This window comes from Aricia agestis, chromosome 4 (genome assembly GCF_905147365.1).
Source record: "Aricia agestis chromosome 4, ilAriAges1.1, whole genome shotgun sequence".
NCBI lineage: Eukaryota > Metazoa > Arthropoda > Insecta > Lepidoptera > Lycaenidae > Aricia > Aricia agestis.
Window position 1 is genome coordinate 16,414,730 of NC_056409.1, and position 139,289 is coordinate 16,554,018.

Below are 139,289 nucleotides of genomic sequence, written 5' to 3' on the forward strand. Positions count from 1 at the left end.
AAGATAATTAGCTACAAAAAATTATTACTTTTCTCATTGGTATCTAAAAAATACCTTTCTAATTTCCGTAATTACCTTTGTTTGATAATTTTTTTTATATAAAATGTGTGGACCGCGAAGGTCATTTCATGTCTTAAAACGGACCCCGAGCAAAACTAATTGGTGACCTCTGCTTATAGCCTATGATGCTACGAGCCGCTCTAATAAGACTTTTATGCCACATTTAAATTTTAATTCTTCTGACGCCAGCTGCTGCCGCTGCTGTGGTCAATAAAACAGTGACGCGTTAAACTCTCAGATGTCCTTTTAAAACATATTCTTACTTACTACACGTACCTATAGTTGCAGCTACATACAAAAATTTATTTTGCCCTTGAATTTAACCATCGATTTAGTTTGTTGCAGAAGCAGTTACCATAACAACTTTGGTTCTGTTTTCACCCTAATGCGACCAGCGACTCTAATCTCTACAGTAATGTATTGTTAAATAAAGGACAGACCAATGCATACAGTATTCTACCGAACATAAACAAGCGATGGCTAATTTAGAAAATAACGCCTGGGTTTTCGATTCTCTGGTCGGGTTTCTTCATGGTCCAGTTTGGAATGTACCATTACAAACATTTATCGAAGAAAAATCTTTGCGTAAGTGCCTCAAAACTTATAATTAATCCATCAAGCCCTATAAGCTCACCGGGCAGCGAGACACAATAGATTTCTTAAGAATCCACGATCGAAGAATTAGTATGAGGAACGTTCAGTTTTTAATAATTCTCATTATTATTGCAGCGTTTGAGCCAACTGAAGATGGGCAAGTGCCTGATAAACCCGAATACAAGAAGATTCATAATGAATATCGAAATCTGGTAAGTTTTCACAACCGACTTGTAACAGCTAATCCATGTGTAGTTTTCGTAAATTCATTTTTTAAGAAGTTCTTAAGTATTTTCTTAAGTTTAATTGTTTTTAAATACTAAACGGATATAATAATATAATATAAGGTATATGATGTTTTCGAATTTTAATTATTTCATAACGGTTTTTCTTTTTTTTCAGGTTGACGTAATGCTAGGATCGTTCATGGAGGACATCGGCATCACCGCGGACCAGTTCCAGGCAGCATGTCACCTCTCGGCGCACGATCTGGCCGGTCTACCCGCGTACTTCCACAAGCGCCTCTTCGAGCAGATCTGGGCGGCGAACGACTACGAGATGTTCGTCAAGATGATGACACACAAGAATGTGGAACTTCAGTTACAGGTTAGTTATTAACGTCAGTAGGCAATAAGTTATTAGGTAGTTCTATTCAGTTAATAAAGGCAACTATACTATGTAAGTATGTTCTGAGTGATTGACTATGGCAGCAACTTCCCCAATTCCAAAATCTGCTGGTTTAAGGTGCCGGTTGGCAGCGGGCGACATGAAGCAACCGCAGACAACGTGTCGCAGCGACACTACTGGTTTGTATGTATTTCTATAAAATACCCTCCGCAGCTAGCGACACTTATTCGTAGAAATACATAGAAGTTGAGTCGCGACGACACATCTTCTGCTGCCGCTTCATGTAGCCGGCTTCCAAGTTCGAACTGTACTCAAGCGCCTCAGCCCCCATGGCTCTTTAGCATTTTTGTATGAAAAAGCTGATTGAATTTTGAGTAAAAACTAAATGCTGCCATACATTAAATTATTATTACCTGCTGGTTCACCAGCATATTAAAAAAATACATTTTTAAAATGTTCCAGGCATTAGAATTAATTGAGAAGAGATATGGCGCGATGCCAAACTTGTACTCATCAGAAGCGGAGGAAACGAACGCGACGAAGAGCGATAGCGCAGATTGGCCTGATAATGATGATGTTATGAACGAGATTACCAAGTACGTTTTGCTATTAACCTAGATAATTAAAAATTTAAGCCTCATGGCCCAATGTAGAGAGATGTCTTATTGTCTATAAGTAAAAAGGAAAAGCCTCACTGCAAGATGCGACCAAGAACTTAATCTAGATTCTAGTTATATGACATAACCATTATGCCTTTTTTTGTGCTTCAGTTAGCTGAAGCACCCCTGGGGTATGCGGGACTCTTACCCACTAAAACCACCTGCGGTTTGCCTTCAGTCGTATATGGAGGGATGTCCTGGATCTGTCTAACACAGGACTCCCTCCACGACCGGCCGGTCTACCTCAAAAAGGGACCGGACTTCCTCCAAAATAAGGGAACGCTTAGGCAAACTGAAGCGTTCACCTCGACGTCGGGACTAGCTAAGCCGGGCAGGTTCCCATCATTGCCCGTAGCCCCGGATTAGACAGAAGTTTGGAGGTACGCGTAACGACGCCTCCGCACTCCCGTCCTACGCCGGCGGAGCGGAACGGAGTCATCCTCTTTGTTCCGCTCCGCGGCCTCTTTCTGCGAAAGGATGGTTTCGCAGAAAGAGACCGCCGCCTGCCAGGCCTCATCGCTCTTGAGCATGCAGCGAACCATGCTCGATCATTATGCCTACTTTAGAAGTTGAGATATCATTATAATATTATGACATAATATACTGGCTAGCTAAACTACCTTAAACCGAAGAGAGATCTATTAAAATTATTATTTCATTCACAGATTGCAACAACAAGAAAGCATTACAACAGAAAATTTTACAGAAGTCAAAGTTAGCCCAGACGAAGTGGTCGCTGAGAAACAGTCACTGATAACCAAATTACAGCATTTAGATAGCACCGATAGAGATAATGAGAAAAAAATCGAAAGTAACGAAGTACAATCATCGTCTGAATGGAAGAAACCACCTCCTAAAGTTGAGGCAAGTTTAAAATCATGAACATACCTACCTCACTTTGCATAAAATGCAATACGTAACAGTTAATTTACTACATATTTTTACTTTAGATAACCGAAGAAGAACTAAAAGAGCGTCAAGAATATTTGAAACAACAACGTGACAAATTGTTGGCGTTGAAAAAGCAAGTGCGGGAAAAGCAACTTGGCGCCGCAGCAAGCGACAACGTTGCATCTGCAGGTAACGTTTTCTACATAAAATACAAGCAGATTTACATTGAGTCAGTAACTGAAGTGTCAGTGCCTACCTGGCACTGCCATGGTGTAAAGGCAGATTTACATTGAGTCAGTGGCTGTCGTCAGTGTACTGTGCTGACTTGAAATCAATTTACACTATGGCAGTGCCAGATCAGCACTGACACGGCAGTGGACTAGACTCAATGTAAATCTGCCTTACACCTCTACCCCCTTACTAATAAACGTTGTATAAGCTTTGAATAGTTATGTTCCTAATAATACAGTGTTTTGTTCCTGTCACACAAGTGACAGACAGACAATTTTAAATTGGATTGAAGAAGACAAAACACTGTATAACTATTCAAAGCTTATACAGCGTTTATTAGTAAGGGGGCTAGTCTATTCAACTTTCTGAATATTTCAAGCAGACTACCTCAATATACAATTTCATCTGACTTATACCTCCAGAGGGCGCTTCGAGCTTTGTTCCCAGACCAAAGTCGTCGCACGCCGCGAGAGCTGTGTTGAAGGGCAACGCGCCCGCACCGCCGCCAGACGCCATGCAACTGCGAAGGGCTCTGGCTTCCAAACTAAAAGCTGAAGTAGTTGATAATATGAGTTAATTATTGCTCAGTTACTACCGTAACAAAGGGGCAGAAAAAAAAACAAAGATTTCGTATCGTATTTCCTTATATTTATATTGCTTACGTAACTAGTGACATCATTATAATAGCATTATAATAAGCTTATTTATTTTACACAACTTGCCAATAGGTAAATCTATTTAAATTTTATTTTGTGTATAAATTAGTTGATGGTCATCCACCTAGACAGATAAAAAATAGTCGTTACAGTCTACCTTCATCTATTATTCGTTACATGGGAAAGCTATTTCAAGGAATATAAGAATTGTATGACCTAATTGACAACTAAATTTACTCATATTATATACGTGGAAGTTGACAGATCGAATGAAGTATTACATAAAACATTACAATATATATTTACAATTACTGACACACCAATCCCACGTATGTAATACTCCTGCCTCGCAACACATTGTGACACAAAGAAGACACTGTTATATGCACAGGAATAAGAGACTGTTACATTTTATATAACGAAACCCTATTTATTTATATTAAAAATATATCACTCCGAAAATCACTATTTCTTTTTTAATTTTAGAATATCTGACGCACTCGTGTGTCGTATACTATCGTAGATTAGTTTGCGTAGTCATTCCTGTGCAAATACATCTCGGGCGCAGTTTGTTAATTATTAGAGATCAATCGGTGAGTTTAAAACGTTTAAAATTGATATGTATTATAGGCAGAAACATCGAGCAAATCGGCTAGACACTCGTTAGGTTACTGAGATGTTTACTGTCAATATTCGTTAATTACTCGCACAAATTATCACTTTTACAAAATCAATACTAAACAAACTAAATTCGAATTAAACACGGCATCATTTACATTTCTGTCCAAATGTAATGTAAAATTATAAAAGGTATAGTGACACAATACTAAAAGTGATTTTATGGATGATTTGTTTCGTTATTATTTTTCACATTTTGTAAGAATGCTCTGAATATTTTTTGTCACATTTTATCAGGCCTAATAATGACTTCAATTACATAATATTTTGTAATGAGCTTTGTGTACTATATGGAATGTCAGTACATATTTTCGATGTTTTAACACCGACACCAAGAAAGGCTAAAACGCGGCTGACACTTACGCCTCTAGTCCACCGACGCTGCGAATTTCGAAACAGCGGCGAACCGATTTACTGTCTCATCCGCCACACGACAATGCGTTATATTGCATCTCGCTCTATTCCTGTTTCGCATTGGTTTTGCAGATATTCCGCAACTCGCAGCGTCAGTGGACTAGAGGCGTTAGGGCCTAGACAAGCAGCAAGCGATTATCGTAAACGCCAACGCCACAAAATGTATGGGATTTTAGTATTCGCTAGCGAAGCGATGACTTATGTCAAATCGCATACATTTTGTTAGCGTTTACGATAATAATTGCTTGCCATTTGTCTACTAGGGAAGATCTTACACGTCAATCGACAATGCGTTACGTTATTCATCATTCTGCCGCTTTATCGCGTTTCACGGCGACAGTATGCTGACAGCATAATCACTAATGCTCTGTTTCTTATTCGAGCCACAGGCCAAGGTTTTAAGCATAGTAGATAGTAGATGTTCTGGTAAATAAATGTTATATACCTATGTAATAACAATTAATTAAGAAGATGTCAACTTTTACAAGAATCCTCTATATTATGTGAAGCAAAGAAACGTACTTAAAAAAAAACTTTTATGTAATGAATATATTTTAGAATATATTTTGTCGTGTTTGTAATCCTGTAAAAATTTCCATCTACAAGGTAGACAGAAATAACTCTGGTCTAGATTAAATATAAAGCAAACACCCCATTGCAGCTAAAATATATAATTATTGTGTACTTATTAATTGATTTGTTTTTACATGGTCATCAATGCTTTATTCAAGGTGTTTATAAACCTAGTCATTAAAAAAACTAGTCACTGGTATTAAGTATAAAGTATCGAATATTTTGCGATATTGCAATGACCTTAAAATAATTTGGGTTGAAAGGTGGACTTGTATGGTGTCGCTACGTTGGCAGACAGAAATCAATATAACCTTTGCCCTACTTATAAAGAAAATAAATATAATATACGATATAATATTAAAAGTACATAATATAAATACATCTACAAGATATTCATGTGATAATTATTTTAACACCCAACAAAACATGCAACTTTTAATATGTGTCGATGTTATAATATGTATGCTACAAGATCTTATATCTTTATGTACAAAAATAATAATTAAACTATGAAAATATAATATTAGTTGGTCTTATTCAAACAAATTATCACATATAGGAAATTCAGCAACTAATAATATAGAGTTAAGAAGCGAGAAAAGTATACAAAATATTTTATGGACCCTCAATGCGTCCATATTTATCACCTAATCTTGAAATTAAACCTATATTCTGTAGGAACAAAAACATATCATGTTTTATACGGATATTAATTTGTACAGAAACCATTGACGGATGCGATATAAAATATACTACTGCTACAACCATATCTATGTTTATCGGACTTTTTTAGCATTCAATTTACACAAGAAACTCTAAAAATGATAATGTATTTAAACTTTAAAATAGGAAGAAAAAGGTGGAAGACCAGTTAAATTGGTTTAAATCTCCATCGGCACCTACAAGCATGTAGCCATAACAAAGGTGTAATTCACCTTTTTTTATAGAAACGTTAGTTTATTTAAATAATAATATTATTATAAATCCCAAATAATGGAAAGCAATACTCCACCAATGGTAGCGCGGCCGCAGCAATATGCGCCAATCAATGCGCAGTCAGTGATGGAACATTTTAGTGAAATTTGTTTCATACAGAACACAACATTACTGCTCTCATATGTGTGCTCTAAAATGCTCGATGATCGGTACACATCTACAATTATTTCGCAATGTTTTAGATACAAATGAAGACATGGGTTGATGAAGCAGGTAAGTAACAACAAGAAAACTGTCTTTTTTCATAATCGTAGATTTTCATAGATTTAATTTAGGACCGGGGAATAATTTGAAATAAAAAAAATGTGGATTCAATGTATAACTAGATAATTATCTTAGCTATAATAATATGATGAACAAGGTAAATTACAGGGTTTGTTCAAATTATTAGGGAAAAGATGAGTAACTTCCCTTATGTTGTAAAATGTTAGTTACCCGGTTCATCCACTCATGTCTTCAAAATATATTTTTGATTTGAATAAAATAACGCAACGTCAAAGAATGATAAAAAAGTCCAACTGTAGTCGGGACATGGATGACAGAGAAATTTGGCCATTAACCTAGCATTACTTTTTTTTCACCCAAGCACAAACATAATAATATTATCTTTGTATCGTTTACAAAAGTAGCGTGGCCTCCAGCGCCAGAACTGACAAATTTATTATTTAATTCGAATTTATTTCAGAAACCGACGTGTTTGATACATCGTTAGTAAATAGTAATTAATAACTATCATATAAAAGCCCGATTGTAACATGCACGTAAAGTTTGTTCGATTATATTTAGCATTATTTTGAATAAATTAATAATTAACAATAAAATAATATTTTTGTTTGAAGTCATAAAAGGTTCGGAACCATTTATTATTTGAAAACGTCAATGGCCGAAATTTTCCGTAACCTACATCCATTATAATAGTAATCAAACTATAATAATATAGTTTGGGAATACTATTAATAATATTACTCGTAACAAGTGTAAAGCAATTCCACAGCAACTATACCGTAATGAACTATAAATTGTTGCAATTGACAAGGGCGCATAAACTTTACTCGCAGCAATTATACATGTGCGTCCAGCGTGCGTCGTGCACGCACTTTTACGTGCGCGTCCGCAAAATCACGTGTCGCTACTAATAAAGTTCAGGTGCCCTCATAAAATCATAAGAACTATGCTAAGCTACATTCTTTATAAATACGTATATTACACACCTAATAATGTCCTGTGGTGTTCTATTCCGTACCTTCCCCTTCCACCCAAATTGTTTGTACTTTTACTGTCAAAGAAGTAACCTAACCAATAAATTATTAGTATATTTTTGTTCTAAATGACGATAATATTCAAAATTAACCTGCCTTTTTTGGCAAGTGAAGCTATATTTACAGTGATTTTTCTTTTCATAAGAGAGCAGTGAGGGTTGAGATGTATATTGAAAAAAATATGTATTTTATAATAGGATAATAATTATTATGACTGATCTGCTAATTTTTGTTTGTCATTTCTACAATAAAAAACGTGTGAAATATTTTTGTTGTTTTCGCGTGTCGCCGAAGAACGACAAATAAGTCCGAACACTCTTCTATCTGAACCCTACTAAACAATTCAGATATCTGCAATCGAATCATTACCTTTTCTGGTCAGTACCAGCGATCTCATTTAAAAGTAAATCACAAGGTTTAATTTAACAAAAATTAACAACTAGTAGCTGAAATAATTTTTGAATACTGTTGTTTTCCTTACTGCACAATCTTCGCGAGACGTCTGTTCTTATATTCCTTGAAACGTTGAGGATGGAATGCACTACGCGAGGCGCGGTCGCTTCGCTTCGCGTTCCTCGGCCGTGCCCGCACTGGTGCTGCCCCCGCTCTCCTCCTCCTCGTCCGAGTCTCCGTCGTAATCCACGAGACCCTGTTACGATGTAAGCGATTATTCTATGATCCAACAAAGTGCGTTACTTCCACTTGACACTATCTAAACGACACCACCGGTGGTGTCATGTGGAATCTCTAGTCCATATGACTCCACCCTAATGATGTCAACATGACCATTTGAGTGACAGATAAATATAAACTTTATTGCTTGAACTTAATTGGAGTTTTCATATCAACAACTAAGCAACTATGTAACATCACTAAGTCTGTGGTGTCAATTCCATATGACTCCACCTTTGGTGTCATTTTAGTGGTGTCAAGTGGAATGATCGACAAAGTGCGTCACTACTCCGCCTGTTAGCTCTGAGGATTTGTCGTTGCGGATAGGTGTAGGAAATTTCTTTATAATCGATTACAGCCAATCGAATCCTCGGAGCTCTCGCTTGGAGTTGTAGTTATATGCAAGATTGCCACACAAAAAAAGTTCATATTTGTGAAACACTAGTCTTTAACAAAAGTCTATTGCGTTAAAAATGCAATGCAATCAACATGTTAAAACCTTAGTTCTCTATCGCAAAATATATAAAAAAAAGTATATTTAATTTAGACAATTTTATATAACCAGGTCTGAAATATATATAATGTTATTCACAATAATTGCGTGTAAAACTTACATACGACAGAAAGTCACATTCACAGAAACAAAGCATGAAATAATAATTATAGTAACATGTTTTTAAAGGTTTTTTTTCTTCAAGTTCTTGATGATGGAAATATAGGTACATATTATGTTATAATATGTCAATAAAGTCAACTCTAAGTAAAATATATTTAATACTATAAAGTATTATAAACTTTTTGCACATTCAGTTTAGTAATACTAGATATTTTAAGCCACATCTAAACATATTATGGGTTGAAAGAAAACAGCATATAATACACAAAAGCTTGAACCTTTTAAAAAGCACAAAATTAAAAACACTAAAACCAAACAGACTGGATGCAAAATAGAATAATATAAAAAAAACATGCACAATAAATATATAACATAGTATATATATCTGTACGTCCCAGTGAAGCGTATAGAAGAGGAGTGAGGGAACTAAATTTTACCTTATTGAGTAATGTGGGCGTGGATACCTGAACGTCGGTGTGCGTGGGTTTGCTCGCGGCCGTGGTGGTGAGCAATACTCTGCTCGGACCGTTCACACTCTCCGTACTCAAGCACACTTTCTTTTCAACGATTTTGCCTGGAACAGAATGTTGAAACTTATATTATAAATGCGAAAGTATCTCTGTCTGTCTGTCTGTCTCGCTTTCACGCCAAAACTACTGAACCGATTGTAATGAAATTTTGTACACAGATAGTCTAAAGCCTGAGAAAGGACATCTAAGGCAACTATTTAACTGGAAAAGAGTAAGGGGGTGAAAATGCGTAAATTTGGTCAAATTAAGTTAGTTCCAAAAACTCAAAATAGATGGCACCAAGAGTCCCCTAGATCGCGCTATTGTTTGCTCATGCGTATTTCTATAAGAGGTGGTACCAGTTAAGATAGGTTTTTCGATTCTTTCGATTGTTGTACACGTTATTAACTAAGAACTCACCTACCAACTTAGATTAGATATCAAATTCAAAAACAACAGCGCCAAAACTACTGAACCGATTGTAATGAAATTTTGTACACAGATAGTCTAAAGCCTGAGAAAGGACATAGGCTACTTCTTACTGGAAAAAGGGGTTGTAAGGGGGTGTTTATGCGTAAATTTGTTCAAATTAAGTTAGTTCCAAAAACTGGAACAGATGGCGCCAAGAGTCGCCTAGATCGCGCTATCGCTTGCTCATATGTATTTCTATAAGAGGTGGTACCATGTTGAGTTAATATTTCGATTCTTTCGATTGTTATACATGTTATTAAATAACTCACGTATCAACATAGAAATCAGAAACAACAGTCTACCAATAATAAATACTAAATAGTTTATGGCCTATGGGTATTGGCTATTGGGCAAAGCTAAAGTTGTGTAATGCATTATGCAGCTAAGTTGTGTACCGCTAAATAAGCTTTAAAAGGTAGAAAAAAGTTTAATTAAAAAAAATCATATTATGTGCACACTACACGGCTGTTTTGGGTATTTTGATTTAAGGGGTACCAGGGTTTTAAAAAGCTGTTGACACCAATTCTATTGACACCGCGCGCTATAAACTGAAGTCCACGCGGACGAAGTCGCGGGCAACAGCTAGTAAGTAATAACAGACAACAGAAATTGTAGTAAAATATTTCTACTACTGATGCCAGTAGAAATGGACATATCAGCGTGCTTTCATATATTCGTATTTGACAGCATGCAACTTTGGCCTTCAGATTTTTTTACATTTTTAAGCATATTACAAATTTTAACATACATATTAAGGAGTTGGCGGCGGCTGTTCAGCAGTCGGGCAGCAAAAGCTAAAAAAGTGATTAAATTCTCACCGATGGCGTCTAGCGCGTGATGCGCGTGGGGCTGCGGCGTGTCGAGCGGCGCGTCGTCGTCTAGCTCGTCGTCGTCGTTGAACCACATCTCCTCCTCGTCGTCGGGCTGACGAGCCTCGCGCCGGTACCGCGCCCGCAGCAGCGACGGTACGACAGCCTCCGCTACACCCACACTACCACTCACTGGAAATTAAATTTTATATCGTGATTCGTGAGTGGTTACGACTGATGGTGGGACAGTATAAGCTAATAATTAAAAATCGAGATTGAAATATTATCTATACTTTCTCATTACTAAGTTGCTATCACTAAAGTTTCTTTATAGAGGTCATTAAGGTTTTTTTCATTGTGCATAGATGCACACAATATCATGAACGGCAAAATGTCTTGTGACATTTTCTCCCAGCCAATTTTTGCTAAGTAATTATAATTATTTATAGCAATAATCTCACCTCTTTCTCTCTCTTTCAGTTTATCCTGATGCTGATCATACCTAGTTTTTAAAGCTTTAAACGTCTGCACATACTCTACATCTTCTAAAATCTTCCCATAGTTTTCCACAACATGGGAACATAGCGATTTAATATCCTCCAACTTGATGAATTCAAACAGCTCTAATATTGCAGAATCCAGCAAATTATACCTAAAAATACACATTGTTAGTATTATCCTAAATTATAATGTGGGTATAAACCTATGAATAATAAAAACTAAGGAAAAGTAACTCTGTTAAAAAAACATTTGCAATATTTAGGTGGCCTTGAGCGGTATCAGGCTGACATTACATGACAGTTCGAAAGGCACCAAAAAACGGCAATAGTATGCGAATAACGTTTCCTTTGTTTTTATTATTCGTAGGTATAAACCCACATTATAATTTAGGATAATAACAATTAATAAAGGACCACAGTTTACATTACACCCATTATGCATAAATGTGTACTCTTTAGTAGTCCATTACAAAGAAAGGGCATTTTATCGATTTTTGCATTTAGCAAATGGTTTATATACAAATAATTTAAAAAAAAAAATATATATATATATATATATATATATATATTTATATATATATATATATATATATATATATATATATATATATATATATATATATATATATATATATATATATAACCTCCTCGTTTTTTGGAAGTCGGTTAAAAAAGCCTGCTTACCTTCCATTGTTCCTGAGAAATGCGTCAATCACTGGCGCAAACAAATTCCCTTTGATTATATATCTGTTGTAGTACTCGTCTTTTAGTGCTATGATTTTCCTCATAAACCTGAGTGCGCCAAGCACTAAGAAAGTGTGTGTTGATCTCATTAATACGAGTATACGACGTAGCAGATCCTGGAAAGTGTGAAAGTATTAGGGTAAGAAACATGTTAACTGTTGTGGGTCCAAACATTCACTAATATTATAAATGGGAAAGTGTGTCTGTCTGTAACCTCTTCACGCCCAAACCATTGAACCAATTTTGCTGAAATTTGGTATAGAGATACTTTGAGTCTCTGGAAAGGATATTGGATACTTTTTATCCCGGAAATTTACGGACCCCGCGCTATAAACTAATTTTGACGCAACGAAATTTAGAGTTGCGGGCAATCTAATTGTTTATATTGTATCACTGTTGATTTTAAACCTTTGCTTAGATATTTACGTATTAAGAAAAATAAAGCCACGAGGTGTATTTATTTTACTATTTAGGGCAGCCAGTCACATGAGAACAATAGTTTCAATCCATCAATAATGAGTTACTACACTCAGGGTGCGTAATTATGATACTATTTTTTTTTTAAATTGCTCATATTTCAGAACACATACCTTATTTAATATACACGTCTTTATGTGGTATGTGTGATGTTCAACACAAAACGACAACAGCTCCAGTACAAGCCCTAGTAGTTGGACTGTGTGATAATCCTCTTTCACTGGTTTATCTCCTGTGGTATTTTCTAATAATGGTGCTGTAACAAGAAGTTTTTTTTTTAATATTTTATATTATATAGTGATTTCTTTCACCAAATTCTACTAACAAAAATCTAAATGTAGCAATCTTATTCTATCACGACTTTAAATTTTTAGCATTGAACAAAAAAAAAATAGGAGCTTACCCACCCAAAATCTCAAATTAGTATTTGTTAGAAACATACCTATTAAAGTTTGTATACTGTGTTTGTAGAAAAAGTTGAGAAAATCTGCCTTTTCACTTTTGTTCACCGAAGCTAACATGCTCTCTGGATCAAGTAGTATACGTAGGACACCCATAAGCTGCACAGCTCCCCCCAACTCAGGGTCTTGATCCCTGAGCATTTGTTCTATCACTATATTTAATAGCATCTGCTCCTAGAAATAGAAAAATTTTTAAGTATACACAGTAGCCATAGTGTTGAGTATTATTATCAAGACTTAGTATCAAATCTGTGGCTGAAGCTGCTTTCTTATATGAAGGGATACAACAAAATATATACAAGAATCTATTCATAAGCTGATTGATGTTGGTTAGTAGCGATTTTTGTCTATGTTTTACTTAAACTAACAAAATTAGGTAGAACCTCCATCAGCCTATGAATCATTCTCTCTAATACTGTTAACACTCACCTCTTCAGTACTATTTGCTTGCTGCAATGTATAGTCCCTCACAACCGACGGGGAAAACTCAACTATGTATGTGAGTATATCGATAGATGCAGTCTTGGTTTTCTGATCATCTATACTTAATGTAATTTCTAAAGCAGGCAGAACTCCCAATGAAACCAAAGTCTTATAAAATGCATCCTTGTCTTGTGGCTGTAGATTTTGTGAAAAATTACAAAACTCTTTCAAAAATAAAACCAGGTCTCGCCTCTTCAGATCGGGAGTTTTGTCATCCATCAACAACTTAAAAAGGTCAGTAAGAAACTTGTCGTCCTCCTCTATAAGCTTCACTATTTCTACTTTATTAAAAAATATAAAACTTGTCAGTGTGCTCAGTAAATTATCCTCGAAAACTGTTGGAGTGGGCAAAACAATGTCCTGGATATACTGCACTCTGTAGGTTTGATGAATTTTTGCTAGCAAATCTTTATTTTTAATTGGTATGGCCTCACGAAATTTAGCTAATTCTTTTAGGTACTCCCGGTGCTTTTTTGGCTGTGGTAAACTCGGATCATACTCTAAACAGCCCACAACATCAAATATTGTATCATCTGCAAACATTGTTTCAAACAGTGCAGTTTTATTCAAAATAAATATACTCTTGAATATCTCATAGAGATGGTGCAATCCTTCAATGTTTTCAATGTCTTCGCACATGTGAAAGATATTAAGCAGTTTTTTAATGTAATGCTGACTTTCTAAAGCTGCTGCTAGTTTGTCCTTCCTTGCCGGTGACACCAGACAACTATTCACGAGCTCACTTATATCTTCCAACCGTCCCATTTCACATGCAGGAAGCTCCACCGGTTGGACACTATCAGACATTTCATCAAAGCGTTCATCTTCTGACTCTTCTACTATATCCTGAGTTATTTCAACAGATGGGTCCTTTCCCTGCACCTGTAGAACAAATTATAATATATCTATATTATTTCTTTGACCGCAAGTAAATACCTATGTTCTAAAAACATAAGCAAAAGCTAATAAGAATATTTTATGATTATGGTAAATGGTAAAGTCAACAAGAAATACATAAATATACTTAAGAGAAAAGCAATTTCCAAAAAGCTGATTATAAAATGAATAATTAATGAATTTTAGTAAGTTATATTACATACCTGACAAATTTTCTCCCAAATTTCATCACAACCGGCTTTTTCTTGAAAACTCAATGCTAAATCAAAATTATCACCCTCTGACCATACTATTAAAGTATCTTGCTGCTTCTGATAAGCTGTATCAGGTTGTATTTTACTCTCCAGCAGGAGTGTTCCATCAGATTCTGCTCTCACTAACAGTGATGTACCTTTTAGTCTCTCTACATAGCATGAGGATACATGACCAGTCCCTCTATCATCCCACTGTCTATCAGCATTCAGAGCGTAAAGCTTTACTCTTCGTCTAGTGTCTGTCATGATAGTCAGTGCAAGTATCTCTATATATATTCAAGAATGGAATCAATTATAGTGGCGCTAATATATTGCACCCGTTTATGTTATTATTTTACTCCCATTTGTATTATCATATACTTCTGAAATAAGCAGTAATTGAATATTTTAAAATTGTAACCAACCAAATAACCATCACCATGACTATATTATAATTGCTATTACATTCTCTCGATCTTGACTCCTTACAGAGAAATACTTCGCTTTCATTCGTTACACGTTAAGGTGATATAATTATTTATCAGCTGAGTAACTTACGAATTAATAACATTTATTTATAAACTATCGCAAAAATCTTCCAAAATCACAAACAAAACAATACAATCTGTAAGCCACTCACTACACTTAATTTATACTACAAAGCACAATTCAAATAAATACATTAATGTATCTAAGGTGAAACTGATTCAAAAACACAATATTTACCGGATTACACTAAATAAAATCGTCAAATTGACGTACCTTCACAGTAATAAAACATCAAATATCGCCATATTGGATTCACAACAACGCTTCGTATATTCGGGGTTCTCAAATTAAATCATATTGGCGGCAAATTTAAAATAAAAAAAAATCCAAAATATGCTGCGGACTCCGATCGGCCGGCCACGGCATCAGAGTAGACAGAATGATGCATGCATGAGTCGGTGGGTTTTATTAAAGTCTCATGCTATTCTTGTAGGAGAACCACCTGCAAGTTGCAACAACTTTATTAGCTGTAGGTACGAATATTTTGAATAGAAAGATTATATTTTTTAAACCAGCTAGATACTAAGCCTGCGGCCCGCTGGGCCTTTATCAGTGGCCCGTGTGATGTTAACTAAACCATTTTGAAATTCACGCCCACCGGCAAAATAGTGAAAAGTCGTCGTGATCATGCAGCATGACATATATGCGTTACGTGCTGTCATGTTATTCATGTACGCATGATGGTTTATTGTATTGATTGATGTGAATGAAATGCAAACTACGTGCGTGCGGTACATTGATTGAGAAGTTGTTTATTTTTCATCCTGCAATATGTGCATGACATGCATGCATGATCGTTTCGCGATGTCATGCTGAAGTACCGTCTAGGGAGCGCTTTATTTTTAACCCTACCGCCTCTAGTCCACCGACGCGTGACGCGACGCTGTGAACTGAGAAATATTTGCGAACCCAATTCGCACACCTAGAACAACACTGTATTAAGTCAAAAAACCGCAAAATTGACTTATCTACATATTTGAATAGCCTACAATGTGCCGCATATACCACGAAAACAGGCGTATTTATATTTAAAAAACTGCCAGACAGATGGCGTTGTAAGTCTGTGTTGGTCGAGACGCACTGCCAAGGCCATACCACGAACATGCCACTATTTCAAGTTGCAACTTGTCCGGTACTCCACGCCTTCACGCAACAGTGAATTTTATGGAGATAATATGTTTTTGTTATTCAAATAGTTGCTTAAACTTTATTAAATTATTTCATTTTAATTCTGTGTTGATGACTGCAGTAATACGAGGTGTTTGATACTATTTCGAAATAGTTCTGTGTTGTTGACGAAAGTATGTATTATTTTTTGTATTATTCAAAAATGTTTCATTATTGTCCGAAAAAGGTAAAAATCTATGAAATAATGCACTATTGATGGTAGTTACAAATTAGGCCCTAATTATCTTTTTAATCATAATTAATAGATTTTCAGTTGTAAGGATTATTGCTTACATTACATATTGTTAGAACAACGAATTTAAATTGAAATTAAAGTTATTGATACTGAGATTAAAAACTTCTTTTAAAATAATACACTATTGTTGAATCATCCAAATTCTTTATTGCCATTTTCTAGATGTCTAGGAATCGTGCTCTTTTAATACTTAAAAGGGCCACAGAAGAACCTCAGGACGAACCTACACCATCTTAGCATTTAGGAAGCATGGAAGAGGATATCGAAAACACAGCCGTTGCAGCAACAACTGACGTCTCGTCAGTTGTTGCTGCACCAGTGCAGGTATCAGCATCTTATGAAACATCAAAAAGGGAAGTACCCGTTTCTATTATATCTTATCGTAGCGATGAATTTATAGATCATCCTAACACGGCTCCAACGTTTATTTTACCTGCTAAAAATGTCAGTCGACCTCCAGTCATTCCTAGAAGAGTATGTTCTTCCTCGTCGAGTTCGTCGTCAGACTCTAGCACATCATCGTCAAGCTCCAACAGCTCGAGTAGTACATCTGTTGATGAATCCTATAGACCTAAGCCTTCTATAGCAGATACTCAAAGGAAGTCTAATACTACTCCGACTAACGTAGCCTCTACTTCTGTCGCTGCAGCTGTGTCATCAGTGATTAAACCCAAAAAATAGTAGAAAACGAGTACGAAATTCTGCTGGTTGGAAGTCTAAGGTTGGTAAAATTTTGCGGAATACAGGAAAATCTTATGCTTCTTTAAAAAACCCTACAAAATTCATACCTGAATGTAAAATTCGTCCACCTTGTGGTGATAAATACAGGATGAACTGTAAAACTAAAATATAAATGAAACAATGAGACTAAAAATTTTTTTAGAAAATTTGGCACTAATGGGTGATTTGGAAAAGCAAAGAGAATATATTGTAAACATACTCTCAGGATCAAACCAAAATAAAAAATGAGGGCTTTGAATTCTGCTTATTTCTTAAAATAGAAAAAGAAAAAATTAGAGTTTGCAAAGAATTTTTAAGGCTACACTGAGTATTTGTGATAGGTACATAAATACAGTAATTTCGAAGAAGACAGAGGATGGTTTTATAAAATCTGATGCACATGGAAAGCATGGTAATCACAAGTTTTATTGTTGTGCCATAATATTATATTATTTTATGTTTATTTAAAAAGATTTTATTTTTATTTTTGAAGTAGGCATTGCAAACATGCAAAATAACAAAAAAGATATTAAAGCAATGTTACATAACAATGTGCCATTGTTTTAATACCTTTCTTTGTTATTTTAATAATTATTTGTAAGCATTAATTTAAAAGTGATGCTACTTTTGTAATGTTGATTAAGTGCCTACTTATTTTGGAAGAATTTTTTAATTTTATTTATCTACTTACCTAATTATGTGCTTAAGTATTCAAGTAAGTAATGATTTTGATTTTGAACATAAAAACCTACTGGGTATTTTAAAACATTGTGTTTTGTCTCAATTTTGTTAATACTATTCCCTAATAAAATAAAATGGATCGTTATTGTATACTACAACTAAGTAAAAAAATTGTGAAATAATAGCGCATTATTTCAAAATCAATCAGCAAAAAGCAATTAACTCAAAATAATTTTATTTTACTTAATACGCTCATTCACCAATAGCGGATTAAGTCAAAAAAAGCATTTTTTTTTTTGCTTTATTGATGAATATTGAATAAACTAAACTACATATTTCTAAAATGAACTTAAGTCTTTACATATTTTATTAAATTAATTTGCAACAACTTTTAAACTATAAAAGATAATGGTTTTTCGTCGTTTCTGAAAAATGAGCTTTTTTGACTTAGTGCAGTGTTGTATTGGGTGTGCGAATTATTGGAAACCAAAGACCTATAGTTTCTTATGTCATTGGCAGGTGTTACCAAGTTACACGCATCAATGTTATCACGATTCCGTGATAATATTGATGTACACTTGTGAATCGCGTGATACTAGAATCATGATAATATTGATGCGTGTAATACCTACCTGCCAATGAGTTTGAACTTTGAAGTTTGAACAAGGCCATATAATCCTTCTTCCAAGCTTGAACCTAGGGTAAAATACGAGTCATTAGACTTTTTGAGTAGAAGGACACTTTACAATTTGATCGTAAAAATAAAAGTTTGTGGTTTTTATATGACGTAAATAATAATGAAAATAACATTAAGGGGCATTCACGTTACAATAAAAATAAAGTATTTTTTTAATTTTTATCAGGTTGCGGTGTAATCAAAATAAAATATCTTTTTGTCGCCATGGTCATTCATCACGTGCGCCTTGGTTTTGCAAATGAAAAGAAAAAATTAAAAAACATACTAAAGTTTTTGATAATATTTTTTTATGATAGTACATTGTGTATGTTAGTAGCATGTATATAACTATATAATATAAGTCTATGGTTAGTAGATCATAGCCGTTTTCGTTTAATTTTTTCGCAGTTTGGCAGCTGACTGTCAACTTCATAATGGAGTGTCATGTTCTAACAATTTCTGTCAGATAGAACATGACACTCACACTGACACGAATTTTTACATTGAGGTACTATAGACTGGAGAGAGCCTTATATCGGTGTTTTGTCCTACTTACTAGGACATAACAAAGGAGTCGGTCTGCATATTTCATATAATAAAGGTGTTAATAAAGGTTTTTAGTGAACATTTAATGCTAGATATTGTTGAGTTTTGTGGTTCCGCTAAATAATAAACCATATGAATGGTCAAAGAATGCCTCAAATGTGAGAATGTGCTATTTGTGACTATAGGAGAACTTTGTTACTTGGGTGATACAGTATTCAATGTCTGAAGTCCATTTATAAAGTCTTGAATTTAGCATTATCTTCGCTATTGTCACTTCAATAAATGCTATCTATATTCGATTAAAATATCTGACATCACAGAAACTAAAAAAATATACAGGTAAAAATGATTAAAACGCAGCAATTTCCTCTTATCAGTAGACACTTTTGACTTAACAATATCTTTATTGAAATAACCAGACGACCTTTTCGCTTAACCGCCATAGCTTAACTCTATGTGAACAAAATGGCGCTTCAGCGACTTTTCCTTTCCAGTGTCGAAATATATTTAATTAAAATACCTTATTTTGCAATAAATAATAAAAATATATAATGTTTATTTATTTATTTATTTAAACACTTCACATATTTATTTAAATTCTTCATTCAACATCATTTACATAGGCGGGCTTAATGCCTAGTGGCATTCTCTACCAGCCAACCTTAGGGTGATGATGAGAATGTTTACTAGTTACAATATCAATTTTAACCAAATTTCAATCAAATTTTGCTTGTCCAACTACTCGTTTTGGGTGTCCCAACTACTATGATTCCGTCCCATGGGCCATGACTGTTTTTTACCTACCATTCAGTTTTTACCAAAAAAATCAATATAAACTGAGAAACCATTGCATTTTATATTCGCATATCTTAAGTTAGATAATTTATGAATACAAATTTAATATCTATTTCTATTTTATGCGAAGTATTTAACAGCTATTTCTGTAAAAAAAAAATCCTTAGGTGTCCAATGGTCAAATTTGAAAATCAGCGTTGCGGATCCGTTCGCAACATTGCTGAATGGGAACCAATTTGGTATTACATAGGATAGTATTAGTAGTTAAGAATTATTTTTGTAAGATGCTAAATACCAAATAAATTTATTTTTCTTTCTTTCTTTCTTTCTTTCAATGACTGTTAGTTTACTGTACATTAAAAATTAAAAAAATATATATTTATAGTCTGTGGAAATTTTTTATCTGTGCCAAATGTCAGAGTCTGCCATTTGCTTATTTCTGTCAATCATTTGATGTTATTAAAACTTTTGTGCAGTAATTACGATTTTAATTAAATTTCTTATTAAATTATTGTGTTTATTAAAACATTTTGCTATTAATTTCAGTTACGAAGGATTATATGTCATAAAATGCAACCGACATCTTCGAAAATTTCATGTAATTTTTTTGATTATTTAAAAATTTGTTGCTTGTTTTTGTTTGTAGATATCTATTTATAAAATGATTGTATTCTATAAACATATATAAACTTACACTTTGCTTTCCCTAAATTAAAGATCCAGTGAACATTAAACGCAAAAATACTGTTATTTTAATACTTTGTTTGACATCTGTCAATGTGTTTTTCTGCGTTTTATATATAGTTTTATCTTAAAATCTTATTATTTGCAGTAATTTCCTGTTGTACAAATGTATTTCGAATGATATCCATAGCTTTCACTCAGAATTTACGTTTTGTTTCAGTATGAATCAATGGGACCAACTAAAAATTAGTTAATTTCATTGTAATAATTGTTTGTATCTGTAAGTTGTAAAATGAACACATTATGTCTTATTTGAGCTCTTCCGAAAATGTGGGGTAAGTGTACCGTGTTGTAAAATAATCAAATGCACAGTTCAGTTACAAGAATAGTACATAATATAATATGTTTTACAGTTTTAGCGGTATTCCCCAAAGTATATCCGAGACTAGTTGCGCCACACAGTATAAAATGGCAGTGGATAGTGTTCCTGGAGCATGTAAAAGTGACATGAATATATTCATTCATGATAGCTCAGGAGATGAACAAACTTATTTGCCCCACTTTAGTGACAATTTCTTTCACACTAAATTTAAAATTGACTCAAATGATTTATATACCTTCAATGACTCTGACGTAGTGGCCGGTGAAATTACTGTGGGCCATACAGAAGAGAACTTTGTCTTCCCAGATAATGTCGATGTGAAGACAAAATATTTAGAGAGTCCAAATAAGGAAATTGATTTGCTGCAATGTATCTCTAATGGTGATGTCAAAGATGATAAAATTAATTTGAAGAATGGGCACTATTCACCATTGCAATTAAATCAGTCTTCAATTAACGAAACAAAGAAATCTAATGTCAAGATCCAAAAAATTAAGGTGCAAAATCATGTAAATGCAGATTTATTAAGATCAATTAAAGGTCCCGATGTCTCTCGCAGTGGACTGCACAGCCCAAAGAGTCAAACCATACTGCCACCTTCTAGCGAAGCGGGCGTAAACAATGGCTTAATAAATAATGACAAAAATGTTTCTTCAAAACTGAATCAGGAAACTTTCTTGGATGTATTTAAGCGAGAACAAGGTTTATGCGAATTGGCTTCCCCAAGTGTTGAAATAAAAACTGAACCACAAACCATAACACCTGTAAAGGCTGGAGCAAAAAAGCAAGCAGGTATTTTCATTAAACCCAATTAGCTTTTACTTATTAATATTACACCCACAGATGGTGACACAAAATTCTTGGTCATTTGTACCAGTATGGCGGTTTTTCAGGAGTCTTAATTATGTAAAGGCAAAAAGGACAATGACGGTTATAGCACTTGCACTGGCGACCCAAACGCGTGGGCGTTAATCGAACGCGTCGGATAAATAACGAGTGTCGAACGATTTGTTCCACAAAAATGCTTGTATTTTCAGATAGTCGAAAAAAAAAAATTGGCGGTAGCGTAATGCCATAGGTACTTGTCAGGTGTGGCTTACCGCCCGCCATACCGACGCGAATGCATTAATTTAAATAAAACAATTGAACTATTTGTACCAGGCAAATTTTTGCATAGCTAATCATCATCGAGTAGCCATTCACGAAAATCACCTTGCCATACTTTTCCGACAGTTCCCAATGGCCGCCTTACCACTGCAAAGGAGTGATGTTTTTTTTTTCGCCAAACGGTTTGTACCACCCTGAAACTTGTTTTAACAGTTCCCTGTATGATCATAAATAGAAGTCTGATAATGCCATACCCACAGAAATGGATATAGTTAGAACTGCCATGTGTATGTGCTTCGCGTGCCATCGCGTTCCCAAACATTGTACAATGTCAAAATTTCGAAAGTCTGTTCTTTAGTCTGCGCTCCACCGTTATCGGAATCGGACGTCAATCGGAATTCTAAAAATGTCTAATTGTGCCGTATTGGGCTGTGGAAATTCGACTAGAAACGTTGGTCTAAATAGTGGATATGTTTCTTTTCATTGGTAAGTAATTTTATTATTAAATCATGTGTCCTTTATTTTAAAATCAATTATTTAATGTTAATCGTGGGTGGTTATAGTTTTTACCATGAAATCTACGTAACTGCGTGTGTACCGCATGATTCATAATACATTGCCGCTTTAGTTAGAAAATTATAGAGCCCATTCTGTTTGTCCGCTATTGAGCGTGCAATGGAAATAAAACAATCGATACTTTCACTCATCGCTTAGTTTCAAGGTACAGTCAATATGCTCATTTTTCTGTCAAATGAAGCAAATAGTGTTGTACATATTCTCGATTCTAATCAATAGATTTTCGAAACAGACATGAAACAGAGGAATGATAATGTTCGCTTTGGGATATTTTGTGACTCGGTAATTATATTTTATGTAATATGTATTTATGTTCCTGTTTAGTGATTTAGTTTAGAATAATATGATATATTACTAGCTGTCCTGGCAAGCACGTATCTTTAGATTTATCGTTCCTCTCTATATTAAAAATCGATTAAAAAATCGATATACCTATTAAAGTGGCAAAAGAGACGGGGCGCGGCGATGCCTTCGAATCGATTCCGCGCGTACGGGTATTCCCATCACTAAATCGCTCTTGTGACGTCACAGTAGGTATGAAAAAAGTGACACGCTCGTGTTCATACAAATTGGAGCGACATGGCGGTTCAAACTATATCCATTTCTGTGGTCATACCTGTGGGAGGTGGCGAATGTGAACAATATTTTTTCAAAATCCTAAGATTTTATTCGTAAGTCAAAGTTTTTCAAATATGGCGCCACTTTTTTCCTCTACTACTAGTATAGCATATATTATAATGGTCACATTTATCTTATTATTTCCAAATATTCTAATGCCATACTGGTACAAATCGTCAAATTTTTATCACTTTTTTGCTCATGTCCGACAGTCATCCGCCCCGTGGTTACGTGGTGTTTTTTTTTTAAAGAACTCCATGTAGAATAGACCACAAGTTTATTAAAAAAATTAAAACACTGGAATTTACTGCAAAAAATGCGGTTTAAAATTGTCGATTTAAATTTTGGCGCCAATACGTATCTATAGTCTGTATGACGTCACTACTGTTTGACAATTATTGACAATGGCCCCACCTGATCAAAACGCTCAAAACAAAAACGATCAAAACGCTCAAAATGGAGGCATTTTGATCGTTTTTAAGTGTGACGTCACTGAACGCTGATTGGTGTTTTGAAATCCGTTCCGTTTCAAGTTACTTTTCATTCGTAATTTTTTGTAAAAAAAACAATATTTTATAAAATATTATCCTTGCAGTGGCCCTTCTTTTATATTTTTTTAACGTTTTAATAGCAAAATTTTCATAAATAATATTATATTTGCGGGAACATGCAAATATATTGCATCCAAATGACGAGAATACAATGATGCTCATGGCATCATTGTATGGTAAAAAATGATTTTACGTATTTTATAGTCGTTTTTTCAAAACGTGTCAAATGAATAAGTATTTGAAGTATGGCAGCACTTTTCCTCCTACTAGAAGTATGGGAAAAATAATAACGGTCACATTTTGTCAAATACTTTCCAAAAAAATTCAAATGCCATACTGGTACAAATCGTTTGGCGAAAAAATAAAAATCATTCCTTTGCAGTGGTATGGCGGCCATTGGGAACCGTCGGAAAAGTATGGCAAGGTGATTTTTGTGAATGGCTACTCGACGATGATTAGCTATGCAAAAATTAGCCTCGTACAAATGGTTCAATTGTTTTATTTAAATTAATGCATTCGCGTCGGTATGGCGGGCAGTACAAGTACCTACGGCATTACGCTACCGCCTACTTCTTTTTTTCGTCTATCTGAAAATACAAGCATTTTTGTGGCACAAATCGTTCGACACTCGTTATTTATCGGACGCGTTCGATTAACGCCCACGCATAAGGGCCGCCAGTGCGAGCGCTATGACCATCATTTACCTTTTTTTTTTTCTTTTTTTTATGAACTAAGGGGGCAAACGAGCAAACGGGTCACCTGATAGAAAGCAACTTCCGTCGCCCATGGGCACACGCAACATCAGAAGAGCTGCAGGTGCGTTTCTGGCCTTTTAAGAGCGAATAGGATTACAGGGTAGGGGAGGTAAGGAAGGGAATAGGGGAGGGTAGGGAAGGGAAAAGGGTAGGGCCTCCGCCCTCCGGTAAACTCACTCGGCGAAACACAGCACAAGCGCTGTTTCACGCCGGTTTTTTATGAGTGGTATTTCTCCGGTTGAGCCGGCCCATTCGTGCCGAAGCATGGCTCTACCACTCTTCTTTTTTGCCTTTACGTAATTAGACTCCCGAAGAACCGCCATACTGGTACAAATGACCAACCCCCTTACTAATAAACGCTGTATAAGCTTTGAAAGTTATACAGTGTTTTGTCTTCTTCAATCCAATTAAAAATGTCACTTGTGTGACAGGAAAAGAACACTGTATAACTATTCAAAGCTTATACAATGTTTATGAGTAAGGGGGCATGAATTTTGTGACACCATCTCCTGGTCTATAAGAAAATAATGTAATTTATATTTTGTAACGTGCTGAATTTTTATTTTAAAATTTATAGTGAAATCATCACAACCAAAATCCAAACGTGGTAGAGGGCCGACTGTGCACGAGTCCTTGCAGCGGATACCATCACAGCGTAGAGCGCTGGCCGTACCCAATCACATATGGCATGCTCCTGGTGAAGATTTATTCAATTGTGGGCCCCTTGATGATAAAAAACCCAATGCATTTAGACAGTTGGAAAGTAGCAGCAGTGATGATGATAATATGCCAGAGTTTGGTAAGATTTTTTAAGTATAAAATGGATTAGTATGTTGATATTTTTGACTTTGTGCTAATGGTTTTATCCACATAAGTTGTCACTAGGCTAATATTATTTTAATTTACTCTGTAAATAAAAAAGAGTAATAAAAAAAAATCACAGTTTTAGGCTACTTGACCTATATTCAATTTCATTGGACAAATACATATTTCTAGTAGAACTTGGCCTAGGAAACCGTATTTCACCCTTATCATCAAATAAAAGCTTATGATTGAAAAATAAAGTCGATTTAAAAATATTATTTTATAAAAATATGATTTGTACTGACGAAAACGCTTTTGCGGTACTTCCGATTTGGATGTGACGTCATCACACTCGTAATTTAATATCTTTTATTTATCGCGCTCGTTATAATATGTAAGTTAATTTGTACATAAATAATAAGAATAAGCTTAGAAAGATTTGTAAAATATATTTTCTTGAATAATTCTAATAAAACATCAGTTTTATATAATATATCTCCATTTATTGTAGACGGGAAATGGAATGGCCAAAACTTTTCTCCAAAAGTTTTCAACATTACAAATGATTTCTAATTTCTTGTTTAATTCTTTTATAATTTTTGGGTACTTCTAGACTCGTACATTTAGCACATAAAAAAATGTTCAAGAGAGTTTAAAATACAAAACGTATGACATCACACTATGGCGGACAGTGTTTTCGGCGCCATTTATAAGGCATATTTTTCAATCAACATTTTTATGGGTTTCTACTGTGTAAAATATTAATTTTTTTTTGTGAAAATGAATGATTAAGAAGCAATTAGCATGAAGATAAAAAGTAGGTCAAGTAGCCTATTGAATGTACCAATTTCCGGAAATGAATTATTCTGATTCTAAATATTATTTGCAGAATCAGGCTTTGGTGCGATGTGTGTTGAGGAGAGTGCGGCGGAGTCCCGCGGGGCGAGGCTGGAGCTACGCAGGGCTGCGATGAGGAGGCACGTGGCGAGAATAGCGACCTCACTCAACTTAACAAAGGGCCACAAAGTGCAGCACACCCTTGCCACTTTAATCAAGGTTAACTTTTTCTCACATCATTTTTTTAGGGTTCCACAACCAATATTTCGAAAATGGAACTCGGCTGGTTCCTAATAAGGTAATACAAAAAACATTATTCTTGAAATTAATAAAGTTAATTAAATACTAAGCATTATGATAGTTTTAGAAAGATTTAATCTTAATGTCTTATATTTACGCAACTTTAGCTCTTGGCTATATATCTTGGCTATCAAAGATTTTATCTTGCAGTGGCCTTATATCATTAAAATTAACTAATAATAAATTTATTAAAGTCACCTTTGTAATTAAATATAAATACATAATTTCAGTATTTTGTTACGTAATAATAGTTTAAAATGTCACTTAATTTAAGTTATGTTAGAAATTATTTGGGATTGTGACAGGATCTAAATTCTGGGAACCCTTAATTAACATTCCTTATTAAAATAATTATAATACAATTTCAGAAACAAATTAACACCCATAATGCGTCTGGCCGGCTCTCGACAACAACTACTAACCATTTGCTGGCCATGAGAGGAATGACGTCATTACTGAGCGTAAAGGAGAGGAGAAAGCTAAGGTATATTTAATTAATAGAAATAAATAATCGACCAAGTGCGAGTCGGACTCGCGCACGAAGGGTTCTGTACCGTTATAGAGTAACAGGCAAAAATTGTGTTTTTTTTGTATGGGATTCCCTTCCCTTCAATTGTTATTTTATTTTAACAATAGTATAATTAAACTATCTGTCCCGGCAAATATTGCTTTGCCATATAAAGTATTTCAGCCACATTATTTTATTGAAGTGACTAAATAAGTATGTCACCATTTCAACGTCCATCGCTATCCCGTCGCACAAACAATTGTCGCCGTCAGTCTCGAGTTGTAATAATTTACTATTATTTATTTAACAAATGCACTTATCAATATAAAAAGTACCCAGTAGCCGATTCTCAGACCCACTGAATATGCATATAAAATTTGGTTAAAATCAGTAAAGCCGTTTCGTAGGAGTACGGTGACTAACATTGTGACACGAGAATTTTATATATCTTATATCTTTAAACGAGCAATTCTTGTATATAAATATATAATTGGAATCTCGGAATCGGCTCCAAAGATTTACATGAAATTTAGTATATAGGGGTTTTCTGGGGCGATAAATCGATCTAGCTAGGAACCATTATTAGAAAATGACATTTTATTCATGTTTTATAGAATACCGAGCAAAGCTCGGTCAAATAGCTAGTTAAATATTAAAGTACACATATCATAAAGGACTTTTAAGGGTTGGTATAGAGCAAAAAAGGCCGAAAAAATCATGTTTGTTGTATGGAAGCCCCCTTGAATATTTATTTTATTTCGTTTTTAGTATTTGTTATAGCGGCAACAGAAATACACAATTTGTAAAAATTTCAAAAGTCTAGCTATAGCGGTTCTTGAGATACAGCCTGGAGACAGACAGACGGACAGACATCAAAGTCTCAGTAATAGGGTCCCGTTTTTACCCTTTGAGTACGGAACCCTAAAACATCTTTAGCATGGCCACAGTAGAAATGCGAAAGTATAGAAACACTGGACATGAACTGAAGGTTCCGTTCCGATCTTTACCGCGGCTAACCGAGACCGACAAAAAATCAAATAAAATGGCACTTTATGACATAGACTAGTCAAAACAATTAAAATAATATGCAGGATAAGAGTAATAATAAGCAGGATTTTATTTTAATTTTTGTCGGTCGCGGTTAGCCGCCGTAAAGATCGGAACGCACAGTACAAAAAAATCGAATTTTAATAAAAAAAAATATAAATACGATTTTTGATAACATTGATAAAGGATTACTCACACTATCGTTTCATGCTTAAAACTTTTTCTAATTCGATCTAATCGCGAAATTAAAAATAAAAAACTAAAATTACTAAATAAATTAATATCTCCCTACTTGATCACAGTAGGTTAACCAAATTCGGAGAAAAAGTAAAGTATTAAGTGCTTGTTCAATTGGTGTAAACAAAATTAATGTTAATTACTTGATTAGTTTTTTTTTATTAATTTTTATGCAAATTTTTTACCCGGAAAAACGCTAACATTGACACTCTTTAAAAAATAACTACAAACAATATCGATCTCGGAGTTTTACTCTAATGTTTATATAGCTATCAACTATAGTATTTTGAAAGAAAACCGTTGTGAAACAAAATCGAGGTTTTTATCACACTGTGGAACGTTACCTTTATTTTTTTTTTAATTTATTGGGAGCTGGAAACAAGTCCTTTGCTCCAGAAAAAATACAATAATAAACGTCAAAATAAAGAATGTTCTTCTTCTTTCTTCTTACTGAGCACTAATACCTTTACTTTATCTCCACAGTGTTTCTTTTCTTTTGCATTTCTACTGTGGCTCTGCTAAAGGGGCTGGTGCAGCTATGCGTGTTGTACATTTTGCCAATTGTTGCAAATTAAACCTGAATTTTACCACTTTGTAATAGTTTACAAAGTGGTAAAATTCAGGTTATCGCGATGGAATTGCGCAAGAAACTCATAGAGAAAACTAGGTAGCATTATAATGCGTTCTGTGCGCCATATTATATTATATTTAAAAAAATACTCCTTAACAAAAAAAGACTACGTAGTCTGAGTCAGTCAGAAAACAGTGTTACTTTCGAGCGAAACAACTTTATTTAAAATTTCAGGGAGAGCGGTTGGTCGGGCGGCGAGAGCGGTCGGTCGAAGGAGACGGCTGACATATGCGCGGAGGAGCGCTGCCTAAAGCCACCCGTGCCTTGCGGGCGACACTGCCTGTCGCACGTCACGCACGCACCAGAACAGCGACTGTACGCAGCGTGCGCCGCGGTGTTCGCCGGCGGAGACCGCTGTAAGCAGCCGCTGCTGCCGCTGCAAGATCAGACGCCGTTGTGTGCTGAACATGCCTGGAAACGAGTAGGTTTTGATCTCAATACAAATACAATGACAGATTGGAAGTTAGGTTAGTACGGGCGACACTATCTTTCGCACATCACGCACGCGCCAATGTGTGTAATAAATAATAATTGTCGCGTTTCACAAAACCTTGTCGCTACCTGCACGTTGAACTTAATACGAGTTAACTTAACTAACTCTTAGATGCGAGTGGAAATAATATAAATAATTTATAAGAGCGACATATTTTTCTAATGAAACTTAATCATCACAATCACAAAAACCTTTTCAGGACAACTACGAGATGCTAGCCCGCGAGAGCAAGCCGGCGAAGTGTGTGCGTAAGCGCACGTGGACGGGGGAGTCGCGGCCGCGCCCACGCCGCCCCAAGCGCCGCCGCCGCCTCGTGCCGCGCCGCGCGTCGCCGCCCCGTGCACGCCTGCCTCCACCGCCGACGCACGAACACTCGCTAGCTGGTAAAATACTTGCTGATACTGCTAGTGACGCTCAACACACTTATTTTTTGATGATAATGTGAACTAAAACTGTGTGAAAAGAACTTCGACTGAAAAGGAAACTAAGCAGCTTGATCATCTTCTTTCCATTAAAATTATTTATGATGATTGCCGAGCACTATTAGCGTGATAGGTTTGTGTTTATTGTGCATACAAAACTATTCCTCACGTACTTTTGAGTTTTGATAATCTCCATTTGAAATCGGATTATCGTAATGAACAGAAGCAACAGAAAACAAAACCTTGTGTAGGTGATCCATTGTGTAACTTTGTTTACATGAGGAAATATAATATCATTATGTTAATGTTTAAAAATTACTGAAACATTTATTTTAATCAATAAGCGGAGCTGTCTTGATGATGATAAAGGTTAGTAGAGTAGAGCTTAAAAAACAATCATTGCAAAATAGAAAAAAAATATGTCAGAAGTGGGATTCGAACCCACGCCCTCAGAGAGGACCAGAACAACTCGCACCTACTGAGTAGGCAAGGGAACCTTGAGTCTGGCGCCTTAGACCGCTCGGCCATCCTGACTGATGATGCGCCTGCGCTAAAACACATTACCATTACATGGCTCGTTTGCTCTAAGATATAAATAATTTATATTTGTTATTAAATGAGATATTATCTTTGTAAACTACTTTGTAAAATTATACCGATAAGTAAATATTGACATAAGTTTCTGTGGGTTAAATATAAATTGTAAAATTTACGTATCTTATGAGTGGTATCCGTTATATGATTTGCTGAAACTTGAATCCTACTAATAATATAAAGGCGAAAGTTTGTTTGGATGTATGGATGTATGGATGTATGGATGTATGGATGTGTGGATGTGTGGATGTATGGATGTTTGTTACTCTTTCACGCAAAAACTACTGAACGGATTTGAATGAAACCTTACAATAACATAGCTTATACATCAGAATAACACATAGGCTACAATTTTAACCGACTTTCAAAGTGGGGGAGGTGTTATGTTCGTTTTCTTATGTTCAACGATTACTCCGCCGTTTGTTACCCATTTTCAAAATTTTTCTTTTGGTATATAGGGTATCATCCTAATTTGGTATTATATTCACAAAAGTGGTGATCTGATGAAGGATCCATAAGTAATCGAGGGAACTCCTCAAAATTTATAGAGAAACATGTGGTGACTTCGGTTTCGTGAGAAGTATTCTAAGCATACGCTACCAACAAGTAAGATTTTGCACCGAGGTATACCTGGTATACCGTGGTTCGGAAGGCGCTGAGAGAACTCCTGATTCTTTATAGATACAAGTTTGGGAGTTTCAGCGTTGTTTTAGGAACGGAAAGCATATGCTACTGTGAAAATTACATTCATCATCATCATCATCATCATCACTACCATATTATACCATGCATCGTCCCATGGTTATGACTTATGAGCCTATAATGACCCTGTTATTGGTACTTTTCAAAGTCTTTTAGATCGAGACTCGAGAGAGTCAAGCGATAATTGAAAAAAATTATACCTACCTAATATTATAAACTTGAAAAGTAAGTATGTTTGCTTGAACACGTTAATCTCAGGAACTACGTGTCCGATTTAAAAACTTATTTCAGTGTTAGATAGCTCATTTATCGAGTAAGACTAAAGGCTATATATTATCACGCTAAGCTAAGACTAATACGACCGAAGAAACGCAGGAAAATGTGGAAAAAACGGGGGAAATATTAGAAATTACAAACTACTGGAGCAATTTTTATGGCAATATTTGGCACAGATATAGAGTAGACCAAGTGAAGCGAGTAGGGACATAAGCTATTTTTTATCGGAAAATGTACGGTTTCTGTAAAATTCCTAATTCCTAAAGCCGCGCGGGACATCTAGTTTCAGAATATATTTGTACAAAATTCATTCTGCATTAAAATATTACATTTTGATTTTGTTAGAGGCGAATCATCAAGTGTCCACACGAAGTTGTGTTAATTAGATAATGTGGTCGGTTGATGCGTTGAACATAACTGATGTTTCAGTGCAAATCAATTGATAAAAACCAGATAGTCTATCCGTCTTACTAATAAAAACATTATTATACAATAATTATATAAATGTTTGTTGTGTTGTATAATTTTTTAAAATAATAATGTGTTCATATTTCTAAATTAAAGCTTATAAATAAATGTTGTGTTTCAGAGATAAACGTGTGTTCGAACTCTTCAACATACGACAGTTCGGAAGACACGGCGGTCGGAGCGCTTAGCGAGAGCGAATACATGTCAGCAAATAATTCACACGAATTAGGTAAATTTTTTTGTATGTTTTTTATAATTTTTCACTTTGGTTGGTAGGTTTGCTAAATCACTTGAAACTCTGTTGCAAAGTATTATATTAAATTAAAAAGTATTATGTATTTAAATATAATGTTCACTTCTCTTTTACTAATACACTTGCTTTTGTTCAATATTTTTAACCAATAAAGAGCTGCACTGTATTACCGACATTATACTAACACAATGTTTGTCCTACTCTAATATGTTATAAAAATCGCTTGTCAGACAAGGATAAAACATTGAATCACTTTTACACTTGTATACTCAGTGTAGGGTACACTTCTTTGTCTTGTAAATTAGTGATTAAATGCAAATTTAATATTTCCAATATTTTCGAAATTCTATAGGCGGACGTCACATATTTATTCGGTTACCCGGTATCGAAATAACTCATTTCCTATCAAAATATAAGAAAGTCCATATCGAGGGGTGAAAGGCTAATGGCTTTAAGCGACACTGTGTGCGATATTGAGTTATATATATATTCGGAATCAGCAAATTTTTCTGCGTCTTTTGAGCCAGGTTTCATGACGATCAGAGCAATTTTTTGGCGGTTAAGGCAAATAGATTTGGCCCAGTTTTTACATTAGGCTACTACCTCAAGCGACACAAAAATATATCTTTTTTATAACATGGATGACTTAAGCCACGTTATGATACCTAGGTAGTTACTTGAGTCTTTTATCCTTTTCCACTTTTAAACTTAAATGTTTGGTTAAAGCTTTATTCCCGTTTCTATAACTTAAATACTTGGTTGGTTACATCATTTAGCTTGCATCATAATAAACAAACTCATGTCACTTAAATCGATTGGCGTGCCACAAAAAAAACGTTCAGCATGTCGCTTGATGCAATTAACTCTCCATTAAAATATTAGGTAAATGTCGCTTGAATCAAATAGCCTGCAGCAAAATCTAAACAAGTTTGTAGCTTGAGTCATTTAGCTTTGCTTTATTCTATGTCGTACAGTGACATGAAGTAAATAGTATTTTTTGGAAATTTGAGACCGAAGGTCGTTTGAGATAAATGTGACCTTTAATTTAAATAAAAAGCGGTTGCTTAAATCAGTTTTCCTTTCCTATAATGAGCAAGAGATGTATGTTAAAGCAAGCATATTTTCCTATGACACCGTAAGTCGATGTCGTTTAAGACCTACCTAAATTTCTTAGTGTTACCTTAACACTTCTAGCGAATAGTAGGCATGCGCTCACGCGCGGCGCTTCAGTTAGTGCCGAAACGGTCGTGTGCGATTTTCTGGAGCTGCGCACAGGAAAACTGTTGGTAAGTAAGATTTTGAATTCCATGTTTTCCCATGTAGTTTATTAAATATTGTTATTTAAACACAAAACAAAATGCAATGCACCTGATAAACTATATTTTTAAGAAATTCTAATTGAATCATGTGTAATTTGTTAAAAAATATTGGTAGGTACCTAAATGTTTTCATGAACATCCTGATTTGAGCGATTTGTTTAGTTTAAAATGATTATTTATTACGACCCTATTGTTTTCTTTTAAGTAATAAGATGGACTCACAAAGAAGCTCGTTTTTTAAAAAAGAAATCGCAAATGCGATAGCAAAATCGAAAAAAAGAAAGGAGGAGAGTTCACATGCTTCTGATGTAACAATCTTAGGAAGTCAGTCCTACAACAAACAAGATAAAGACGTAGCCATAATACATTCAAGACAATATCTTAATAAAACTGTATGCAGAAAGCTCTTTACTCCTGAAGCAAATTATGCAACACCGATTCCTAAGGTTGGTATTTAAAATTCTATGATTTAAATTTATTACTTATAGCTGGCACTTTTCAAATCCATACTATAATATACTAATATTTTAAATGCGAAAGTGTGTCTGTCTGTCTGTACATCTGTGTGTCTGTCTGTCTGTTACCTCTTCACGCCCAAACCGCTGAACCGATTTGGCTGAAATTTGGTATGAAGATACTTTTGAGTCCCGGGAAAGGACATAGGATACTTTTTAACCTGGAAAAATGTACGGTTACCGCGCGATAAACTAATTTTGGCGCAACGGAGTTGCGCGCGTCATCTAGTAAGATATATTTTAAACTTGAGAATGAAGCAGAAGTATTTATTTTATTTTAATTATAGGAACTCGGAAAAATTAAAGAAAATGAAGAAATTGGGAATAAAAGCTTGAACGCAGAACTTGATGATACTAGTAAGCTGATTTGCTCTGAAGTAGTGATTGAAACACGATGTTGAGGTATGAACAAGATGTTGAGGTATGTTTTACAAATTACATGTCTTTTATAAAGCCTTTGTTAATCTTTCAGGCCCCGCGCGAGCACCGGTGATCGCGACAACAATAGAATACAATAGCAATTCCTGGAACTTGTGACTGAGGTATTAAATAAAGAGTTAACGAACTAAGAACTAAGTAAAGCTTGTACCATGGTCATTAGTTAAATTGACTGTAATTATAAATATTTTTTTTATTACTTTCTAGGTTGAAAACGTTTCACTGCCGCAAGGAAATGAGAGTGGTCGTGAATTAATTATTGAAAATAATTGTATAGCCGAAGAACAAAAGGTAGTGATAGATTATTCTCAAATAAATAATGGAATCCATAAATTATAATTAGATAATTATTTTATTTTGTAGTTTATATTAATATTTTATTTTATAGAATAATTTTGTAGATTTGCTATATAAAAACATCTTTTTTTTCAGGACAATAATCTAGAATCGGAAATTAGTGAGTTTAATCTTCAGTCAACATTAACAGATATTATACCAGAAAAAGAAATGGATATTATGCGGAAATCTTTAGAGGAAGAAGACATGTGTCAAGAAAATAATGAGATATTAATTTCACCTGAGGCTAAGAAAAAGCAGAAGAGAAATGCACGCAAGGCCATGAACAAAAGTTACGTGGATTTTCTTTCTGAAGAAGAAGATTTTGTTTGGGACTCTTCATCCTGGAAGGAAACGGCTGATGATAGTGATTCATCTTCTACTAAAAATGACGCCCCAACAAAAAAGAAGAAAAAAGTAATCTCCGAAGATGGCAAAGTAGGTGAGGTAGGTTTGAAAAAGAAGCGAATTAATAAAAAGAAACAAAGGAAGGAGCTCAAAGGTACAGGTCAAAGTTACATTAAAAAAAATGGAGATGTGGTCAATAAAAAGGAATTAAAGCCTAACCCTTGTTATGGAAAAAAATGTGGACACAATTGTGGAGAAATTGGCGAAGAAAAAAGAAGAAATATTTTCAATTTCTTTTGGGGATTATCACCTTAAGGTAAAAAAGATTGGATAGTGGCTATGTCATCATCACAAGAAGTGAAACGAAAGAAATCCAAATCTTCTACGTACAGATCAAGAACTAATAATTACTTCATTAATGACTTATTATTTTAGCATAAGTAACTGAAAAAATCTTTTCAGTTACTTATGCTAAAATAATAAGTCATTAGTCAATAATAAGTTATTAGTCAATCTCTGTAGTTTTTAATAAACACTCCTTTTTCAATACTTACTTTTATTTATTTTATTCTCGTCTAACATCATGGAAAACTCTCGTTAAATATTCTGCAATTTTGATGTGGTGAAGTTTTTGTTAAGGTTTCAACGACCAATCTCAAATAAAATTAATTTTTTTGAGGATTTAGGTCAATCACATTAAAAAGTTGACCGTGGCTTAAGTCACTTATCCTGCACCTAAAATAGGATTGAATTTATCTTTCAGCCTATTAGACGTAATCTGTTGCAGCCGTAGATATGTAGTTCAATCTATTGGCTTTACTCGAAAATTACTATAGCTACCTTCTTGAATCCTTTAGCTACCCACTTATTATAATAACAGTTGTACCTTAAATCATTTAGCTTTACCCTAAAATCTAGGCGAAGCGTAACTTAAGTCCTTTATCCTTACTCTAAAAAAATAAACAAATAAGCATTTTTAACTCAATTGACATTTATTTCTGTAACCCTTTATTCTATTGACTTAAAACTAAAACATGTGATAAAGGATTTAATTACGAAAAGAACTGTATACTTGGAATCTAAATTAAACAAAAAACTGAATTTCTACGAATTTTTTTCTGATTTTAAAAACTTTAAAACGCTCTCCTGTAAAGTTACAAAAATGTCGCTTAAATCCATTAGCCTTTCACCCCTCGATATAATATTCTCTATTCAGTAAACAAACATCTGTTTTACTATCGGTCTTAAAAAAAAAATTTTTTTCTACAGAAGTTGGTCAGGTGCCGCCAGATGACATTTTGGATCCGTCTGTTCTTGGTCAAATGCCGGACGAAGCCTTCACTGAGTTTTTCAACACAGGTTTGTTTGTTTTAATTTTTATTTATGTTGATACACGCCTTGAGCACCTACTCAGTTCGCCCTATGGTAGGGCCGGCCCTGTCAGTATAATACTAAAAATAATACTCCCCACACCGGTTTCGATGACGGTGGCCAGTTTCATTGAAACCGGGCCTGTTACGCAGGAGTAGTTTTATAGTGCCCGAGTGTGTGCGCAGTACACAAGAGGCACTCTCTCTTCCTTTCACTCTCATAACCTAGTGGACGGAAGACCGACACGACTGGCAAGAGATCAGGCGCAGGACCGACTTCTTACATGCCTATCCGATGCATGGATCATCTTACTTGTCAGACAATCAGCCTGTATTGTCCTAACCAAACTTGGAAATAACATGTTTCCAACGCGGGATTCGAACCCACGACCTTCGGAATCGAGGGCCGCGCTCTAACCACTAGACCACGGAGGCGTTAATAATACTAATACTCTTATTACAGCGGAGGGCGGGTCGTCGTTCGCGGAAAGCTCGGAGCTGGCGGCGGCGCTGGAGGCGGTGCTCGACGAGCGCGTGCTGGACGAGCGCGCGCTCGACATTGCCGACGTCTTCGTCGCGCAACACGCGCAGCAGAAGAACAAGGTATGTACTATCAGTGTTGGTTTGTAGGCAGATGGCGGACCTACGTACAGCTTGCCAAAAAAGTGTCTGATTCGGTGACAGCTAAAACTAAGAGTTTTTATTTATGACAACACTACATTACTTGTCCAATCTAGTATATATTGTGTCAAAAGCGTAGCGTAGGGTTGCCTATATTAAAAGAAACGCGCCCTCATTTAAACACACTCTTTTTTGCCAAGCTGTAATTCGGTCTTGTTATGTCAAAACCAGCCAACAGATGATGACTCACCTTAATGCTCGATTTACACGGGTGACTCTTTAGTCACCCGTGTGGTACATCATGCGGCGGTGTACATCATGCGGCTTTCCGCATGATGTACACCGCACGGCGAATATCGACCGTCTATATGGCAATTCGACTACACCGCATGCGGCTAAAGTCGCAAGCCCCAAAGTCGTGCGGCCATGGCGGCATGCGGCTGGTGACTAAAATCGACCGTGCAAACGCTGAGTCGCAAGCGATCGCTTGCTGCGAATACTACTGTCGACTGGTTGCTTGCCGGGTGACTAAAATCGACCCGTTAGTCACTTAGTCAATCCGACCAATTGAGGTAGGTCCGTCAAATGCCAATGAATCAATTTCTTCGATGGTACTATCAGGGATGTTGATTCATAGGCAGTTGGCGGACCCACGTTATATGGTGGAGTTATATCAATTCAATGTTAATCGTGATCTGTCGGTTAGGTTTCTCACAACCCGATCAAATTACATAGTTCTGCAATCAGCCTGTGAATCAACTTCTCTGATCGTATTATGAAATAATTATTCCCCCTAGGTGATGACGTATCTTGCGACCGGTAAGCAACAAGCTTTTGAGAACATAATAGTATTTTATTAAAAAGATAAAACCAACTTCAAATTGCACGTAATTAAGAATTAAAATTCCCTATCTCAAAACTACAAAACCGATTTTGATGAAATTGTCAGTATTCCCTAAGTTGAACAATACCTAGTACAACAAAAAAAGAATCACTCAAATCGGACTTGTAGTTCCGGAGATATGCGTGCACAAACATAAAAACCTATATACATATCCCAGGTAGCACAAATGCTATGTAAGATTTGGCTTATATCGTTTTTGGTCATATTGCAGTGATGTAGCGGTGATTTACATTAGAAAGAGCCAAATAGCGCCATATTACATAGCCAACTATATTTTTTCATTAAAAGCTGTGTAAAATTACGTCTATATAGCGTTTTTACACAGCTGTCATATGGAAGATCCAATACAGTAATTTCTAGCCAAGTAAGTTCCATCTATACAGCTTTTCGCCAATAAGAAGTTATTAATATAGCCTAGTAGCTATTAATATTTGCTGACCGCCATATAATTCACCTTTCATGGCTGTTTTTCTTATGAATGCTGAGTAATTTGTTTCAAAGCAAATTACTCAGCATTCATAAGAAAAACAGTCATGAAAGGTGAATTATATAGCATTCATAAGAAAAACAGTCATGAAAGGTGAATTATATAACTTCTTTTCATATGAAAAGAAGTTATTAATATAGCCTAGAAGCTATTAATAATTGCTGACCGCCATATAATTCACCTTTCATGACTGTTTTTCTTATGAATGCTGAGTAATTTGCTTTGAAGCAAATTACTCAGCATTCATAAGAAAAACAGTCATGAAAGGTGAATTATATGCTAGTGTAGAGACCTTTAATTGGTTTTGATGGAGTGCAATCTGTCAAAGTTTTTGCTAATTTTATGAATTATCGATTTTAACGTTTAATTTCGGTTACGCCTAATAATAAATTGTTTTTAACAGTGGTTTTTGTTAACCGAATAGGTATTGAGACTTTCAGGAAACTTAATTTCAGCTTTTAGTGACAAATAAAAAATAAAATATTTAAAAAATATGTTTAAATTATTAATACTATTTATGAAACCATCGAAAATTAGAAGCGCATTAAAAATTTACTTATAATTCATAGATCATTAACAGTAAAACTTAATTTGCATATAAAATTAGGCTCATATTATGGCGAGTAACAATTTTCATAAAATATATGTGATACGTCAATGTTTTAACAATCATTTAATTTTGTAGTCGCCATATTATATTTATAGTCGTGTGATATTTCCATAGACTTAATATATACTGTCGTATAATAGACCACCTGACAACCCGAAAATGCGTGACCATTTTCGATCTGTCAATGTGTGCGTGTGCTAGTGATGTATATTTTACTATCGATAGTATACTATTTTGCTATCGACAGTATAGACCGTTCGAGTTATTTTACCTGAGTTTCTATAAGAAATAAATAATATGCAACTTTGACTGATTTGTATTTCAAATTAGGTATCATAAATTTTAATTGGCAAAAAAAGGTGACGATTGAAAAGTAGATACACATTTTCTTTTGAAATGATTTTTCAATCGTCGGATATGTTATGACATGAGGTTCTTATAGGGGTAAATAATATACACATAACACATTATAAAGTTACTTATTTATTACTCAGGTAGAATGTATCTGGTAAATCAGCCCTTAAATTGAAAGTAAACAACACACGTAGTATATTATATTTTATTCTTAAATTAAATACATATCATAAAATATCATATTATTTTTTATTATAATTATTTTCAATCTTCATTATTTTGCAATCGGTACCAGCTTAACTAATCGCCAGTTCTCTGACAGAATAGGTATAACTGCAACTTATATACTTAGGACTGGTACCGACTTCAAAATACTTTTTAGTTCATTTAAGTATAATCTTAAATAAACTAAAAAGCAATAATTGCTTATTTTTAATAATTGCTTCAGTAACAAGTGCAACAGTATGTCAAACTTACTGGTACAAATAAAGTTGGGATAGCTCGTTTAACCAAAATAGTATTTATATTACTTTTTCTTTAAAAAATTTCAGTGAAATGTTTGCTACATATTGTTGAATTTTTCTTGGGATTCCAACCAATACGCCCAATTAATTTCAGCCATTTTCCTCTTATTCGGGGATTCGAGAGAATCTGTAAAACAAAATATGATTATGATATATAAATATAAAGATTCCTCTAGTTTTAGAGTCACTCTATATTATAGTAGTTAAATTATATTAGCTATTATATTAGCTATATTATACTATACTATATTATATTAGTTAAAATAAGATAATATGTCCTTTTTAGTCCGGCCGCAAATTATCCGAATTTCTGATCACAACCGCCCCGCTCATACAAATTCTTTTAGTATGATGGGTCTACAACAACATTTTGTTGTATGAACAGAGTGCGTTCCGCCGGGCGTCCGAATTTTTCTGATCAGAAATTTCGGATAATGTGCGGCCGGGCTTAAGGTGATAAATATAAAGGTAAATGATTTTTATTTTAGTTTCATGTTATTGTAAAATATCGATAAGCATATCGATAAATTTGATTCAAGCACTAGCGTATATGTAAAAAATTTTGATGAAAAATCTTTCTTCAAAATTTGTGTAATATAAGAACAATAGTACCTTTAGTTACGCAAAATATGAAAGTAAAAGGGAGGATTCACAATATTTTATTTGAAATAGAGAACTAAAGCCAGAATATAGCAAAAATAAACACATCCTAGCAATTAGGACATGAAGATTAACTGAATTATTATGAATTATTATGAAAGTAAAAGGGAGGATTCACAATATTTTATTTGAAATAGAGAACTAAAGACAGAATATAGCAAAAATAAACACATCGTAGCAATTAGGACATGAAGATTAACTACCTGTGAAATGTATATTTTTCAGGATTATTCTTATGATTTACACTGCTAACACTTACAGCACAAGTCACTACTTTTAAATATAATAATATTTATTAAAAATAACAAACGAATATTGGAAATACCGAAAGGGACTTTTGACGACATGTCACATAAAAGTGGTTACAATTTTCATTAGACTGCCTCTCTCTTTTCATCTTGTTATGATTCCATAAAGGATTTTCTTCTCGCACTCTTTGTTGGTCTTTAGCATTATAGGTTTATATATATTTCAGATTTTTATTATCTATGTTTTTTGGTAACGTGAAAGCGACCTAAATGACAAAAACTTCTTAGCAAAGCTACTTACATCGTTTCTATATAGCAATAATTTGCTACATAAAGTGTGCCCAATTTGGTCATATAGAGCTTGAGTAGAAGCTTATATATCAATTTTTCATAGCAAATGGCGATGTAAAAAACGTGCCCACAGACGCTACTCAGCAATTTTGTGCTACCTGGGTAGATAAACACACTTGGCACATTTGTTCAGAAGCTGCTATAGATTAACGTATACAAAAAACTGGACTGTTTTGGAAGTATTACATACATACGCGTCGAATTGATAACCTCCTTTTTTTGAAGTCGGTTAATAATATATTACAAAAATATTTGTGACTCCCGCTTGTTGCTTTATCGTCGATACGTCATCGCTCTGACGATTTTAGTTTTTTGATGTATTTTTGATGTATATTTCGATCAATGATATTCTATGTTACTAAAGAAACTCATTGATTTCGATTGTATGAAATTGTCATTATACTTCATAGTACATATACGAAAACTAGGACAATTACATACCGTTAAGACTATTATAACTAGACAATATTATAAGTATTCGTGAAAATGATGACCTATATTCACGCAAGTGCAATTAATTTTATTTGAGAGATTAACCTTGACATCAAGTCACTCTTGTGTACTTCGCAAAAAGTGGAATTAATTTAAATACTCTAAGACAGGGGTTCCCAAACTTATTTTGTCCACTGCCCATTTTGAGAACAAATTATGATTTAGCGCCCCTCATTGTTTCAATTTAAAATGCATCCATATAAAATAAATCACCCCCAAAGCCTCTATACAACACACCACCATTTTTTTCTGGGTCCCATGTCTTCAGACCTCAGCGCCCACAAGGGGGCGTTATCACCCACTTTGAGAAAGACTGCTCTAAGAGATCAAATCAATGTGCGATTTTTTGTCGAATTTATTTATGTTCTTGTGATGAAGAATAAAAACATTGTACCACTAGATGGCGTCCTTATTTCAGTCATCTTGTGGTTAATTTTGTTTTATTAAAAAAGCGATAAATAAAATTAATTTGGATGAATTTTATGCTGCCATGCGCCGCAAAAATATTTGGGGGACATTATGTTTACGTTTCTTTTGTGTTCTTTCTTTTCAGATACAGGTCCTGGCTCCCGTAGAGATGTCGTCCAGCGCGCCGTCATAACAGAGTAACAATCGTGTATCAATTTGAAAACAAACCTTATTTACTACTACTCTTAGGAACAAATTTGATTGTAGTCTCAAAATTGTTAGTTTCAGGCTTTTAGTTAGTGTGTGTATGTTTGGAAATTTAATCAAATTGATCGAGATGTAAGCGTTGAAAGTTGTTATGGTAGGAAATGAGTGGGGACCGATGAGTTAGATAAATTGTCTTTGCAACTTTATGTAGATATTTTAGTTGGCGTGTACACGTGATTTGTGGCGTGCATGAACGTACGGTTTGCGTGCACGCGCAACAATCACTACTATCCTGTAGACAATTACTTGAGAAAATGGAAATGGAACTGTTCTAAAGAACACAAAATTTGTAATCCACCATAATTTCCATAGTTTTCATATTCAATTCGAAACGGTTTGTTATAGGATGACGCAAAAGTCCATAAAAGGAGTTTTCTATTTCTTTATTTTATATTAGAAAACCTTAACCAACAACAATTTTACTTAAATAGCTAAAGAATAGAAAAAAACTAAAAAACAAAAAGGCATTGACAGGTTTTCTCCATTAGCAAGGTAGTGACTCACAAGCAAACGTGATTTTTTAACACTTACAAACAAAAATCTGTGTAATTTAAAAGTTAAATAATGATATAAACCAAAATTTTCAAGGAAGTTAAGGTTGAATTACAAATAAAAAGATGCTTAAGAAAGTATAAGATTTACAAATCAAAAGAAAAGGTTAATCAAAGAAGTCAAGGTTGTGTTTGTCTCTCGCATTCTTGGTCAGCAGTGTATGAGGATCAAAAGAGATTTTTTTACAAACATTGTTAAATTCATTGCTAGCTTGCACTAAGCAGGTGTTACGCCTATAATTAAAACTTATTAATCGGGACTTAGCGCGACTAAATCCTAGTAGTAATGCTACTACGAGTACATACTTTTTCTCGACGTTTCGGCCGTGTTGCAACGGCCGTGGCCGTAGTCCCCTCGGGCCTCGTGACCAGGGCCGAAACGTCGAGAAAAAGTATGTACTCGTAGTAGTATTAGGTACTACTAGAATAAGTCGCGTTAAGTCTCGATTAATAAGTTTTAATTATATAATGCAACGCGAAAGTTTTAAATTTTATGTAACCCCTATAATTATTAATTATTAGAGTTGCAGCATGGGACAGCCAGTGGTGGATTAAATCTGCGTGGTTTAGTTGGTAAGTATATAAAAGGTTAACTAGACGGTCCGGGCAATCAATTTCATTGTTAATCAATTTTAATATTAATATAAAATCAGAAATGTACCGGCGATTACACAGAGTTTGAATATGGAATTTCTTACAAAGGGTAAGGTTATTAGAATTATAATATTATATTTTTATGGATATCTAGTAAATTGGCGTTAAAATTATTTAATATTGATTTTATTTTATAGCGAAATTTGGTCAGTATTCAATCTATATATTGTATATTGTATATGTGTGTACTTATTTAAAAATAAAAATAACTAATTAATCGACTTCTAATAACAGACGCGGTGCTTTGCCTATTAGTTATTGTTGTAATGTAATGTAGGTTGAAAGTTGTCTTTCTCAGCTCTATGACTGCAGTGAAAAGAGACAAATACTATGTAGGACTAAAAAGCACCATATAATATACTAGCTCAATTACTGTCACTGTACGTATAAATTCGTACAATGATCGCTCGTCTCTTTTTTGTCGTTTGCATTTCAACAAATACGCTCTAGAAGAGCGTTAGCAATATTGTCGGTCTTCAGTAAAAGAGACATGTATGACGTAGAGATGGGCTAATACGATAGCGTCAATGTACGGATTTCTTTGTATTCTGTGACCTGGGCTTGTACCATGAAACTGTTTTGAGACCTACTTTGAGACTCAAATAATCGGACGAGAATGCCGCCTCCCACTCTAACAAACGTTAAATGACGTTGTTAGAGCAGGACGCGACATTCTTGTCCGATTGTTTGAGTCTCAAAACAGTTTCGTTGTAGGCCTACTGACTTTATTTGATCATAACTAAACATTTGTCGGTCCCCGCTCGTAGGTAATGTAGTGAAGCTACTTAGTGTCGTGCTACTGTGATTGGCAGGGAGTGAGAAATTGTTTTAGACTGTTCTTTGATCGGACGCCCCCTAGACTATGTTCTGCGTGTGGCCGTGCGTATAAATTATTTATATTTTAGTGATTTGTGTTTCTTACCCGATAGATACACCGCTTTATGTATCACAACTTTTAATTTTCCCGCGCAGCTATTTACTACTTGTGTAATGCAGTGCAATCGTTTATTACCACAGAATCCACAAAGTGTAAATTAGAAATGGTTACAAAACATACAATATCGCCAAGAACCAAGTTCCGATCCCTCACAGTCCGTCGCCTAGCAACCGTCACCTGACTGTGTTGCCTACTCGCTACATCATAGCCCCACGTTGGGCGCCAGTGTAATGCAGTGCAATCGTTTATTACCACAGAATCCACAAAGTGTAAATTAGAAATGGTTACAAAACATACAATATCGCCAAGAACCAAGTTCCTATCCCTCACAGTCCGTCACCTAGCAACCGTCACCCGACTGTGTTGCCTGCTCTCGCTACACTTGTCTTTTTTTATCCTTGGCGCGTACTATGCAAGACCTGTATAGTACAGGCGCCATCTATACAAAAGAATTGTATTTATAAGGCACCACGTTAACTATTTCACAGGAAAAATCTTTAAGCCAAAAAAGTTACTTGTAATATTTAAAATGTTAAAATGGTCCCATACAATACCAAAGTGGATCCGGAAATGGAATTTTTGGCCAAGCTTTTTGCCTCGACATGCTATGTCTATAACGTCTATGATAGGCGCTGATTAAAAATCGAGTGTTCAACCATTAAATTTTCAAACGCTGAGTAGTAAAAGGCCAAGAAAAAGCGACATCTATCTTTGGACATTGGTTCAATTGTAAGTTGTTCAGTAAGTGGCAAAAGGGATTTTTATGTTGCTCTTCAAATATTCAAGTAGTAAATAGCTGAGTCTCATTTCAAAGTGCTTGTCTCGAAAAATAAGTCCCAATTTAGTTGCAGCCATAAATGCATAATAACTAAAAGGTTAATAATAGAAAAGTAGAATAAAATATTATGTAAAATTATACATGCACATAAAATTTTGTTTTTTACCTTGTAAATTGAAAGAGACGCATATTACCTTAAACTTGCGTTTCGAGATAGGCACTGTTTTAGATATTATGATTTAAGTAGACTAACACATTGAATAAAATAAATAATAGAATATTTAAATAGAACCAAAAAAACATATTTTTGTAAAAATGTTTATGTTCCTATGTGATTCTTGTTATTCTGTCACGGCCGAAGCGCGGCGTACAAATAAAATTTCAATTGGTATTTTATAATTTATTTAAGGGAACGTAATGAACTAATGATAAGTACATAAAATTGCACTAATTTAAACGGTTATAACCAGTCTGCACTCATAAATCTTTTAATTCTTCATGTTTGTATACATCAAGAAATTGGTTCAAAAAAGCATGTTGTTAAGAAACGGTTTTATTTATTATAGCTGATGCAAAATAATAATGTTTTTTTTAAATTGACGCTAGAATATACAGTACAATATAAAAGACATGATCACTATTTTTTTTTCTTATCGGTAATTGAAAGACACTTAAAAAATAGAAACATCGTTGAAAGAATGAGCTGATAGCTTAAAAATTCACCAAGATATGACAATTCAAATATCTCATAAAAAAGACCTGCCCGAAACGCTCCATACAAAGTGCTACGAAAGTATGACGTCAGTCTTTCGTAGTTTGTACGCATCGGGAGACAACTTTGTTCGACAGGTATATTAAATATTGCGTTTATGAAAGTGGTTTCATAACAAAAGTTGCTTTTAATTGTATAAGTTATCGAATTGCATACAATAATTAAGAAATTTAATTGAAAAAAAAAATCGACTTGAATATCCAACTTTAAAGGCGCATAACAAAAAAAATACAAATGCTATCAAGCTGAAATTTTGGGAACACTTATTTTTTACCGTGATTTCTTTATTTTATTAACAAAATTCGCTAATCTTTGACCTTGTCATCATCCCTATTGTCATTATTTTTGCCTAAATTCTAAACCTCACAAAGTATTCTAAGTTGTATCTCAACATTCTCAACTTGAGAATATTTTTTCTTATACCATTTTGATGTATAACAACATGAAACGACAATTATCTGCCAAAATATTTACCAAATGATATAATGCTGTCTCAATAGTCTCCGAGGGTAGTTGTTCAAATTCACTCTGCGAAATGTACTGCTGTTTTTATTTTTTTAAGTCGCCAACACAACAATTTAGAAGCAGATCATGAAGTCGGACCTATAAGTGTGATAATGTCAGAAAATCCTTTAATTTGTATAAGAATGGTTTTCAGAAGCCTTTAAAATCGTAGAAAAGACAAAATATTTTTTTTAAAGTAAAATGTTGTCAGAAAACAGTGTAAATGTTTACCCTTGCATTTTTCATATTAAAAACAATTTAGCTTATGACGAGATGTAATCTGAAATTAAAAAAAAAATAGCAAGAGGCAATAACGCTTCTTATTCTTCCGTCTCTGTCTAGCATGTCATGTAGCTTGTTATATTGTTGTGTCGTCGATTTGTAACGTTCTACTGTTTCTTAGTAATAATATCGGATACGCTTAATTTTCCATAAGCAGTACCTGTACTTTTGTTTTGTAACAATATACAAATAGATATAAACAAGAGTTCGTATGTAAGTATGTATTTTACTTGCTAGTTATTTATTGTTTATATTTTTGTAGATCAAATTGAACTGACTGCGTCTAGGGAGATTAAATTTCGATGTTTTTACTGCGAGTCTACATGATCGGTCGAATCAAATCGATTCGTATTGTAATGGAACGATAGTAAATTGACTATTGTATGAAATAGTTTCGTTGAATAGCTGCCAGGGGCGCTGTTAACTGCATCTTTAGACTTAAAAAATTTGCTTACAGCTCTCCAAGGCTCTTTTGGTGAGGTTAATACAGAAACTAACGCAGCCATCTTGTAAAATAGTCCTTGAGAGATTTGCTTAATTGTTTGTTAATTGTTTAATTTAATGAGGGTGTTGGAAATTCTATTTGCCACCAGGTGCCGCTATGTAGCCTTACGCTCTATCGTGTCAAACTGCTGTCATATATCACGATATAGCTGTCATGTGTCACTATAAGAATATGTTTATTTGACAAGATAGAACTTAAGGCTACATAGCGCCACTTGGCGGCAAATATAATTTCAAACACCCTCATTGTATCTGTTTCACTTCGACCTGCTTTTCGAATTCCACTAAAGTATAATTTTGCATGTTAATAATTAATGCATATTTTGTCATTTTAAGCGACAGCAGTGTTGTATCCAAGTTGTGTGTATCACCAGAAAAAGTGGGCCGACGTTGTTTGGTTCGTATATGTCAAGTCAATGTTAGTCGTGACTCGTGGTCTGTGGAGTGGACTTGACGTATTCCACCAAATTACGTAGAGCAGCCATCTGTCTACGATTTAATTTCTCTGATAGGACGTGCCAGACCATCTTCGTAGAACTGTATTACACAATAGGTCGTGTGGACTTGCAGTATAAGCACGTTATAGTTTTAAGTGGACTTTTTGCACCTTTAGTTTTAGTCGGTGTAAGAATAAAGTAGTATAATAATGAGTTTCGCTTGTAGCTTACTAAATCTCACGTTGGTCGATTATTATGTTGACGAGTCCTTTTTAATGGTTAATTTATACTCTTATGATAATTTTATATGTCTCTTTTGCTTGCGCTGTTACAACGGTCAGGCGTTATTTTAAAATGTATGGAATCTTCGATGAGAAACGTTAAATATTATTTAGGACCCTCTTCATGTTGGATCATGATGGATAGTTGTGTCTGTCTTACATTTTTCATTCATCAATTAATTTATTTATTACATATAATAATCACCAGCCTACATTATAATATTCAGACCTTGAATGTCCTATGACAAATGAAGTTTACTCATCTTAACCGGTAGATGTCGTGAATGCATCCAGTCATGATAATTTTAAAGCAATATAATATTATAGAATATTTATAAGATAAATTTTATTGTATTTAATGGACTGTATACTTTCATATTGAAAAACTTATATATTACCGTACGTTACGTATACATAGATTTGTCCCTAAAGAATATATTATAATTTGAACATCCCCACGGTAAGATACTTAAACACAGACCTCTCTAGAAGTCAAGGGAATGATTTGAAACGTATATAAGGTGAAATGACCAGTGATTGGACAGTACTAGTCATTGGACAGAGCAAAATCAAAAATCAATCAAAATCAAAAATATTTTTATTCGGAGTAATTTTTTTACAAAAACTTTACCGAACGTCGATACTACGGTGCCTACCACCGGTTCGGGAACTAACCCGGCGAGAAGAACCGGCGTAAGAAACTCGCACGGGGCCATCTTTTACTAAAAAGATGGAAAATTACAATTTAAAACATATAACAGTACAACACGGTCACATTAATGTACATTACATCCCGGGATGTATATCTTTACATTATATTAACCTAAAAAAACACAATATTTATTAAAGTTACTTTAAAAACTATCTGTTTTTCTTTAAAATCAGGCGTTCTATTACTTTAAAAACAGGCAGTTTTTAAAGCAACCTTAATAAATATTGTGTATTTTGTGCTTTGTTCAATGACTGGTACTGTCAAATCACTAGTAATTTACCTTACCTATAATATTTTTCGCGCCAGCTATTAAGTATTAACTGTGGTTCCGCTCTTTAAATGTAATGACGTAATATGTTTAAACGTTAACTCGCAACATCCTCAAGATAATATCATGCTTCTGCGAAAGATTTGCGCCTTTTTTCTTTTGTTTATTTGCAATTAAATAAACCCATAATATGTATTAATAATGAAATGAAAGTTAATATTAAATTGTTGCGAAACATTTTTAACAATCTTTTAAATTGGATTGTGGGAAGTGCGATTTCAAGAAAGTAACATGTATGTTAAAACTTGCACCAAATTGTCTATTTTATGCAACTTATCATCCGAAATAATGCAGTCTGAATCTATGTTTCTATTTATTATCTAGAAATTTGCGTCTACTTAATAAATAACTTTTTTGGGGCTTTATAGACTAACGCCGTTCCCAATATTTGATCTATCTCTGGTTTTGCCCTACTAGAGATAGGAATAGCTCACAATTGACATAAAATATATGTCTCTAATGTCTAATCTGAGCTATTCCTATCTCTAGTAGGCAAAACCAGAGATAGATCAAATATTGGGAACGGCCGTAATTCCCTTACTAATAAAGTCTTCAAGACCGTGTTACATATACAATGTTTTGTCCTTGTCTTATACGATGTAGACAGGGACAATACACATACATAGGGTGGATCTTTTTATTAGTAAGGAGTTAAATATCCCTGTCACACGTTTTGAGAACGTAAGTCTTGTATGTGTGTCGTTGCGAAATGTTTTCCGATGGCCAGTAGAATGTTTGGGCCCGAATGGGTTAGAAAGTAACCTAATTGTAAGTGCATTATAATAAGAAAAACGCTACCTCTTGAATGCCTGATCAGTGTGTGTACTGTATGATGTGTAATGTTGGAAATTTTGAATAAACAACAAATTTGATTTTACGGTTTATATTTCTTAGTCTTGCCCACATTTACAATTCTTAAATTTTTGATTTTTTTTAATCCATTAAAATGTTTTCTCTTTAGTGTAGGTTATGACTTTAGATTCTATAATATTACGTGGGAGAGCCATGCTTCGGCACGAATGGGCCGGCTCTACCGGATAAATACCACGTTCTCACAGAAAACCGGCGTGAAACAGCGCTTGCGCTGTGTTTCGCCGAGTGAGTGAGTTTACCGGAGGCCCAATCCCCTAACCCCTACCCTATTCCATTCCCTACCCTCAACTATTCCCTTCCCTTCCCTCCCCTATTACCCTATTCCCTCTTAAAAGGCCGGCAACGCACTTGCAGCTCTTCTGATGCTGCGAGTGTCCATGGGCGACGGAAGTTGCTTTCCATCAGGTGACCCGTTTGCTCGTTTGCCCCCTTATTTCATAAAAAAAAAAAAAATAGTCCCGTTTACATTGGTATCTGGTACATTGCCTTTTTAGTCATCTCAAATGTTAGTCGCCACTCGCCGTCCACTAAATAGCTATAGTGACTAGATGACTGCGTTATAAGAAACAAGATGACGCCTGCAACTCCGCTGCGCCTATATTCGTTTATCGGGAAATGTACATTTTTCTGGGATAAAAAGTATCCTACTCCCTTTCCCGGGACTCAAGGTTTCGCTATACCAAATTTCAGCAAAATTGGTTCGGCAGTTTGGGCGTGAAAAGGTAACAAACAGACTTTCGCATTTATATACCTAATTTATATTAGGATTTAATATGTGACATGACAAGGGTGGGTTGCACCAGAGGCGTAGTTATAGTTAAGGTTAAGGTTATCGTTAAATATGGCGTCCATTATGGATTTTTACTAGGGACTTGACAGTTCATTTGACACTTTGTTATGGTTAAAGTTATAGTTCCACCCTAAGCGAATAATAATAATTCTACTTCACAACATTAATAACGTATACGCCATCAGAGCTTTTGCCCGCGGCTTCGCTCGCGTTAAGAAGTATTATTATATACAAACTTTCATGCTCTATTTTAACCCCTTGGAGGTGGAATTGATCAAAATCCTTTCTTAGCGGATGCCTACGTCATAATATCTATCTGCATGCCAAATTTCAGCCCGATCGGTCCAGTGGTTTGGGCTGTGCGTTGATAGATCACCATGTCAGTCAGTCACCTGTGAGTTTTATATTTAAAGATTGACAAATATCTCTAAATCTAGACGAGATAAAAATCAAGCGCCCAGAGCGGCGCGACGCATCCTATCTAATATTATAGACGTAATAAATGCGAAAGTCTGTCTGAACCGATTTTGCTGAAATTTAGTATGGAGATACTTTGAGTCCAGGGAAATGATATAGGACACTTTTTCCCGCAGAAATTAGATTTTATATAAGACGAGCTTTTGCCCGCGGCTTCGCTCGCGTTAAGAAGTATTATTATATACAAATTTTCATCCCCTATTTTAACCCCTTGGAGGTGGAATTGATCAAAATCCTTTTTTAGCGGATGTCTACGTCATATAAAATAAAAATAAAATAAAATAAAATCATTTTTTTCAGGCTTCTGCGACCTATAACATTACAATTTAAATTTTTGAAAATTTCGTTACATTATCATTATAGCTAAGTCATTACATTAAAATTACAATTCATTTAATTCATGAAGCCCTAAGCGGCCGCATCCGGCCGCGATAACAATAGATAAGCTATTGTGTCTCGTTATTCCACGATGGATGGGTTGGTAGGGAATATATGATTTCGCAATAAAAATTAAATAAAAATTTTAAAGTTAAAATTATGTATACTTACTTAAATAAATACATATCATCTACCTTCATGCCAAATTTCAGCCCGATCAGTCCAGTGGTTTGGGCTGTGCGTTGATAGATCACCATGTCAGTCAGTCACCTTTGAGTTTTATATATATGTATAGATAGATGTTATATAAAGAAAAAAATTGTACATATTTTTTATATAATTTCTTTAACCATAAACATTGTCTATTTAAAAAGTAATTTTCGAGGGTCTTCGGCAAATCGATTTATTACGTCTTCTGTGAAAGAATCGCTCATATCAGCTTTTAAAAGTTTTCTATGAAAGTAATATAAGTATCTTTTTTCTATGAAAGTACTAGATTTTTGATAAAAATACTACATAAGATACTTAGTAGGGACGTCAACATGATCCAGGGGGGGAGGGGTAGCCCCCCTCTAGTACTATCCTATAGTCTATACTCTATACTTACTATACATTTACGTTAAACGCCGTCGTCGTCAAGTCACAAGGAAGGAAAAATTTGAGCTCGCGACATCGCCTAACAGGTTCTAGGTTAGTTAAAACTAAATAACTTTTATCTTATACTTAGCTGATTTATCAAAGATTTTAGTATGAAAATTCCTCGTACAAGGTGAATAGTATTATGCTTAACTTTTCCTCTTTCCCGTCACTGCATTCCTTGGCGATCTTCCATTTACCTATATAAAATGTTCTTTATACCATCGAAAGTTAATTTCTTGAGGCATGCAATAAAACTGTCCGCAAATAATTTCATCCTATTTCTTGACTGTTGTATGTAAGGGATGGATCCGATATAATAATCGACTAACATTCATGTAACAAAAATAACTTTATTATTTAAGTTTTAAAATAAACATTGAACTGAATAATCATCATGCTAGGTATTTTATTTAATGTAGGTTACAATAAAACGCATGTGTGTGGAAATATTATATTTGTAGATACATTTGTTTCATCGATCCAGTCCGGAACAGTCAGTGGTCCAAATTCTGCTATTTTAATCTAATATTAATGCAGTTTTGATGCAGTCTCGGTATAATAATGCTAACAAAAAAATCCACAGCCGAACATATAACCTCCGCCTTTTTGGAAGTCGGTTAAAACTGGCATACTTACATAATGTATTGACTCTTGACGCTTTTTGACTCGTCTATACTCTAAAAATCTGTCCTGATGCCTGCCATACACGCTACCGTCTACCGGAGAGATACAGGTAGACCGGAATGTGTGTGGGAATAGACCTGTGCAGTTTTTTTGAACCTGTGCTGCAGGCGACCGGTGCAAAATCTATTCCCACACACATTCCGGTCTACCTGCGCAGGCATACCTGCACAGGTGGACCTCTCCGATAGACCGTAGCGTGTATGGCTTACATTAGACCTTTTTTTTGACGGATATCAGAATTCTATTTTGTTCTTTTATATAATCTGAACTGTATCGAAGCTGTATTGATATTGGATTAAAAAGCAGAAATGGGTAGTTTTAAATCCTATACGATTCGTTTGTAAGAACTCTTGAATAATTTAAAATTGCCTAACTATATTTTTGTAATAAGAAGCATTTTTAGTTGTAGTTATTGTACAGTACATGGATTCATGTGGGTGTCATTTTCTTATTACCTTGTAATTTATGTGTAGTGAAATAAACATTTTACTAAAATAACCTCTTTTATTTACTTACATTCAATAGGACATAGGGTAAATGACTAGTAGATTGGACAGTACCAGTCATAGGACAAAGCACAAAAACATAATATTTATTAATGTTGCTTTAAAAAAGTAAAAGAACGCCTGATTTTAAAGAAAAACAGGTAGTTTTTAAAACAACCTTAATAAACAGTGTGTAACAAAAATAAGTGATAATACTTTAGGGTGTGTACGTGTTCCTTGTAGAGAGTTCACTGTCAAAGTGGCAGCTCTGAAAGACGATTTTTTTTTTCACTTGTACGAGCAAGGGCCCGGGCGTCACGACTCACGAGTTTCCCCATACAAAAGTGAAAAAAATTTTGGTCTTTCAGCGCTGCTACTTTCACAGTGAACTCTCTACAAGGAACACATACACGCCCTAAAGTATTATCACTTATTTCTGTTACACTCTGTATAGTGTTTTTGTGCTCTGTCCAATGACTAGTACTGTCCAATCACTAGTCATGTTCACCCTATTACTGCAATGTTTACACGCTACAGAACAAAATTCTTGTTCGACGTTTTTCTATCAATATCGACCTGATAATTAAGACGTGTGCAACATGTCGGATTTTGGTCGGATTATTTTTTGTTTGTGCTAGTAGCGGGCTCTGCCCCGATATTTGCCTAATTTTCCCATCAAAATCAGCAGAAAAAAATAAGCGAATGATCAGTAAATGTAGCTTAAACTTTAAGCTACATTTATTTATCCAACGCATGGGCACGCGGGAAGGGTAGCGGCACGGTGTTTCTTTGATGGCGCACGCCGCCGTGCCGGCCGGCCGCATACCTACTATGCCGTCGCGTTATTTTGTATGCGTTTGACATTGCTGACGTAATCATGCCGAACTTCCGCCGCAGAACTTCGGCGTGTGTTTAGACCATAGAACTTAGTATCTAAACACACCATGCCAAAGTTCCGCGGCGGAAGTTCGGCATGATTACGTCAGCAAATAGCAATGTCAAACGCATACAATATAACGCGACGGAATTTCGGCATGGTGTGTCATCGGTAATTATTATTTAAAATATACGCCGAACCTCCGCCGCGGAACTTAGGCATGGTGTGTTTAGACCACGAAGCTAAAACAAGTTTAGACACTAACCCCCTTACTAATAAACGTTGTATAAGCTTTTAATAGTTATACAGTGTTTTGTTCCTGTCACACAAGTGATATTTTTAATTGGATTGAAGAAGACAAAACACTGTTACATAACTATTCAAAGATTATACAACGTTTTTTAGTAAGGGGGTGTATATTATATCAATGGCATTTCTACATGTGCTTGAAATGATAGGTACCTGCTATTATTATATGATCATCGTGTTGTACATCGTGAAACTAAAACAAATTGTTACGATTGTAAAGTTGTTAACCTGAAGACAACATAATCACTGCCTTCATGCTGGTAAAGCATGAAAGTCGGTAATTGGCTGCATCTATACAAACTGTTGGATTTAATTGCGATTGTATTGTTATACAATACAATCGCATCGTGTTTATAAACACGATTTCATTATTTGTCTTTTATTTAAAGGTAAAATTGTATCAAAATGATTACAATGATTACAATTCCAAATAATCGGCCAAGTGCGAGTCGGACTCGCACACGAAGGGTTCCGTACCGTTATAGAGCAAAAAAAGACCAACAATTTTGTTTTTTATATGGAAGCCCCCCTTACATTTTTATTTAAATTAAATTACACACTATAATTAAGGGCTTTGTGAAAATTTCAAGTGCCTACTTGTTGCCATTATTATTTATTACCGCTAGTATGATATCGAGCAAAAAAGGCGAAAAAAATCACGTTTGTTGTATGGGAGCCCGTTTTTAGGGTTCTGTACCCAAAGGGTCCCTATTACTAAGACTTCGATGTCTGTCTGTCTGTCCGTAAGACACAGAAGTATAGCTATAGAGTTAAAATTTTCATAGATTTTGTATTTCCGTTGCCGCTATAACAACAAATACTAAAAACAATAAAAATTAAATATTTAAGGGGCTCCCATACAACAAACGTGATTTTTTGATATTTTTTGCTCAATGTTAATGATGGCAAGTGGTAGGTAGGCACCTAAAATGTTCACAAAATACTTATTTGTATTTATACTTTAATAATTAAAAATAAATTTTAAATAAAAAAAAAATTGAGCACACCCCGAAACAGTCAATCATTCTCCCATACAAAAAACACAATTTTTGCCAATTTTTTCAGTATAATAGTACGGAATAAAACGAACGTACGGAATAAAAATTTTGGCTAAAAAACTGGTTCCGAAAAAGAAAATTTTCGCCTGAAAATGCACTCATGGTTTATGTTAAGCCAAATTGAGGAAAATTGGATTTTTAGAAAGCAAACAGAACCCGTATAAAACACTTTCGTACCAGTGCATTTACGATGGATCGGAACGATTCATCGCATCCATTGAGTAAATATTATATGCAGGTTACTCTACAGTCTACACCTTGCTCTCACATAACGCACCTGAGTGCTCTACAAGCGTTTATTTCTCGCCGAAGTGGCTGTTCGATCATCGATGTTACATAAAGGTAAACATTCACTGAAGCACGTTCATGATTTGTGGAGGAACAGAAAATTATCTAACTCGTAAATCAATAACATTGAAAGTCAGTACTTTCGAAAGTTAAGGACTGCGTAAAAATGAGAGGCACTTGCAGCAAAATATTTAATCGCAACGACTTTTTACAAGCGATTAATAAAACGACATTGCGGCTTAACGACTTACGATAAATTAATTAATCGTTAAGTGTAAAGGGGACATAATATAATCTTTTGGTAGAGTAGCGACATCGTACAGTGTACCAAATTAAAGTTCCTCTAAAATAAAACAAACAAAAATTTAACACAACCAAAATATTTATTGCGTTACAGATATTTCTCGATATGACGTGTCTCGAATACACGACACGATCAATCAAGCTTTTTTAAATATCAAAGTATTCCATACATCCCTTGTATTTATGGCATCATAATGACACCGATTTAGATTACATATATAAATATAAGGGCGGGCCCACACTCCACGTGTACAGGCACGCTTTGGCGTTCGTCCCATAGGTGCAGTGCAATCGCACGTATCAGAGCCGGTGACACCAATCACTTATAAACTAAATACATTTTCAGCATCACTATATTTTTGTTACAATGTTGCCTTATTGATCAGCACAGTTGTTTCTATCACAATAAATAAGCTTGAGACATATTATACTTCATTTATGACAGGAAAATTGAACACATCACTAATAGCCTCGTTTCTTGATACTAATCAGTTTAAAGTTAATTTTATGCAACTACTAATCAAGCATGTATGATGTAAGCAAACATTTTGTTGAAAATTCTCTTCAAAATGACTGAGAAAATCGATAAATAAATTAGACTCATACTGAAATGGAACCGCACCAAAAGCTGCGCAGCCCTAACGGTATCTACCAATCAGAGCGCAGGGAGCGGTGGCAGAATAAGCCCGGGCGCGCACTAGCTGCCAGGCCGCGGCGACCATCGAAAGTATGGTGTGGCCGCTGGTCGCGTTGCGGCCAGGTGCGCGTCGTCTATGGCGGTTTCATACTAAAGTATCTATCTCGATGGCCGCCGCGGCCGCGCGCCACGGCTTGGCCGCTAGTGCGCCCCCGGGCTAAGGGTCAATTTATAATAGCGCAGAGTTGAAGCGAAGCGAAGCGAATTTTCAAAAACTAAACACAAAATTCAACCTTTTAACTCCAGAGCGTAACGCATACATTACTTCTGCGAGGCCAATCAGCGTTGGTCATGCGCATTCAAGCGAATTCGCGCGGATGCGCGCGCCTTTCTCAGAGGTAATAAAGTGCGTTAACGCTTTGGAGTTAAGGTTGAATTTGTCATGTTGGCTTTTAATAATTCGCTTTGATGCGCTTCGACTCTGCGCTAGTATAAATTGACCCTTAGTTTTCATACAAAAAAACTTACATTACCTATCAGCTGTATATGCTCGATGTTACTAGTAATTAATCTAATTATAATATATTTATTCGTACTTTTATAATTTATAATACTTAATAATATTTACTCGTAAATTATAAAAGTAGATACAAATAAATTTTTTATCAGTCAATTTAAGTGAGGTACCTACAGCTCTTCTAGTTCTTGTTGCTTCTAGCATCTTCTATCGTCGACAGCGGTAGAACGCAGAGGCAGTGGTGTTAGTGGCTGTTGACTCTGACATAACAACCAGCTAACCACACTGCCAACGCGGCCGACCATCATTATTCTTCTTCTCTTGTTACATTCTAGAAGATCACGTAGCATTTTATGTTATGTTATTACCTAATTGTCTTATATTATTCGTACGCAAAGTATACAATTTTAACTCCTCTTTCTTAGTATAGTACTCTATTATTGTACACAAGTAAGTTGTTCTTTTCTCTTAAATTTATCTTCATGTTAATATGCAGATTCTTCTGATCTTTGCTGCCAGATATCTGAAAAGAAAGAAATATACAACTTTAATATTTAAACTTGTTACTTAGGTGCCTTATCTAATTGAACGTAAAGTTATTAAGGCCATCGAATAGAAAGTAAAATAACGACCTTGATTTATAAACCTTAGCGTAAAGTGGCTTTTGTAAAAATGAAACCTAGTAAGAGTACAGATTTAAAGCGGGACAATTTTGTTATTTTATTCGAAAATATAAAGTTCACCAAAAATCTTTCTTATGCTAAGTACTCACATACAGTTTTGCTCGATCGAGCAATCACGTCGAGCAAACCCCGCGGCTTCGGCTTTCGTCCACACTTCAGCATTGCTCGATAGTTTTACTCTAAATCGATATATTTAATTCCATCGAGCCGGCTCGATGCGAGCCATCGAGCTGTGAGTTTTGCGGTCCACACAGTAATTATTACTCGATTTGGAGGAAAACTATCGAGCAAAACCGTATGTGAGTACTTAGCATAGAGCAGGTAGAATTGCTATTGAAATTCAATGTGGTGAGTGGTGACCCCTTTGTACTGATTTGGGTTCAAAGTTCGAGTTAGCCCTATGTTAAATAATTTATGTTTAAACCTGTCTCACAAATACGAAATATGTGTTATCTGAGATGATAATATTATGATAATTATAGAACTCAGGGTCTATTCTAATTTCTAATCCAGATCTGCGCATGTGGTCGTAAGTTCCTTTAGCTTATTTAATAAAGTGCATAATAGAGGTTTAGTTACTAACAGAAGGTGAAATGTTTCAAATTATGTTGCGAGTGAACATCCAAATTCATAGAATTCTCATGAATTTCTGTTCTACTAGCATCAGCATCTCTACTAGAGTTACACGGTCAGTCATCACATCACATCACATCAGTCAGTTTGGCTAGGAATGATGGAAGAACGATTGTGTAATCGTGTGATTGACGGACTGATCATTTTTTTATTATGTACCAACGAGGAAATTGAGTCCTAGGCAGTTGACGGACCCGCGTCATGTGGTCGTCTTATGTCAATTCAATATTAGCTGTGATCGGTCGGATGGCTTTGACTTAACGCGACCAAATTACTTAGGTCCGCCATCTGCATAGGAATCAACTCCTCTTACTTTCCGATCATAATTCTGGCGTCAGTCTGAGACTAATGAACTGAACTGATGCCAGACTGATCGTCTAACTCTAGTCTATGCCTTTCATTGTTTATTAAAAACTGTAAAACGCCAAACCAGTGGCCCGTTGTAAATCTTTATTCCTTCAGCAATAAAAATTACATGCAACGAATTGAAAGTGATCTAAATCATTACGCAGCAACTTCCTCGATGCACACCCGCTAATGGGCGCACGAACAGACGCACTGGCGTTTTCTATTGCAGTCACGCGTTACTTCGTTACATCTACATTATTATGCATCCTACACTATCATATTGCAAATTGATTTCAACACATCACAATAATCAATATCCATACCTGATTATTACGAAGGCAAAAGCCAGAGATTTTTAAACTGATCCAGAGTGGTTTTCTCAGAAAACTGTAGAGATTTTTTTAATAAAGAGGTATCAATCCTTGGAGATCTTATTTATTTTTAGTCGTCAAACCATTTACACACCGAAAAAAATGATTTATAGGGAGATCGCAGACGGCACACTTTTTGTGTGATCGTGTCTGCCGCGGCGCACATACAGTTTGCATGGCCGCGCCATGCATGGCAAACCTACATTATTTAATCGGGTTACATTAATGATAATAGTTATCTGTTGGCTGGGTTTGAGAGCTTAACATAGCCCGAATAAATTATGTAGGTTTGCCTATCATGATAGTTTTACTTTAAAAGTACCTAGCAGCGCACTTGACTAGGAGGATGTAAACCACCTGATTATAGAGAATCATTCCGTTTGGTTCTGAGGCGACGAACTGAAGAGAGTAATTGAACGTGAATTGAACACTGTAGAGTAGATACCAGACATAACTATTGTGATGTCTGTGGTCTGTGGACATATTGTGATAGAAACGACAAACTCGAGTTCTGCATTTACAGTTCTACAATAATCGGCCAAGTACGAGTCGAACTCGCGCACGAAGGGTTCCGTACCATTATAGAGCCAATTGTGTTTTTATGTGGAAGCCCCCCTTAAATTTTAATTTAATTTAATTTTTAATTATTAAGTACACTTACAATTGAAGATTTTGTGAAAAAGTGCCTACCTGTTGCCATTATTGATGCCAAGCAAAAAATGCCGAAAAAATCACGTTTGTTGTATGGGAGCCCCCCTTAAATATTTAATTTTTTTTTTACTATTTGTTGTTATAGCGGAAACAAAAATACATTATCTGTGAAAATTTCGACTCTAGCTATTACCGTTCTTGAGTTACAGCCTGGAGACAGGCTGACGGACAGACATCGAAATCTTAATAATAGGGTCCCGTTTTTACGCACCTCTAAGCACCTTACAAGCTGATATCCCTAAAATAAACCAGAGGCTTTTCTGGTGAATGGCATTGTCAGCTTATAGATTCTACAAAATTACGAGAGTAAAGGAAGAAAGAGTGCTCTACTGCGCATACTCTTGGGCACTTTAAGAGGAGTCCACACCGCCGTTTTTCCATACAAAAGCTGTCCCCTGTTTCCTCCCTGGGTAATGCCGGTAGAGTTATGATTTTTTTTCCTGAATATCTTTGGCCACTATTAGCATGTCCCTATGTTTTCTTTTTTTTTCATGATTTTATTATTAAAAAAGATAAGAACGTCCAAAAACCCAAAAAAATGGCCAGATTTTCCTCTGTGTTCAAACACCCAGAAAACAAAACTGGCTAAAATATACAAAAAAAAATAAAACATAGGAACACAGCTCAAGCCTTGTTATAATTCTTAATGAAAAAAGTACTTAAATCGGTTAAAGGAATCAGCGGACAACGAATCGAAGATTTTCTGTTCTTTTATTAGAACTTTTGTCTTGTTGTCTCTATCGCGCTCTGCGGTGGGAGACTTGAGATTGGTGAGACAGCAATACATTTTCAAATACCTATTTTCAATTTCTGTCGCCCCTGGTGTATCCTCTTAAGAAATAGCCAGTGTTCGCTACACAGGAACCGGCCACCGTAATCAGTGTGTGAGGTAATTTGAATGTACTGACAGACCAACGTCATTTGGTCGGATCATGTTAATTCAATGTTAATTGTGATCTGTCGGCTGGGTTTGACGTAATGCGACCAAACTACGTTATAGGTCCGCAATCTGCCTAGGAATCAACTTCTCTGATAGTACCATCGAGAAATTGATTCATAGGCAGTAAACGGACGATAATTTGGTCGGGTTATGTCAATTCAATGTCTGGTGGCTGAGTTACGACAAAATACGACCAAATTACGTAGGTCCGCCATCTGCCTGTGAATAAAGGGGTATGAAGATTTTTATATGGAGCCTGGCCGACCTACTGTTCGCCATTGTGTTTTTCCTTTTATCCAAGATTATTTTTTGTTTGTATTGATGTTAGCTATCCATTTTTGAAAAAAAATATTCGTGAACGCGGAAAAACACAATAGCGGACAGTAGGTAGGCCAAAATCTTCATACCCTTTTCTTTGATACATGTTTATGTACCATCGAGGAAGTTGATTCCTACGCAATTGACAGACCAACGTTATTTATTCGAATATGTCAATTCAATGTTAATTGTGATCTGTCAGCTGGGTTTGACGTAACGCAACCAAACTACTTAGGTCCCCGATTTGCATAGGAATCAACTTGTCTGATAGTACAAACCATTTTTGCTGACTCTACTATATTATTAAAGCATTCGATTCAAATTAGGGTTTATTTCTAAAATGGAGTCTACAGTAATCGGGGCTATTGATTTTGTGTTTACACGAATGTAGATCACATTCTGATTTCAAATTACAGTGTGAATTAAAAAGTTAACTTTTTTTTTCCTTGTAAAATGTCCGAAAGTGTTTTGATCGTGAAGAATCAAAATCCTTTCAGACATTTTTGTTCTATATTCTTGAAAGATTGGTATATTTGTGGAACATGGTAGAAATAAAACTTACTTAAGAGTCCGGGTGCCATCGCAATTCTCACACAAACGTAATACCAAGATCATTTCCCATACGAGAATGTTAACTAATAAGCTGAATAATAACTCAAATATGGTAAATATTCTCGTATGGGAAATGATGTTGGTATTACGTTTGTATGAGAACTGCGATGGCACCCGGACTCTTAAGTATTTTCGATGGGCTTTATGAATATCAAAATTGCATTGTAAATATTTTACCATTGACTCTCGGATTCCGCAGATATAACCTAGAGGTCGATATTATTATAAGTCGATAAACATAGTCGATAAGTACTTACAATCCTCAAAATATCATAAATATAAAAAATAAAAATATATAATAACGGCTGTGCGTGCAGGCACCGGCGGGATGCGTCCTTGAAAATTCAAGATAATTTCATTGAATATTCGATTTCTACGGCCGATTTCTAACTAATTAGTATAATTTTCTACTGACTTTAATTTTAATCATCGACATTAATCTTTATAGTTCTATTTAATATCTTTGTGTTTTATAAATTTGAATTAAAGTTATTCTCATGAAAATGAATAAGCTATAGTTACAATGTTTTACGACCTCCGTGGCTCAGTTGGTGGGCTGTTGGTAGCTCAAGCCGGGGGTCGCGTGTTCGAATCCCGCCGACGAAACAAAAAGTTTTTCAATAAGTTCCTGGGTCTTGGATGTGTATTAAATATGTGTATCATATAGTAAAAATCTTAAATATATGTATAGTATAAAAGTATTAAATATATTTCCGTTGTCTGGTACCTGTAGGCTGTAACACAAGTCCTTCAGGTACTGAGCACGGGGCCAGACTGACGTGGTGTGAAGCGTCCATAGATATTAATATTATTATTAATGTTTTGTGTTTTATCTGATAATAGTAGGGGAGCCCAGGTTGCTATTCGTGTAGTCACTCTAGCGTCATGAAGACCTAGTAGAGTTTTTACAAAATAAGACCGTTTTTTTTTGAGGTCGACGACCTCTGTTGCTCAGTTGGTGGGCTGTTGGTAGCTCAAGCTGGGGGTTCGAATCCCGCCGACGAAACAAAAAGACTTCAAAGTTCCTGGGTCATGAATGTGTATTAAATATGTGTATCATATAATAAAAATCTTAAATATATGTATAGTATAAAAGTATTAAATATATTTCCGTTGTCTGGTACCCGTAACACAAGTCTTTCAGGTACTTAGCAAGGGGCCAGACTGACGTGGTGTGAAGCGTCCATAGAAATTATTATTACTAAGTTAGCTGTTGCCCGCGACTTCGTCCGCGTAAACTGCATACAAAAAAAGTAAAATATATCATCCTCCTTTTCGAAAGTCGGTTAAAAAGTAGCCTAAGTTATTCCTTACTACATCAGCTATCTGCCAAAAAAAGTCCCGTCAAAATCGCTCCAGCCATTTCGGAGATTAGCTGGAACAAACAGACAGACAGACAGACATACAGACAAAAATTGTAAAAAATGTTGTTTTGGTGTATTTAGCGCATATACATTCATATGCATGTAGTAAAAAACGGTTCTTTCAATATTACAAACAGACACTCCAATTTTATTTATATGTATATAGATTATTATTTTAGCGATGGGTTCAGAAACTGCATCCATTTTTAAGTTATAAAAAGAAAATATATTCAGAAAATTGCTTATTTAGGTAAATTATAACAAGATTTTAGACAACAAGGACTAACTTAGTGGGATTTCACCAGGCACACTCATAACTTCGTTTATTATATAAAACTTAGTTGTCATTGAACGCGTTCACGCGGTAACGTAAATCTGGTTCTGTTTCAAATGGATTTCACAAACTTCTTTTGATCGCAATTAATAAATCTAAGCTTACGTGACGTCATGCGATTATTTTACATGTTTTCATAATTTTGGAGCCTTGTCATGTTAATTTAACAACAAAATAGCAAGAAACAATAAATAAAAATATATAAACTAACCAAACACATGTGTCAAAACTGTCATCTTGACATTTCTTTTATCTACTTATATTTTTCGTTCCACCATGACACTACACTGACAGGGCTTGAACGGGTTTTATGACGTTAAACTTCGGACATTGGGCGTTCAGAAGATAAAACTCGGATTTGCTGTGAACGCGTTCAGTTTATGTTGGTGAAATGCAATTCGATGTTATAATCGCGTTTAATACATTTTGAACCGGTTCAGTGTGCATTGAACGTGTTCCATTTCTTTGGTCATAAAATATCTGCGAAGCTTAGTTAGGAAAATATAAAACTTTCTTATATTTTAAAATGTCCCTACAGGCTTACCTAACCTTTGAATCGTCAGTGCTTTATATAATATATGGAAGCTTGTTTGGGTTATGCTAAACATCCCCTATCTTAATCTGACAGATCCGATGACATGCTAGCTGCTAGCTGATAGCTATGTATTTTATTGTTGACTAGCGACCCGCCCCGGCGTCGCACGGGTATAAAATATATAGCCACTGAAAAAATGATTAAAATCGATAGCCTATGATCCTTCACGTGGTCTACTTCTTATCTGTGCCAAATAACATACTAATTGCTCCAGTAGTTCGCGAGATAAGCCCTTTCAAATAATTTCCCCCGTTTTTACCACATTCTCCTATTAGTCTTAGCGGGATAAAATATAGTCTATAACCTTCCTCAATAAATGGGCTATCTAACACTGAAAGAATTTTTCAAATTGGACCAGTAGTCCTTGAAATTAGCGCGTTCAAATTAGCCCTTTCAAATAATGTTGCCCATTTTATCCACATTTTCCTCTATTTCTTCGCTCCTATTAGTCTTAACGTGATAAGATATAGCCTATAGCCTTCCTCGATAAATGGGCTATCTAACACTGAAAGAATCATCAAAATCCGTTGCGTAGTTTTAAATATTAAAGGGAACAAAGGGACATGAGGGAAAAAAGTGACTTTATTTTATAATACGAGTATGTTTAGATATAAATGAGGTTAGAAGAAGCAACAAAAATAATTGTAGGTATGACCGACCCGAGTTTGACGACCGACAAAGAAATGAGAGTACGAAAGTTTGGGAAATGCTTCTTGGAACCATGTTTGACTCAGTTACTATTGCGTAGTATTTATTATTTGTAGTATTTAGATTAGATTTCGAAATGAAACTATAATGATACATCACCTGTCAAGCTGTAAAGACTACGTGAGCTGCCAACCCAAGACAAGCCTGGAATAAGAATATAGGCACGAACTTAGATTTTGTACCATCAATATTTAATAGCATAAACTAACAATCATATCTATCTTGATATTAATGGTATTCACTATTATTTAAATAGGCTATACAATGTTTTGTCATTGTCCGATAAGGTAGAAAAGTCACTTATAGTTAGGGAGGGGAAGAGGGGATTTTGCGACAAGCTCCAGCGTGTCAGATTAAGACATCAGATCATTAAGGCTTTTTTAATAAAATAAGGGGGCAAACGATGATGGAAAGCAACTACCGTCGTTCATGGACACTCGCAACATTAGAAGAGATGCAGGTGCGTTGCCGGCCTTTTAGCTAGCTATACTATTTATATTATGTTCTGGAGTATTTTATTTACGATCAAATCTTTGAGAGTTACCGTTCCATAGAGTTTTCTATTTCGATGTCCAAATCTAAAAATAAAAAGGTACTTGAGATACCTTTTATAGCCGAAAGGTTTGATTTAAGAAATGTATGGACATCAAACGAATAGTCGCTCCAACAAACACGTAAAGTGTTCATTTTGATCATATCCATTCAAATGTTACGGATTCATTCGTTTTGAAATTAGAATTTTCCTTTTTAAGACCTTTACGACTTATTTTCGGGATTGTGTATGGCGTATTATGTCGAACAATTTTGACGTACTTGGACTGAACAAAAATTAACTTAGCTCACGCTTTTACATTTTTTAGGACGAGGAGCATATAACTTCTTCGTTGCAGGTTCAGGTTGTAGAACCTAAGTTGTACAGTCGAAGACAGATGCGATATATGTATACATATCCTGAGAATTTTCTTGTCAGTACATAATAGATATAAGGTAAAAGTGCATTACACTTGATTTGTCTTCAACTGTACAAAGAGAGATTTTTATAACTTAACCAGGGTAAGGCCGCCAGCTGTAGTCAGCCCCACAACAGTAGTCAGCCTTTTCCAGCTAAAAACCTATAGAAATAGCGTTCTATTGCAAATTAACCAATCAAGTTACTTTTAAAAAAAGCTTGTGAGTTTATGTAACAGTTTCTTTAAGTATTTAAATAATGAGGTGGCTGACTACCGGGTATGCGTTTCTTGTACATTATCTAGTGTTCGGCCACCCCCGGCTGAGTACTGGTCATACATAATTCCATATAAAAACCAGTAGTCGGCCGCCTAACTAGATACGGTGGAACCACGGCTGAGTTCTGGTGATGTATACGGTATACCTAACCAGTATACTGGTTAGGTATACCGTATTTGCGTAAGTTACTGATGGCTGAACACTGGGGATACTCAGTGTTCAGCCATCAGTAACTTACGCTGCTTAATTTATTTATGAAGCACCTACCTACCTACCAAGTAATTTCTTAGTTTTTTGGCATTCTTTATTTGTTTCAGTTTCATAGGTCTATCGAGGCCCATCTAAGGAGAGGCTGACTACTGGTAGCTATTTGGCCGAGAACTGGGTCGTGAAGGTTGAGTACTGGGGAAATGTGCCTTATTTTGAAAAATACTTTATTTTCAATACTTATGAAGAAAAATTATCTTATATGTTAATTTCATAAGAAACTTTAATAAACGATTAAGTGAATGAGTACAAAAGGTTTTTGATTACTATTTTAAACAATTTTCTATCCACAATTAAACTTGCGCTTTCCACTAAAAGGCTGACTACTGGTGCCCGTACCCCACCTTTTCGAGCCTATTCTGCTAAACCGATTCTGATAAAATTCGGTATGGATATAGTTTAATGCTCCTAGAAGTAGTATAGTTCGTGTTCGAAAAGGGCGCTGTGCCCGCGATAATCGAATTTGCGGCAAAATCTAGTAGTCTTTAAGTTAACTAATATAACTATTCAATTAACACAAGCGTCTTTCAGTGTGTTATCACGTCAGTATCTACGAGTATGTAGCGAGCTATGTGGGACAATCTCGTGGTTATCTAGAGTCAGGAGTCTAGGGCTGAGATACACGCACTCAATAAATTTCACATATCTAGATATTTCTTATCACTGTTAATAGTAGCAGTTATAATTAACGTTTAATTTAATATGTTATCGTTTTCCACATGAAGAGCGCGTTGTCTAGAATATGATCATTTAAATTGAATTTGGAACTAGATATTATTATTTTTAGGATGTTTTGACTTTTGGAACAGAGATGACTTAATTGTCTTATGCTCTGCCTGCCTAGCATACGCCAACGAGATATTAAAAACTACTCTCTCTCGAGATAATTAAAAACTACTCGTCTCATAATGTCAAAATAACGACATTATCTCGACAAAAGTCTATAAAAATGTGTTATTTCGATGATGGATCTACGGGAGAAAAAATGTTTGTCATGCTAAGGTCAATAGAGAAGAAGAGACAAACCATCAAACATCGAGAAAACATGTAGAGTGAGATATCTCGTTGGCGTATGCTAGGCAGGCAGGTCAATTTTTTAATGACTTCATAGACAGTAGATAAGTGCGTTCATCAGTACTCACCTGAGTACATAATATATTTTGACCCATGGATGAAATAATAGTATAATACTATATTACTGCAACGTTTTTGCCCTCGACAGCAGCACTAGCACAGGCAGTGAACAAAAATTTTTGTTCGACGTTTGGCAACGTTGATGACGTGGGCAACATGTCGGATTTCGTACGTCTTAGTAGCGCTAGTGCTCCGAGTTCCGACCTTTGCGTAATATTCCCTATTGTCATGGAGGTGGAGAGGTGAGGAAGGCGGGTGTCACACACACATCTGTCTCCAAACCCCGCGTTCCATTTGATGTTAAAAATGATTAAAACTCAAAATGCCTTCTAATTTCAGCGTTTTGATCGTTTTTAACATCAAATGGAACGCGAGGAAAGTGACACATTCTTAGATGGCGGTTTTAGTTCTAATTTTAAGGACGCTTCAAAACATCCTTGAAAGTTGAAGGTTTGTATTGAAACTATTGCGTAGAAAAACGCTTTTCTACGGTTTCTACGTTATTTATTCTAAGAATACAGAGTTGGTAGATGTCATTTGGATTATTTTATTATAATTTTAATGAGTATTTATTGCAAATTCGTAGTGGTGATACTGTAGTTAAGAGCGTTTACGGCGATCACGCTCAATTTATTTTAAAACTGTACTTTTCAAACTTGAAAAAATCATCAACCACTTATCTTTATAAAAATGTTGATTACTTATTTTTATAGGTACCTACTGTATAGAAAAAAATACGATTTATAGACTATTTGAATACCATATGAGAGGTTTTCTTAAATTCCGTTTTAGTATCAGTTTCGAAGCTTAAAATTTACAAAACCATCGACAGATCTAATTTGAATAAATAACAACCTATTGACAAGATCCTTAAGCAAATAGTTACTTAAAATAATATTTCATTAAGGTATTTAACTATAAGTAAGTAATTCAAATTCAAAGAATGATAAATATCAAGGAATTAAAACTTTTTTTACCTATTTATATCATAAAAGAAGACTTTAACTTGAAAAATAGTTTTTAAATATCAACAAATCTTAAATTGTTATTTTTTTTGTCCGCCACTAGGCTTGTATGGAAACTTGACATTATGCGTAAACGCGCTTAATCAATTTTAGCTTAATTATATGGCAAAAATATTATCATTATCTGCTTTTTTGTGTGTATAATTATCATTGAATAACAAGATTAGAAATTAATACTGGTTTAAACTTTAAGTTGTAAAACTAATTATTATTTACATTCAAGGTAAGTAGCTTATTTCAAATTATATTTTGAAATAGTAAGTAAGTCAGCTTACCCGAATATACGCGAAAAGGTTAATCTTCGATAAGTATTAAGTAATCTTAATATAAAATACTTTTTTATTTTACAATCCTATATAACATTATTACAGATTATTACCCAACTGTATTAAAGTGGCGAAACTAAAGAATGATAATAAAAATTATACCAGAACATATAATAAGATGGCGGCTCTACTTATTACGTAATTAAAAGTAATAAAACTAAATAACAAAAAGAAAAAATAAAACAAAAGGTTCGGTATTAAAATATTTATTAAAATACTTTAATGTAACTTAAAAATAATTGTACTTAGACTAAAAATAAACTAAAAAGTGTTTGGAGCGTTGTTTTCTTAACGCAATGTCGTCAACAAATTAAAAATTTAGCTTGTTTATACAGACGTTAAAGTAATTTTTTAAATATTTGTTTATTTAAAGGGATTCTTGTATAAAGACGATCAGAATTAAAATAATTGTAGCAGCTTCAGAAGGAGGCTCTGCTAAAATGCTATGAAATATACCATAACGCTGCGTTTCCACTGGAGATGCGTTGCGAGGAATGTGTTTTTGAGAACCAATAGAATCACTGCGTTTAGCGAGGTCAGGCAATTGAAGCGATTCTATTGGTTCTCAAGAACACATTCCTAGCAACGCAGCTCCGGTTTAAACTATACGTATTTTATTTTTAACACTATACTGTGTTAGATTTTTACCTATTACACGTAGCAGTATTTAGGGCGACGCCTTGATAATTTGGCTGAAGCGATATCGATTTTTCTCAGCAATGTTTAGTCATTAAAGTTAAGAAATTAAAGTTCATTGTCAGTATTCATCATGTCTTTGCCTTTGAATTACCCATAGCATAATACAATTGGTCAACTTTTATAACACAGAATAATCAATCAAAAATACCTCTGTAAAAAAGGGATTCCTGCCATCAGAGGAGAGTGATTTACGCTTCCAAAATTTGTACATAGATTGGTTCAACCATACACTTTAATTTGCCCATAGCTTTCAAATTACGCGACAAAATCTTAAACATATCCAACACGGTTTTTAACTTTAACGCGGCGTCACCTTAAGGAATAGTCTCAACTACGCCGATCACAAAACTATGTAACAGTTCTTACCACTTTGGATCATTCTAGAAGACTACAAAGATTATAATTATTATTAAGATTATAGTCTTCTAGAATAGGTTTTTCCTATATGCTGCTTTTACCTGTCCTATAATAATAATATAACAATATTTAGGGAAGCACCCGTTACCTGACGTGGACGTGGACGTGGACGACAGAACACTCTGCAGTTCCCACTACTTGGAGAATATATTCTAGAAGATTACAGTTAAGAACTAAAATAGATGTGTAATGATATTACTGGTTGGAGATTACCTCGTTCCCTCACAGAATAGGATTACTGTGCAAGGCCACGTACGGCTTCCACTGACCCACTATCGTGTTTCTGTCACTACTCACTAATAACTGTAATGAACTGAATATATTGATCATTCAGTACAATTAGTTTGACATTGCGTTCGTTTACTTTGTATGGTTCCAGTTGTTTACCATGTATGGTATACGTGGGAGAGCCATGCTTCGGCACGGATGGGCCGGCGTGAAACAGCACCCTATCCTATTCTCTTCCCTACCCTCCCCTATTCCCTTCCGTTCCCATCCCTACCCTCTCCTATTATCCTATTCCCTCTTAAAAGGCCGGCAATGCACCTGCAGCTCTTCTGATGCTGCGAGTGTCCATCGGCGACGGAAGTTGCTTTCCATCAGGTGACACGTTTGCTCGTTAGCCCTCTTATTTCATAAAAAAAAAGTTGGTATATCGTGTTATGGGTTAAAAGTAGAGCAAAGAAGAAAATATCCACAGCCTAACATATTATAACCTCCTCCTTTTTTAGAAGTCGGTTAAAAAGGTTACTTTTATATGTTATAACTGTTATAAGGGATGTAATGTTATAATAAAAAAATATTATCTGCAGTAAAACACTGCACTTATAAAGTGATGTGTCGGGTGGTAGGAAAAATGCATAGCATATCTATTGACTAAATATTTTTATTAGTACTTATGTAGTATTTTACAGTAAAATTTTTCGAGTTCATTAGTAAAGAAATTTTGGTTTAATACTGGTTGACGACATGAACATAATTGAATGCAACAAAATTAAATTAGCAAAACAATACATAATAAATGAAACCCTTTTTTACTAACAAAAATCGCTTTTACTGATTACTCCGATTTTCATTATTTAATCTTAAGGTGAATAGTAAAGCAAAATGCGTTTTAGACGTCTTTTTGGCGATGTTTTACAGCTAAATTACAGATCGGGAAATACAGAAGTTTTGTGTAATTAGAAAGTGTATCTTGAAATATATTGTCGTGAACGATATTTTTGGTGATCTTTATTCAGTTATCAGAAAATATATTTTTAAATCGCGTAAGATGTATATTTTAGGATGGGTTTTTTTTTTGGTTTAGCTAATCCGTTTATAATGAATCTTTGCATACATGTTTCTTTATTTTTTATCTTGTTGATCGCGAACCATTTGCGATAAACAGTATTGCAAAATAGAAGTTTTATCATCAAACTCTTTAGTGCCTACTGTAAATCAAACTCCACTAGTAAATGTAGTAAAGCATTTGCTCATAAAATTTAACAGGCGTAAATTAGTTACAGAATGCGTCGTTGTCAACTCGAGATATGTACAACGGAGCGCGGCGTTGTCGTTCCGCGCACACGGCACAAGCAGTGCGTGCTCTTCTTTTGATTAGTCTCACTTTGACAATTTACCGGCTTTAAGTTTTAACAGTTTGCACTTTTCGATTTTGTAAAAGTGAAAAATAATATTATGATCATGTGATCATCAGATGCATTTACAACAGTCTATTATTTATCGGACATTGTAATGTAAATTGTTACGTAAATGTATAGCATACAGAATAGTTTATCACAGAGACTTCAAACAATTATTTTTTACTGTTACACTATTATACCTACATAACTATAGGATGTTTAAAAAATGTTTGCCATACATGGAGATAATATGCCATAGCTTCAGGGAAGGTTCAGTATTGTTAAAGGAAGCCGTAAAATTTTAAAAAAATACTTTTAATGAAATTTTTAGGGTTCTGTAGTCAACAAGGAACCCTTATAATTTCGGTCTGTCCGTCTGTCTGTCTGTCTGTCCGCAGTCTTGCTCAAAGACTATAGGACTTACAATGCTGTAATTTGGCATTAAGACCGAGCTCCCTTTTTTTGCTGTGTTTTCTAATAAGTATTACGATCCCGGAAGACGATGAAACACAAATGAAATTGAGATTTATTTAATGATTGTATATTTATCTGATACTTGCCTAACGGAAAACACGATTCATTTATTTTGACTCTATAGTTTAATTTTTCGAAATTATGAATTTTTCTGGGTTTTTCAACAAATATCTGTTACACTTATTGAGTTACTATCATTCAATAACTTGCACTACTACAATCACACACTATATAAAAGATTAACTAAAGGAAATATTAGAATTGTATTAATTTTTAAGTAATCAATAATCATCAAAAACATTTTTGGGACTAGCGAAATTTACTTTCGTGCTATAATGCGCCGGACCGTTGTTACGCGATATTGTTCACTATTAGCTACAGCGCAAAATACATTTCATCATCATTTAATATACCTTCATGTGTATACGCATCAGACAATGCATTGATTTTCAAATTGTTTTTATTCACAAAATTTTTATTTTTGTAATCCTGTAGGATCCAAGGTAGGATAGTTGAAATTAATGCAACCGAAGGACAAAATTTAGAAGAGTCATTACATCAGATTAATGATAACACGGATTCAAATGTCCAGTAAGAAATATTATTATTATCTTTTAACGTAAATATTAATTATTGATTATATTAAAAACAAAAAGCCAGACTGGAGGGAGTAGTAGTATTTTTTTTTTGTCAGCACAATCAGCTGCCTGAATTAGTGGATCCTAGATATCCGAGAAAAATACCTATTAGGGACCCACAGTATATAACAGAGACTGTTACAAGAAAAAATGAAAAAAAGTCAGAAAAAAGAAAATTAGTCCCCCACCATTCAAGCCAACAAGCCCCATTGCCCAAAAGGAAAAAAAAATAACTTAATAATTCTCAAATTTACTCGAATACAAAAATTCCTGTCCTGTCCAATATCCGGAAGTCCAATATTTTGGAGCAACCCCAGATGGCACTGTAGATGACGACACTATAGTATAAATAAAGTGCCCAAAATGTTGTTACAATGTTGGTGTAGAAAAAGCCATAAATGATAAACAATTAACGTTTTATAAAAAAAACCAAAGGCGGGTTACAAATGAATAAAAACCACGCATGGTTCTACCAAATACAGGGCCAGCTTCATGTAACCAGAAGCAAAAAATGCATTTTTGGTATATGGTCTTCCAAAAACATTCCAGTTAAAACGGAAATAATCTATCGTGATGAGGAATTCTGGGAAACAAAAATGGAGAAAAAGCTGAAAGACTTCTATATGGATTGCACTTCTATATGGTTTTTATTTTTTTGTAACAAATAAAAACCACGCATGGTTCTACCAAATAAAGGGCCAGCTTCATGTAACCAGAAGCAAAAAATGCATTTTTGGTATATGGTCTTCCAAAAACATTCCAGTTACAACGGAAATAATCTATCGTGATGAGGAATTCTTGGAAACAAAAACCGGCCAAGTGCGAGTCGGACTCGCGCACCGAGGGTTCCGTACAAAAAGTAATAAGTTTATATTTATTAAAAAATATATATTTTGTAATGTAACTAAAAATTTAAGGTTTTCGGAATTTTTCCTTTATGTGTGCTATAAAACGTTGCTTCATGCCAAATTTCAAGATTCTAGGTCGACTGGAAGTACCCTTTAGGTTTTGATTCCCTTGCGAGTACTTGCGAGTTTCAAAATATGCAGCTTAAATTGCTGTTTCTTTTGATTGCGTTGACATAGAAGTTTGATTTTGTTACAGCTTAAAGGTATTATAGACCTGAGTATTTGGTATGAATTTCAATTTAATACCTCTACGCGTTTATGAGGAAATGGGTAGTAAGTTTAAAATTATTAAAAAAAAATAATTATGTGATGTAACTAAAAATTTATGGTTTTCGTAATTTTTCCTTTATCTATGCTATAAGACGTTGCTTCGTACCAAATTTCAAGATTCTGAGTTCACGGGAAGCACCCTGTAGGTTTTGATTCCCTTGCAAGTGTCGAAAATTTGCGGCATAAACGGCTGTATCTTTTGATTGCGTTGGCTTAGAAGTTTGATTTTTTCACAGCTTCAAGGGACAGTAGACCTGAGTAATTGATATAAATTTCAGCTTCATACCTCCACGCGTTCCTGAGAAAAAGGGTCTTGACAGACGGACAGACGGACAACAAAGTGATCCTATAAGGGTTCCGTTTTTTCCTTTTGAGGTACGGAACCCTAAAAATGGAGAAAAAGCTGAAAGACTTCTATATGGATTGCACTTCTATATGGTTTTTATTTTTTTGTAATAAATAAAAACCACGCATGGTTCTACCAAATAAAGGGCCAGCTTCATGTAACCAGAAGCAAAAAATGCATTTTTGGTATATAGTCTGGCAAAAACTTTCCAGTTAAAACGGAAATAATCCATCGTGATGAGGAATTCTGGGAAACAAAAATGTAGAAAAAGCTGAAAGACTTCTATTTCAGTGGCAAAAAATGAAACATTCATCTCCGCGTCTTCTCCCCTGAAACCTCCCCCGCTCCAAATATCATGAAAATCGTTTGAGCCGTATTCGAGATACATATAATACGGGACATACATAAAATACGGGTTAAAAGGGGATAAAATAAAAAAGTATTCTATGTACATATTTATTTTATTTAATTAATTCGAAAAGAAAAACAAGTAGTCTCTGTTTATTATTACTCTGCCCACCTCTGCAAAATAAATTGCTAAATGCTAGATCTAGCGGAAATATTATGTAACTTACCGTAGCTTGGCAACCTACATTGATTCATAAACAGATGGCGCTCCGCGTCAAACGTCCAAGGTCATTTGCTTAGATATTCGTCTTAAGCTAGCGTTACCAAAATTGACTCTTATGTTTAATTTTATTGCATCAGAATCGACCTTTATTTTTTTCACTTTTTCATTACCATTTAAAACGTTGTAACGTGAAAAATAAAAATAAGTAAAATGATAAAAAATGATAAAATAAAAATAAATAAGAAGAATGATGTACTATGAAGCTTGTAGATACAGGGGGTTGCTCGGCGTAGCGGCGTAGAGGGTTGTAGCCCGGCGTAGCGCATCGTAGCGCTCTGTAGCGCGTCTACGCAGGTAGCCCACCTTAATTCGGGCTAGTAAAGGTAACGGTTTATTTTTTTGTCAGAGCGGGACATCTACGGATTCCCCCCCCACTTGTTGAAAAGCGTTACTTCTAGGCATTAAACAGGCATTTCAAATATAAAAGAACTTTTAAATTGTCGTTTGTGCGGGACAGTTTCGGCCTCGCGGGGGACAGCGGGACAGACTGCCTGAAAGTGGGACGCATGGTCATGTTAAGTAAAGGTGATTTGGCATATCGTCATTTAAGTTCTAACACCGCGTAAGTCCCTTTTGGCTATTTTGTAATATTCCCTCGATCTTGGAAAAACCAGACACAATAGCTTATCTATTGCTATCGCGGCCGCATGTGGCCGCTTGGGAGTTGAAACAATATTGATGTCATTCGCTAGAAAATCGGAAGCCTCATCGTAATTCGTATCAGTAAATCAGGAACACGTGTCGCTTAACAACAACTACTGAAATAATTAAATAGTAAACCTGGTTTAGTATGGTATCTATACAAAATTATGCAATTGTTTTCTCTCTCCTGAGAAGTTGTTATTTTTTACTTACGCGATGTTAGAACATGAAGCACGATATATCTTTTTATTAATTTATTAAGAAAATGATATACGGTTATCAAATAATAGTGATAAAAAGCCCGTACACGGCTTGTGTTAACACGGCTTTACGGGACAAAATTATTAAGTAATACTACAATTTACAAAACTACTAGGAAAGACAAGTAACCTACCACTAAAAATCTTATAAAGTACAGATATTTTATTACTAATTAAGCATTCACCTGTTTATCACACTGTATTGTCATTCAAATATTGTAATAATATATCTATTTCCTATTGTATCTTCTGTTCGCTTAAAGAACCATACTTAAATTACTATGTTACTAGAAAAACACTAAGAATTGGTTTGTATGAAATGTTGATATAATATATTCGGACATTGCTTGATTTTAAATTGTAGATATGAAAATATAATAAAATGTAATAATTCGTCTATAACAGATATAGTTTGAAAATAATAAAAAATGATGTCGACATGTATACTTCTAATTAAAGTAATGATAATAACTTTCTAAAATTTAAATGTGAGAAGTTTCTCCCTCAAATTAATTTAAATTAGTTTAACTTTTCTTTTTAAAGTTATATAATGTCTAGTTCTTACTGATATAAGTAAGATTTAACTTAAATGCTTTTAAGTTTTTATTGAGTAAACATTTGAAAGTTTGTGCAGTAAAGCTGATCGCACATATTTTGTCCGCACCGTACTGCGGGGCTAAAATGGTCGCTTTGGAGAATCATATATTGAATCATAATATTCACTTACATCAATGATTGGTCTCCGCGCGCGAGCGCCGCTCGCGGGACCAATCATTAATCGAAGCGAATCACTATATGAATTGCACGCAAAGTGGAGTTTAAAAATGAATCATATTATGATTCAATATATGATTCTCCAAAGCGACCATTTTAGCCCGCGGGTCGTATTTTAGAATTCGTTGTATGCAATGACGTCATGAAATGCGGCGTGTACAGTGCTGACAAAATAAATGTGCGATTAGCATAAATAAATTGCATTTTTTGCCAAATTCCCACGTCGATTAAACTAAGCCTAAGGCTACGTTTCTACCAGGGATGTGTTGCGAGAAATGTGTTTTTGAGAACCAACAGCATCGCCACGCTGAGCGATGTCACGGCAAGCTCACGTCATTGAAGCGAATCTATTGGTTCTCAAAAACACATTCCTCGCAACACATCTCTGGTGGAAACGCAGCCTAACGGAGTGTTAAGAACCTAACATGCTGTCTCAAGCAATTTCTTGTGTGCGTAAGGAAAGATCTATTTAGAGAAAGTCGTCTATGTTTTTTCTAATATTACCTGTCTTTAGCTGTTTAATTACTCTCCAATTACTGCATTTATGGAATAATAGAAAGTAATTCTCAGCGCCATACTCCGTTCCTTCCCACGTACATAGAGAAATTGATGATGGTGGACCTACGTAACTCGGTGGGGTTATGTCAAAGTCAGTCGATTAAAGTCAGACTTGATAAAACCTAACAAAATCACGTAGACCGCCATCCGCTTATGAATAAATTTGATAGTAATGTAGAATTTTGACAGATTAGTTGATATGCGAAACTTTCTGATGATAGTTATTTCAGATATTATAGTCATCATCGTAGATTATAAGCTGACTAATGTTAAGATTCTGTTTTTTTTTCAGCTAAATAGATATATTTTTATTCTTTTAAATAACCTACCTAGTTCTACAGTCAGTCTTTATAGATTTGTATTGTTGTTCAGTGTTTTATCCCAAATTATTTATTTACATCAAACAAAATTATTACAAAAATACGACATACAGTACGACAGCTGAAATTATCAATAAGGGATAAAACACTAAACACTCTTATTTTAATGTAAAAATAGTATTGTCTATGAGTAAATTCTAATCATTTTAATTTGTAAAATGTAATCATTATAATCTATTTAAGCTTCTCTATAATTATTCAATTTAACGATGTAACATTGACCTGTTGCCACTGTCGATTAGGAAATTATGAAATAAAACAAAATAAACTAAGAAGAAAGCTGTAATCAAAACATACACATACAGTAAAAGCAGTTTTATTACAACAAAATCAACATAAGAAAATAAGAATAACATAATAAATTGCATAGACATCTACAATACAAGTACATAAACTTAAATCACGCAGAAGATAGTACGAGCATGCACAACTTAAGGTCAGTTGACATTGCAACGTGACGAGGCGATACGATTACACATTTTGTGATAAACCATTCAAAACTGAACTTTATTTACTCCACAAAAACATAAACTTGTCGCCCGTGGTGTGGGGCTGCCTATTCCAGTTTTGAATGGCTCATTTACGGCCTGAGGCGTCAGAGAAACTTAATGATTTCCTTTGATCTAATGATAAACAACATACATTTTCTGTCAAACTCTTCATTAAATTAAAGCTCATGATCATCTCTGAGTGCCGAAAAAAAATCACCTGGCTGTTCCAATTTGGAATGGCTTTTGCATCGCCTCGTCACGTTGCCAACCCTTAGGCTGGATCATAAAGTTAATATACTTTGCGGAATAGAGCAACAATCTCGAGCTGTCAAACGAAACCGAAATTGATTTCGTCTGTGTGTAAAAAATTGTTTACGTATACATTTACACAAGCCTCTTTCTAAGAGATTAAATTGTCAACGTGCCGATAAGTGCGGACTGGACGTCAAACAGAGGAAAAAAATTGGTTCTGCTGTCATATATCACACGTCTCTTTTTACCACGCAGTGTTACTGATAGTGACATCTCGCTTGCTCAGGCCTTTGTTTCTCTTTTCCGCTAGGTACATTAACTCTATGGGCTGGATTTATATGCGTCCGCGCGAACGACGGGTTTGGCCGCTACAACGCGACATCTGCTTAAATAAATCGTTACATACAATTGCTTGTGATTTCACGATGTAGAGGCCAAACCGCCCGTTTGCGCGGACGCATATAACTCTAACCTTAACATAACATAATCTAAGCGTTAACTGAAGTAAAAGGGTCACTATAGTCCATAACTCCGAGTGGCAGGTCAGGCGGCGCTACACGGGCCGGGGTGTCGTACCAGATAGTGCATTTACAGTGTCAACTTGCCACAACGCAACGTCACGCTCTTTGCAAACGCACTCCTGGCACGAACCCCAACACGTAATTTCACGTGTGACGTCATTGTCTATGGTTCGATCTCACAAACGTATTGTCTATTTGTTTTATTTCACTATTCACTACGGAACGTCTTTGCCGTTTTCACTATATGGTATCTAGCGTTAGTGTTAGTAAGAAAAGTTAGAAGAATCGCTAGTGGTACCAGAATTAGTATTCTAGAGCCGTTGTTAGTAGAATGTACCTGCTAGCAGTTACTGTTAGTATTCGCAATGAAAGTTAGTAGTGGGCATGTCACGTAGCTGTCACTACAAGTGTTAGCTAATTAGTATTTAGTAGGCGCCCTAGGTGTCTTAATTGATCCGTGGTTATGAATAATAAATGTAGGCTTCAAGGCTGTGATATACTATTTATTATACTGTTGGATTATGCATATACATAATATATAAAAATTCACCCAAAACGTGTGCGTTACGTAAATATTATTCCGAAAGAAAGTTGGTGAAAGTAAGAAAAAGGTAACGAATAACGATACAACTTGACACGTAGTTTTCACTCTAGATTTACTTTCCAGCGGTACAATATGTGTTAAACATATTATATTTTACGTTATTACAATTATTTTATAAAATTTTGATTTAATTAGAAAATGTAGAAGAATGTTACAAAACGCGCTTTGAATGATGTTAACTAAATGTAGATTATTTTTGGTCTTTTTAAGCATCTGTATTATTTTAATTATTTTCAGTTTATTGAATATTTCTGAAAATTATATTTTTGTGTTTTAAGTTGTTAAACTTTTAAGATATTTAAAGTAAATAAATTAATGTTTTAGTCCGGATACCAATGTGTTAGGTATATTGTAAGTTGACGAAAACAAACTACGTATCACGTAGGTATTATTTTTTTTGGTTCACAAAACATTTTGTTTATATTTATGGTAATAAATTAGGTATTTATTTGCATATTTCTTTAAAAATTTTGTCAAAGTAGGTTGAAAAATTCGCATTATTATAGTAATGACGAATAAGAATAAGTACATGTATAATATGAAACCAAAATTCTGTCTTAGACCGTTCTTATTGAAAAAAAAATGAAGCAGGCTCTATGGCTTTTGTTTAATTGAAACTATCAAGACCGTTCTAATTTTGAATTTAAATTCCCGATTGCTGTACTCTATGTCACTTCTTCATTTTATTTCGTATTAATAGCTATTGTTTTGCGCGATAGTATCGTATATTACAGTCAATTGTTCGTAATGAGCGTGGATAGAGTCGAGAGTCGTGCGTGTCTCGTGGGAGAGACAAAGGTGAACGCAAGTGGGACACGCCGGCCTTGCGCGCGCTGACATAGCCCTCCATCCGATATTGTGGGATGAATAAAATTGCATTTAATGCTACACGTGTATAAAGGATACGCGTCACGTTAATTAATCGTTTACGTCTACATTTTTTCCTTTTTAGGGTTACTAACGGCCGCACTGAAAGGCATTTCATTGAAAAATTAAGATTTTGTCATAAACTCTATATTTTCATTTCAAGACTTCAGCTGTAAGTCTTCGTTGTTTGCATGTCCGTCTGTCGTATAGCAGACAGCAAAACCGCGGTAGCTAGGCAATTGTGAATTGTAATATTAAAAAAGTAGAGAATGGCTACGGCTCGCACTTGGCCGGGTTACTTTTTAGCTTTCCATCGTTTACAACAATTTTAGTTGAGTTAACCTTTGCGGGGCGAGTCAGTGGGTATTTTTAAAAGCATGACATTATTGGTGGTAACTGCAAATAGCTGCAAGACTAACTGCCGCCTACATGTTGCACTCAGTGCATACTGACGTAATGCGCATCCATCCTGTTTTTCACATCTAATAATTATGCGAGTTCTGTCTGCCTGTCTGTCTGTTAATTGATAAAGGTAAGACTTATTTAAAAGTGTAGTTTCACGTTTAAATTTTGACTTTAATTTTTCACGTTTAGAAAATCGCATTTATGTTGATAACAAGTTTTCAGAGAGAACTCTTCATTAATTGTTAATTGATGATATTTTCGTCTATTTTAATGTTTAATTAGTGTGCATAGAGTTGGTTAGAAATATTAAATAACGATATTTGTGAAACAAATGTTAAGTTCGAGAAAATGAAATGAGGTAGCACTTTTTATCGTTGGTGAATTTTAGAGAAAATTGTCAAACTGGTTTCAAGTGAAAGAATCTACTGTAAAAAATCGCAGCGGAATATTTCTAAACATTTTACAAAAGATAATCTATCAAGGTGATTGCAATGATTTTATTCTAAACAGCGTCGATATACGTATTATAATGGCGGTAAAGTAGGGCAAACGATTGTCGGTTCACAGGCGCTGGCGGCCGGCTAGATAAGCTGCATTGTGCAATTGAGCATAGCACATGGGAGCCGACGTGTAGAGCGGCGCGTCCTTGAGCACATGGGCGAGCGGAGCCTGCCGCCCCCGGCCCGCCGCCGGCCCCCGGCCCGCCGACTACCGGCTGTAGAATGTCACTGCATTAGCGCGGCCCGCTCTATGAATTATCGAGCACCATACTTTTACTATCGTGGAAGACTCCGCGCTCCGCCGAACACTTTCCCTTTAAATTGCGTGAACTTGACACAGTACGTACGTGAGTTTCATACGAGAGGCCGGTGGTAATTTTCTATGACGTCCGCAGAGTCGTAATGTTAATCGCTTATGTTAATATTTTTTTATTTCGTTGTGAGTTCAATCGTTCGAACCAGTTTGACATCTTTCCGCGTGAAACCTGAAATGTTTTCCGACGAGTGCTAGAGGAGTCAGATGCGATAGCGGACGGGCATGCACAAGCATTAATTAGTGATAATGGAGGCGCAGCGGGCACACGTGATAGCGCGGCGCAGCGCTGCACGTGTCGGGCTAAGTGCGCGCACCGCGCACGGATATAGCCGGCGGCGGCCACTCGCGGCGGCTCCTCTAATTATCTAGTTTAAAATAATCCCGCAGTAGGCGTATACTTGCGCAACACTAAATTTCAGAGTTCTAGAAGCGACACTGACACGACACTGGGCACTTCACTCCGCGGAGCGTGCAAAGTCGGCGCGCGCGGCCGCAGCACTGCGACGCGTTCCACTTTTCCTTCCGGCGGCGTGCGAGCGGTCGCGAGTTGGCATCGGCACGCCTTGCATAACCGCCGGTTTCGCAAAGCGGTCGGTGCAGCTCGCCGGCTTGAAATACGCGCCCCTCTGCCGGCAGGCCGCTCCGGCTCCGGTGGGCCGGGACCCCGACCCGCCTGAAGCCCCTCCATCTCTCCGCCCGGTTTCACGCGGACGACTTTCGCATCCGTGCGATCTCACTTTCGTTATTAACACATCGACGCATTGTGTTTCTTTACTTCTGCGTGCACGCGGGCGGCGGGGGAGGGGGTCGCGATTGTTCGCTCTTTTCCACGCGCCATCGTGCGATCTGCCCCTACCACTGCAATATGTCACCGGGGACGATTTTTTCCCGAACGCTGCTGCATCAAGGTGCGCCGAGGTAAAAACGAATCGGAGTTTATTCTGGGTACTTGTAAACGTTTACCGTGCGTAAGGCTCATATGTCGGTTATAATAATGTCGCCGCGGGCCTCGAGCGTCAAAAATAGATGCTCCATTTCGACGGCCAACTCGCCTCGATAAACGAAATCATATCCGAAACACTTCTATTTTATAGATACGGTGGGACGCTCGACTGCGAATTCTATCAAAACAAAAACAACGATGTTTATGTTGTGTTTTTCTCGTGAAAACTTTACGTCATTTTACCTATGGACGATCTATCGTGATTTGTGTCCTCAGGTGGACTAACATAAATCTCGGCTATTATTTTCTCGAGTTTCTAGAATGTGAGTGAGTTTAGTCATTTGCGATGACAAGTATTGTACCGTCGACCTCGGGCGGGCGTGCTAGTTGGCTGGTGAACTAATAAAATAATATTTGAGCGTTTCGCGAGTTTACGTCGTAGAGCTCGTCGGAGCTCAAGGCCGGCTGACTCACGCGAGTATCCCGGCATAGATCACTCCGCTGACACGTGTGCCTGCACTTTACATACGCAAACACCATTATGACTACTTGTTTTCTATTTACGCGATAAAGAATCGAATGGACTGAGATCTAAGATTCTAGGGACCAGAATGAGTCTAGCATTTTAGGACTTTCATCTACGAAATTATCGAGGCAGTAAGAACTAAGACCTACGGAATCGGATACGGATCTACTACTGAATATATGTATAGAAATTTAAAAAAGTAATTAAAATATTTTAGGTATATTTATGTTTTGTATACAACGCTATCTATAAAATCCCTGGTTGTACTATGTCAAAGGTGAGTTGCTAATAGTTACCAAATCTTTAGGAATGCCAGCCACAACGTCTACTTAAGAGCTGAGTGAAACCACAAGTACTGGTGACCACATTTTGGCCACTGCAGCTGTGGCTTAGTCGTGACACATCCAATAATCTCTCATTTTATTACGTCCTGAACACTGTTATTACCGCATTATACATTCAGGTTACCTAAGTAGTTAAATTTATTGCCTGTAGCCTCCAGCTCGTCTTGGGTTTGTTTTGACATGCGAAATTGGTACTAGACTAGGTTTCCTTGTTTATGCCAATTACGAAGAGGTTTTATTGACATTGGGTTTATGTTAACGACTACGCTAAACTTAGTAAGAAGATTCTTTGATTCCTGTTAAAGGTCATAATAATATATTTCTTATATCGAAAAAATATACGGCTATCGAGTGATTAAGGACTTTCGGTGCGGGCAACATCTTATTAAATATAATTGTTATATTATATTGCTCAATATTTAGAGTCGATACATCACGAATAAATGCTTACATTACAGTTAGAAAGTCACCATTATTTCAAGTCTAATTTTCAGCATCAAATAAAAAAAAAAAACACTTTTAGTAATGTAAAAGTGAACGTTTGACGTTCACAGTTTCGTTTGTAATTAGTGTGACGGCATTTTGGGGATTGTAATTTGGGCGGAGCGGCTGAAAGGTGTATTTTAAGATTGCTATGTTTGTGATCAGCTGGCTCGGGACCGACCAGTTATCTTTGAAATAAATTTCAAAGTTTACGTTAACGACAAGTCTTTTAGTTGTTAACGCTTTAGTTTACCTAAAAGTTTCGCTAAAAACTAGTTTATTATTAACAGTAGTTTCTAAATTCTACTGCTGCTAATATGACAATTGATATTTTGTAGAGCGCAGAGTTTTTGAGGTTACGATTAAATTGTCTACGTAGAATCACGTCTACGTCTATCATTCTGACTAAGAATGATATTGACATTAATGTACTCCCATTTGGTATGCCTAAATGGAAATAAGAATCTATACAGTATTTAAAGTAAATTATATACAACGTAATCAACGTATAACAAAACAGTTTTTACTTGAAGATGAAAAATAGTTTTATTCGTATTATGAGTAAAAATTAATTTATAATACGTATTATTTAAGCTCCATGGCAATATTTAAGCTATAACATAATCGGGGTTTCATGGATTCGGTGTGAAGCGAACCGCCGAGTCCTTCTCACCGGAATCCACCAGTGAGCGGTGATTACGATATATCGATTTAATTGCTCGAACATCCGCAATGCCTACTTACAACTACACGATAAAGGAGGTTTTATGTTGCCAAATACTAATAGAAAGTGATAATAAACATAGAAGTTGCTTGAAACTTCCTTGCGCAGTTAATGGAGCAGACTCTACATATTTCGGACAAAAAAACAATTTGCTCTTTTCTAGGACTTCAAGTAGGTATCTCTATATATAGCAATTTTTATCAAAACTGGTTTTCTGGTTGTTTTCTGGTTACAGAGAAACATACACATTTTGCGTTTATAATATTAGTACGATTTTAAAATTAAACTTTTAAAAGTAAACCATTTTCAAGATGAAAATGGAAATTCCTCATATTATTTCTATATGATATATCAATAAAATATTATTGCATAATGAGCACAAAACATAATGCATTGCTGCATTTGTTTACGTCATACGGTGCATCTGATTCATAAATGCTATAATAGATAAAACATGACACAACTAATGTTGAGGAAAAACACTAGTCGGTTCTAAAACTTGTCTATCAATCTAAATATTTATTACTTCAAAACCGGTACAATCTTTTTACTTTCTCCACGGCAAGTTTCGTCCAAACTCATGTTTATTCAATAAAGATCCTTATGGCATAAGAGTTATGGATGAGAGTTCAAGACCTAACCTACCTCATAAAAGGCTAATTGCCAGGCAATAAGGACGCGATCATTGGATGCCTATTGATGACCTAATGGTGATGTAGGAAGACGACTTCCTGATTACTCAGAACAGCGACGCGAGCTTGGCAGACTTCCCAAGGACGATACAAAGGACTTCTGGTCAAGGTCGGCCATAGAACATTATTAATTATATTAAAACTAGACGACGCGTCACTCCGTTGCGCCAAAATTCGTTTATCGTGCTGGAAACGGCACATTTTCCGGGATGAAAAGTATTCTCTGTCCTTTCCCAGGACTCAAAGTATCTCCATGCCAAGCAGCAAGATCGGTTTAGCGGTTTGGGCGTGAAATGGTAACAGACATACAGACACACTTCCGCATTTATAATATTAGCATGGATAAGATATAGAAGATATACAAGAAAAAGAGTAATAATTATTAGAAGTTGTTATGTCAACATGACTTACAGTCTTTGTTTGAGGCAATTTTCAGAGCTTTTAACCAAGACAAAATCCGTTCTTTAAAAAAAGACTTCTTACTTATTTTAATAAAATAATAATTATTATTACGATAAAAATTCAAATTAGTTTCAAGAAATCAACAAAATTAGGCAAAATATTATGATATTAACATATCACCTATAAAACTATACAGTATACAACTCTACATAGCCATATTTTTACGTGAATCGCTTAACATTACAAAACGTTTCCATGAAAGTTATAAAAACGTGCAATTATTTCTATTTGCGCTGAGAAACATAATAAGGTTGTTTGTAATATAAAACTGTGCATATAACGTGGTATAACACTGTCGTGGCCTGAGAACTAGAGGCATTCCACAGGTGGGCTGGCAGAGACTCGCTGTTACGACACATTACAATTCACAATTGAACGAATATTAATTGTAGCCAGCTAATGATACTAAATTGTAGATCGTTTTAGATCTATTGAATTTACGTTGATTAATGTTTTGGTATAATTTTGTTATTGAAATCTGTTACGTAGAATTAAACTACATACGCGTAAACTTTTAGAATCATTTTGAAACACAAATTTTGAGTTTGTTACCAAAAAGTTAAGAGCAAATTTTGTTAATATTGAAAAAGTGTTAATACTTTTAGACTAATATTATTTGCTGCTCATCATAAGTGGATTCTCGAAGATATGTATTAAAAGTTATTGTTAAAAGAGAAGACAGGCTTCGTTGGCTCATATTGGACCAATACAAGCTATTAGGAGAGACATATTCTTCTATGATTGCCCATGATCGACATCGATTGTACGTATCTGATTGTTATAGTTTATCTTTGCAAACATGGATGCAATAATGTGCAAAGGTCCGAAATGCTACAATTTCTCTTCGTCAACTACTTACGAACGTTGTACAGTTACTTCTATACTTAATTTCCACAATTACAACGGGCTAATTGGATTTCGTTTACGAAAATGTATAAAAACATCGCGTGTCGAGTCTCGAGGCGTGTCGTGGCCGTTACGACATTTAGAAAGTCGAGCCACGGCCAACGGTCCCGCGGCGAAAGTCTTATCGTACCCGCTACGTGAGCACTTTCGTTGTCGTTACACATCATTTCGTCATCATCAGGACGAATGATGCAAAGGTCTCCAACGAAACTTTTTGGGGAAAAAATCTTTTAAAAAGGTAGAGTCAGGTGAAAGTTATTGCAAGTTGTGGTGCAATTAAGGACGGATTAAATTAAAAAAGGAAAAAGTAGGTTGGTTTGAATCAATGATAAACTGAAAATTTGTTATCGAAAATGGAGCTATCATATTATAAAGCCCGAGTGTAAAATTTAGGCTACCATATTGTACCGAAAACCAATAATATCCGGAACCTCTGAATTCGCCGAAAAGCTCTGATACCAGGAAATTCAAGGTGAAGCCTAGGACCGGGCGCACCTGCGCGGTGTAACCTGCCCGCCCTCCCCCCGCCCTGAACCCCGCGCCCGCCCCAGTCGTCCGACCTTCACGCCTGCATCCTTGGAGGCCTGCCAACTGCAGCATAACTCCAATACACTAACCTCATAACATCCTAAATTACAGCCAACATATTTAGCTTTGTCTAATGCGAAACATTTTAATCGGAGATTGAAGTAACATTTTAGGGTTTCGATAAAATACCCAATACCCATATTATCATACCCATGACTTTTTGGAACTACAAATATATTGTATAATAGGTTTAACAGTTAATAAAGGTTTCTAATATAGAATAACTTGCTTGGACTCATTTTGTAGTCATTAGAATGTGCATTCCATATGGTCAGCACTCAGCAACTTTAAGTATTACAATATTATGCAAAATTTAATTCTTTATTTTAGCAGTTACAAGCTACTATTCTCAACTCTCGTGATACACACTTCATTAATTACTTATGTACGTACTAATAATATCGTCGCCTAATAGATCACTGTAGAGGCAACAGGTTGTCAGTTACGATACGGTATTCAGGACGGTGTCCTCAATTCAAACTAGAATTAGTTGCTCTACATATTATTGCATTCGATCAAATCATAGGTAAAACATAGTTGGTTGGACATTACCTTCATGAAAAACTCACAATGGCCGTATTTGAATACTGATTATCATGATAGTCGAGTAAACAATACAATTCAGTGTTAACGAGGCTCCTTATGTTAATTAGTGCAGTGCCTTGGAGCATCCTACGCACGGTACCTCACGGTGGTCGGTGACACGTATATCGCACGGTAATGCAACAGCGTTATATCGGAATGTGAGCGGTGAAAGTGGCTGCGTCCGCAGAAAAAGTGTTTTCCACGCGGTTTCACCTCGCAACAGGTGGCTCCACTTCCCTCGAGATTTACGATCGATTAAAAACGAAATAATATTATAGAACACACGATAAAAACAATGGCAGAATGCACGGTAACTTGCGGAGGGAGCGGAGGCGCGCGCGCTATCAGAGGCGCGCGGAGTGACTGTGGTCGTGTGGCTGCACCGAAATAACTGCTCGCTGCAGCCCGGCCGCTCGATGCAACCCCCCCGCCCCCCTCGCGCGCCACCGGGGGGGTTGCGGGGTAGTGCCTCCTCCCCCCCGGCCCCCGCATCCCTCGGGTCACGGATGCAGGTCGCCATGGAGACGGAGTCCGGGTGCGGGCCTATATCGATCCAACTGTTGCTTCAGGTCCTGGATGCCCTTGACTTCCGGTATTTCCACGCATGCACTAGAGGGTTGTGCAATAGCTTGGTACTTGTTGCTTTAGAGCTATCATCAGAAGCGAAAGAAAATGTCGGAAAAAGAGAATTCACTCGGTGTTTGTGTTTATTCATTTATATTACAGTAATTGTTGTTAGTTGAATATAACTTTCAAACATGATAATCAATGACGCCCTACATTCAACAATAATATTATTTGAAAAGTTATCTAATTTGAAGTTTGACAGTCGTTTGGTATCGTGGAGGCTAGTTTTTATTATTCGTAAGTATTTTCAGGTTGATGACATACCAAACTTAGAATAACAAAGTTATAGCAATAGAAGTGGACGCTTTTCTTTATATTCTCCCGCGACGCCGCTGTACGTGTCCAGGCTGCACTGGTCCACGACGGTCGAGCAGGTCGTGGACTACATCAGGAGCAAGACCCACTTCGTCTTGAGGGTCGAACTCTTGGAGTCCCGCCACAAAGTGAATTTTAGCTCCTTTGTGGTGAGAGTCCCGACGCACCATCTACCGACCTTCGCGAAGGCGGAGTTCTAGCCGATTGGAGTCGTCTACAGGAGGTTCCCAGGACGACTTCCGAACACGTCGCTCCCCACGTCGCGGACAATACGTGTTTAGTGTTTGTGTTAGTTTTTAGTATAATTGTATGTATTGTTAGTCTGGGCGAAGATGCCTGAGTGAAATAAATAAATAAAAAATAAATAAAATAATTTTCTTTATATTATTTTCGCCTTGATTATAATGTACTGGTCGTATATAATAACCAAAGACTTTCATAATAAATCTATTGAACTATGAGCGAGCAAACGTGAACATAGTTGTATATGGACTAAGATATTTGCGTTTCACATCTTACTTTACAAAGCAGAGAGTGGACTTGGAAGCTATTGACTCAATGGTCAACAAATACGTAACAAGAAATGCTAAGTTACAGGTTCTTATCTGAATATTTAATAAGTCTTAGTAAAATTGTAATTCAAATAAAATTTTGTAAGAATTTGGGATACCACTACCACTGTATTACTAAAATTAGGCAGGTTATTCCAATTCCAATAAATAAATGGATTTTTATTGCGTTGCATAAAGTACATACTATGGTGCTTATAATATATAGAGGAGTGTGTAATAAATGAATAATACCAGCATATTACTTTTTAAAATTTTCAAATATAGTACATAGAGAAGCTCATCAATTCAATATATTTGGCGTAAAAATATAACAAATTATGTCTCTAATATAACCCCCTTATTATATCACTTTACGTCACACAATGATGTAACAAAAACGAGGCCCCTCCTACACCATAGCCAAGGGAGATTTCGCGCTCTCTGATTGGCCCTCGCACGGGGTTGGGGCGGAACTCCCAAAATATCTCTTTATGGCCTTCCGGGTTTACGGGGGTTGGTCCCAAATTTTTTGCGGTTTAAAGGAGGAGATAAGCAGCAGCAGGTAGTCGATTGAGATATTATTTATTAGTGTTACAGTAAATACTTTTTAAACAGATTAGTTAGACTTTTAATCATAGAATTATCATGGTTGCTTTTAATAAAATTATTAGATTACAAAACATCATTTCTCACTTTTTTCACAAAATATGCATACGCGTGAGTTTTTAAGACGCCGAATTTTCTCACTGGTTTTAGTTTCTAAGCTGTAGGTCAACCAGTAGGTCAGTTCTGATGACTATTTTTTAAAAATTATTCAGAAATGAAAAATACATAATTAATATTAATTATCTAAGAATGCACCAAGAAACTTTTTTCATGGGGAACGCTTTGGGCATCCCCGGGGGGTTTGGGTAATTGCCGAGAGTATACTTCCCAAGCGTGAGATCTGCCCACTTAAACCCCATGGTGCTCCACTCTCGCTATAGTCTACAAGTTGGTAATAAAGTACATAGAACATATTAACTACCATGATAGTAGGATGTCAGGCATACGATAGATTATACTTAATATTGCTATTCAATTATTCACAACAGCAGATTCCAACGCCCATATTGGAAGCCAAGACCGTGCTCGCCCATGCTGGTCGTTAATTATGTACATACATAACAGGACGAATTAAACGTATTAAAACACAATATTTGCTATTATAAAATAATAGTACTTGCGTATATCTTACTCGTACTTTTTAATTAAGTTATGACGACCTCTGTGGCTCAGTGGTGAGCGCGTCGGTAGCTCAAGCCGGGGGTCGCGGGTTCGAATCCCGCCGACGGAACAAAAAGTTTTCAATGTTCCCGGGTCTGGATGTGTATTAAATATGTGTATGATATAATAAAAATCTTAAATATATGTATAGTATAAAAGTATTAAATATATTTCCGTTGTCTGGTACCTGTAACACAAGTCCTTTAGGTACTTAGCACGGGGCCAGACTGACGTGGTGTGAAGCGTCCATAGATATTATTATTATTATTATTAAGTTGTTCTCAAGACTCTATTTCCAGGGAGTTTTTTAGTGTTGTTGATTAGTTAGTATATAAACGTAAGCCAATCCAAATCTTTAATAGTAAATCAATAAACTCCTGTCAAAAACATCTTAAAAAGCCAGGCATCATTTAAAAAACAATTTTTAGCCATAACAATATTTTAATAATATTTTACATACATGACACAAATATTTTTAGCAAGCAAAATATAGTTTTTGAAGAAGGAAAGAAGAAAATTGGGCATAGTGAATGAATAAACTCCTGTCTAAAGACTTAAGGAGCTGGGCATAAAATGCATCTGCTTAATAGTCATTTAGTACCTCCTGATATTTGCTGCTACTGTGTCACTCGTGTCCAATATTTAAGTAATGATAACTAACTAGTTATAATTAGTTCACCCTTAATTACTGTTCCGTGTTGTACAAGTAGGTATACCAATTAGGTTTTGGAGCACGATAATAACAAAAGGTAGGTAAATACCTAAACCCTTTATGTACCAGAGCTGGCTACTGGGTATATATTAGGTCCTTACATATGAAATTATTGTCATTAATTTGTTTTTTTCTTGATTATTTTTTCTTTGGAGTCGTTCATATCGCACAATGGAAAAATTGAAATATCGCTTTATTTACGTATAGGTACGTTTATGAGTTCTACCGTGGCACGAGTGCTGCAGAAACAGCTCGAAGAATTAACAATGTGTACGCGCTGGTGTCGCAAAAGCAAACACGGTAGGGTTGTGGTACCAACGTTTTCGTCAATGGTACATACTTTGATCAATTAAATATTTTATACAAAAAAAATCGACTTTAAGTATATTCCTCCCATACAAAACGCTAATTTCATATGTAAGGACCTAATAATATAATCTTAGTACAGCTAGCAAAAAATAATGGACGAATATAATTTATAAATCGATACTATCCATACTAATATGATAAATGCGACAATGTGTCTGTCTGTCACCTCTACACGATTAAACCGCTGAACTGATTTTGCTGAAATTGTGGATACTTTTTATGCCGGCAAAACGTATGGTTCCGCTGTTTAATACATGAAATAAAGGGAGATAATATATAAATTGTGCAACCATTGTCTGCGTAAATGCGAGGCGAAAAAAGACCATTCAATTGCAGTAACGTTTAGAAAATGCAGTTTAGCGTCTACTCTGTTCGCCAAACTACACAGAGAATCATGATCATCTACTATGCTTACGTACAAGAAAGTACCACTTTACTTAACACTGTCTTTTGCATAAACTTTACAGGATGTAACAAAACATTAGTGATAAAATAAATAAAGAATAAATAAACGTTTATTCCCCTTTTTTGACCATTACACCACAAGAATAATACAATTAAAAGACAAAAAAATACTTTAGGCTGTGTCCCTTACATAGAGTTCACTGTTACACCCTGTATAATGGCATAATGGCTGTGGAGATTGGACCTTCGCGGGATTTTTGATCGGTCTTTGGTTTCTACTACTCTAACTGCCTACACTTACATTAAGTTTAAAAAAAAGTCAGGAAGTAGACATAATGCATCTTGATGCTAAAAGCTTAGACCTTGAACTGAGTTCCGTGTAATTTAATAAAACGTGCCCCCCCTCTGGATGTACGCATGTGCAGTGGGGGGAACTAGGGGTGAAGTGGGGAGAGCTGAGTGGGAGCTGACCCCCGGGTGGGGGCTCAAGGATGCACATGCGTATCCGCGATGACCTTCCCCGGGAAAATTTATACGTCGATTGAGCTGCACTATGAAAATATGGATATAAGACGAAATAAATCGGGAGTGGTCTCCTATGTTCAGTTATAGGGTAATATTATGACGTAAGCTTCAATAAAAAACCGTTGAAACCAGGAATTAGTAATGCACTTTAAAATAAAAATTAAAACTATATATTTATTGTAACTATACATTGTAACATTGTAACATTTTAAATTTTTACATCTTTGCATTTAAAAGTTATTATTTCATGTTTTATACACTGAACTATAATATAAGAATTTATGTTTTAGTTAAATTTACGCTTTCAATTGTTATTCTAAACTTCTCTTTGAAATGTTTCATTATTATGATATTACCTAATTTCTACCTCTATTCCACTTCTATAAAATGACCATGTAAGTAGCTAACTTTACAAGTGGATCCATCGCGTCGCCTAGCTAGCTTTTGTTAGTATACCTGTTGCGCATAGGAAACGTTACCAAAGAGCATGCATGTTGTTGTAACTTGTAACTTAGATTAGCTATACAAAAATATAATAAAATATTATGTTTACGAGTGAGAATAAATAATATTTTGTATAGCTAATCTAAAGACGTAATAATATAACAACATAATACACATGAAAGATAAAAATAAAATAATAATATTGGTTCTTTCAATATTAAGGAAAATGGTCGAAAAAGTATAACAATCTATATTCTATGTTATCACATAGAATATATGCTTTGTGATATATTATGACCAGGAAAATTTTAATATTTATATAAAAGGAAAATTTTAATATTTATATAGGATGAGCGACATCCTTCTATTTCTAGTGTCTTTGATTGTAGCAGGCACCAGATTTTATTATATCGATCGGGCTGCACTATCACCCTGTACTATTTCTGCGTGCCCTTGTGTGTGCATTTTTGTTTGTGCAACAAAGAAGTGTGCCAGCGACTGGTGCCAGTAAGTGTTGGCTGTGGTGTCCAGGCCCCCGGCCAAAGCTATTTAGACTTGGAGTCGCCAAGACCAGTCTCAACGTCATATTTTTTGGGTATTTTGCTATGCGGTAGACGCGTCATACCTATTTAGCCTAGAATTAACACAAAGCTGAGGAGTTTATTTGTTTGAATGTGTTAATCTCACGAACTACTGAGCAGATGTTGAGATTTTTTCGGGAAAATGTATGGTTCCCGCCGCATTCCTTATTTAAGAAGGTGGAATCGCGCAGAACGTCTAGTGGGATTGTAATTTGACAAGTGACATGTTTTTACAATGTTACATTGTTTGAATACAGCAAATAAAAGTAAGCCTCCCATAGAGTTACAGTAAATATAGGTTTCTACTAACTATGTCCACCTATTCTATATGACACGTAAAATATTTGTCAAATCATCACAAAACTTGAAGTAAGAGGTTTAAAGCAATAAAAGTTATTGCACTACAAAACTTAGAATTTACTGTAGGTAATTTTATTACAAAAGTAAGAGTACAACGCAAAAATCACACGTGAAAGCACTTATAATATAAGCCTTAAACCGGTTTAATACATAATCAAATGTGTACACGAAAAGTAATCTGCAGTCGACGGAACTTCGGAGAAAGCTGGGCGGATTTCACGTACTTTTATCTAGATTTACGCAAATGTGGGCTAGGATAACAACGTGTCTTGCCTTTGATATTGTTACATTAGTAATTCTTTACAGTTTTCGCCAGCTATTCTCAAAGTGTGCTCCGCGGAGCCCATAGCTCCGCTCCTTTTCGGGGCTCCGCAAGAACGGTAGCAATAGTGGAATCCCACCAAAAACATTTCTTGTAAAATGTTGCCTAGACGACCACATGAGGATTACCTTGTGAAAAAGATATGAGATCTCATGTAGAGCCAAGCTTCTAAATCTACATGGCTTAACTTTGCGGACCCTAACTTAAATAAATTCTACATAAGTACCAGTAAATATTCAGACCAGTAAAAATAAGACGACAGATTTCTGCGCATTGCGCATTTTATTATGACCCTGTTATTGGTACTTTTCATAGTCTTTTAGATCGATACTCGAATTTGTCTAGCGATAATTAAAAAAATCTATACCTACCTAATATAATAAACCTGAAGAATATGTTTCTTTGAACGCATTAATCTCAAGAACTGCAGGTCCGATTTAAAAACTTATTCCAGTGTTAGATAGCTCATTTATTGAGTAAGACTATAGGCTATTTATTATCACGCTCAGACTAATACGACCGAAGAAACTCAGGAAAATGTGGAAAAAACGGGGGAAATATTAGAAATTACGAACTACTGGAGCAATTTTTATGGCAATATTTGGCACAGATGTAGAGGAGACAAAATAAAGGACATAAGCTATTTTTTATGGGAAAATGTACGGTTTCCGCAAAATTCTTATTTTCTTGTTCTGAGGTGAAATTCCTAATTAACGCGGGCGAAGCCACGCGGGATATCTAGTAATAGGTATCTTATATCTTTAAACGAGCAATTCTTGTATATATATATATATATATATATATATATATATATAATTGGAATCTCGGAATCGGCTCCAACGATTTTCATGAAATTTAGTATATAAGGGGGTTTCGGGGGCGAGAAATCGATCTAGCTAGGAATCATTTCTATTCTAGAAAATGTCATTTTCATCGGATACCGAGCAAAGCTCAGTCAAACAGCTAGTTATAATACTAAAGCGGGCACTGAGAGCATGACAAGTGGTATGAAGTTAGGTGGTTAAAGGGTTAACGTTAAATCAGGATTTTTCAAATACAAAACTCGCATAGACACACGTGTACGACTGACTGCACTAAGAGACATTTAAAAATTTACTTTGCTAATATTAACAAGACAGAAAATGTCTGAAGTTAGTGTAAAATCTTCGTTAAATTAAAGTTAAATAATTATTAAATCTTTGGAGTGCAACCGTAGTCCGTACCTACTTTTTGTGTGAGAAATATTAAGAGGTTTGTATGGAAATCTATAGATTACATTTCAATCTGACATTCTTAAAATATTATAAAATTCCTACAGTTGTCACGAAGAAAATAAGATAAAAAACTGAGCTTTATAGTTTATCGAAGGTCAGGTAGACCTGCGGAACTAGATACCTCCTAAAGTAACAGCGACCGAAGCTCCATAGTTCTGGTCGTTCTTACCTCTATACGGGCCAAGTACATGAAAATTTTCGGCTTTTAAGAAATGACTAAAGTCTAGATGTCGCTGGCTCTTGGGCTATGAACATTGATGCCAGTCTCCAAGGACAATATGCATCATGTTTATGCGGGCTTTTCTGTTGTTGAACAAAGTCGCCGATTCTGTCGCAGTGCGAAAATTGGCAATCTCAAATACCCACTTGAAACCTCGTCGAATCGCCCTTGAGATGGTAAATTTTTAGCCTTTTTTCGCATTGCGGTAATGGGCATTGTCCAAAAAAAATCACATGTACTTTTTATATTTTTTTTCATTAAAATAGGGTATTTTAAGAATATAAATTAAATAATTTTGAAATTCGTTGGTTAGTTTTTTCTCAATAAATTTTTAAAGTTTCGCTCTGACGTCATCATCGGCGGCCAATAATTGACCTCTGCAGTATGTTTTTTCCTTTCAATCTTATTTATAATGGCTGGTTCGTCAAATGCAAGTTCTCTTTATGTGAAAGCTGATACGAGAAGCTTACCAAAAGTTCGAAACGTAATGTTGGTCGAATTTATTGCTAATTTAACGCCATTGAAGGTCAAACAAAGGTTAAACATATTTGTTCAAAAATATAAGTAACTAATGGGTATTTTTTTCGTTTATATACAGAAAAACGATCACTGACCTTATTCCTCGAAATGTTTTCGTAATGAGCAAAATTAAAAAAAAATGGACAATCCCCATTGGCGTGCTGCTTTAAATTAATAAAAAACGTCTTTATTTCAGGCATATAAGGCGTAAAATTAAAACTAATTTGTAGATAAATAAAATAAAATAATGTTGACACTGTGAAGGGGTGTCCAGTCCAGTTTTGGTCACCCGTGTAAATTCCGCATAATGGATGGCCGAGTGGTGTCTGTCGTGTTTTGGCAAAAACGGTTACCAGCTAAGGGCCGCGGGATACACAAACACGATACGACGTGTCGTACCACGATGCGACGTCGCGTGTCGTGGGAATCTACGACGAGCATCGTAAAAAACAACGTCGCGAGTCGCGACATGGTAGCGTGCCACGATACACGGCACGACGTCGCCGCGTCGGCCCTTAGGTGGAAAGTGATGAAACATGCCATCTTAAGCCTCTTTAAACAGAGGTGTAAATGTTACGCTCAAAGACCGAAATCGCTCAATGAGCGAAAAAATGGCTCACAACGCGTTGTGGTCACAGTGAAACAGCCACGACGCGAATTTCGCGTCGTGGCTGTTTCACTGTGACCACCTAATGAAAACGGCCACGACGCGTTCTGGCAATCACAAAAAGACCATAACGCGAAATTCGTGTCGTGGCTGATATGCTATTCGTTTTTTTTTGATTTATTCTTGATTGATTAATCGTCCATGGGTATGGAAGATTATATTTGAATTACCACGCGTACTACAAAATATTTTTTCTTTTACTAAATCACTGCATAACTTGTTTATCATTATTATTTATAAAATATCCATAATTCCATATTATATGTACTAATATTATTACTGTATGTCTGGCGCAACGTAGTTACGGGCATCAACTAGTAGTATTATATTTAAATTATGTATATAAATAAATAAATAAAGCAAAATTTTTATAATTTATTAAGATCAGATTACCTTATATTTAAAAATAACAACAACAACAAACAATAACACGTTGCGCCAGACAGACAGACAGTAATAATAGGTATTAGCACGGATATTATGGAACTATGGATATTTTCAAATATTAATGAAAAACACGATAAGCAGTGATTTAGTAAAAGAAAAAAATATTTTGTAGTACGCGTGGTAATCTATACTAATATTATAATTGGGAAGAGTTTGTTTGTTTGTTTGTTTGTTTGAACGCGCTAATCTCAGGAACTACTGGTCCGATTTGAAAAATTCTTTTACTGTTGGATAGCCCATTTATTGAGTAAGGCTATAGGCTATATTTTATCACGCTAAGGCTAATAGGAGTGAAGAAATAGAGGAAAACGTGGAAGAAACGGAGGAAATTAAATGACAGGACCAATTTGAACGCGCTAATCTCAGGAACTACTTATCCGATTTGAAAAACTATTTCAATGTTAGATAGCTCATTCATCGAGGTAGGTTTAAGCTATATTTTATCACGCTAAGACTAATAGAAGCGAAGAAATAGAGGAAAATGTGGAAAAAACGGGGGAAATTATATGAAAGGGCTTATTTGAACGCGCTAATCTCAGGAACTACTTATCCGATTTGAAAAATTATTTCAATGTTAAATAGCCCATTCATCAAGGTAGGCTATAGCCTATAAACTATATTTTATCACGCTAAAACTAATAGGAACTAAGATATAGAGAAAAATGTGGGAAAAACGGGGGAAATTATATGAAAGGGCTTATTTGAACGCGCTAATCTCAGGAACTACTTATCCGATTTGAAAAATTATTTCAATGTTAAATAGCCCATTCATCAAGGTAGGCTATAGACTATATTTTATCACGCTAAGACTAATAAGAGCGAAGAAATAGATGAAAATGTGGAAAAAACGGGGGAAATTATATGCTGGGAATTGCTTATTATCTTATGAACTACTGGAGCAATATTTATGTTATTTGGCAAACATGAAGAATAGAATACTGGAGCAATATTTATGTTATTTGGCAAACGTGAAGGGACATAGGCTATTTTTTGCTGCAAAATGTACGGTTGCGTGAAATTCCTAAATTACGCAAGCGAAGCCGCGCGGAACATATAGGAAAGTCAATTCTGTATATTGAATATTTTTGTACAATAAATAATACTTGGGATGTGATCTACTACGCTAACGCGGACGAAGTCGCTAGTCAGCTAGTTTAAATATAATCTTCCATACCTATGGACGATTAATCAATCAAGAACAAATCAAGAAGAAAAACGAATAGCATATCAGCCACGACACGAAATACGAATTTCGCGTTATGGTCTTTTTGTGATTGCCAGAATGCGTCGTGGCCGTTTTTATTAGAGCCACGACGCGAATTTCGCGTCGTGGCTGTTTCACTGTGACCACAACGCGTTGTGAGCTATTTTTTCGCTCATTGAGCGATTTCGGCCTTTGAGCGTAACATAATTATACATTCTATCCTTATAATATTATAAAGTGAAAGAATTTGTTTGTTTGTTTGAACACGCTAATCTCAGGAACTACTGGTCCAATTTGAAAAATTCTTTCAGTGTTAATAACTCATTTATCGAGGAAGGCTATAGGCTATAATTTATCAGGCTAAGACTAATAGGAGCGAAGAAACAGAGGAAAATGTGAAAAAAACTGAGAATTTTTTTGAAACGGCTTTAAATCTCCCGAACTACTGGAGAATTTTTTATGTTATTTGGAACAGATATAGAGAGGACCATATGAAGAGACAGGCTATTTTTTGCGGAAAAATGTACGGTTTCAATCAAATTCCTAATTACGCGGGCGAAGCCGCGCGGAACGATCAGCAGGGTATGTACAATATTGACAAGTTTGAAACTTTGCCTTTACAGTAAAAGGGCCCATTCACGACAGGACTGCACGGCAGTCCTGCAGTGAATGGGCCTCACTGATTGGTTCACACTCGGTGTTGCCGGCCGGAAATACCTAGTGTGAACCAATCAGTGAGGCCCATTCACTGTAGGACTGCCGTGCAGTCCTGCCGTGAATGGGCCTTTTAAGACTAATAACTTGGATACAAAAAAAAGATACATACAGCCGAACGTATAACCTCCTTCAGACCTTTTTGTAGTCGGTAAAAAATTACTGCGACGACTGAAAACGAGGGCTGGTGTGTGAAATCGTGCGATTTTTATCGTAGACCTAGTCGAGTGGAAACATTGCAATAGTAAGAAATAATTTATTGTTTACAAGAATGATAATTACATAGCAAAAGTTTGTTAAAAATGAAAACTTGCACTAGAAGTAGCACGCGAACTTACTATATCGAATTACTTGTGACGAGGAAAATTGTAGATTACTCAACGTGAAACATAAATTGTGGAATGCACATTGCACACTCTACAATGTAGAGTATTCTGATTAAAATAAGTACTAATAAAATTTATAAAGGGGTCAGGTCACACTAAGAATTGTGAATGAACAGTTATATAATTTGAACTTTATACACTTCACTCGGGCTAACTTGTCGCTAGCGGTCATTGACTCCCTGTCAAAAACTTTTAATTTTCCATATAAAACCATGATTGACAATATCTGACATTTCATTGTCAATCGCGGTTTATATGGAAAGTGGCAGGTTTTTGACAGGGGGTCAATGACCGCTGGCGACAAGTTAGCCCGAGTGGAGTTTAGTTTGTTTATTACCTATCACATTTTTGTGCAAGAGTGCAACGAAATTCGGGAGCAATAAAATATCGTAAGTAGTTATAAATATCTTCTAACCAGAACCTAACATAATTAAAGACGTGAGTGGAAAAACCAGATAACTAACATTTTTTTACATAAGGACAATTATTACTCATTTTTTACTCTGTAGTCTGTACACAATAGTTAAATACAAGAATTGCTTGTTATAGACAGGCTTTGTTTAAGTCTAAAAGTAACGTTAAAATCATAAGTACCTAACTATTTATAGTCTATATCAGAGGTCACCAAATGGCGGACCGCGGTCCGCATGGACCGCTGACCCATTGTATGCGGACTCCGGACCAAGTATTTTCGAAGATGAACTTCGTTGAACATAAATTTCGGTATCGACCTACTGATATAAACTTTTCCAGGACCTAATGTCAATAACTTGCACCAATTTCACTCCAACAAAGGTTAAGTCAATTCAATAATATATCTAGTGACTATCATAACTTATCGGCTAGCCTTGATATATCACACAACCCGACGAATTTACTTAGCCACTCTGCCTATTTTCTGATAGTACGTATATAACTTCAGCCAATACTTGAGTCTCGATAGAAGTTTTATATTCTCAATTTAGATATTCTCATACGGGAAGTGAGTACAGACGAGTGGCTACCGGCTATCATCGCTTTCTCCGCACTTGAAATACGAGAAATACCGGTGCAAATACACTGTATAACTGATACACACGTTATGATGAAACTGCACAGTTTGGTCACTGAAAAGATAATATAAAAGAGAGGAAAAAACGCTGCCGTGCGTTTATTTGGACGGTATATTATAATATACCCATAGATTGTAGTTAGAATTCGTTAAAGTAATTAAGTTCAGGTCTTTGTAGAATGTAGAATATTGTAGAATACCTACTGAAATTAAAATAATTATAAATTATTTTTGCTGCGACGAAACTGTGCAGTTAGGTATATCGTTGGGTCTGTAGAAAGCGTTACATAGCTCTCGACAAATTGACAATATGTCCATAAACTCTTTACCTACATGAAGAAAGAAAAATGACGGAGATATTAATATAATATCGGGATAAACTTATTATTACAGTGTTAGGAATTTAACTGCACGTAACGGAACCATTTCTATGCTTTTTAATTACAATCAATACCGTAGTTTCATCTGTAAGAAATATAAAGTATAATTGGCAAACAATATTATAATAATATGCTTTGTTCTGCGTGAACCTTCTATATTTGCATGAGGTAAAATCCCACAGATTCATGCAACAATGATTACAAGATTACACTTTCAGTTTTATTTACCTACACACACATATAATGTTAACCGTCATTTTTTTTAAAGTGACGGTTTTTCTTTTTTATTATTTACAAAAATATTTATATTTTTGTTAATAGTAAAAAATTAAACTGTTAAATGGTTATTAGATAATGTTTCTAGGTGTTTTCAAGACGGTAGAGCGTGGATAGTTTAAGTAAATATATTATATCCTACTAATTATCTAATATTATATTAGATAAATAGAAAACATTTGCTAGGTTTATTCATGTGCAGGCTTTAAAACTGCTGGACCGATTTTAATAAGAATTTACGAACACATAAACTATGACACACGGGGCGTAGAGCCTTTTAACATTAAAAACAATATTAAACAGGCCGTTTTAAATAATTTCAATCTGACTTGCTTCTCAGCGAGAATATAATCGCAACCTCGTCTCTTCATTTCTTCATGTCCATGAAGCCCGGTGGTGGCTGGCGTGTTCTGATGCTGGCGTCTTCCTTGTGTTCTGATGCAGGTACACTGTGAGAACTAGGGAACAACTGAGATACCACCAGCTGTGTTCACTCACCACGTAACGAGAGAGCACAGCGTGGCACCCGGTCGTTCGATAGGCCGGAGACCGAGGCCGCCGGATTTTGCTTCTTTTTCTTCTTTCATTTCTTCTCTTTCCCTCTTCGTTCGCCGCTTTATTATTTTCTAATAATTATTCGCTTCATTCGCTTCTTCTATTTATTTTTATTTTTTTAGTAGTGTAATTCGCCTATGGTAGTGTGGACCGTAGCCTTAGCAACTATAGGTTTTGTTAAAGTTACAATGTTATATAATAGTTAGTACCAAAAATATTATTTTTACACTTTTTATATAATAATGTCCCGTGATTTCTGAATTCTGTCCCGAATATTTTTAGTATGATAGGCCATCTAGCGGCACATCGTATAAACTATCAGTGCCATCTATGTAAAATGTTACGGACTAACTAGCTCTTTTGCTCGCTACGTCGTTGCAAAATTCTTTGATAGATGGCACTGGCAGACGTAATTTTACAAAAACTTAGATTTGCATATCAAAAACTTCAAGTTTCATGATAATAATATTATTTTAAAATATTATTATTTACGTTGTTTATGTATATTCTATAGATTTACATTCCACTAGGTAACTACATACATTGCGTTGAGAAAAGAAAGGTAGAATGTAGAGGAAAGATGGCAAATATTTTAGGGAAATTTAAAAACAAAACGAGTGCATTTACTTATATGCCATAAACTTTCGTGTACGCTTTCCCCACGGACGTAAAATTTTTTTTTACGTCCGTGGCTTTCCCCTTTTCTCCCAAGCGATGTTTATCGTCAAATAATCGCGATGTGCCTAGTATTTAAATGTAATTATACAAACTTAAAATAGACGAGGTAGAGCAATTATTAGTTTGGTACATGTAGATGAATATGGTGTTCATCATAATAGGAAACCAAAGAAATAGAAACATAATAATATTATAATTTTGTAACTAGAAATATTATATAGTAAAGTTAAAGCTCTTCTACATAGTCTACCCTGCATGCAAAAATACCTATTATACAGATAGATGGTTTGTTTACCGGACGTATAGAATATTATACGCCTCAGAACATTGCCTCAGAACTAGGACTGATTTAAGTGGCTACAGATAATAATTTAAGTATGTAATAATTTTCGCAAACGAGTTTTAATAAAATATACATAAGTAATATAATTATTATGTAGGAAGTAGGAACATAGTAATCTAGAAAGTAGAATTGTAGAGTATTTACAACATATTAAAGAATATATTTTACAAATGAGTAAAATTTACTGTTACTCATTTGTAAAATATATTCTTCTAGAATCTAGGATATATAAAATATTTTTTTTATGATTATGATTTATGACGTATACACTATACAGGCTGTAATGTTAAAAATGCCATTGAGTGAGGGCATGTGAGGTTCTGCATAATAATTATTATTACCTATATTATTCGAGTTAAATAACAAGTATTTATTATGTAATTAAGTATTGTGTTATGTCTATACTTACTTATTATAACAAGCAATTCTTGTATAAGTTATATTTTACTTGACAATAAGGGTCAGTTCACATTGCAAAGTGGCAAGGCAGGTATTCATTTTTAGATGAGCCATTTTAAATTTGGAATAGGCAGCCTGACATAATATCACAACTCGAGCAGCCAGTCAATCCTTACGTGTAGTAATAAAGGGCTCATTTAAAAATGCATTGCAATTTACATCGCATCGTCTCGTCATATTGCAATGTGAACTAATCCTAAGGTTCAAAAGTAGTAGAATTTAGAACACAAGTGCAGTAGGTACAGATTTTACCTGAGTTTTAATCTTTATCGATTCTATAATATAACTTTCTCCCTTTTTAGGGTTCTATAGTCGGTAATACGGCAACTCTTATAATTTTACGTTGGTTTAGTTTTAAATTATTTTTGTATCATAATAATATTATATAGTAGACAATTTTTAAACCGATTTTCATAAGACGTCCCCAGCCCGTTATCAAAATCTACGGGGGTACCCCCCGCATAAGACGCATCCTCGAACGGGGTGCCTGGTCACCCCTTCACGGAGACAGTTTTCTCGGGGGGTCCGCCACGTGCCGACCTTGACCCAGAGGGAGCAAGTGGGTCGCACCACAGAATATATATTAGTAGTACCAAGTCGCACATCCAGATTGCTGTCTTAACTATTTTATTGTGATATAAATATTGTATAGGAAATCGGTTTGTACGAGTATACACAAAGAAATTAGGTTTATAGATGGCAGACATACGTTATTTGTTTTTTTTTTTTTTTTTTATTGAATAAAAAAAAAATAAAAAAACGAGCGAACGGGTCACCTGATGGAAAGCAACTTCCGTCGCCCATGGACACTCGCAGCATCAGAAGAGCTGCAGGTGCGTTGCCGGCCTTCTAAGGGGTAATAGGGGAGGGTAGGGAAGGGAATAGGGGAGGGTACGGGAGGAAATAGGGGAGGGTAGGGAAAGGAAAAGGGTAGGGGATTGGGCCTCCGGTAAACTCACTTACTCGGCGAAACACAGCGGAAGCGCTGTTTCACGCCGGTTTTCTGTGAGGACGTGGTATCTCTCCGGTCGAGCCGGCCCATTCGTGCCGATGCATGGCTCTCCCACGTCAAAGTATTGAATAATTATTTGGTTGGATTATAAAAACCAATATTAGTTTTCTTTCGGCTGGACTTTCACATGGTCCGACGAAATAACCTGGGTCCATTATTTGCCAATGAATCCATATCTCTAAGAGTTTATTTGTAAGTAGACTACTTTTTATAATGCTTTAGTGATAAAATTTATGCGTTATCGTTTCGTAGTAACCTAAAAGTCGGTATACGTTTTGCCAATGGAACTATAAAGTTAAAAATATTGTAATAATAATAAGACATATAATATTATAATTATCAATATGGGTATATTCATAATATAATAACTTTGCTACTCAAAAGGCCATATAAGGGTCAATTTATAATAGCGCAGAGACGAAGCGAATTCCCAAAAACTGAACACAGAAAATTCAATCTTAACTCCAGAGCATAACCCATACACGTCTTCTGCGAGACCAATCAGCGTTATTCAGGCGCATTCACGCGAATTCGCCTGGATGCGCGCGCCTTTTTAAATTCTCAGAAGTAATAAAGTGCGTTAACGCTTTGGAGTTAAGGTTGAATTTGTTATTTTCAGTTTTAATAATTCGCTTCGATGCGCGTTGATTCTGCGCGAATATAAATTGACCCTAAGTATTAAGTGCGCTGATAGATGGGAAAAATGAATAAATAATAATAATGTATGTAAAGAAATATAACGTAATAATATAGTTGTAATAAAAATAATAAGTATATTAGCACTTACTTGGTAATGTTATGAGATATCCTATAGAATCCATTGCAGTATGGTCCTGAAAAAAAATATAATAAGTTAAACTCATCAAAGTTATTAAAAAACAATGGAAGTGCCCGCAGAAGGCAGGGAAAGGAAAGAATTAAAAGGCTGAAAATATAATTAAGACGGGAATTAACGAAAAATTAATTAAAATTTAGTAGTTAACTATTAATTAACTTTAAATTAATTAAAATAAATTTCTTCATAGAATCATTGAATCAAAATATACATTTCTGAATTTGCTGTTAATAAAATATTTAAAAAATCAAAAGACGCTTGAAAACTCACTGAAGTATGCGTCAGCATTTATTTTTGTGATTATGTATAAGTTGGAATATATTATTATGTAAATATTATGCAGCACGGGTAAATAATTATGTGCATAAATATTTATTATGTTCATACGGCCAGTCGTGTTAGCACACTGTCGATATCCGGCCTGCTGAAAGCTTTCTCAAACACTATCAGTCTTGCACTACTGTAATTCAACATTTTTTGTCAAAATATTATGCCTTTTCATTTCAGAAATACCAACGTCGATAGAATTATTATAATACTTTATCTATCCACCTAGCTGAGGTGGATAAGATTATAAACGTACACAATACACAAGTACAGAGTTAGAAAGGCTATACAACTGTATCTTTTTGTAAATTTGCAATTAGCCATGGGTTACAACACTTACAACTAGGGTTCCCAACCCTGCCGGATTGCCCGGGAGACTCCGGTTATAATGCTTAACCCCCCGTCCTCCCGGATAACGATAATCTCTCCGGTTTATCGAAAAACTAATAATTTATTGCATAATATTATATTGACTTAGTGAAAAATTATTGTAAAATGAAGTTGGACTGGACAATCATAGTATCTGTTCGAAGAAAATCGCTTGGATTGACGCTGGGCTTACTAATGACTTTCTCGTATAAAAAAGAAAAAACTGTACTTATTATAATATTTTTAAGCCTTTATCTTCTATCTAAGCTTTCAGTTCGGCAAACTTCGTATGCTTGTCATACACCCCCCCCCCCACAATTCTTCCGAGTTGGTCCTTTCGATAGTTGACAACTCTTACATGGGTTCCATGGTTATAGTTTTCCAATAGACAATGAATTTGATCGTTTCCACATCAATTAAGTATATAAAAAACAACATTTTCAATGTCTGGATGTTGATGTTAATGATACTTTTCTTTAGGTTCCTTAATCGTTAAAGAATATTATCACCAATAATGTTTATTTTAACCCGTAGACTGAAAATATTTTATATGACATTCGGCATTCCTATTTTATAAACAAGTAATTAGCAAGTCGTATGCATCAATGGATGCTGATAATAATATACATGATGTCATCAGTCATCACTCATCATTCATCGCGACTCGGTTCAGTGTTATTATAGCATTGTAGAGGAAAATATTATGTAGTATAGAATATGACAGTCATGGACGCGAGCGTCATTTGTTATCATCTAGAAGTCAGCTATTCAAAAAAAAGAACAGAAATGTTTTGTTTCAATGTTGTTTAGGGATGCCAAATTATTATATAGAACTTGAAAGCAACGACAGTATAACATACACATACTATATTTTTATCTAGAAATAGTCAATCAAGGTTGTTTACATATTATTTTAGGAGACAAGAAAAAAATTAGGCCCAGACAGCGTTTTTCGTAGCGCGCTACGCGCATTTTCTTGCTACTGCTACGCCATTGTTTTGTTTATTATTTATAAATAAAATATTTGTAGGCTTATCAGTGATATTGAATGTACCGTAACTTCTTGGTGGAAATTCATGTTTCACAGTAATAATATACTTTTATTAATAATAAAAGTGGAAAAAGTGCATGAAAAGTGTATGTTATTACTAGGCTTATCAGCTCCATAGTAATATTATCAATATCTTGTATTTAATACAGAAGACCAAAGACTAATTGCTGAACACTTAGTGTCTAAACACACTAGGCCGGAATTACGCGGTCGAAGCTCGGCATGATTACGCCAGCAATGCGCTACGCATACAAAATAATGCGACGTAATTTCGGCACGGTGTGCCATCAGCAATTTAAAATATATTACAGGCGTAATCATGCCGAACTTCGGCCGCTTTTTTTCGGTCTAGTGTGCTTAGACACTTAGCTTCTACTACGCGTTACAGTAAGTAAGTAGTAAGTACCTAGTATTTTCAGATTCAAATAATAAGTATAGTCTTACCGATCTAGAAAAACTTCGTAAATCTATCGTTATTTTTCATACATAAAATATGTGAATGTCTGTCTGTTACTGATAAACTAATTAAATACAATTTGGTTTCAGAGATACTTCACATCTCGGCAAAGGATCAAAGGACATCAAGAATAGTTTAAGTCGAAAAACTAAACTGTTCTAAAAAATTATTTTGGCACTACTAAGTTTCGGCAATCTTTTATAAAAAAAAAAAAACTCGTTAAAAATAATAATATTCAGTTTACTGCTTCTCTATATTTGACGAAGACTTTCAAAGGAACCCAGAAGACTCTTGACTAACGTAAAACTACTTTTTAGGGTTCCGTACCCAAAGGGTAAAAACGGGACCCTATTACTAAGACTTCGATGTCTGTCTGTCCGTCTGTCTGTCTGTCTGTTTGTCAGCAGGCTGTATCTCAAGAACCGCTATAGCTAGATTTCTGAAATTTTCATGGCTCTCATACAACAAACGTATTTTTTTTGCTTTTTTATGCTCGATATCAATAATGGCAATAGGTAGATACTTGAAATGTTCACAAAATACTCAGTTGTATTTATACTTTAATAATTAATAATAAAATTTAAATAAAATAAATAATTAATGAAGATGCTACTAATTCTGCTTTTTAATGGTACGGAACCCTTCGTGCTCGAGTCCAACTCGCACTTGGCTGGTTGTTTAAAATTAATATTAACCATGCCTCACAAGTCACAGGTGCAGTCAGGTGTATTCCGGTCCCACTTCCTCTGATTGTCATCTTGCAAATTATACTCAAGGCTATGCTCTCGTTAGGCGAGTTTTTGTATGTAATTGCTCATCATCATCAGCTACGCCCCACCGGTAAGTGGCAACTAGTTGATTTTGTGACGATGCGTCGTCGGCTTGATGAATTTTAATACCCATGTACTTCATTTGAATGATTTGTCTTCAGTTTCCTACTCCATAAGAAACATAACTAGTACATCTGTGACTAGTACCTAATTATGACCTAATTCATCACTATAATTCGTCTATGGTCATAGACGAATTATACATTTTCCTTAGTCTATGTCACTACGATTTGTACTTTTGAGTTTGAGGAGCTTATTATCGAGAGAGCTTTAACTATTCCAGCCATATTTTTCGAAGCTAAAATCGAATATAATCGACAAATAACTTCAAATCTTCGAATATTTATGCAAAGGGTCGACCTTTACCATTGTAATGACATAATAAAGTCCAAAAATAGGAAGAGCCTCCGTAAACAGCGTCCATAAATAGTATAGAGGGTTTGCGTCAGCCGCCCACGCGCGCGCATGCGCGGTGGTAATGTCAAAGGGCTTCGATCTAGGTCCTGATCCAGGCACCGGGGCTGAGCTAATTGGTACCTGGGCGTTTCCGGGTTGCGTGGAAGTAGGGCGTTGGCTGTTTCAGTGTGCGCAATAAATTCAATTTTGTATTGAGCTGAAATGTTTGTAATAGATCCTGATGATTGAATGTTTGTAACAGAGACCCGAGTCCTGAGTCCTGGCACAGAGACTACTGCAAGCCAGCTTCCCTATAGTACTTTTCAGCGCTATCTTATGCACAACAGCCTATCCTTTGTAGTTCTTTAATATTAGTTTTTTTTTTTTATAAAAGTAGGTGGTGCAGGTAGGCAAAATATTATAGCACAATAATCACGTTTGTTGTATGGGAGTGCGTTACTTCCAGGCATTTCAAATATAAACATTAGAGATGTGCCGATCATGACTTTGGCCGACTAGCCGACTAGCCGATTAGTCGGCTGCAAAGAAGCCGACTAATCGGCCGACTAGTCGGCCAAGCCGATCATGGTTTTGGAAGTTTCCGTAACGCTTTTTACTGCTGTTTCGCGTCGCACACGCCGCCTGCAAACGTGTCGAATCGTGTTAAGTATGTTTACTTCGCGTGCGTTACTTTATTTTGTTTAGCCGTTTTTTTTAACTTTAATTTGTCGATTTAATAATTCATACTTAATTTGTTGTTAAAATTATATTTACAAAAATAATCTCCTTACTAGCAAGTAATTTTATAAATATTTTATTTAATTTTAAAATGTGTACACTGATTGAGTGTGATCTGAATACATTATAAATAATAATCAAGGTTTTTCTTTAATATAATTTCAATAATAGCAAAAAAGTAAAAAGCCGATTAGTCGGCGCTTTTTGCCGACTATTCGCCGACTAGTCGCCGACTACAAAAGTGGCCGGATAGTCTGCTTTACCAACTAGTCGGCGACTAGTCGGCACATCTCTAATAAACATACTTACTTTTAAATTGCCGATTGGTCTGTTTGCAAAAACGGGACAATTTTGGCCTCGCGGGGGACACCGGGACAGTCTGCCGGAAAGCGGGACGTATGGTCACGTTAGGTATAACCGATCTTAAAAAGGATCCCTTATAATGATTAAACTAATTCTACAAAGTGTAGCGATTTTGGTTAACTTACAATGGAATCCGTATATTATTGTTCTAGTCCGGGTTCCGTAGAATAATTTTTTTATTACTATCAAGCTAATTTTTTGTGAATAGCTTCATTTTGATAAGACGAACAACAATTTTATTTGCGAAAAATCTTGAAAGTAGTAGCTAACAGAGATAGAAAGGATTTAATACTTTGATTTGATGACCCTAAAATATGAATTTTTCTATTTGTAAGACTATGTTAATTGTTACTCCTAAATTATGTAACTATTAACCTAACAATATACAAAAAATCAGCTGGTAAAGGTTCTATTTTAGGGTTCCGTAGTCAACCAAGTTTTGTTGATTACAGAACCCTAAAACGATACTCTGGTTGGTATTGGTAGGTAGGACTGTAGGACCTACAAAGCTACATAATATTAATGATGCCGACAAAATGGTATATAAAATTTAAAAAATATATATTTTTTTATGGTACCTCCCCTACATAATATATGAAGCGGGGAAGATATTTTTCTTCGCGTCCCCGTGTGGGTAGTCCTAAGATAGGTATTTTAAAAATATTACGAGTATTCATAGATCATTTTCCGATTTAGGGATCCATTTGTGAAATATGAAGTTTCGAATCGGAAAAAATCGTTAGAGTCCCTCGGTTGCTTCTGGAAACGTGAAAAAATTCACGGGAGTAGGTAATATGCTGAATTTCAAAGGAAAATTGTCACGGCTAAGAAGAATACATAAGTTATTTAGTAATAGTCGATCAACTAAAAAAATATTCGGCGAAGTATTAAGGAACTTTTCATTCAAATTCCTTTGAACATAACTGAGATGATTTTGTACAAATTATAATATTGAACATAATTGTTACATCAAAGGCTAATTAGACAAATTATATGTATTTATAGACAAATAGAAAATAAATAGCCTTGATAATGATGTTAGGGGGACGAATTAATAAAAAAAACATAACTGAGATGACACGTTATAAATGTACATTCATTGACCTTAAAAAAATTATCAAAAACTAGCGGTACTACAGAACCCTATATTGCGCGTGGCCCGACACGCACTTGGCCGGTTTTATTTTTAATATGAGTAATATATTACTTACATGCTATGGGTGTCACGATATTAGGCCATCCACGTAGATGTTATGCTTGTCACAGGTTTTACATTGCTTGACCACTGAAAAGAAAGAAATACAATTTATAAACGCTTGCACAAACACAATAGATATTTCATAAATAATGATTATGATTCAAAGACTGCTTAGAAATATTATATTAAGGATATATTATTTATCTTTCATATAGCAAAAAGAAAGGTCCTGAAGTTGGTACTACTTTATATATTCTGTGCCTAAAGTCTAAAATTTATAAGCTAGTGAGGCAATAAAATGTATCACATGACAAAATCAATATTTATCAAATCAAATCAAAATAATTTATTCATGTACCTAGGTCACACAGTAACACCTATGAACGTCAAATAAATAGTTTACACATTAACAGCATTATTAAGATTTAACTTCCTTTAGTTATTACAAAATTCCATTTAGAAATATAAGTAGGTAATAAATAGCTAATAATGGCTTGGAGCTAAATATCAAAGGGTGCGCTTTTGTAATATTGATTCAAGTTTTTAATTTTCAGTTCATGCATTACTATTAACAAGTAGAGTTGTAGAGTTCCTAAAAATAATTTAGTTACAGATCAATAATTATATTATAATAAAGTAACTGTATACAAACAATACACTAAGATGTCAGTTAGAGTTTAATTGCACTCTTTTCCAACATCCTAAACAAAGTCTTTTGTCTCTACATTGATAATTTCCGCACTCCCCTATCCAGCCTTTTGTTTGCACGGCTCTTTGTACAATCAACAACAAAAGCAAACGTTTCTATCGTTTATATATAAATTACAAGAAAGTAAACAGAGAAAATCGCGCCTGAGTTAGGCGCAGGGAGCAAATGACAGGCGCATACCAAAGGTCAAATTCCTGCAGACTGCCATTATTAGTCCATAAAACGTTCCGCTTGGAAATTGCAAGCAAACGTGCAGACGGGCTGAACAGAAATAAATAAGTGTTGGCAGCGCTGTTGCTACGCGCGTTCAAGGTCTTCGCGACCCTGGCCGTGCACGCCCTTCCCCCCGCGCCGCGCGCATGTGCAAGCTGCATGCACGCACACAGGCGCACACGTCCGTATACGCTATAGGCCGGGGGGCGGCCGTGTAAATGCTCAAATAATGTTAATACAATGTAAACGGTTACAAAGGCTGTGTTTATGGCTTGCGTGTTCAAATAACATGTGTTTTTTTGTAAGTTGGTAATTGTGTTGTAAATGTCTTTGCGATCCATAAACTTGGAGTACAATTAGTTTGTAAAAAAATTTACAGATGTGGCAGTTACATTCAAAATATATGGATATATGGATGGAACCTTTGTAGATTCATAATAATATTATGTTTGTTTAAATCTGCTTTATCACCTATGTTTTTTTTTTCAATGAAATAAGGGGGCAAACGAGCAAACGGGTCACCTGATGGAAAGCAACTTCTGTCACCCATGGACACTCGCAGCATTAGAAGAGCTGCAGGTGCGTTGCCGGCCTTTTAAGAGGGAATAGGGTAATAGGGGAAGGTAGGGAAGGGAATAGGGTAGGGGTTTGGGCCTCCGGTAAACTCACTTACTCGGCGAAACACAGCGCAGGCGCTGTTTCACGCCGGTTTTCTGTGAGAACGTGGCATTTCTCCGGTCGAGCCGGCCCATTCGTGCCGAAGCATGGCTCTCCCACGTGTAAAATGTTTTATTAGTCTAAACTCTAAACTCTAAAGTCTTAACTTTACAGTCTGAATTCTCTAAAGTCTAACCGTTTAAATAAAATTAATGTAAGACAATGTGCAGTGTGCGTGTGTGGTATAATTAGTCAACACCAGCTGGCGTGTTAAGAACTTGCATACGCAATTTTTTTTATCGTCATAAATTTTATGCATATAATATAAGCACTAACACGATATAAAATATCATTAATATTTTTATAACCAACCGCATCAATACTGAAAATGTCCCGCCTTTCGTAATAGACCAAGCATAATCTACAGAGTCTAGAGTTTACGATATAACAACCGAGATGTAGATTGTAGAGCCCATTCAAAGAAATCAGTTTCCCGTAAGAATTGTTTTCTTTTTCAACGGATTCTAAGGTGATATTATTTTTCCCAGTAGATATGTGATATTAGAAGTGTGATCTCTAAAATGTAAAGAAACTTTCGTAACAATATGCATATAATACTTATTCGATATAAAACGTTCCTGCGCCTACACTATATCGACATGTATAACGTCAAGAGCAATTTGCGCTCCACACGTGGCTAACACTAGAGGGGTTCGACTAAAACTAACATCCAGGGCCCACTTAGCGACTAAATAGGCTGTAGGCGCTATTTTTAACCGTCTTCGTATAAGTATTTTTTTTTTCTAAAATTTCGTTCTCGCAGCTCGCGTTAAATGTTCAGTTTTCGATGGTAGGGGTTTTACGAAATTGTAGGACTGACAATATGTGAAGAGTCTGAAGTTTTACTTTAATATATTTAATAATATTATTTCCTGACCGAAATTTTGTGTATGCGTTGCACTAGGTATTGCAATCAATAAGTGCGAAGTATGCTCTATTTTTCTCCTAAAAACCGGTCATCCGATAATAACAATCGAAATCAGCATTTTTTATCATCTTCAGGAATCACCGTTTTTGAAAAAAAATTATTATTATCAACAGAGTTTTAGCAGTTCGAGCGTGGAGATTGGAGAGGTAACTATTTTGTTACTGAATGCTTCTATTTGATTGGATATTAAAACTTGAAATGATGATGATAATTCTACAGCATGTACAATGTCTGGGCGAGTGAATTAAGAGCCCATATGACCCTAACTTGACTACATACTTTAACCTAGATCTTAAAATCTGTAAGGTCTAGAAAACTGATTTTTTGACACAAGTAACTTCAGTTCATAAAGATTAAATGCTCAAGACGAAAACACGATTACTCAAAAAATGCTCGATAGTTTCTTTTTTACAAAAAACCTTGTTTTAGACACATTTTTGATTGGATCTTCGAAGTTTGCTGTCTTTTCATTAATATTTTTTAATATCTAAAAATGTATTGATAAAACCTGAATTTGCTCAAAACACTTTTTTCATAATCATTATAGTTCGTCTTTTATTCAAGTAAAACTAACTTAGCGATGATTCCGCGCCGTCCTTTTTCACCTGGCATATAAAAGACGGGCGTGAGTGTGAAGAGAGAAGGACGATGTTTGATTTTTAGAGTCAGGTGAGCTCTTAAACACATAATATTACGTATAACTGAACACTAGTACTCTGGTGATGGCTGGTGAAGAAGTGCTCATTAGACCGAAGTCGAGCGACCACCCCAAGCACCCCCCACTCCTAAGTAAGCGTCCATCTTTATTAATCAATACACTACAATAATAAATTAATAAGAGTTGTAAAGAGACGTATTGCAGTAAACTCCAGCCTCTGCGGAATTCCAAATAAATTGGCACCAGTCCACCCGCCGAGCGCCGAGTTGACGCCCTTAGGGCTTTCCGAATAAATATACTGGATTTTATTGCGTTGGAACGTCATTTTTCCCTGTTTCTGCTGGAATATTAACGTGTGTTAAGAAATGGATTTAGAAGCGAGAAGGATTACCAGGTGGCTGATTCTAATGCTTTGAATCAAATAATGAGATCAAATAATAATAATAATATCTATGGACGCTTCACACCACGTCAGTCTGACCCTGTGGTAAGTACCTGAAGGACTTGTGTTACAGGTACCAGACAACGGAAATATATTTAATACTTTTAAACTATACATATATTTAAGATTTTTATTATATGATACACATATTTAATACACATCCATGACCCAGGAACTTTGAAAACTTTTTGTTCCGTCGGCGTAACTCGAACCCGCGACCCCCGGCTTGAGCTACCAACGCGCTCACCACTGAGCCACAGAGGTCGAAGCCAAAGCGACATTCCTAGTATGATCGATGCGAATCGAAAGTTTTTCCGTGATCTATCGATCATTTCCTGAGACTCAAATTATAAGCTCTATACGAAATTTTAAAGCGTGAAGAGGGAACATAATATTATAGAAAGACGGACAAAGTTCACATTAAAATATTAGTAGTAGAACCTACACTAGAGACGCCTGCAACTACGTTGCTTCTAATATTCGTTTATCGTGCGGGAACCGTACATTTTTCCGGGATAAAAAGTATCCTATATCCTATCCCAGGTCCAAAGTATCTCCATTCTCCATCCTGTTTAAGCGTGAAGAGAGTAACATACAAACAAACAGTCACACACTTTCGGATTTATAATATTAGCTTGGATATGGATGTAGGTATGGATAGGAACTATTGACAATTTAAAATTAATGCTAGTACGAGGGGAGCCAATTTGATCTCTTAGTGGAAAGCACCTCAAGTGATAAAATATAATATTTGAATTCTAGTTGGGGAGTTCTGGTTGAAATTCAGTGGGTTTTCAAGTTGCTTTAAGGGGAAATCTTTTGAAGAGTGGGCATCACTGCCACCGAGTCAAATCAGACACCCGCGCCATCGATTTTGAACAAAACGCTATCTGATAAGCGAGACGCATGTGCTTGTAGCTACATTATCTCTATAGTGTCTATACTAACACCTAGATAACGATAAAGATAAGATAGCTAAGGTCGCCTTTTCTATTTTAGTAACTAACCTAAGTACTAGAAAACATATGCAAAAAGTTGTCGTACAATTATAGGAGGATACCACAGAACAGATTGAGGATGCTACTAAATGTTGATCTTCAATTCTCTAAGAAGAGTTCATAAAAGTGATATGAGACAATGAATTAGAATAAATATTTCAATTTTAAAAGGGCTTGCAAAATCTTTTCATTCCATTTTAAATTATATTATCATGTATATTGTATACACATAGACAACTTTCGTGCACTAAAATGCCATTTCTAGTAATTCTAGTTCCTTTCATTAAAATAAATTATTTGGCTTATATGATGACACAATCATTATCATTATATGCCTGCAACTCCGATGGGCCAAAATTTGTTTATCGCGCCGGAACCGTACATTTTCCGGGTGAAACCTATCCTTTGTCCTTTCTCGGGACTAAAGGTATCTCCATGCCAAATTTCACCAAAATCGGTTCAGCGGTTTAAGCGTGAAGAGGTAAAAGACAGACAGACGGACAGACAGACAGAGATAAGTAAGTATTGGATATACGAGTACTGAAATCGTCTAAATCAGTTTACTATATTATACATTATACAAAAACTTAGCTTATACAAAAATATCAAGAAAAATCATAATACATATTATTATTATTATGACATATCATTTAGTAGGTACTTATGTATATTTTCATATTATGTATATCACCACTACCCACGTGTATACGGTCCAGCACGTTTGTGGTATATAGCTACATATTTATATTTATAATGTATGTTACATTGTATGTACACGCGCCACACTCATATACTAATGCCAGGTATTCATTACATGTACTTATACCTGATTAGTTTTAAATGGATAATTATATTTTATGCTGAATATTATTGTGCCAACTGCCATTTGATCAAAAAACCCAAAACCGCTGTGGCGGCCACAGTGTGGCCTATGCATTGGCCAAACTGATAGATTAAGCATGTTTCTTCATCACCGGAATAGTAGCCTGAATATTATCGAGATGAAAATTGCAAGTGTTTGTTGCGTCTTTATGCAAAAACTATTGAATGAATTTCGATAACATTTGATATGGCAGTGGCTTTGGTCGATTGTAATTTTTATTCAAATGTGAATATAACTTCAAGTTTCACTATTGAAATATAAAAGTCATAGCGTATATTATATCTACTAATATTAACTTAGAGCACACAAAGTGTACATTTTATTTTATACTATCCTGTTACTAATTAAAATGCTTAAATAGTGCCTATAGCTTTACAATGTATTTTTGTCTATTACATTAGCTAAGACGCTTGATAAACAAGGACAAATCATATTATTTTAGTGCATCTTCCTACTGGAAATAGATACACAATGTATCTATTTCCATTAGTAAGGTGATAGCATGATAGCTGTTATGTAATGTTGATAGCTGATTGTATGGGTATACCCTCGCTTAGCCGCTCACATTAACACAACAAGGAAACCCTTTCAATAACGTTTATTACACAAACATCTCATTAATGGACTCTTCAGAAGTACATGCCATCATAATCGAACAAAAGACGCAAAGACATTAGATATCTTAGATACAATAATGAATAAACTAGTAATCAACACAATATAGGTACCAGTGACAGATTAAGATTACTCGATGCCCTAAGCAATCCATGCCTGTGGGCCCCCTATCTGTACGTCAACTAGAATCGGTCTTTAAACCTTTACCACCCAAAAACGTTAGTTTTTCCTAGAAACTTTTTTTGGTGTGGTTTTTGGTGACGTGAGAGTGAGATATGAACGCGCCCTAAGGACGGATTTTTTTTGTGCTTCTTCTGGTGCCCCCTTAGACGTGATGCCCTAGGCAATTGCTTAATTCTATTAAAGGTTAATCCGCCATTGATAGGTACTCGTTAGTATAAATTAGCGAACCCGACAGATTTGCAAACGCCCGAACAAGGCATAAGTTGTATATTTCGTCAATGTATGTTGATTTATATATGTACTTGGTTGCAAATAAAATTTTTGAATTTTGAATTTGAATTTTGAATTTGATTTTATCCTGTACACGCGTCTTAAATGATAATATGGGCCTGGAACCTGGACCATAAAATAAATGTCTAGTTGACCGAACTGTGAATACGAGTTTAAACTATTCCCAAACCACTTGACCGCATACGAAGAATCTATCAAAATCGGTCCTTCTTTAGGATGATTTCAGAAGTGGAGTTTCACATTCTGAAGTCTTTGCTAAACAGAAATTCAATAAAATGATCATAAAAATTATTCATACAAAAACTGTTTTACTCCGGTTGAGATAGGTAAAAAAAAATAGTGTGAATTTGCCAAGACAGAAGAAAAAAATTGAATTTCGAACTGGACCAAAAAATTACAAATATTTTGGTTATTATAAGATAATATTAGCAGCAGGCAGCACTAAAGTGCAAAATTGCCAAAACCGAAGAAAAAAATATAACATAAATACTTATACGTCCTTTTGCTATTTTATAAATCCATTCCAAGAAGACTCTTTATGCTAAGTACATGCGGTTTTGCTCGATAGTTTTACTCCAAATCGAGTAACAATAATTATTATTAGCTCCGTGGGACCGCAAAACTGGGGTCGAAGGCTCGCATCGAGCCGGCTTGATGGAATTAAATACATAATATATCGATTTAGAATAAAACTATCGAGCAATGCTGAATGTGTGGATGAAATCTCGAGCCGCGGGTATTGCTCGATCAAGCAAAACCGTATGTGAGTACTTAGAATAAGAGGTATTTAAGATATTCAAAGATTTTTTAGCCACGTCATGCTAAAACTGAAACCTTGGAACATGTTTTTGCTAGCTCCAAAGGTATAATAGGCTATGATAGGCGAGCTACGACTACGTTGAAAAACTTTGACTCATTAGACGTCAGACACGAGTCGCCTCGTCAAAATTAATTCAGGGATACCTACAATAATTAAAACATAAGTTATGTAATTAAAATAATTTCTTCTGCATTTGTGAGCAGGAAAACAAGTAAGCGACCTTGGTAATATTTTTACGTACAAAAATTAACATATTTAGCAAATTATTATTTATTTTATTGAAATAGTTTTGAAGATAATAAATGTTTAATACGTTTGTAAGTAGTGAAAAAGTTGCTGTCTATATTTACTTAATTAAATAAGGATTTAGGATCTTGTTATGGTTTCATGAAGATACTGAGTGTATGAGTGTATTATTATTGTGTACTTATCATGCCAATAATATTTATTAAGATTTATTATACTGTAGGTACTGACTGTCATATAAAGCTATTATCTTAAGTTTAAGCTTAATCTTTAATTTAAGATTCATTTACTTACTTAATCGTTTATAAAATTAACTCGACGGCGTATTATCGAAACCGGTTGATGACAAAATTTGTGAATAATAGGTACATAAGAAATAACTATGTAAATAAACAAGCAGGCTTCCGCCATCTTGGTTTATACGTCAACGTGACGCGCACGTCAGCTGATTCCGATAACAATCCATAAAGGCAGCTATTTCGCGAAGGTTAAAGGCTATTCTTACTTGTAAACTCCATAGAACCTTATGGCGACGAGATAAAGATCACTGTATCAGAAACTGAAGGTAAATTAACTCTGAACGGATCGTAAATATGTACGAGTGTATCTCAAATCTCAAAGTTTGCTATAATCCGATTTTAGATCGCATAATGAACAATGAGCTGGCTTACGTATTGTGTTATTGGATTTATACGTATATAAGTGGATTCAAACAAAATTGTTAGTCATAGGAAAATTGCTTCTTTGGTTTTTTGTTTGGTCATCATTGTACTAGTGATTAAAGTTTGCCTCGTAGGTAAGTAAGCTGAAATATATATAATGTATTCTAAGTTCTAAGACCCAAGAGTTAAAAGGGATAATGTTGTTGTCACTACATATTATAAAACAAAGTCGCTTTTTTATAAGTTACTCTATGCTTTTTTCACTCATGTCCCTTTGTTCCCTTTAATCTTTAAAACTACGCAACGGATTTTGATGCGATTTTCTTTAATAAATAGGGTGATTAAAGAGGAAGGTTTATAAGTACAATAATATTCATTAAATAGCGGAGAAATACTGTTAATTTTGGGTTTGCTAATGTGATATCGTAAATAATTAATTTTTTTCCACTTACATTGCAAACGCAGGCTGAACCCTACGAGATTTATCAAAATAATGTGCTAAGTATTGTACACTATGAAAAGGTCTACAGAAAACTCCGCAATGGTATATGCCTATCTCTTATGTATATCCTAAAGTAACATTTTTTTTATACCTGTTGCCGCTATAAGAACAAATACTAAAAACAAAACAAATTAAATATTTAAGAGGGGCTCCCATACAATAAACTTGATTTTTTTGCTATTTTTTCTCGATATCAATAACGGCAGTAGGCACTTGAAATATTCAGGAAATACTAAATTTTATTTGTACTTTAATAATTTATAATAAAATTAAAATAGATGAAATAAATAAGGGGGCTGCCATACAAAAAACAAATTTTCAAATAATAAGAATAAGCCTTAAAAGATTTGTAAAATATATTTCCTTAAATATATAATTCAAATAAAATACAACTTTTACACAATTTACACAACTTCAAATAAAACAATGGCCAAAAGTTTTCTCCCAAAGTTTTCAACGTTACAAATGATTTCTCATTTCTTATTTAATTATTTTCTAATTTTTTGGCACTTTTAGACTCGTACGTTTAGCACATAAAAAATGTTCAATAAAGAAAGTATAAAATACAAGAAATATGACGTCACACTATGGCGGACAGTGTTTTCGGCGCCGTTTAAAAAGCATATTTTTCAATCAACATTTTATGGGTTTCTACTAAAATATTAAGATATTAGTTTTTTTGGTGAAAATGAATGATTAAGTAGCGATTAGCATGTAGAAAAAAAGTAGGTCAAGTAGTCTATTGAGATATAGATGCTGAAAGAGAGAAACGGAAACCGCGTCTTAAGATAAATCGATTTTCTATCCAGTAATAACCGAACCAACCGAATTAAAATTAAAAATATACTTTAATTTTATGTTTCCGAATAGATTACATCACAGCTTACAAAGTAACTCTTTCTGGAAATTCTACGATGCCTGGTACCGGTTCGGGAACCCGGCGAGAGGAACCAGCGTAAGAAACTCGCACGGGGCCACGTTTTACCAAAAAAAAAATGGGAAAGAATTATACACGCTGCAATTGAATTGTATTTTTTGAAATAAAGTTTAAAAAGATATAAACCTATAGAATATCCATGGAATTTGTATGTAGGGTTATAAAATAATGCATTCTTTATTAAATTGCAAATAATAAAGAATATAATGATAAGAATAACATAAAGTACAATTTTCATTTAACAATACGCACTATATTGAAAATATGTAAGTGAATTGATATTTTGTAGAGGGTCTACGAGATTTTAACTTTTTAAGTACATGCGAACTTAGACCTATAATAATAGTATATAGACAGACAACAATTTATAAGTTTAATTAAATAGCTAATATATGGATTCCCAAAGTGTGCACCGAGGAAAGGCAAGAGGGGCGCCGTGAGTCGATCCTCCATCACCAATACCAGTACCAATTACCTGCTTAACCTGACTATAATCATTACAGGTATTTATTTACGTATATTTTTCTAATAGCTAGGTAGATTAGGGCGCCGTTCACTGTGAAAGTAGCAGCGCTGAAATACCAAATTTTTTTTCTCTTTTGTATGGGGAAACTCGTGACGCTTGGGCCCTTGCCCATACAAAAGTGCAAAAAAAAAGAATTCGTCTTTGAGAGCTGCTACTTTCACAGTGTACTCTCTACAAGGAACACGTACACATCCTAAAGTATGATCACTTATTTTTGTTACACACTGTATATTGTAACGTGTAACTGCGCTGAAAAAGATTGGGAGCCCCTGAGCTAATATAATAGTTTTATGAAATGTAAGTTATTCAAGTTTATGATTTAGTAACATTTATGATCCGAATAAAAGAGATAAAGTGTATCGATCAAAATTGTAGAGTTCCCAATTAAGGAAATCCGACGACCATCTATAAAACCAATCTCATGATAAGCAATAACTTAGTGTGTATCCAATTATAGACTTTTCAATTAAAGAAATCCGACATACAACGATCTACAAATCTCATGATAAGCAGTAAGTTAGGCGGCATCTAAATTATAGAGCTCGTCGTTAAAGAAACCCGACGGGCGATAATATTTATTCCTACAATAGCAAATAAATTAGAGAATTAGAACATTGAATCCAATAATGTGTAGTCATGTCGGCAGCGCGGCGTCGGCAGCCGGCTGGGATCACCCGATCGCCTTGAACTTGCGAGATCGACATTTTTTGCCAACTCCGCAACAGGATACGTCGTTTTGGCCCTTCATTCCACGCCCTCGGTGGAGATCACGGACGCCATCTTTACATTTTCTAATGTTTACTCGCATTACGTAAGCGATTATCGTCGAGCGACGTCCATACGCTGAATATAAACTATAATGAAATTTAAGTTTTAATGCTCCAAGTTTTTTTGCAGATACACGTGTAGCTAATTAAATAAAGACTTCAAGGCCAGGCTCGAGTGTACTTGAAATTTATCTGCAACGTACTCGTAGTCGCATTTATCTGTTTTGTAATCCGTCGGCATAATATATTTACATGTCATACTTCAACAAACTTTCAGGATTCAGGAGACTTGAGGAGAATTTCTGACTGTCGTTTTCTACGTTTACGAAAAGGCCTCCGTGCTCCAGTCTAGAATGAGGTAATTCCGTTTAAAATAACAAGAGTCGCAAAAAACCCGACCCGTGTTGAAAAACATGGACGGAAAACTTACCGGCAATTTCGTCGCTATTGCATAACTCGCCGGGCGCGTCATGCACACGAGCACCGAGTACCACCACACACTACCACCGACCAGTACGACGACGTCCGCGATGTTATGCGAGGCGGAGTCGTCGAGGCACTGGCGGGCCGCCGCCGGCCGCTCCTGCATTGCGGCGCGCAGTCGCACTCGCTCGCGCACGACCTTGGCATTGAACTTGGCCTAGGTCGGTGCGGGGAGAGGGCCCTCCCCGCCCGATGTGGTAACTGGTGATGCACCGGCAGCTGCACCGCCCCCCCACCGCGTCCCTCGCGCCTCCCCCCGCACCGCCATCCTTCCGTCTTATTTCACAACCCTCCCAATTTATCTACGACTATGCTCGTTAGTTTTAGCGTCGAATACTGACGGCTTTCGCGTGGTAGTATAATGTTTATGATAAAATATGCGTTATAGAGATAAGATAAAAATGAATGAAAAGTATACTCGGTCTAGAGTGGCAGAAATCAGTCTAAGTTTGTCGAGGAAGTGAGGAAGCTGCGTTAAAGTTCAGGTCGCGAAAACTGAAATCCGTCATGATAGGAATTTAATTTAGATTCGTAATAAACATTACTAAGTCATATTTTGGCAATTACATATTATTATGTACTTGTGTATAGAGTGTGCGAATCACAAGCACTTTTGAGCGCCAAAAACGTGTCCAATAAAATCGTATCATGCAAAATAAAACAGCTGTAACAATGCTAAGTGATAGAAGTACATGAAACAAGATGAGTGATGACACAGTTGCATCATAATATATTACTGTGTAGGAGGAAGGTATAGCAAAATAATTACTACGTGTAATCTCAATTTTTCTTATCTCGGGAAATATCATGTGTTTTTTAATATGTTTCCGTAATATGAAATGAAATAATCTCTAATACAGGCATGAATTTTTGGGATCTTTAATGCTATAACAGTGGCTAAGTAAAAAGTACAAATCTTAATGCACCAACTGATGAATGATGAAGAAAGCTAAAGGTACGCTCAATTATTTTACTGAAATTGATGTCTGTATAGTTTTGACTAATAACAGCCAAAAATATTTTAAAACAGCTAAGAATACAATTTAAAATTAGTGTAAACATATTTTGCATGTGGACTCTACACATCATGATTACGATTACAAGGGTATTCATATAAGCAAAGATATCTATCGTCTCTATATTTATAGGAATAATAAAAATCGGCCAAGTGGGAGTCGGACTCGCGCACGAAGGGTTCCGTACCATTAAAGAGCATATTATTAATAAATATTAAAGAAAACATACTATTACTAAGGACTTTGATTTGAAAAATTCAAGTACCTACCTGTTGCCATTATTGATATAGAGCAAAAGAGGTTATCAAAATCACGTTTGTTGTTTGGGAGCCCCCCTTAAATATTATTTTTGTTTTGTTTTTAGTATTTGTTGTTATAGCGGCAATAGATATACATTATCTTTGAAAATATTATCTCTCTAGCTATTACCGTTCTTGAGTTACAGCCTGGAGACAGACAGACAGACGGCCAGACAACGAATTCTTAGTAATAAGGTCCCGTTTTTACCCTTTGGGTACGGAACCCTAAAAAGTGAATTTCTTATCCTCCACTTCCACTTGAACACCAGTTTAGCAGAGTGCGGGCAACAATAAGAGCACGTACAAAGGGCCGTCGAGTTCTACTCTAGTACTTAGGCTGTAGTATAATATTTAGCCACTTGGCCTTGACCGGAGCTATTTTTTCACATTTAAATTATCTCTATAAATTTTAATGAAGCCAATAACGGATATGTTGATTTTAGATAGGCGCCAGTGGTCATTTAGAAAACAATAAAGTTTGAACTCTATTTTTTTACTTTTTTAAAAACTATAGAAAGAACGAGTTAATAAAAATTCAATAGACACATAGAGTAAATACTAAATATACATTTTTTTGTGAAGGCGCTGTTTCACGTCTGTTTTCTGTGAGTCTGTGGTCTCTCATGGCAATAGACACAATATTTATCTCGTTATAAAAATTAAATACTTTAATTGTACAGAATTCTAATCATTATGTAAGTTAACTAGGCATTTATTAAAGAAAAACACCATTTTATTTCTTTCTAAACTTAAGTCTTTTAGCAAATTGGTGAGTTCAGGGTTTTCATTAGTGACCTGAAATTATCCTATAATTCCAATTGAAATGATTCCCGAAGGACAACCCGCAGCCCTGCCAATCAAGGCCCTGGCAATATTGATCTAGCCACGAAGCCTTCAATCCCTAGGGCTGAAGCCTGCACCCCCACGTATTGTACTTGTAGGGTTACTTCCGCTGGGCTATAATATATGTATGTATACAACATTATACATACAGTCGTACTATATACGGATGTACATGATGTATATCACTTCTGCGGATATACATGATGTATCACTTTTGGGCCTTAATTGCTTATAAATAAAGTCGAAAAGGCGCATTGGTGCTTTATTTGTATAAAGGGACTTTAATATAAATAGTATCAATGATAATAATTATAATTAAAAGAGCGTAGAATTTTTTTGGCCTATCCCAATGTTTTAAATATTAGATAAGCTCTGAAAAGGTGGAATAATGTACCTACTTAATTTAAATTTATTTTAATGTTTTAATTGAATTGTAGATTAGTTTGGGTTTATTTTTTGTAGTATAATAATAAATATTACATAATAAAATGGCATTAGACATATAATTATTAAAACCATAATATACGTATGTCATATTTTTGCGACACTCAAATTCGAAACATCCCAACTCAACGGAGTAAATGAATTATAGGCGATGTGGCGTGATCCCCCGGACCAGATCCAGGCGGTGGGAGGTGTTGGGGGTATCGGGGGTTGGAGGTGCGGGGGGGGTCGATCGATGGGCCCGCGCACGCGCGTCCAGCCGCACAGCCTTCCCGGGCCGGCTCGTGTCAAACCACCACATTTACAATTCCTAATTTTCCTCCTACTCGTGGTTGATTAACAATTATAATTGGAATTTGGTTCTTCTCTACAATTTGGTTTTCCATTCTCTTGTGGTGTCAGTGGAAAATATACGTAAAAAAGTAGAAACACAACATAATATATACAAATCTCTACCACAGTATGGCAATATTAGTCACTAATATGTCATATTGCTATACTGTGTCTCTACATTCTGATTTCCTTTTCTTTCGATGCCAGTGGATTTTAAATACGTTTTAAGTAAATATTTATGTTGTAAGTTTAAATATTAAGTAGGTATTTATAAATATAATGTAAGAAGGCTATTAACGCTTATTATTATTAAATTTTGTTGATCATGATAAAAAAGAAGCAAGTAAATTGTTCGAATAGTAGAGTTAGAAACATCAATACATATTAAAGCTCGAATATATTTTATGTAATACTGTGCTAATACAGATTTTTGACCTTGGATTCGAACCCGCACCTCTACGTAGAGCGAAGTGCGTCACAGTTGAGCGTAATGGCTGTGCTAAACACATTGTAGTAGCGTCAATAGGAGCTCTTCTGCGAAGTTTTTATCGGTTTACTACAATGTAGAGTTATGTTATATCTTTAGCGTGGTTATGTTCTTATTACTTGAGATTTTTTAGTTACTAAGAGCTGGTTACAAAATAAAAAAATAAACATTTTATTGGAAGAGAGACTAGGCAGTAGTCGATTTGCAATGAAGTGCATGAAGTGCAAAACGTCGTTTCCTATGAAGACACTTTTGTACTGCATAGAAAATGCAAAAAACAAAACAGCCTCCAGCTTGAGTGCAGTGTTTTATCAGTAGACTGGTAGTTGATATAATATTCAGAGTTTCTAAGTATATAAATTAGCAGTATGAATTAAATTGTCAAAACTGAGTTGTGGAAATTCCATAAGGGTAAACGAGCGTAATTTGTGAGTTTTGAGTCGCAGAATTTCGGCTGGCAGAAATTCTGCTGCATTCAGTTTCATACAAAAGTTCTGTTTGATTCACGAGCGTAATTTTGTGAGTCATGATTTGTATGAAAAGATATTTACGCGGCAGAAATTCTATGACTCAGGACTCACAAAATTATGCTCGTTTGACTTCACTGTAGTGTCTATAAGAAAAATCATCACTAAGTGATTTTTTTTAATATTATGTTGAATATTATATTATATACACATACGAATTACGATTCGTAGGTTTGTAATATTTTTTTCTGCTAAATGTTTTACACCAAGATATTCTACGATAAGCAGACCATTATTAAGGCAGTGATAAAAAATCGAACTACTCTTTATTCAAACTCCTGCACTAAAACTCATCTTTCTATGCAATATAGTAAAATTGTGAATGTCTTAAAATCGTTTCGCGCCTCTTTGTGCCCTGAACTTAAAATCTCCTACCCACTAGTTCTCTTACTTTAAGTGTAATCTCCGATATGCAACCTCTATTATTGGATGTATACAGGATATGAGTAATACATTGTACGAAATACACATACGTGTGTAATGATGCTTGCCACAATGGCGTTACCTTGCTGCCTCTAATGATGTTAAATCATATAGTCAATCGACGACGTTAAAAAATATGATTTAATCACGTTAGACCTTGATGGATAACCATGATCGCAATCAATCATAAAAATTGAGGAGATACATGATTGCTATGCAGGCACAATCGACGATAATGGACAATGACAAATGGACATCCATGTTGGACTAATATAGCCATAAAAATCCATAAGTGCCATGCATACTGTTGACATCTGGCGCAGTGAGTATGACAATCAACAATACAGGTGAATATGCCAATTTACAAGTTCGTAATTGCTTATATTGGTCCATCAATGTTGTAGCAAACCAATCATATCGCACACTCCGAATGGCGCTATTGATATTTTATATGAAAGTTCGCAGTAGGTACCGAAAGGAGTTGTCATAGCAACGTCTGAAACTCCTCGCTCCGACCTGCTCCGACGATCTTTGTTTGAGGCTCTCAAGCATATCCCCTACGACGCGCCGTTTATAGGAAAACAACATCCGCATCCGCATTTTGGACGTAGGAGAGCCATGCTTCGGCACAAATGGGCCGGCTCGACCGGAGAAATACCACGTTCTCACAGAAAATCAGCATGAAACAGCGCTTGTGCTGTGTTTCGCCGAGTGAGTGAGTTTACCGGAGGCCCAATCCCCTACCCTATTCCCTTCCCTCCCCTATTCTCTTCCCTTCCCTACCCTCCCCTATTACCCTATTCCCTCTTAAAAGGCCGGCAACGCACGTACAGTTCTTCTGATGCTGCGAGTGTCCATGGGCGACGGAAGTTGCTTTCCATCAGGTGAACCGTTTGGTCGTTTGCCCCCTTATTTCATAAAACAATCCTCTAGATTTTGATTTTGATACCCGTCTAAAACCCATTAGGCCGTATACAAGATGTTCCTAGCTCGATCCGGGCGCGGGCATCAGCTGGGCGGAGTAGGGCGCGCGCCTATCGATCGCCCAAGGCCAAGGCCGCCCACGCCGCGCCCCGCGCCGCCCCCGCTCGTGCGAGCACCCTCGTCCGCCTCGTTTACGTCAGAGATTTGTGTGCAGGAAGAAACGTACTGATTCCTACTTAGGCTACTACCCCATCATTGGCAGTCTTATCATTGGCACTTTGGATTTTTGTATGAAATACTTGGAATGCCAATAATAAGACTTTCTGTAGTATGTCTTGAAGCTTTTGATTTTTTGTTTATCAAAAAAAAATTGTGTGTGCCTTACAGTAGTAGTAATAAAGCCCACTCAAGTATTATTGCTAGTTTGTAATATTATCATACCTTCTCTTTCATACATACCAGAAATGAAAGATATAACATGTTAATTAATGATTAATTAACCTTAACCCCAGCAAGTGGCTCCTAGAATCGTGGAGTTAGTAGATTCGATGTATATGTTGTATCTTTATATTACTAGTCACGTGAAAGATTGTAATGTACATCTACTTAGTACAAAACTTAAATACCTAATATTTTTATGGAACTTTTTAACGCAAATTTTAGTCAGAAAATATCATTTAAAAAATGTATAAAATTCTTAAATAAGAATATTTGAACGTAAACAACAAAGAAATGTTTTTATTGGCACTTAAAGGACTTGTATATTTTTATAACTCGAGTTTTAAAACTGTATAATTACACCATTTTATAAATTTCCACCTTTGTAACAGGTTTCAAAGTCCTGTGTTTTATTTTATATATTTTTAATTCATTCTTAGTATATGAGTCATCTATTCAGCTTTATTTAAAACTAGCTGTTGCTCGCAACTTCGCCCGCGTGAATGTATGTTATTATAATCGAGATTTCGAAAATGGAACACTTGTCAATTACTATTTTATTTAGATCTATATTAAACACGAAATTTTTTATTTACATCAAAGACCCAGGAAACTTGAACCACAGATACTTATCGTTTTGAAAAATCCTTTCTTCGAAGACCGCTTGGCGTGAACAGGGAATGAGGGCCACATGGCAGGGGAAAGGAACATATTGTGACGGAGATAGAAATTAGACTACAGAAGACGGGATTTAATGGCATCTATCCCTCTTTAACCTACCTCTTACTCTCAGATTCCTATCCTACAATTAGACCAGAATAAAATAACGCTTGAAGTTGTTCTTGGCAGAAAAAACTCTCCCAGAGAACATGATGAGTGGTTTATTCAAACATACTGCCTTCGGTCGAGCACATATTCTACCACAGATTTTAGAAGTAATATTCTACCTATGTGCTATATATAGCTCGACCAATGCTAGTAATTTAGATCCGTAAAGTTTGACTTTAAAATTTCTATGGCCGGTAACGAATTGAGATACGCAGTGGTCAATATCCATCCACTGTTTGGATAATCGTTTACGAATATTAGGGAAAAGTTTTAAAGATCGACCTTTGCTAGAATTGGTAATCACTTTGTTGTGTGTCGTTGTAAATTTTGAGGAGTTCATTCAGTTCCATTACTCATAGTCCCCATTATGAAATTTCTACCTTCGCGACAATAACTGAGAAAGTCACACTTTCTAAAATTCAAGGAGTTTCTTCAATACCTCGTGGGTCCCATTATGAAATTTCTACTTTCGCAACCAAGCATCAAATACAAATTATAGTCCTTAAATTAATAAAACAATAATTTTACAAAGAAATTGCAAAGAGAGCGAAGAAATTGCAATACAAAAAAAAACAATAAAAGCATCATAATGTGATTATGAATGGTGTAATGATGGTGGTGATCATGATGATTAATATAATTTACATAGTGGCATGTACTTTCAGTATTTTAAAGCAACGCTGAACTCCCTACATAATTATTTTATCTTCTTATAAGCCATAAGGAATCAGGAGTTCCGTTCAGCAACGGAACCTTCGGAAGTCCTATACCGTGGAATATGCCTTGGTGAAAATCTTACTTTTTGGTGGCATAAGTTAATTTAACTTAAAAAAGTGAAAATTACTGTAAAGGAATTCCGTCGATACCTCCCGATCCCCAGAAAATCATTATCAAGTCATCGTTCTTGTAAACATGGTATCAAATTCGGGTTAACAATCTGTACAACAAAAAAAAGAATTTTGAAATCTGACCACAAACAGCAAAGTAAACATTAACTCCTCCTTTTTCGAAAGTCCATTAAGAAAAGTATCTCAGATGTTGACCAATTCTAATAGAAAAGAATATTTTTATTGCAAGAATGTAGCGTCTCAGCTAAGGTCTTAACATTGATAATAATTGATGAACAATCAAATTACATAAAATATCTAAATGTCAAAGGTCTTATTGAATTTATTTCCTGGCGTTCAAATCAAATATCTAAATAGAGCGACATAGGCGGAATAGCATATCTAATTTTGTTTTTGTTAGATCTGTAACAAAAACTAGTTCGCGGATAAGACCAGACTACAATTTTGAAGGCCACTTAGTATTATTACTAGGAATCTTTGGATAACTAAGAAAGATTCATTTTTTTTAATGATATAAGGGGGCAAACGAGCAAACGGGTCACCTGATGGAAAGCAACTTCCGTCGCCCATAGACACTCGCAGCATCAGAAGAGCTGCAGGTGCATTACCGGCCTTTTAATAGGGAATAGGGAAATATGAGAGGGTAGGGAAGGGAAGGGAATAGGGGAGGGTATGGAAGGGAATAGGGTAGGGGATTGGGCCTCTGGTAAACTCACTCACTCGGCGAAACACAGCGCAAGCGCTGTTTCACGCCGGTTTTCTGTGAGGACGTGGTATTTCTCCGGTCGAGCCGGCCCATTCGTGCCAAAGCATGGCTCTCCCACGTACAAACACACATAAAATATAACTAGGAATTCCTAGTAATATTATATGGATCTTTCTTAGTTATAAATTATTTATAACTAAGAAAGATCCATATAAGGACCATCCACGAAAGTGTGTCTGTCAGTCTATCTGTCTGTCTGTTACCTCTTCACGTCCAAACCGCTAAACCGATTTTGCTGAAATTTGGTATGGAGATACTTTGAGTCCCGGGAAAGGACATTTCACCCCGAAAAAATGTACGGTTCCATCGCGATAAACGAATTATGGCGCAACAGAGTTGCGGGCGTCATCTAGTGAATAAATAATGGTATGAGTATAAATATAAGCATAACAAATAATGGTAATTGATTTTAGGTTAAATTCTGTTAAGTACTTAATTTTTTATTTTTTTATTTTAAACATAATAATGTTTAAAATAAAGAAAACTTTCGTTCAGTTGCCTGGAAGTAACTGTTTCTGGCCACGTAAGAACAATACTAATCTATGCAATAATAACGGTAAAGTAGGGACCAAAATCATAATATCAGGTAACAACAAAAGATACATAACAATTTTTATCTGTAGGCGGGATGTTGGCGGTCGATAGAGCGGAGATGCCGCCCACGTACACCCCTCCCCCTTTGCCCTCCCCCTCCCCCTTCAGCCACCCCCTACCCCGCTGTCGCCCGTGCCATGGGGGATGGGGTACGCACGCGTACACCGCGCACCCACACATACACAGAGATGAGAATTATGAATAGCATCATCAAAGGTCACGATTTATTAGCCGCAGTGGTACTTGGATACATGAATTTGTTGTACTATCAGGACTGTGATTTTACGGAAATTATAATTTTTGAAATGTCTCCCGCAATAATTCCGAACGCTTTCAATGACGGAGTGTATTTCCGCTGCCAACGCGCTTGATGTTGCAGGTGTACAAGGGTGATGGTAATAAACTAATCACTTCACATCATCCCTTTGCTTGTTTACTAATTTACTCATTAGTCACAAAAAAATTATAGTACTTTTTTCAGTACATAACAAGTTTCGTAGCATTTCGTAGCGCGGCGTAGAGCGATGAAAGGCGAGGCTTTGTTACAGCATTGCTGTAAATAAATAGCTCTATACCTAAAACACCCAAAAAATTTTAGATTATACGTGGGAGGCTTCGGCACGAATGGGCCGGCGCGACCGGATAAATACCACGTTCTCACAGAAAACTGGCGTGAAACAGCGCTTGCGCTGTGTTTCGCCGAGTGAGTGAGTTTACCGGAGGCCCAATCCCCTACCCTATTCCCTTTCCTACCCTCCCCTACTCCCTTCCCTTCCCTACTCTCCCCTATTACCCTATTCCCTCTTAAAAGGCCGGCAACGCACATGCAGTTCTTCTGATGCTGCGAGTGTCCATGGGCGACGGAAGTTGCTTTCCATCAGGTGACCCGTTTGCTCGTTTGCCCCCTTATTTCATAAAAAAAAAAGATTATCATAAAGCTTAGCTCGCTAAACCTATGTTTTGTATTAACTCCAACATCTTAATAATAAATATTCAAATCGTACATAAAATGTAAAAAGTAAGCACTGCTATTTATTTAGGTATAGACCTACTATCATAATACTTCAAACGGCATCTACATAAAAGTAAGTGTATATGTTACCGTTAATGTGCGTAAACCAGTTAGACTACAGATTAACGCGGTATTCTGCAGATTATCGGGATGAGTCAGTTAAAGTGCAAAAAGTTTATTCTATTCTTACATTCACGCGATAATCTGCAGAATACCTAGGTAATCTGCGGACTAACGACCATGCATACGGTAAATTGCATAAAACAGGTTCTTGTTTGAATAAAAACATGTTATTTAGTTGTAGGCAATTATTTTATATATTTTTTTGGACATAAACAAAGGAATAAATTTTTAAATTTTATGTAAAATGTTATTCCCCTGATAAAATAAAACACATACTATTAACTAGAAACAAAAAAAAACAACAAAACCTACAGCAGCCTTAGGTACAAGCTTAAGTCAAAGGATTTGAATTAATCGAAGGAAGAGGTTTTCCGAGAATATGAACAAGTGACGTGTTTTTTGTATTAGTTTCCTAAAATGTGTTATCTGGGATTTTAATGTGTGATATTAGTAGTATATTAACCATTAGATATTAGTTTTATTAAAGTGCATTTTGTGTACCCTCCTAAACTCCATGGATAGTTTCAGTAAAGCGCTTACCACTTTACTGAATCGACCGACTTGACTCCTTGACTGCACTGACTTTTACTTAGACTTTGACTACACTTTGGATTTTACCAAATAGAAAATCGATTCTGAAAATTGTTACAATAACATTGTTTTCACGCCATTTACTTGACACTGACCATGGTTATACGATGTGTAACAAAACTAAGACATGATAATAATTTAGAGTGTGTATGGGTCTCCTATAGTTAACTGTGAAAGTGGCAGCGCCGAAAGAGGAAATATATTATATAATAAGAATTTTTCCATACAAAGGTGACAAAAAGTTACTCTTTCAGCGTTGTTACTTTTACGGTGACTTTTTCATAGGGGACCCATACACACCCTAAAGTATTATACACCCTGTATAATGTGTAACCCAAGCACCATAAAAAGAAAAAAAACAAAGGAATAATAATATCATCGAGCGCGGCAACAGAGGGGCGCAGTCCTAGTGGAGGAGCGAAACAAAAGTGTTTCATTGACAGTCTTCCGCAATTTAACGATGTAGCATTCGTAACTATGCAAACTAACTAGGTAAAGCGCGAATGTAAGCTTTTTTGATTTAAATTTCACACTTTAACGGATGGTATCAAGAAATCTGCAGATTACCTAGTTAATGTGCACAGTAACGTATTCTGCATTCTAACGGTAACATATACACAAATGTTCTATATCTTTAGGTAAAATATTGTTATTGTATGCAGTGCCAAATCTATCATCTACACGCGTACGGCAATTAAGAGTGTACGCAGAGATTTCTCGAAACGACGCATATTCCCCATTGTCCAATGTCCATACACGTGTGTTATCTTCACGTAAACAGTATTCAAGACTTTTGGCGTTACAATCATGACGTCACAGCTGCTAACGCCAAAATACTTGAAGACTGTTGAAGTGAGAATAACAAGTAGCACAATGTAGCTGTGCTGTGCGTGACGTCACGACTGCTAACGCCAAAAGTCTTGAAGACTGTCGAAGTGGACAACATAGAGCAATGCTCTGTGTTCTCGATTCTTCTTCTTCTTTATTATGGCTGATTCAGTGAGTTGCCAATGTCAGAGTGGCTCGAGAAGACTTGTATTGCTCTCACTTCAACAGTATTCAAGACTTTTGGTGTTAGCAACTGTGACGTCACAAACAGCATCTAAATTGTGCTACATTATCCATACTTATATTATAAATGCGAAAGTGTGTCTGTCTGTCTGTCTGTTACCTCTTCACGACCAAACCGCTGAACCGATTTTGCTGAAATTTAGCATGGAGATACTTTGAGACCGGGAAAGCACATACGATACTTTTTGTCCCGGAAAAATGTACGGTTCCCGCGTGATCATCTAGTAATATGTACCTTCAATTTGACGCGATATTATGTGTCAACCTTGCTAGCTACTCGTAGTACGCTTCCGTACACCGGATAGTTATCGTGTTTCGCTTACCTGATATTATTTGAAAAAGGTATTTAGAAATTTAGCTATTCGGCTACATGTTTTTAAAACATGCATTCAGAAAAATATACATAATAGTACCTATGTTACAAGTAATCTAGAAACATAATGTTCCCTTGTGTCTTTTCTTTTCATACGTTTTACTATGAGAGATCAGAGAGAGGGAGAAAATTCTTACTTCCTCAGTCAACAGTGTTTTATAGAATAGTAGCCACAGGATTAATTCTATCGACCCAAGGCGAAATCATTAGATGATTAGTCGAAATAAATATTTTTAGTACACCCTAAAAGTATGAAATAATAATAGGACTGCACAATATTAAATATTTCTATAATACTTATTATATATAAATTATTTAAATGATGTAAGGTAGGCGCAGCGGAGCAGTGATGCAAGACAATTTTGCTGTATTGCGCAATGAAATGCAGTATAATGCCGAGATTAGCGCACAACCCATAAGCATACAACCCCTAATTTTGGCTCAACCTTTGAATAACGTTTCACTTGGCATTTCTCGTTTTCCGTGCAAGTCGTTCTTCTAACGCAAACGACCTTTAACATTCCTAAAGGTCATTTCCATTTCTTGGGTTCTGGCGATATAGATTCATTGAATATTATGTTCGAGTCCTTATCTCAAGTCATGCAATTTTGTATAATATATTACTACTTGATCCGGCAAAGGTTATTTACCATTTGTGTTGCGGGAATACGCTTGAAAGTGTCAAAGAAAGAATTTCGACTTAACGAGTTGTCGTTTCAGATGTTGTTAATTAAGACAACTTTTTTTAGAACATCCAAATTTCAGATCTACCCGATAAGCACACTATATTGTATCAAAATTGGTCCAGCTATTTTGAAGAGTTTGTTAAGAAACACATCGCGAAAAAAGTTATAGACTTCACAAATGCGACATGATTGTTTGGTTGTCTACCAACAAATACCAGGCTTGGTAACGTCATGGCGCCCGCACCAGTAACCACTCGGCAGGAGTTTGTATACAACTATTATTATTCGTCGTGTTTTTCAACCGGAAACAACTCCCAAGCCCCAACTGACACATGCCAGAGAGTCCCCCTACTCTTGACACAATCGAGAATCGAATAATCTCGATCTCGATCCCGACATCTACACCAGCGCAAGATCATGCAGTGGCTCAATTTGCAACTAACCGAGATCGAGAAAGACGTTGGTCAACGCGATGTTTCAAATCATATTGTGTCCTGAGTCCTGACGCGATTTTTACGCGTTCAAAAAAAAATGCACAACGCGGCTATAAAGTTTTTATCTTCGATTGATTTTTTTGGAACAGAAAAGAGATCTAAGCGAATTTCTGTTACTTCATTTGTAATTTGTAAATTTTGAGAATACATATTATGATGAATATAACAATATTATACATTTCTGAGTTTCCCGTATAATCTAGTGCGCGTTCTTATAATACTATGCTCTGTATCTAGATGTATTATCGCATTTTCCTGCAACCGACGCTCACTTTTTTACTCATTTTGTAAATACATAATTTGAACTCTCCGTTGAATACATTTTAAATGTAGCACAAACTAAAACTTGACCAAATGAATTTGCCATTATATTCTTAAATGGGTGGCATTATGTCCTAAGCATTGTTTACATAGGTATAGATCAAAATTAAGACGGACAGGACAAAGCCTCACTGATGTGGTTATAATTAAACATCCGTCGCCTCGCACTTGCTACTAAATAAATAGAACCTGTTCCTCAAGGTCACGCTATAAAAAGTTACGTAACTCATACCTTTGTCTCTGTTTATTATGGATACTGAAAATACTGTGTGTTTGTACAGACGTTTAGCGTGACGCAAGATCAAGGTGACTGACGATCGATTCTTGCTGCTATTTCCTAGTGGGTATGTAATGGCTGTATTGGCTTATTCTGTTTAATGTTTATACTTTTCACAAACTTTCCTACACCTATGTAATACGATTTAGGAGCATTTTCGCGAAACTTAAGTAAGTATATTAATATTTACCTTAGCTCGGTGGTTTCGAAGCTGGCTGGGGGTTGTTTTGGCCACTCACTCGCGAATTGCGCATTTATCCCTTTTATAATTGGTTTCCAGAAAGAGTGCGCAAAAGAGACATACCAACGCGACGGCGCGCGGTGGAATCGCGCGGCCTCGAGCCACTAGTGATGGCGAGCGCCGCGCTGGGATTTCACCCGGTATACAACACTCATAGAGCTGGGAATCCCAGGAGTATACGTTATTACTATTTACTATGAGTCTTGTTACAATACTGGTAATCCCAATGTGTAATGTAGTCTAAGTAAGTAATGAAGATAATATCAGGATGTTTTAAACTGATTTGTAAATGTATTAAGATGTTCTGAGAATTAAAAAATTAAATAATTTAAAACAAATTTTCAGGATGTCATACTACTCCTCCTATTTTCTTCTGATTAATTTCGTTGCGGGTCCCAAGACAGCTTTAGCATGTCCCTCGGGCTCCCTGAGATCATATCAAAGGGTTTTCGTGGTTGGATACCGCTGTCGATCCTGGTGACACAGGAGATACAGTGGTGGGAATGTGTGGTGGGCCAAAGCCCGTTTAAAACAAAAAAAAAAAAAAAGAAAACATGCATTTTGTTTAAAAACTTGTGTCATTTGTAACTTCTCTGTAAATATTATGAATTATTATTTATTATAAAATTCTAATCAGATTCTTGTAAGACCATAGTATTGCGACATAATAATATTACCAGAAATGATTTTTGATGACATAAAACGACGACGAAGACGACGACGTTTGAAATTTCTCCAATTGAAATAGTTTCAATGTTAATGTTTGTGTGATTAAATCTTATTAAAAGAAAATGTTGACAAACACAAACTTTCCTCAATCTTTTGAACTCTACATAATGTTATATTATGTAACAAAGTAGTCTTATAGCTAGACTCCACAATATTGACGCTTATCTAAGAAACAGATGGTGTTACACGCAAATACTCTCTTCATCCAAAAGAAATAACAAATAAATATCAAATATCGGTGTAGCGCGTGGCACATCTCTAGCGGCGACCTTGGCCGTCAAACCAGCGCATGCGCCCCGCACCCCGCGCCCTGCCCCGCGTCGCCAATTATGTCATTATGTTCGCCGCTGCGTGTTGCCAAACAGAGCTGGACGCTCCAGCCTCCCCGCTGCATACCTACTCTACATATTTCTTCCATTGCATAAACACGTAGAATTTACATTTTCCTTCATAGTTTTGGAAGCATTTCATAGCCTTGATATATTTTTTTTAGCTGCGAAAGGTAGAGTTTTGGAAAATTGGGAGGTAGAATTTTGAATGCACTACTATATTGGGTATATGACACTCAAGGAAAACTTATATATCAGGTATCAAAAAGGCATTAATGAAACAAGCACAATATGCATGAGAATGAGAATGAATTCTAATAATACGAGTGTCACGTGGGGCCGTGACGTCAGGCATTGTGTGGATGATTTACTCTGAGTCAAGCGAGCGTGCGACTACATTTTCTGATTTATTTACCTACCAAAGGTGGAAGTCCATCATCATCATCATCACTGATTTCTACGAATGTTACAATTTTTTTAGCCGCTTCGTTCGCGTGAAAAGTATTATTTTATTTATTCTTAGCTTAGGATTTCATAATGTGTTGTATGATGGCGTTCTTGGCTTCTATAAAATTTGAAAACTTTTTGCGAAGGATAGATTGCTTGAAGAGACTTGGCTTTTTTACATTGAAGTGTTTTGGTAGGTTTTTTAAAATATGTATTATTAATTATTATTAATAAATATTTTATGACAATTAGTCCTTAATGCTCCTAAAAGGAAACTTTTCCTTAAAAATATTATATTTTGTTTAATTATGACCAATATAAATAATTAAACCTATACAATATGTTATAAAATGAATAATTTGTATGTTACTTTGTTATAAATACCATTAAATCGTCTGGCCTTTAATAATTATCAAAAAACGAAAAACGCGAAAAGCTCGAAAAACCCGGGTTCCATTTTTGAAACCCGGGTTTTTTCATGACTCCCAAAACCCGGGTTTTCCCGGGTTTTCGGATTTCGGGAAAACCCGGTCTCGATGCCCTAATTAAAATGCATGTTCGTTTGGTGATATTTAGTTCCTTAAACTGATTATTTATATAATATTACATTTTAGCTTATTAGAACTGTTTTAATTTTTTAAAATGTTCTATGTTTCGACCTAAGTCGCCATCTATGTTTATTATTCAGAAACTACTTAAGTCGAGTGTTTAAAATGAACAAATTACAAAACTTTATAATTTATAATTATTAATAAAAACATATTTTAATAACGGGGACTAGGGACTGTTCATATTATTTTTATTTAAAAAGTCAGTAAAATAATCTAAATATTTGGAATGTATAGAGCCAGCACCATCTGTTAGCATTATAAGAAAGTACGATATATCACTCACAACGTGCTGTGCGCTATTAGTTCTATGATATTTTACCAGATGGCGCTTATGAAAGTAACAAATTAAATATTGAAAATTTAAACAATGACGAAGATAATAACATGATACACACGACTTCCACAACTTTGTTGTTACCTATTTGTTTCGCTAATTTGTAGTATAATATTTAACTTTTACATGATATTATACTATGATGTGTCCGTAGTACAACTAGTAGACTGTAGAGGGCAGTCGGTCCCTAGCACC

The 139,289-nt window shown here is 35.5% G+C and overlaps 3 protein-coding genes, 3 long non-coding RNA genes, 1 other non-coding gene and 1 pseudogene across 11 annotated transcripts; 4 read left to right on the top strand and 4 right to left on the bottom strand.

The window, feature by feature from the left end:
- The first annotated feature begins 494 nt into the window (after positions 1-494).
- Positions 495-3,779, top strand: LOC121725848 (cilia- and flagella-associated protein 36). The gene is made up of 7 exons (XM_042112970.1): positions 495-645; positions 790-866; positions 1,057-1,260; positions 1,744-1,877; positions 2,606-2,804; positions 2,891-3,020; positions 3,485-3,779. The coding sequence occupies exons 1-7, from the start codon at positions 537-539 to the stop codon at positions 3,637-3,639; spliced, it is 1,008 nt and encodes a 335-aa protein (XP_041968904.1). The 5' UTR covers positions 495-536; the 3' UTR covers positions 3,640-3,779.
- A 2,946-nt stretch (positions 3,780-6,725) lies between these two features.
- LOC121725847 (serine/threonine-protein phosphatase 4 regulatory subunit 3) lies at positions 6,726-15,331 on the bottom strand. 5 transcript variants are annotated; one of them, XM_042112965.1, is made up of 10 exons: positions 15,273-15,331; positions 14,481-14,893; positions 13,327-14,262; positions 12,879-13,071; positions 12,550-12,692; positions 11,900-12,075; positions 11,177-11,367; positions 10,725-10,907; positions 9,364-9,500; positions 6,726-8,287 (listed from the first exon to the last, which is right to left on the bottom strand). In XM_042112965.1, exons 2-10 carry the CDS (start codon positions 14,775-14,777, stop codon positions 8,180-8,182), a joined length of 2,364 nt encoding a protein of 787 aa, XP_041968899.1. In that variant the 5' UTR covers positions 14,778-14,893; positions 15,273-15,331; the 3' UTR covers positions 6,726-8,179. The 5 variants fall into 5 exon arrangements, with proteins under 5 accessions (XP_041968899.1, XP_041968901.1, XP_041968902.1 ...); XM_042112967.1 differs by having other exon boundaries at positions 12,879-13,065; positions 15,237-15,317; XM_042112968.1 differs by having other exon boundaries at positions 9,391-9,500; positions 15,237-15,317.
- Positions 15,332-20,392: 5,061 nt separating this feature from the next.
- Positions 20,393-42,803, top strand: LOC121726487. The gene is made up of 12 exons (XM_042113876.1): positions 20,393-20,498; positions 20,805-20,919; positions 20,998-21,758; positions 25,151-25,372; positions 26,267-26,433; positions 26,883-26,998; positions 29,112-29,358; positions 29,630-29,813; positions 32,014-32,121; positions 36,371-36,460; positions 36,935-37,074; positions 42,276-42,803. The coding sequence occupies exons 2-12, from the start codon at positions 20,888-20,890 to the stop codon at positions 42,321-42,323; spliced, it is 2,115 nt and encodes a 704-aa protein (XP_041969810.1). The 5' UTR covers positions 20,393-20,498; positions 20,805-20,887; the 3' UTR covers positions 42,324-42,803.
- Trnal-caa lies at positions 30,273-30,386 on the bottom strand. Its single transcript has 2 exons — positions 30,349-30,386; positions 30,273-30,317 (listed from the first exon to the last, which is right to left on the bottom strand). It is a non-coding gene; the product is annotated as a tRNA-Leu (tRNA).
- LOC121726490 lies at positions 33,001-34,404 on the top strand. The gene is made up of 3 exons (XR_006035542.1): positions 33,001-33,431; positions 33,670-33,910; positions 34,267-34,404. It is a non-coding gene; the product is annotated as an uncharacterized LOC121726490 (long non-coding RNA).
- A 3,602-nt stretch (positions 42,804-46,405) lies between the features above and the next one.
- On the top strand, positions 46,406-65,991 carry LOC121726491. The gene is made up of 3 exons (XR_006035543.1): positions 46,406-46,634; positions 58,705-58,709; positions 65,981-65,991. It is a non-coding gene; the product is annotated as an uncharacterized LOC121726491 (long non-coding RNA).
- Positions 65,992-77,936: 11,945 nt separating this feature from the next.
- LOC121726489 lies at positions 77,937-79,723 on the bottom strand. Its single transcript, XR_006035541.1, has 2 exons — positions 78,886-79,723; positions 77,937-78,431 (listed from the first exon to the last, which is right to left on the bottom strand). It is a non-coding gene; the product is annotated as an uncharacterized LOC121726489 (long non-coding RNA).
- Positions 79,724-80,025: 302 nt separating this feature from the next.
- Positions 80,026-84,483, bottom strand: LOC121726488 (annotated as a pseudogene).
- Positions 84,484-139,289: the final 54,806 nt, after the last annotated feature.

Bases quoted from the DNA above. Each gene is read 5' to 3' on its own strand.
- LOC121725848 (XM_042112970.1), top strand. From the start codon at position 537: ATGGCTAATTTAGAAAATAACGCCTGGGTTTTCGATTCTCTGGTCGGG. The intron at 1,261-1,743 runs GTTAGTTATTAA...AAAATGTTCCAG, and splicing joins ATGTGGAACTTCAGTTACAG to GCATTAGAATTAATTGAGAA. The intron at 2,805-2,890 runs GCAAGTTTAAAA...TTTTTACTTTAG, and splicing joins AACCACCTCCTAAAGTTGAG to ATAACCGAAGAAGAACTAAA.
- LOC121725847 (XM_042112965.1), bottom strand. From the start codon at position 14,777: ATGACAGACACTAGACGAAGAGTAAAGCTTTACGCTCTGAATGCTGAT. The intron at 11,368-11,899 runs GTAAGCAGGCTT...GTGTATTTTTAG, and splicing joins TTTCTCAGGAACAATGGAAG to GTATAATTTGCTGGATTCTG. The intron at 8,288-9,363 runs GTAAAATTTAGT...ACATCGTAACAG, and splicing joins CGCCCACATTACTCAATAAG to GGTCTCGTGGATTACGACGG.
- LOC121726487 (XM_042113876.1), top strand. From the start codon at position 20,888: ATGTCTTATTTGAGCTCTTCCGAAAATGTGGG. The intron at 26,999-29,111 runs GTATATTTAATT...TTAAAATTTCAG, and splicing joins AAGGAGAGGAGAAAGCTAAG to GGAGAGCGGTTGGTCGGGCG. The intron at 29,814-32,013 runs GTAAAATACTTG...GTTGTGTTTCAG, and splicing joins GCACGAACACTCGCTAGCTG to AGATAAACGTGTGTTCGAAC.